The sequence below is a fragment of the Podarcis muralis genome, chromosome Z (assembly GCF_964188315.1).
Source record: "Podarcis muralis chromosome Z, rPodMur119.hap1.1, whole genome shotgun sequence".
Lineage (NCBI taxonomy): Eukaryota > Metazoa > Chordata > Lepidosauria > Squamata > Lacertidae > Podarcis > Podarcis muralis.
The window spans coordinates 19,546,940-19,691,118 of NC_135673.1; the positions used below are offsets into that span (position 1 = coordinate 19,546,940).

A 144,179-nucleotide genomic window follows, 5' to 3' on the forward strand; every position below is an offset into this window, starting at 1 on the left:
TAAATTAACAATACATCAATACTATACGAAATCTTTTAAACATTTTATCAATATTAATATATTCACAAATGCTTAGTATAGACACTATTATTGCTTAATAAATAACAATATATTGACACCAATAATAAAATCTATAATAAAACAATAGATATCAAAATTAATTAGTATTGTTATATTAATCCCAATGACATAATACCACTAATAAATTATTAACAGTAATAATGATATTAAAGCTCGGCTGCCTCCCTTCCCGTTATCCTGTGAGATAACGGGTCAAGCTCTGTGAGAGCAGCAGCAGCTGTCAGGAGTAGGAATAGGTCTCCTCGTGAGCCGGCCCGTGCAGCGCGCGAGTCAACGCCGACGCGGCAAAAGCGGTAGCAGCAGCAGCAGGCGCGGGATCGGTCCCCTGGAGCGTCTGCCGCGGCCGCGCCTCCCCGAGCTGGGCGTGGCCTCCGGCTCCTCCCGCCTTCTCCTGCAGCCGTCACTCACGGCAGGACCCGTTCTCCGCCGCGCCGCCATTGGCTGACGCACGGGGGCTGTCCTCGGTGACCGCCTGCTCGCGGGTGTATAGCGCGGCAAGGGGTGCGCGGCGCGCCAGTCGGGGTTTGGCGGCCGGAGAGTGCGCGGCGTTGGAGCGCAGCGAGCAGGAGGAGCAGCCCGGGAGGGATTGCTTAGCCTGGCCGGAGGAAGAGGGATCGCAGCCGGCTATAGGAGCTGCCTGAAGCCGCCGCAGGAGGCGCCGTGGAGGATCGGGGATTTACTTTTCGCTCGTGGTGTGGATTTAACAGGGGGAGTCGGAAGCGCAGGCGCCGGAAAGCCGGCGGCGGAGGCGGCGGAGGAGGAGGATGGGCCGCCCGGAGGGGACCCACGACGGCCGCCGCCTCCTCTGCCGTCGGCTGCTGCTGGGACTGCTGCTCGCCCTGTGCCGCCTGGCGCCGCCACTGCTGGCCAAGAGCCTCGAGCCCGTCGCCTGGAGCGCCGCCAACCCAAAGTACGTGCAGCCTCGACGGGGACGGAGGGCGGGTTGGGGAGGCTGCCGGCCGAGGCCGGAGCGGGGAGCACCGGCTGCATCTTCAGTCCCAACTCGGGAGCGGCTCCGTCGGGCTCTTCTGTCCAGGAATCCCTTCTGCCGGGGCTGGGTTGGACAGGGCGGGCGCTGGAGTCCCCTTCTCCCCTCCCCGCGTTGTTCCTTCGCCCTTGACCGGCCTCGGAGGGCGAAGCGGGCGCTCCCGCTCGTCTGAAAGGCGCCGGCGTGTCCCGAGTCCGGTTTCGGGTTTTTTTCCCCGGGGAGGAGAAAGGGCACCTGAGTGGGTGGTTGCATTTCTCTCTTAATTTTTTAACCCTCTCCCCAATTTTCATTTATTGTCTTTGGGAGAGAATGGCACTTCTTTGTTGCTGAAACAGAAAACCAAGTGAGTCCGAATTGCCTGTGTGTTCTTTAAAAATGTATTTTTAATTGATTTTCAATCGCTTAATGAGCAAACAGGAAATATCAAGGCAGCACTGTCCAGATTGTGGAAGACAAAGGAGTCTCCTGGTGTGTGTTGGAAGGGGGGGGGGCGCCTCCTCTTTTCCATCTATTTTTTCTCTGCCAGTCGGGAGTTTATTTCTCTTAATAGGCGACGGATTAATTCTTTCCCCTCCAAGGACTTGTCTAACTTTCACCCCTGTTAAATGCTACACTCAGGGAACCCCTTCTTCACCCATTCCTCTCCGCTTTAAAACTAGGCTTCTTGAGTTGAATGGTACCCCCAAGGGTCACTCAGTCCAACCCCCTGTGATGCAGGGGTCAAATTGGGTGACGGGTTCTTTTGTTGCAGGAAAGTGGATTTTGGCTTGGCGTATGTGTGCGTGCAGAGAGCTGAGTTGGAATGGGGCAGAGAGCTGAGTTAAAGGTGGGGGGCATAAGTGCCACACTCTTAAGGTGTTAGAGGGTTTTCGTAAGGGACCTGCTTCCTTCCTTGGCTTCTGTTTGGGCCCTGAGCACTTCACCTGGGGGGAGTGTCATCTCAGGTTGCACCCAAACTGGATGCTGGCGCCCACTCTTGGGTGTGGCTGGGAAGGTAGTTGTTCCTGGTGAATGCTGTTGAATAGGGCGCCCAAAATTGACCCACTCTGATAATGGAAATTGACCCACTGCAAATGGAATATTTCTTCCTCTCCTCGTCTGGCACCAAGCGACCCCTGGGGTCAGGTTTATCCCCTGCTCCTCTGTGGTTTGTGGGGCTACCCCTAAACCTGGCTTGTCCAGAGTAGCTGAACCCCAAAACCAAGACTTTGAGTTTTTAGTGAGTCGAAGCTGCGCCCTGGAAAAACCACTGTGCCCTGGAAAAACCACTGAGACACCCAGGAATAGATGGTAAACATTGGTGCCAGCATAGTGTTGATTTGTCCAGCAGGCCTTCTGCATGCCGCCTTGGCAGGCCTCTGTCTGTCAGACCCAGCTGCAGAAATGTTTGCCAGGCGTTTGCAGACACAAAGCATCACCCACTTCTCTTTACTGGGCTGTGGGGTTTCCTGAGTTTGACTTTGCAGAAAGTCTCACTAAGTGCCTGGTTTCCAGTCTTCCCGGTTCTCCTTTTACGCATTAATTTTAACCTGAGATACCTATTGTACTAGCTTGTGCTGGGCAAGGAGGACAGGTTTTGGATTCAGCCCTTCCACTTCTCCCTCATCAAAATGCAAATTGGAACCTCCCTGGGGCAGAGACTTGTCTGTCCCCATGATACAATATTCCATGGAGTGCCCTTCACATGGCAGCATAATGAAATAATACTTTAATAGTGGCAAGAAGCATCCTTGGATGTAGAGAAAAGTGTGTGGGTCCTCCCTCCATGTGATATTTATTTTTTATTTATTTCATAAAAATTACACACTGCTCGATTGTAAAAGAAATAAAAATCCTCAAAATGGCTTACAAAAAAGATAACAAAATGATCTCTGAATAAAAAGGAGGAAGATAATTTAAGACTGATGAAAAGTTGAAATAACAATAAAACAGATTAAAATTTCCATCAAGTTTCTAAACATCTCGAGAGGCTTGTCTATACAGTAATGTTTTCGACAGGCACCGAAAACAGGACAGTGGAGGATAGGCAGGGAGTTCCGAAGTGTAGGTGCTGCCACATTAAATCTAATAATGTAAACAATAATATACGTGGTCAGGCGGCTTGATTTCCAAAAAGCAAAGTGGTTTCCTAAAATGATCACTAAGAAAAATTACCAACAACAAGGCAAGATGTACAAAAAATTAAAAACTAAGTGATAATGATAGGAAGTGCATCTTTTTGCACCCACACTAATGGAAGTTAAGTGGGTGGTGGTGGTGGGGTGGCCCAGCAACTTGGGAGCGCTTAAAAAAGCTGCGCTGTTGCTTATCTTTATATTGTTGTCAATAGGTTTGATAATGTAGCAGTATTAAATAAATAAATAAATAACATTGTTTCTGGGATCCTGTAAGTCCACTGTTGGGACCTCACATTTTTCCTTTTTATTAAAATAATTGCAGTGCAATTCCAGGCCTGCCTCTGTACTTGGTTTGTGCAAAAGAAATGTTAACAATGGCAGATGTTTCTTTCCAAATAGTCCTCTCAACTGCGAGAGTAAAAAAAAAAGTCCTCTGAGAGATGTTTAGATTCCCGGTTGGAGTGCTAATTATCCAGAGACGTTTGGAGACTGATTTCATCAGGATGTTTTGGGAGCGGCTATCCTTTATCTTATAAGCCTGTTTATCTCTTTTAGGGTGTGGGGGGGAAATCAAGGGTGAACTAACCCTCTGGAGTGCACCCCCACTTTGTCCGTCAGGGAACAAACCCCAGAAAGTGGAGGGAGGGAGGGAGAGGTGGTGGTGGTGGGGTCATATTCTTTTCAAGTCACATAGTTGGGAAAGGACCCCTTTTCTCCAGCCTTCAAAATCATCATTAACATTTATTAAATTTATTAGCTGCTACATTTCTCTGAGCACGACAAAAAGAATTATTTTGAAGACATATTCATATCCCTGAAAAAGGGGAAACTTTTTGATGAAATTGAAGAACGTGGTTCCTCCCCCCCCCCCAAGTGATCCAGCAGATCAGTTTTTAAGGGTGGAACTGGAATTCGTGAGCAGAATTCTGGAAGAGTCTGGAATCTTCACGCTTTCTTGTGGGGGGGGACTCTGTTGGGGAGTTGAGGGTTTCTTTTATTTGGGGGTAGATGTGCGTCTTTAAGTACAGTGGTACCTCAGGTTAAGAATTTAATTCGTTCCCGAGGTCCATTCTTAACCTGAAACTGTTCTTAACCTGAGGTTTCACTTTAGCTAACCGCTCCCCCCGCTGCCGCCGGAGCACGATTTCTGTTCTCATCCTGAGGTAAAGTTCTTAACCTGAGGTACTATTTCTGGGTTAGCAGAGTCTGTAACCTGAAGCGTCTGTAACCCGAGGTACCACTGTACAACTGGACCGATGTGGGTCTTGAAGTTTCAAGACCCTTCTGTGGGATGATTGGTCATCGCTTCCAAATAAAAAAGGGATAGCATGCCAAATAACAGCTAGAAAGTGTCTGTATGATAGGAGACCTTCCCTGCCAGATCTTTTATTTTCTTCACTTATTCATACAACATAAGAGCATAAGAAGAGCTTGCTGTTATCAGTGTCGCTCGCCAGATTATGAGAAGCTTGCAAGCAGAATTCGAACACGGGAGCAACTCTCCCTTCAGTTTCCAGCAACTGGCATTCAGAATTGTCGCTGCCCCCTGACCATGGAGGCACAGCTTAGCCACCGTGGCTAGTAGCCATTGATAGCTGTGTCCTCCTTTATGAATTTGTCTCACACTTTTTTCCAAACCATCTAGGTTCATGACCATCACTGCCTCCTGTGCCAAGCGAGTCCCACAATTTAACTAAGAAGTTCTTTCTTTTATCTATCCTGAATCTTCCTGCATTCAGCTTCACTGGGCATCCATGAGATCCAGGTGTCATTTGCACTTTCTCCAGATCACGCATAATTTTATAAACTTCCATCAGTATTCAACAATGCCCTCCCCACCCCACCTGGAGCACCAAATGCCTATTTCATTGCATTTGATTTTAAGTTCTTTAAAAAAACAAAGGTATAGTTCGGCAAATGTGTTTAGAAGCCTGTGACTTTTGAATGCTTTTGGACTAGATTGCCCTTGAACCCCTTCCAATGCAATTCTAGGTTTCTGTGTTCTGTTGATATTGCATATGTAATAAAACAAGACCAGGTTGATTGAAAAGTCGGGGTTTTCTAGGCTGTTCAACTCTCTCGGGACGTTGGGTTGTTAGTTTGTCCAGTTAATATGAAGTCCCAGAGTTGCGAGATCTGGTTCTCAAAGCAAGCCTGCATTTAGGGTCTCCCAACAGATGGAGAACGTTTTGCCATGATCATTTAGGTTGGTGGCCATCACTGCCTCCTGTCCCATAGTTTAACTATGTACTGAAAAGAAGCACTTTCTTTTTCCTCTGCTGAATTTTTCAGCATTCAGTTTTGTTGGATGTCCATGAGCTACAGTGTTAGGACCGAGGAAGGAAAACTTTTCTCTAGCCAGGCATAATTCTTTAAATTTCAGTCATGTCGCCTTTTTTCCTCTACGCTTAAAAAATTCCGAATTCTGCAACTTTTCTGTGTAGGGGAGCCGCTGCATCCCTACGGTCATTTCGGTTTCCCCTTCTCCGAACCTTTCCCAACTCTGCAGTATATTTTTAGAGGCGAGGTGGCTGGCACTGTACTCAGTGGCATGTTGCATTCACCATGCTTTCCCACTTTTGGATTTGGGGTGGCAGGAGTAGTCTGTGGTTGTCTTGCAGAGCAGGTCGGCAAGGCAGAGAATACCTTGCAGGGGAACATCCTACCCTTCCGTGTGGCTGGAGATCTTGTTAAGTTCCCAGCAAAATAATACGGTCAGAGACTTCAGCTGAGGAAGTTTGTGTACTAAAAGCAAGCGAACTGCTTAGTTTTAAAGACCAGCTTTTCCACACTTACTGCCCTGTAAAGTCTCTCTCTCTTTCCCCCCACTCTTTTTGTTTGTTCGTTCTGGAGCTTCCTCTGTGAAAACCCGCTGTTTGAAGCTGAATTGGAGCAAACAGCAATTCGGGTTTTCTGTGGATTGCTGTTTGCTCTGATTGAGCTTTCAAAGAGCGGGTTTTCACAGCGAGAGGTCTGGAGAAAACAAAAAGCATTAAAGTGTGGACTATGCGTGGAAAGCATGGGGGAAAGGAAGTGTGGATAAGCCTGGAGTTTGGATTCCACCCCCCTTCCCAGATGCCTTGAGAAGACCATCATGAAAACATGGGGGGTTGGGCTAGATGACCCTTGGGGATCCCTTCGAACCCTGCAATTCTACAATTCTATGGAGGTTTGTTTATTGTAAAGCTTTCCGTTTTATTCTATAAAACAGAGAACAGTTATAACAACAGGTAAAGATTGACAGACAAAAAGTGAAGCTATTAAAAAGGCACATAGAATGAGACTGGTTGGGCTTGGGTGAAGATAACAATGTCCAATTAAAGAATATCCCCTTTATTTGATCATTCCAGTTTTGCCAGGCTTGTGGCAAGGGTTGTTTAGTTAATGATGCTTCTGTTGTATATGTCATATAGAAATGCCAAATCATACAAAAAAAAAAAAAAAAAAAAAGCCTGGAGGTTCTAGCCCTTGTTGAAATATCAAATTATGTGCATTTTTCTCCACTATAGCTCTATTACAGAGCAAGTGCTAGCTACTAAGCATCCAGTGTTAAGATTTTGGGCTGCTTTCCATAGAATTGTAATGACCGTTTGAGCTGCCAAGATCATATATAAAAGCTGTTCTGTTGATACTGGTATCATCGAAAATAATCAGTAGCATTCATTCTGGACAAGAAATAGCAGCTTCTTTAGTAATATTGATCACTTCTGTCAAAATCAAATTCCAAAAACCTTCCACTAACTTGCTTTCATTGGCGGTTTTTAAGCAGAGTTTGGATGGTCGTCTTTAGGAGATTCTTTAGCTGTGCAATTTGTGCATTGCCAGGGTTGGACTAGATTACCCTCGGGGGGGGGGGGGGCTTCCCACCCTTTGATTCTGTGCTTCATTTCAGGAGATTCTCTGGAGCACATAATGGTGGTTCTGCCTTCTCTGCCCCCACCTAACTGGCCTCCACAAGTGCTGTGATTTAATATTTGTTTTCAGAACAAATTGCCTATATCCTTTAAAAAGAAAAACAAGAAGTGTGGAGTTTTCCAACCTGGTAGAAATGGTGTTGCACTTTGCGGTATTGAGAAAATGACTTGAAATGGTTCAAAATTTCATATGATTTAACAGAATGTAGAAAAGATGGATACTAACACCTTAAATAATCTATTTCTATTGTAACCAGCAGACGGAAAACCAGAAGTTTTCTTCCTTTATCTTTAATGTTTCTTATCTCTCTGTTCTTTTCTTCTTTTTCTTCTTTTCCTTTCTTGTTCCTGTCTTGTTCCCTTTCTCTCTCTATCCTCCCTTTCTTGTCTTTTTGATTCTGTGTGTTCCAAATAGTATTTTATTGTATTGTGAAAACTGTAATAAAAATCATTTTTAAAAATGAAATCGTTTCAAATTTCTGTGCACTACTCCTGCCTCCAGTTTTCTTTTCCTCGCTCCGACATAACTTCTGCTACTCTAAAACAGTAGTTTATAACTATCTGAATGCCACCCAAGCCAGGATTGTAGGAGAACTTTTAGCTTTTCTTAAAATATCCCTTTGGCTAACATTCTTGAGTTAAATATCTGATGGGAAGGAACAAACGCCGCTTTACCAGATTTTACTACCTGTTTTAAATCTTCAGTTTTATAGAATTGTAGAGTTGGAAGGGGACATCTAGCATTGCTTCTAGGTAAGCAGGCAATCATTTGTTTTGTATTTTGGTAGAGATAATGGAATCGGAGTTCTCTACCTTTTCATAATATTTAAACATTTATTTCTTTGTAGTTGCAGGGCGAAGATGTCTCGAATAATTCATGAAATGCTTACGATTCGTTCTGCGTTTCAAATTCGCTATTGATTCTTGATCGTCTTTTGGAATTTTCCTTCCAGGAAAAGTCCCTGTATATATGCGCGTGTCTGTGAGTGTGTCAGACAGACAGACAGACAGACGCTGGTCTGGTTTTAATTTTATCCCCTCGTGCCTGAAGGGGGAAGTCTGCGTAGCAAATATCTTTCCGGGGAAAGGAGAACAATGGCCTTGCTTGGGTGATTTCAGTCATCCTTTTTTCTGCAATGCCAGACGTCCGGGGTTGCTCGATTCGGGGTAATGGGGTAACATCTTGGAGCCAAGGGGTGAAATTTTGTGGAGAAGTCATAAGGACGTCTGAAGAACATGCTGGATAAGTTTCCATCCTTCCATCCCAGCATCCTGTCCACACAGTGGCCAATCAGATGTCTCTTGCAGAAAACCAGCAAGCAGGATCCGAGCAACAAGAGTCCTCTTTCCTCCTGCAGTTTCCACCAGCTGATACCCAGAAGGTGCCTCCAACTGGAGGCAGAGCATAGCCATTCTGGCTAGTAGCCATTGATAGTCTTCTCCTCCATGAATTTGTGCAGTCGCCTTTTAAAACCATCCCAGTTGGTGGCCATCGCTGCCTCCTGGGGGAGCAAGTTCTGTAGTTTGCACTGAGTGAAAAAGGACTTTCTTTCATCTGCCCCGAATCTTCCAACATTCAGCTTCACCGAATTGACCACGAATTCTAGTGTTAGACGGGGAGGAAAACTTCTCCCTCTCCACTTTATCCATGCCCTGCAAAATTTTTGAAACATCTGTCATGTTACCTTTTACTCACCTTTTCTCTAAACTGTAAAGCCCCAATCACAGCAATCTTTCCTCAAAGGGGAGATACTCCATCCCCTTTCTCATTTGATTTTCTGAACCTTTTTCATCTTTGCGATTTTGAGGTGAGCAGAACTGTGCACAGGATGTTCCAAATGAGGACAGACCATAGGTTTTTTTTAAAAAAAATATGATGTGGCATTTTTGTTTTCAGCTCCTTTCCTAAGGATCTTCCTCAAAAGCCCTTCACTGTTTCCATCGGGTAAATGTTGATCCACATGGGCTTCCATGTGTCCCTTCTTAGAAATAAAGACTCCAAACAAAGAATAGGTTTCAGGCTGGTTCAGAAAAGGGCAACTGAAATGATCAAGAGGAACTATGGAACTCACTGCCACAGGAGGCAGTGATGGCCACAAAATGGGATAGCTTTGAAAGAGGATTGGGCAAATTCGTGGAGGAGGAGAGGGTTATTTATGGCTTCTAGCCACAATGGCTATGCTCTGCCTCCGGAGGCAGCAATGCTTCTGAACCCCAGTTGCTGGAAACCACAGGAGAGAGGACTCTTGTGCTCGGGTCCTATTACCTGGTTTCATGCAGGGATTGTTCCCCGCCTGACCGTCCTCACTATTCACAAAAAATCAAAGTTCCTTCTTGCCATTTTAGTCAGTAAAGATGGTGTATTCAATTAGGCGCAGCATGGAGAAAATCTGTTTGGCCACTGTGAGAACAGGATACTGTCTCGGATGGGCCCCTTGGCCTGATCCAGTCAGCCTCATCCTGTGTTCTTATGGGAACCTCGGGAGGGGGAGTTCATTTGTACTCGAATCCTCCATGCAGGTTTCCCAGCGGCATATGGTCTGCCACTGTGAGAACAGGATGCTCTGCTACATGGGATCTCATTGTGTGCTTACAAGGCCTGATGCTTCTGAATGGCAGTTGCTGGAAACCGCACAGCGGGAGAGTGGCTGCCTTGCTTGTACTTGCTGGTTTCACCCTGGTGCATCTGGTTGGCCTCTATGAGACCAGGATGCCTCCCTCATCCAACAGCCACGACGGCCTCTCATTTCCTCAGGTGCTGAGAGGAGCGCAGGGCTTCATGTCGGCCTTGCTCCACTTTAGAAAAGAGGCTGGTGGAGGAGGAGCTGGACAGGAGCCAAGGGCTCCTGGGCCTGGGATTGGGAAAAGGGAAGGCTGTAGGTGTTGTTTCACCTGAGACATCAGGTGTACCTGGGCCATACCATTGTCAGGTTGCAGGCGGAGGGGTGGGTGGGATTGCAGGATTGGCTGCTCCCCCTATATCCCTGTATATGGGCTTCCCTCGTGCTGAATCCGTAATGCTGTGGTGCGATTATTGAAAGAAGCAAGGCCTTGTCAGCATAGAACCAGAATTTTAGGGGTGGAGGGGACCCTGAGGGTCATCCAGCCCAACCCCCTACAGTGAAGGGGCCCCAACAGGTGGCCACCCAACCTTTCCCCATATCAGGGAGACAAGAGACGGCAGGTCCTTAAAGTTTCTGCCTCCAGGTTGAGGTGTTGCAGCCTGGGGAAACCATTATTATATTATTACATTACATTACATTTCGTTTTCATTTCATTTATTCAGAGCATTTTCATCCCCTCCCGTCAGCCAAAAAGGCTCCCAGAGCAGCTTCAGTGAATCTTACAAACAAACAAACACAGCGCACAAGGAAAAAAGGGACAAGGAGGGACCAGAAATATCAGAACTCAAGACAGCAGTTTCTAAACTGTTGTTGCTGCAGTGGGCAGCTGCCACAGTTCAGGGGCTGATGGGTCTTCATTTTTGACAGAAATGATTGAATGAGCCTTTTCCACATCTCTCCCACTGAGGCAGCCTGGTGTAAGGGCAACTCAAAGTGATTTACAATATTTTAAGCAACAACAACAACAACCCAACCCCCCCATACATACATGATAACCAGCATTTTGTGTGTGTGTGTGTGTGAGAGAGAGAGAGAGAGAGAGAGAGAGAGAGAGAAAGAAAGAAAGAAAGAAAGGTGTGTCTTTTCCTTAAAAAAACGCTATGTTAAAACATCCCACCCACGCAAAAAGGCGATAGATGATTAAAAGCCAAGGCGTGGCAAAAAAGGAATTTTTTGCCTGGCACCTAAAGATGAGTAATGGTGGTGCCAGGCAAGCCAAAATAAACTTGGCCATGATTCCTGAATTTTTTTGGGGGGCGGGGAAACAGGGGTTGGACTAGATGGCTCTTGGATCCCCTTCCCCATTCTCCCCACTTCCCAATTGTATTGCAAGCTAGTTGAGTAGCCACAGCTCCATGTGCAGGAAAATTCTACCTCTAAATGCCATGGGCTTGGAAGCTGGCAAGTGGTTGGGGTAGAATTCTTCCTTATTTCCTTCTTCCTCCTGTCTGCTGTGGAAAGTAGAATATTGTGGGCTGGATGGATTTTTGCTTCCATCCGAAGTTCTTGAGCAATCATGGAGGGCTGATATACAGTGGAGTGGACTCCCTCAGAAGCTGGTGGGTTGCCATTCCTTGGAAGCAGAACGGCTACCTGTGAAGGGATTATAGAGCTGTGATTCCTAACTTGCAGTAGTTGGGCCAGATTTCTATTTTTTAAAAAATAATATTTTATTTTTTACCAGTTGGGCCAGATGTCTCTTAGGCTGCCTTCCAACTCTAAAATTCTACAACCTGCTTCCTCCTCCCCTGTTTGTCGTTGCTGAGCATCCCGCACCTCCTGCCGGCCAGTAGCCTGAGGGGTGGACAACTGAGCCCCCTCAGGACTGAGGTCAGACTTGCTCTCCGCCGTTTGCCAGAGGCCCTTGACAAAGGTAATGGGCACAATCCTGCGCAGCTGAATGCTGTCAGTGCACGATATCTCAATGGGCAACCAGAGATGGGAAACTTCCCAGCTTGGCTTTTTATAGATGATGAGGACCAGAGAGAGTCCCCCTTATGTCAGTAAGCCCCTTCCCCCTTGTGTTGATGCAGAATTAAGAGCCTCCCATTCCCTGCAAGGTGCTCCTTAATCATAGTTGCGTATAGTACAGTTGGAAGGGATCCCAAGGGTCATCTAGCCCAACCCCTGGCAGGTGGCTATCCAACCTCTGTTGGATGGAGCGGCTCCCCTGTGAGGAAAGGTTTCAGAGTTTGGGACTTTTTGGTTTAGGTAAAAGGTAAGGAAAAGAGAAAGCAGTGAGAGAAACATTTTCCTTCCTCTTTCATAACACAAGAACTCAGTGGGGGACATTCCATGAAGCTGAACGTTGGAAGATTCAGGACAGATAAAAGAAAGTACAGTGGTACCTTGGGTTACATACGCTTCAGGTTACAGACTCCGCTAACCTGGAAGTAGTACCTCGGGTTAAGAACTTTGCTTCAGGATGAGAACAGAAATTGTGCTAATGCGGCGCGGCGGCAGCGGGAGGCCCCATTAGCTAAAGTGGTGCTTCAGGTTAAGAACAGTTTCTGGTTAAGAACGGATCTCCGGAACGAATTAAGTACTTAACCCGAGGTACCACTCTTCTTATTCACACATAAACTATGGAACTCACTCCTGCAATAGGCAGTGATGGCCGCCAACTTGGATGCCTTTAAGAGAAGATGAGAGAAATTCCTGGAGGAGAGGGCTGTTGATGGCTACTAGTCAGGATAATGGCCATGCTCTGCCTCCACAGCTGGAAACAGCCATGCTTCTGAATCTCAGTTGCTGGAGACCATAGGAGGGGAGAGAGCTCTAGCGCTCAAATCCTGCTTGGGGGTTTTCCATTTGGGCAAATGGCTGGCCTGATCCAGCAGGCTCTTCTTGTGTTTCTCTGTTTAATATCTGTAGGAAAGGAGGCTGAGAAAGTGAGGCATGTAATGGCAGGAAGAGATAGAGTTCCATATATTTTCATTAACAAATCACCTTCTTTAGTTCTTGCACTCAAACCCATGATGGGCATCTGGTCAGCCACTGTGGGAACAGGAGGCTGGACTAGATGGGCCATTGGCCTGATCCAGCAGAGCTCTTCTGATTCTCTCTGCTCCAGCCGGGTCCTGTCCTGCCTTCTGAACATTTGCATTCTTCTTTCTCCCTCTGCAAAACTGCCGTCTCTGCCTGGGCCCCAAAGAGGCAGGGCTGCGAGAGAAGTGCTTGGTTCACTCTCCCTTCCCTTTGATTAAAAACATGGTCTCTTAAGCAAGCAGCCCCTGAAATGGCTGAGGCAGGGCAAGTATGTGTGTGTGTGGAGATGCAGGAGTGGGAGCGATTGGTCTTCACTTGGAACAGGAGGGCAGTTTGCAAATGTCCGTGCTAATTAAAAGAAAGAGTGTGCAATTGCCTGCAGGCCTGCCTGCAAACTCAGCTTTGCTTTTGTGAGGAGTGCGATTCCTTTGTTTAGTTTTGCCACCAACATGATCTCGGTCTCCCGTGAGAGGGAAGCAGGGAGTCCATTTCAGGCCACCTTCCTCTCCCAGGAGAGAAGCATGTTTTTAAGATGTTGCTCACTCTGTGTATGCCCAGACAATCTTTCTTTCTTTCTTTCTTTCTTTCTTTCTTTCTTTCTTTCTTTCTTTCTTTCTTTCTTTCTTTTCGGAGCAAGATTTGCCTCCCAGTTAAGGGAGCTTGATGGCTGTACATCAGGAAAGGAATTGAAAATAAAACTACCAGTAACCTAATTCCATTAGATAAATCTCTTGGTGCCAACCACACTTGCAATATACTGTGTACGGTTCTGGTTGCCTCACTTGAAAAAGGATAGTACATGGTTGGAAAAGGGCAACCAACATTATCAAGGGGATGGAGTGACCCCCCCCCCCCGTGAAGAAATCTTGCTGCATTTGGGATTTTTGTAGCCTAGAGAAAAGACAAGTAAGTGGTGACGTGCCTGGCATTGAGAAAGTAGGTAGGGAAAAGTTCTTCTCCCTCTCACAGAACACCAGAATTCATTGGCATCCCATGAAGATGAATGTTGGAAGATAAAATGAAGGATTTCTTCACTTAGTACGTAGTTAAACGACGACACTCGCTCCCACGGGAGGCAATGAAGGCCACCAACTTGGGTTGCTTTAAAAGAGGATTGGACAAATTCAAGGAGGAGAGCACAGTGTTATTGGTGGCTACTAGCCAGGATATCTACGTATTCTGCCTGCACTGTTGGAGGCAGCAAATGCTGCTGAAAGCCACAAGAGCAGAGAGTGAATCTTGTGCTCAAATCCTGTTTGTGGGTTTTGCACGAGGGGCATCTATTTGGCACTGTGAGAAGAGGACACTGGAGTAGGTGGGCCGCTGGCCTGATCCAGTAAGCTCTTTTGTACAAGCTTGTCTTAGCCTCCCCTAGGCCAAGACTTTGCCCTGCAGAAATAGCTTGACCAGAGGCCACCGAAAGGCACACAGATGCCTGACTTGTCAGCGAGGCAGCACTGAAAAGCTGCCCTTAACTCAGGAGTCCCCATAATTTGCTTATGCTCCTGAAAATGTGCAAGCAGCTAAAAGTGTTAGGGGGAAAGTGTGATCCTGGAGGCTGGTTTCTCTTTTCCTAAAAAGAATCTTAGAATTGTCCAAACCCCTGCAATTCAGCAATCACAGCTAAAGGAATCCCTGACAGATGATCAGCTGACCTCTGTTTAAAAATCTCTAATGAGGGAGAGTCCAGTATTTTCCAAGGGACAGTATTTTCTTACCTTCAGAAGGGGAGGTGAGAGGAAGTTGTGGAAAAAAGTTATTGAAAATTTGGACTGTAAAGGCTAAATCCTTCCCCCCCCTTTTTTTCTTTTTTGTACTATTTGAAACTTTAATAAATATTATTTAAAAAAAGAAAGAAAGTTTTTTCCTAATGTTCAGTTGGAATCTCCTTGAATCTGGGTCCTCCCGTCCGATGCTTCAGAAAACAAGCTTGTTCCATCTTCAGGTGGCTTATATCTGCAGTTTATGTCCAGGCTACCTGGAAGACTGTATTCCTGCATATGAATCTGCCTGGGCTTTGAGATCTTTGGAGGAGGCCCTTCTCTCAGTCCCACCACCCTCAACTTGGTGGTGTTGCAGGAAAGGGCCTTCTCGCTGGTGGCTCCTCTCAGACAGCTTAGGAACTCCCTCCCCAGAGAAGCCAGACTGACTCCCTCCTTGCTATCCTTCTCCCAGCAGGTGAAAACCTTGTTTCAACAGCCTGCTTGGGGACTGGCTGCTTTAGTGAAACGCCTGGTGCTGTGCTGCTTTTATTGTGATTATATGTTTTTAATAGAGCTTTATTAGATGCAATACGGTTTATTCCAAATTATATATGTCATTTTAATTATATTAATGTTTAAGTGTTTTTAAATTATTGCTTCTCCTTCCCTGTGTTTTTAGCTATTCTTATTTTATTTGTAAGCCGCCTTGGGTTCCTTTCAGGAAAAAGGGCAGGGGATAAAGAAATAGATGATGATGATGATGATGATGATGATCTCACCTCTCAGCTCTTCTCTGAGCTAAAGTGCTGAAATTGTATGATATTGGCTATCTGTAATCCTAACGACTCCTCTACAGGGTAGGACACTGTGTCTGGGCTATTGAAATGAATCTGCATCTGGTCGCCCCCCCCCCCCCGGCAACTCCTGCTTTCAGAGTCCTTTTTTTGTCTGCCAGTAAAATATATCTGGAAGGAAGAAATGGGAGACTGAACCAGTAACTTGAAAGAAAGCTCACCCAATTAAAAATGGAAGAAACCCCCCCGCAAAGGGTAAAAAGCATAAAATTACTTTTGTTACGAAAAATATATATGCAGTTACAGTGATTCATAGGAAATGCAATAAAGGTTGTATCTCTGCGTAACTGTTGCCAAATACTTCAAAGTAGGCAGACGCACTTAGGGTGAGTGTCTGTGAAATGATCTTGGAGGCGAAGTCCAGGATAAAACCAGTTATAGATTTCCTACCCAGCTGTGATGGGGGGCGGGGAGAGAAAGTTCAGAAACCCCTAATCCGACCTGTGAGTTACTGTGCACAGTACTGGGCAACTCACCTCAAAAAGGATCATAGAATTGTGGAGTTTGAGGGGAACCCAAGGCTCATCTAGTCCAGCCCCCTGCAACGTAGGAATTCGCAACTGCACTGCAGAATTGGAGAAGGTTCAGAAAAGGGCAGCTGAGATGATCAAGGGGTTGGAGTGATGCCCTGATGAAGAAAGATTGCAGCGTTTGGGACTTTTCGGTTCAGAGGAAAAGCAGGGAAGTGGCAATATGGCGGCACTTTATAAAATTATTCATGGCCTGGAGAAAGTTGGAGAGAGAAATGTTTTATTCCTCTCATGATGCCAGAACTCGTGGACATCCAGCGAAACTGAATGTTGGCAGATTCAGGACGGATAAAAGAAATTCTTCCTTAGTTACACTCCTGCAGGAGGGCAGTGACGGCCACCGACTTGGATGGCTTTAAAAGAGGATTAGACAAATTCATGGAGGAAGAGAGGGCTATCAGTAGCCACAATGGCTGTGCTCTGCCTCCAAAGATGGAGACAGCGTATTGTTGGAAACCCCAGGAGGGGAGAGCGCTGCTGTGCTCAAATCCTGCTTGTGGGTTTCCCATTAAGGGCATCTGTCTGGTTAGGCGCTGTGGGATAAAGGCGCTAGGCGAGATAGCCCTTTGGTCTGATCCAGCAGACTCTAAATCAGAGGGCATCTCCACCTTCCTTCCAGCCCCTACCTGAATACTGGCATGTTGGAATTTGAACTGTTTTTCCACAAGGGGTTGCCAGCCTGCTGTGGCCCCTCTCTTTGCTGGGAGCCTGCTGCTGGCATCCCCATATACCTTCCGGGATCCCCTCCAGACCCTCTAGACCTGTAGAGCGTCCCTGATCCATTTCTGCCTTCAGACTCTTTCTCTCTGAGCAGGACTTTGGTTCCAGAGAGACGACTGGAATAATTATTGCAGATCATTTCCCACTTTAACAGGGTCCTGCTGGATTGCTTAGTCTGCTGAACGCATTGCTCATTCTCCCCTCTCAATTTCTGAAGCCTTCCTCATTCCAGCAATTATTTTTTTTCCACCCAGCGGGATCGTATTTCTGCTTTAAGAGCTTTAAACCCCCTGCAAAGAAACACTCTAGAATTGTTGCACAGAATCAAAGAATTTTAGGGTTGGAAACGACCCCCAAGGGTCATCTAGTGCAACCAACTGCAAACAACGGAACGTTAGGCAGAACCTTCTAAGGGCAATAGCCACTGGGCCACTTTGAACAGGCTGCTTTGGAACAGGGTCCTTTGGAAGGTGGTGCGCCTTCCTTCGCTGGAAGTTCTTAAGCAGAGGCTGGATGGCTACCTGTCATGGACGCTTTAGTTGATATTCCTGCATTGCAGGGGAGTGGACTTAGATGACCATTGCAGGTTACCTTCCAACTCTACAGTTCTACATTCTACGTTAGGGTGGTCCACGTTTTCATAACAACTAGGCCACAAGAGTACTTCCATCATAGAACCTGTGGGCCACACACTGCCTTGATGCACCATGGTGGTGCTGGAGAGCGGCCAGAATTTGACACCTTCCCACCTTCTTTCCAAAGCCCAGAGCCTGCCCCACTTACCAGGCTTTGGAAAGGCAGCTTGAAGGAGGGAGGGGGGCGTCAAATGTTGCGGGAAGCTGCACGTCGGACCACCCTGATTTACATGGTTTGGGCCATTCTCCCTCGAGGCCCACCAGAATATGTTTTGCCCTGCGAGCCTGGATCTGTATCTGCGCTCTGAGCATCCCCACTCCCAGCTGTCAAGGCTGGCAGGGTGGTGTGTTTTCTGCAAAGGCCTCCTCTCTCTCACCTCCCTGCCCCCCAGCTCTGGGTGATGGATTGGCCCTTGAAAAGGGGGCCCTCCCACATTCCACCCCATTGAAAAGGGCTTGACAAGTAATGAACTCCCTTTCCTTTTCAGAGGCTCCGAGCTTGTGTGACCTCGTTTCTTTGTCTATGAGGCAAATGTGATTGGATGAGGCCTGCTCCCTCTTCCTTCCTCCCCCCCACTCCAGGTGCTGCTGCCCTCCCTCCCTCCCCAAAACCTGGAGATAATAGGGCAACTCCGGGTCCCCTTTATTTGATGGGCGTAAACTCCCTGGTGCTAGGGGTCATTAGGGAAGGAATTGAAAATAAAGCTTCCAGTATCGCAATGCATTATACAAATATTTGGTGTGTTTGGAATATTTGGCCACGTCACCTCAAGAAGGATATTTGGAAAAGTTTCAGGAAAGGGCAACCAAAACTGTCAGGGGGACGGAGTGACTCCCCTGTGACAGACGGCCACCCAACCTCTGCTTAAAAACTTCCAAAAAAGAAGAGTTGCAGTGCATGAAGAAAGGTTGCATTGTTTGGGACTTTTTAGTTTAGAGGGCATGAGTAAGAGGCAAACATGATAGAAGCTTATGAAATTATCCGTGGCCTAGAGAAAGTGGACACCCAACAAAGCTGAATGTTGGGAGATTCAGGAGAGTTAGAAGGAGAGTTAGACTTCTTAGTTAAACTTTGGAACTCACTTATGCAGGAGCTCATGATGGCCTCAGACTTGGATGGCATTAAAGCAGGATTAGACTTCATGGGGGAGAGGGCTATTAATTTCTATTGGCCACAGTGGCTATACTCTGCCTCCGCAGTTGGAGACAGGAATGCTTCTGAATACTCGATAATTCTGAATATCCTTAACACGCCATTTTCAGAATGATTTTACCATCAAGAAAGTTCTTCTTGTTTAGTCTGAATCTCCTTTATTTTAACTTGAATCCATTGGTTTGGGTCTTCTACCCTGGAGCATCAGAAAAGAAACTGGAAGGGACCCTGAGGGTCATCATAGTCCAATGTTTTGCAATGCAGGAATCACAGCTTAACCGCCTAAGTCTTGGTTTCCAGATCCTTGATCATCTTGGTTGCCTTCTGCTGCACACGATCAACCTTGCCAATGTGCTTCTTGAATATCCTCCTTGTAACTTGAACCCATGGATTCCTAATTACAAGAAGGGAAATTCCAACTGTACATCAGGGAGAACTTTCTGACAGTAAGAGCCGCTTGACAGTGGAATGGACTCTGTTGGGAGGTTGTGGACTCCTCTTCAATGGAGCATTTAAAGCAGAGGTTGGGTGGCATTTAAAGCAGAGGTTGGGAGAAACAGCACTCCCAGTGGGGTCTGGTCAAAGCAGTATAGAGTAGTGCTGTGATTTTTCTTGATTGGGACACTTGAGTTCAGTTAATACAGTCTATAATTGCATGAGCCTTTTTTTGCTGTTGACTCATCATCTTCCTTTTTTACATGTCCTGCTATAAAGCCGGGTGCCCCCCCCCCCATATTTCGGCATCTGATTATTCCTGCCTAAGTGCAGAACCTGGCATTTGCCCCTATTGAAATTACTGTATTTTCCCTTGTATAAGATGCCCCCATGTATAAGACGCCCCCTGTTTTTGGGTACTCCAAATTAAGAAAACACCCCTCAGCACTACCTGTGTATAAGACGAGCCCCAATTTTAAACCTATTTTTTTGGTAAACCTAGTTTATACACAGAAAAATACGGTAATTGGATGAGCTGTAGCCCAGTTCTCTGGTCTGGGACTCTTTCGCTCCATTTGGGCTTGGAGGTTCCTGTGGGTCATTCTGACCTGGGTATCTCCACTTAGAAATTTATCCCCACATTGCTTATGCTGAATCTGCAACTCTCTGATTTGCTTAATGAATGTTTCGTGCCAGTACAAGCCTGGAATTCGCTTTGAGCGTTGCACATGGCCAATGAGTCACTTATTTTAGAATGAGGAATAAAAATTGGAAACTACATTGAAGCAGGAGGAGGCTGTCTCAGCTCAATGCATCAGCAAGCAGCCTGTTCCTTGAGGAGCCACAGATCCCAGGGGAGGGTCATTCTCACTAAGGGCCCCCAAGAGTGGGTTTGGGCCTAGGTGAATTTCACCCCCCCAGGCCCCCCAACAAGTGCAGACCAGCTAAAAACCCTTACGTGGGATTTGTATTGATGTACAAGCCCCCACTCCAAGCAACTATGCCCTGCTTATTATACAAATGAAACATGGAATAGGAAAAGAAAACAATTAGCCAGAAAGTGCATATAAAAAATATAAACGTTTAAAAGAAACTTTTTTGTTCTGTTTGGGAGTTTTTTTTGCAATAGATTTGTGATGGTCCATGTTAAGCATTGGAAAGGCATAAAAAAGTTTTCTAAATTGGCTCCATATTCCATGTGACAGCCCTTCAGATATTTGAAGGTGGCTCTCATATCCCCTCTCTGCCAACCTTTCCCCAGAATAAACATATCCAACTCTCTCATTCTTGGAGTTATAGAATTGGATGGGGCCACAAGAGACATCTAATAGTCCAATCCCCTACAATGCAGAACCCACAGACAATCCATTCCTCATAGGGTTTGGCTCCCAGACCCTTGATCGTCATGGCTGCCCTCCTCTGCACACCTTCCAGCTTATCAATATCCTTCTTGTTTTAACACTGTAAGTATTTGCACATGGATATCTGTATTTGCTTGGAACTGTTTGGAACCTCTCCAAATGCTTTTGGTTTGGGTTGGTTAGGAGGGAACTGTGTTAACCTCTAATTTCTGCTGTCTCTCCGAGGGCGAGTCTTGTCTTTGTCTTTTACAAGCTCAGCAATCCCATTTTCCTGTTCCCTGGAGATCTGCTGAACCCACTCAGGTAGAAAGGACGTCTGAGGTTTAAAAATAGACCCCACAGAGGTAGAGGCAGGTTAGAGACCTCTCCCGCTGAAAGAAACTGAGCAGATGCAGTCGGAGCCAATAATAGCTCTCATCGTCGTGATTGCCAATTAAATGTATTCCTTTCCATAAAATTTAAGCCCCGCTTGATTGTAGAAAACCTCAAAGCGGTTTGCAAAAAGACTAAAAATCAATAGAATGATTGGTAAAAATGGTTGAAACATTCAATTAAACTAAAATACTGTAACGCACATCAGCATTCCAGGTAACAGGGTAAGGTTTGTCTTAAACAAAAAATGTTTTTAGCAGGCGTTGAAAAGTGTACAGCAAAGGTGCCTGCCTGATATCAATAGGCAGGGAGTTTCAAAGTTTGGCTGCTTCCACACTAAAATATTGATTTATTATTACCATTACTATTGTTACTATTGCTATTAATACCAGTCTGGGATTCAAGATAAAATAGAAGAAGCTCAAAACGCAGGAAATTACATTAAAATGTAATTACACACTAATAGAAATTAAAATGATATTGAGAAAGATCCATTAGAAACATGGGCAACAACAATAGAAACAGTAAATGGTATAGTGAAGGCATCAAAAGGCAGGGAGTCCCACAGTGTAGGTGGAAGCACAATAAAAGAGTTGTGTTCTTACAAATGCAGAATGGGGATTTTGTGGTACCTGTAAAGGACTGCAGCAGTTGTGTGGGCTCCTGTGGGGGGTAAGGCAATCTCACAGGTAAATCAGTCCTAAATTATTAAGGGCTTTGTATATAGGCAGCGACCATTTTATGCATGTCCAATTGATATGCAATCACACACTTGTTGCTGCCGACAAGGAGGTGGACCGAAAATGGGGTGGGGCGGAACATGTGTGTGTGTGTGTGGCTTATGTGTCCTCTGCTGATGCACACTTCGGTCAGGACAGAACCCCCATGCATAATGGTCGCCACCTGTACCACTTGAACTCATCCTAGTAGCAAATGGAGAACCAGTGCAGATCTTTTGAGTACTGTATAGGGATTATATACAACAAGGCCTTGCAGCAACTGGGCTGCAGAATCTTGTTCCGGCTGCAGCTTCTGGATCCAGCACGGCAAAAGCCCCACCAAGAGCCCATTGCAGTACAGTGGTACCTCTGGTTACAGACTGGATCCGTTCCGGAGGCCCGGCCGTATCCCGAAAAGTCCGTAACCAGAGGCGCCCTTACTCACGCAGCACGATTGAGCGCTTCTGCGCATGTGCACGTGGCGAAACCTGGAAGTATACACTTCCGGGTTTGCCGCATTCGCAACCCAAAGTTTACGTATCCAGAGGGATATGTAAGCAGAGGTATTCCAGTCTTGAAGGGGCTGATTTTAAAGGGAATGTAAGGATCTTAGCTAAGGGCCAGCAGCGGCGCCTGCAAGGACCGGAAGGAGCCTCTTGCTCGCTGGGGATCAGGTTTTGCAAACGGCAGGCTCAGAATGGTCACGGCCTCCACTTCACAAGGCCTCTCCTGGGAAATGGTTGCCATGGAGAAAATCCTCCCAGTTCACGGCTGCGACAGAAGGCTGGATTTGTTGACATGCAAAGTTGTTTTCTGTGTGGTGGCGGACATTTTGGGAAACCTCTTTTTCTCTCTTTCTCTTTCTCCCTCCTTTCTTCCTCTTTCTCTTTGTCTCCCACTTTCTCTTTCTCCCCTCCCTTCCCTCTCTCCCTCCCACTCACCATCTCTGGTTGAATCCAGCTCAGGAAGCACTTCAAACTAAACTTTGGAACTCTCTCCCACAGGAGGCGGGGTGGCCACCGATTTGTAGGACTTTAAAAAAAGGATTAGGCAATTTCGTGGGGAGAGGGCTATTGTTGGCTTCTAGCCAGGATAGCTATTCTCTGCCTCCATGGTCAGAGGCAGTAAATACTTCCAAATACCAGTTGCTAATATCTAGATTCCTAGAGGTTTTGGCTACTGTAAGAACAGGATGCTGGACTAGATGGGGAAAATGGGCAAGAGACCTGAGCTCTAAGTGCCCAGTATATTTAATAGCATTGATTTGAGGACCACTGTCTGTAACTCATGTGGACGGACTCTTTGCATTGCAATTATATCCCACCTTTTTTCCTCCCAAGGAGCTCATGTTGGCATACGTAGTTCTCTCCCTACAACAGCTCCTTGAGGGAGGTTAGGCAGAGAAGGGCAGTGATTTGGCCCCTAAGGTCAGTCACTCAAGTGAGCTTCATGGCTGAGTGGGGATTTAAACCCTGGTCTTTCCCAGGTCCTAGTCCAGTGCTTTAATCACTACAACACACTGGCTTAAAAGGTGCTTGCCCAGATGTGAGGATTTCACAAAAAGAAAAACAACCCTGTTTGTGTTTGCCTCAAGAGAATGCAGAACAGAAATGCGACCTGAGGTTTTTCCCCTGCTTCCTTCCTTAAATTTGGCTACACGGGGAAGCAGAATAGTTCGCAATAACGCCCTGAAACAAAGTGCTTTTTAAATTTATTGCATGTTTTTATTTCTTACACATACATTGAGGCACATGCTTACTCAGCTCCTCCATAGAATTCTAGAATTGTAGATTCAGAAGGGATTCCCCAAGGGTCATGTGGCCTAAAGTCCTGCAGTGCAGGAATCACAGCTCAAGAATCCCTGACAGGTGGCCATCAGGGTTCAGCATTGCAGATGGGGAGAGTGATTCACTATCTGGACAGTCCATTTCACGAGCCTTCAAAGCTGTTTGCTGTTTTTCCCTTTGACTGTCCTTTAATCTGGATTTATGGCTGGATTTATTGAGCTTTTGAATGGTTGCAGGTGCAGCAACTGTTGCCTTACAGAGGTTATAGGAATACTTGCTTGTTTTATTCTGAACTGTGAGAGTCACTTTTAAAATCTGTTGCTGGGCACTAAAATGAAAAGAAAGAAAAAAGAAATCCCCTATAGCTGAATGGGCAGCCCCTTGGTTGGATCACATATGAAGAACTTTGATTTTTCTCTACTCTTCCCTTGTGTGTCTTTTTGATTGTAAGCCTGTTTTGATGGCATGTAAGGCCCCCTGGGAGCCTTCTTGGCTGAAGAGTGGGGCACAATTGCTGTAAGTAACAAGAATTGGAGAGCTGGAAGGAGATCCCATGGTGTCATTCAGACCAACTCCCTGCCATGCAGGAATCACAGCTAACATAAGGCAAGCCTTCCTGGATCAGGTCACTGGGCCATCTAGTCTAGCATCCTGTTCTCACACTTATCCCTGTGCGACACCCACAAGCAGGACCCAAGTGAAGAGCCCTTTCCCCCTCCTGTGGCTTCCAGCAACTGGTACTTTGAAGCATTGCTGCCTCCAACTGTGGAGGCTGAGCACAGTCATCATGGACAGCAGCCATCAATAGCCCTCTCCTCCGTCCTCTTTGCTGTTGCATCACACTGTTGACTCATGTTAAGTTTTTTGGTCTACCAGAAGACCCACAAATCCTTTCCATATGGAGTGATGTCAAGCCAGGAACCCCCAGTGAATGAATGAAACAAGCAATGAATGGAACCTGGTAGCCAAACAGGACTGCCCAAAGATCAAGCCAAATGGCTGGGAGGGGTTGATGGCACACCCAGATATGATTTGCTCAGTGCTACCATGTGGTCATGTTGCTGTAGCTGTGATACCTGCAAGGTAGGGGGTTGGACTAGATGATCCTTGGGGTCCCTTCCACATGTAAAACCCTATGATACTGTCACATGATCACAAATTGCAGTGAGTGAAACAAAAGACGTACAGGAGGCTGAAATCTGAAGCCACGGGTGCATCGCCAAAAAAACTGATTGTACGAATAATCTCTGCTAAGTGAAAAGGGCTGTATTTATTTCCTTGCCAGTTCAGTGTATCCTTGAGGAATCAAGCCCTTTTCTGCTGCAGGAGAAAGGTTTTTGGTGGTTTTTTTTTGCAATTGGGGATGCCTGGCCACCCTCCAGGAAGACGGGTGACCCCTGTTTTCTGAGGGAGCTCAGTATGAATTTATAGGTGTTCTGGGAAGGCCAAAATGGTGACTAGATCAGCCGCTTGTGTTCCTCCTGCCTGTCTCTGCCAAAACAAACAAGAAGGTTTTTGGCCTCCTCCAGAGTTCCCAACACTTGCTTGGGGAGACAGAGGGAAGAGCAGCTAGGAAATCTGGATGTTTGTAGTCCTCTCTGGTAAGAACCTGCCACTTGCGATGTGTCACTTCACAGTTGCTAAGGTTTCCATGCACCTGAGATGTGCTCAAAACCCAAAATCGTATTTCCTGGCTTCTTGTGAACCTGCACTTTGGGTGGCTTTAACCTCCCAAATCCGTAAAGGGTCCTGTGTTCAGTTCTGATAACTCCAGTTTAAGAACCATAGAATTGTGGAGGGACACCAAGGGTCATCTAGTCCAACCCTCTTCATTGCAGAATTTACAGCTAAAGAATCTCTGACAGGTGGCCACCCTACTTCTGCTTAGAAGGATATTGACAAGCTGCAAGGTGGTTAGAGGAAGGAGACTGTGTTAGAAACTCAGGTACATAAACTAATCACCAAATGTCACCTTAAGCCTAAATTATGGTCACTACAATGGAATGTCTAGGCACCATTTCCGCACGGATGAAAATTTTTCTTTCATTTATATATCACTTTATATACTTTAAAAAATCTCTCAAAGCAGTTTGCAACACATTAAAACATCAAACAAAACGATCCAGAATAAAACAAATTCAAGCTTCAAGGAGCATATTTGAGATCCTTCTGTAAGTGACAATTTGCTTTCCCTTATTTATTAACTACTTAATTTATATAGTTGCCACATAGCAGAAGTACTCCAGGAAGCCAGTGTAGTGTAGTGATTTGATTTTGGACCAGAACCGGGGAGTTCAGGGTTCAAGTCCCCACTCAGTCATGAAGCTTGCTGGGTGACCTTGGGCTACTCCCAACATCCTGACCTATCTCATAGGGTCTTTGTAGGGAGAGGCTTGAACCATGTACTCCTTGGAGAAAGAGGTGGGAGAGGAATGCAATAAATAACCTTTTCTGCTTACCTGGTTAAGAAAATTGGAGGGGCTTGCCAAATGCAGGTGTCAGTCACCATCCTGGCACCCAGAGATCTCCATGAGGTCACAGTTGGAGCCATGCCAGTCGCAAAATGCACTTGGCACTTGGGAAATTTCTAACACCAGAGGGAGATCGAGATGATCTAGGGGGTCTTAGTGAAATGCAAGCCTAACTTTCGTCGGCAGTGTGATGCAGAAGCAAAAAAAGGTTTCTGCCCCATTTTCCCATTGAGGTTCTGAGAGGCCTCAGAACTGGGGAGGACTCTTTGGCATGCCAAAAAAACAAACCACTCTCCCCAGCGTTGGAATAAATCTCATTTCTCCCATCTGAATTCTGCACTCCTTCCCTTCTCTTCTCCCTCCTTTTCCAGATCTGAAGCCATAACCTACTTCAGGGAGAGGACAAAAAGGGGTATTATGGTCTGCTCTTAGAGAGGGAGTTGTTCATCCTGCCGCTTTCTCCCACCTGTTGAATTGCAAGGAGATTTTGGGGGGTGGGGTGCACACACTTGGATCTCCTCCCCTGTGTTTGAAGTTAGCCAGGCACCAGGTGCATTTTGCTGCTGGTGCGGGTTCAATTGCGACCACATGGAGATCTCTGGGTGCCGGATTGGTGAATGACATCTCCATCTAGCCTTCCCCCTCCAGCTTTCTTAAGCAGGTAAGCTGAAGAGCTTGTTTATTGTGTTTATACCCCAATGTTTTCTCCAAGAAGGGTTCAACCCCCACCCCACCCCACCCCACCCCACCCCACCCCACCCCACCCCAGGTTAATCCCCACAATGACCCTCTGAGTTAGGGTAAAAGGCTGTGGCTGACTCACTCCAAAGTCACCCAGTGAGCTTCATGACTGGGGATTTGAACCCTGATCTCCCAGGTCCTAGTCTAACACTCTAACCACTACACCACAGTGACTCCCTAGGGTACTTCTGCTATGGGGCAGCTCTATAAATTAATTAGGTAAATCAATATAGAGAAAGTAAAATGACATTTAGAGAAGGAACTGAAATATTTACCTTGAAATATTCTAACTGGTTTGATTTGGTGTTTTAATGTGTTATAAACCACTTTGAGATTTTTTTCTTTATAGTGGCATAGAAATGAAATGAACAAAAACAAATTTCACCAGGGGAAAAATGGCATCGAGACATCTCATTCTGGCAGCTGTAACACATAGATTTAAAGTGCCGTTTGGCAATTAGCTTAAATATATTGAGTTTCTAACACTGCTCCTGTCCCCCCGCAGCTGGCTGTTGGAGTTTTTTCTTTTTTTGTAAATGACTCCAGTGAATTTTGTCACCCTGCTACATTAAATATTTCAAGGCAGTGCAGCATTAAAAGTAGTTTAAAACAACATATAACAAGAGGTAAAATGAGAGTGTGGTGTAGTGGTCAGAGTTTTGGACTAGGTCGGACATGGGAGATCAGGGTTCAAATACCCAGTTGGATATGAAGCTTACTAGGTATGAACTTGGGACAAGTCACTGCCTCCCAACCTAACCTACCTTGCAGGGTTGTAAGGATTGGATGAGGAAGGGGAGGACTATGTTGGACATTTTAGCTCGGAGGCAGCAATGCTAATTGTTGGAAACCACAGGAGGGGAGAGTGCTTTTCTGCTCAATTCCTGCTTGGGCATGGTGAGAATAGGATGCCCTATTCTGCAGGTCTCTTACGATGCTGTAGTTCAGGGGTTGGCAAGGTTTACCTTGCCTAGGCCGGTTCACTCCAGCGGAGATCCCTCCGTAGGCTGGATGGTGCACATGCCTGCGGTTTTCGGCGCCTGCACATGCGCAGATGCGATTGCCGTGGGGACTCGCAGAACGGGTGGCTCGGGGGTCGGTTAAACGACCCCCCTGGGCCGCTTGTGACCCATGGGCCTTAGGTTGCCGACCCCTGCTGTAGTGGAATCTCCAGTCCCATAGATTCCTAGGTCGCTTTGGGTATTTGGCCACTGTGAGAAGGGGATGCTGGACCAGATGAGCCACTGGCCAGTTCTAACTGAGTCAGTACCTACTGTACGATTCTATGTTCTTACAATACTCTTCGGAGACTGGACTCCTAATCAAGTTCCCCGACTACTTTTGCTGCCGAGACTCACCCCATCTTCCAAACCAGGCGCTCAGCTGCCAATGCTGACATTAGATGCCAAAGAAATTCTTTGCTTTGGAAGCTGGATGTGTGTGTGTGTGTGTGTGTGTGTGTGTGTGTGTGCTGCCTTCCTCTTTGGCTTTCTCTTGGGGGTCAAGTAAGGAGTGGGAATCATGCTGGGTCGAGCCACCTTCCCATCTAACCTTCCCTCCCTCCCCCCCCTCCCGAAAATCATTGGAGAAGGGGCTCCATAGGCCTTCATAAGCCAAATGCAAACAGAGGAACCTGATCCCCTTCTGTCAGATCATTTAACTGGTGTTTGGAGCCCTGCTGCTTTGCAAAGGAATCTATGCTCATTTGGAATTTTGGGTGGTGGGACGGGGAAAGGTTTTCTCTGGCGGGGAGCCTGCAAGAAGAGCCAGAACATGTGTGCGTGTGCGTAAAGCACATTCTCCTTTGTGCTTTCTGAAAGCCTAACCAGGGAGCTTGGGAAGCTTTGTGCTTTTGGATGCAGTTTAGGGTGGAGAGAGAAGAGGACTTCTGGTTTCCCTTATAGAATATAGAGTCATGGAATTGTAGAGTTGGGAGGGAGTTCCAACAATCATCTAGAGAAGCCCCCTACAATGCAGGGATCACAGCTCATGAATCTCTCTGACAGGTGGCCACCCAACCTCTGTTTTAAAGCTTCCAATGAAGGAGAGTTATTGTTATTAACTGTTAAGGTCATCTTGAGTCCTTATTCTATCTTCTGCAATATTGGTTACCCCTCCCAGATAGGTGTCCCCTGAAAATTTGATGAGCCTACTGTCAATTCCTTTGGGACAGTAGTAGCCAGATTTTGGAATCATCAGGTTTTTCTTCTACTACAACTATTTCTGTTGGACTTTATTGCCCTTGATCTGGACAGTGCACTTCTGATGATACAGCCTAGAATTGCACTAGCCTTTTTTTTTTTTTTTTTTTTTTTTTTGCTGATACAACACTCTGTTGAATCATAATGACCTTGTGGCCTAATAGGGCCCCTGAATCTTTTCCACATGTATTTCCGTCAAGCCAGGTGGCCCCGCATCTTATATTTGTGCATCTGATTTATTCCTGCCCAGGTGCAAAAACCCTTCTCTGTGCTTGCTTTTTCCTTTCCTTCCCAGCCTGGAGTAGGGAATCTCCTTTCTTCAGCAAGTTCCCATTTGCAGGGGAGAAATGATGTTCATTTATTTATTTATTTAATAAAATTATACACCGCTTGATTAAAAGAAGAAGAAAAAACACTTCAAAGTGGTTTACAGAAAACTATAAAACAATAGAATTATGAATAAGACAAATCAACAACAACAATTTAATTCTCATTAAGTTAAAGTAACAATAGATTGAGCTTAAGACATGCATCAACTTTGTAAGCAAAGTTTATAGACAAGCTTGTCCATAAACAGGAGTGTTTTTGCATGCGCTGAAAAGAGTGCAGCCTACCTGATATGAATAGGCAGGGAGTTCCAAAGTGTAGGAGTCACTGCACTAAAGAATCAAGTCTTTACAGAAGCAGAGGGAGGATTACGTGGCACCTGTACTGTTGCCAGTTCCGCTGGTTGAAGCAGTTGAGGGAGCACATATGGGATCAGGCAATCGCACAGGTGTAATCTGGTCCCAAGTTGTTAAGGGCTTTATAAGCTAACAGTAGCACCTTGAACTTGGCCTGGTAGCCAGTGGTCAAGTAGTGCAGATCTCTGGAGCACAGGTGTCATATGTTGACAAGGCCTGACTCCTGTCAGTAATCACCCTGCAGCATCCTGAAGGGAAGCCCCACATAGAGCGCTTTGCAGTAATCCAGTCTTTTGTGTATTTGGGTAGGGGGCTCCCTCCCTCCTTGTCGATCTCAGCAGAGCCCTGGGGTCTTTTCTCCCATCCCCACCCCCACCTCCTCCTTGGGCAGGCTGGGACTTTAAAACCAGGCCCAGCGCCTCATTGTCTCACTTTTCCAATTATCGCCCCATGTCGGCATTCAGCTGCCTTACGGGTTTTGTTCAGGCGGTTTTTGTTCAGGCTTCCGTCAGTTCTCATCAGCCTCTTTTGTTCTCCCCCCCATTAAACCCCACACCCCACAAAACCTCTTAACAAAGGCCCCTCTTTTGAATTGCCTGTTACCTCATTCTCAGCATGGGGGGACCCATTGATGGAGATAATCACATTGACATGCCCATTTTATATTTTGGTGTGTGAGGGGGTTGCTGGATGTGGTAGGGGGTGAGCCAGACGGACACTCTCCACTTCTCCCCCACTTTCCCGTTGGGAGGAAAGTCAGGATGGGGTGGGGTGGGAAGCCGGCTCCAGTCTTAATTGGGCTGTACTCCATGCAGGGTCGTTGTGCAGCCACCTTCTTTTTTTTTGGGGGGGGGGAGATCAGGAGGGGGAGGGAATTACCTGAGATAGGTGGAGTGGAGTGGTCATACTCCTGTTATAGGATTGTATGGTTGGGAAGCCCCCCCCCCCAATTAAGTCTAGTCCTCTGCAGTGCAGAAGTCACAGCTGAAGAATCCCTGACAGATGGCCATCCAACCTCTGTTGGATGCAGATTAATGGATACAATTAATCATAGAATCCGAGAATTGTAGAGTTGGAAGAGACCCAATGGTCATCCAGTCCAACCTCTTTCAGTGCAGGAATCACATCTCAGGAATCCCTGACAGGTGGCCATCCAAAGTCCATTTAAAAACCTCCAACAAAGGAGAGCATGCCACCTTCTTCTGAGGTGCTGCTAAAGACTTTGGACCAGTTTCAGGAGGCGAAGCTCTTTGTTTGGGGCCGGAAAATAATTAACTGCTGGGTTATTTGGAGGCCGAGGACTGAACAAACGGAATCTGGGGATCCGGAGTGGACAATGGTGGTCATTAGCCCTTGGTAGCTGGGCCAGGAAATTAGCCTGGTAGGTGCTGGAAAGGGACCCAGTCTTTATTTGGGAGGCGGATTGCGCTCTGGTATTTCACTTGGGGAGGAAGGGGAAAGTAGTGGGGCTGCTGGCCAGAAGTTGTTAAAGAGCAACTGCACAGCTTGGAGGTCTAAGAAAAAGTGTGTTTGACGGCGTGCCAGGAACCTTGGGATTCAAGTGGATCTCCGTCAATTGTTGCTGTTGCTGTTGAATTATTAACCTACGCTTCACCAGCAGGGCCCCAGGGTGGGTTGCAAGAATTTTTAATACAGAATTAAAAGCTGTTAAACCGCATTATGTTCACAAGAATTGGGTGGGTTCAGAAAACACACATCTCGGGTGTCAATGGCTACCAGCCAGAGTGGCTATGCTCTGCCTCCAGGGCTGGAGGCAGCGATGCTTCTGAATGCCAGTTGCTGGAAACCACAGGAGGGGGCAGTTGCTTTTACACTCAGGTGTTTCTTGTGTGTTTCCCATAATGTGCATCTGGTTGGCTGCTGTGAGAACAGGGTGCTGGACTAGATGGGCCCCCTTTAGCCTGATCTAGCGGCTCTTCTTAGGATCCTTAAGGACCAGGGTAAAGAGGTGCCTCTTCATCTTTCTCCAAAAGCTGTACAATGATGGTGCCTGATGCATCTCTGGGGGAAAGGTGTTCCACAGCTCAGGGGCCGCCACAGAGAAGGCCCCTGGCCAGCCCTCCCACCCAAAGTGGAGGGATACCAAGACTAGCTCTGCCAATCTCAGCATCTGAGAGGTACTTTAGGGAATACCTTCAGGTATTTAGGATTCAAGCCAAATTTAGAGGCTGATAAGTGAGAGAGATGTTTTGTTGCAGCTGGGGCAGATGAAGGCATCTGGTTTCACCATTAGAGATGCACCATGGAGTTTCTTCTGTCTGTGCTCCTTCCAATGGTCATTCCTCCTCTGGTCACTGCTGCAGATACACAACCTGTCTGTCTCCAGGCACTGTGGTTGTCTGTAAGGGATTCCCAAATGGGGTTGATGTTGCCAGCCTTCATATTTCACTTTCAGACATCTATGTAACACAGAGGTGATCTGCCAATGGACCTGGTGCCTGAAGCTAGCTCCCCAAAGAACATCTTCCATTTGGACATGACCAAGCCAGCATAGATGTTACTGAGACGGGAGTGTAAACATGCTGGGATTGTGGGCTTGGGAGAGCACATCTTTGTTTGAAACCCTGTCCTGCCATGCGATACCCCAGATCTTGGGGAAGGTGTTGAGGTATCACTCCTGATGGTTGCCCACCACTCATTTCCATAAAGCAGCTTGCTCTAGACACAAGCTTGGTAGACCTTCATCTAGGTATTGGACATTAGCATCACATTCTCCGATACCCTTTTGGAGAGGTGAGCCATTGCCAGAGCTGCCTTGCCAGTACTCTTGTCCAGCTAAGCATCAATGGAGTGGCTGCTGATTATGGTGGAGCCCAGAAGCACAAAATCATTTATCATCTCAAGCATGTGGTCACCAATGCTGATGCATGGAGTGCTGACAACGATGTTGGTCTTTGTCAGGCTGATGGTAAAGCCAAGCTCTCTGTAGGCTTGGTCAAAATGGTTGACAAGCCTCCATAAAGCTTCCTTGGCGTGTGCTGTCAAGGCTGCTTCATCTGCAAACATTTCTCAGAAAAGGACCAGCCATACTTTTGTCTTGATGCAGAGATGTGCCAGGTTGAACAAACCTCTATGAATAGATGTACAAACTGTCTTCTGTCAAGCTGAAGGCATATGAGAGCAACAGGGAGAAGAATATGCCGCAGAGGGTTTGGCCGAGAACATGGCCCTGTTTCACACCGCTCTTTACAGGGAAGGTGGATGAGGATGGGCCATCATATTGGACGGTGCGGCACATGTTTTTGTGGAAGCTTAGGTGGGTACCCTATCTTGTTGAGTAGCTTCAAGAACCCGTTTTGGCTGACAAGGTCAAAGGCCTTCATCAGGTCTATGAAGGCGATGTAGAAAGGGTGTCTCTGCTCTCGGCATTTCTCCTGCAGCTGATGCAGTGAGAAAATAATGTTGACTGTTGACCTCAAACCCACTGAAGTTCCTGAGTCGTTTTCAAGGGCAGCTCCACATAGAGTGCATTGCAGCAATCCAGTCTGGAAGCACATTTCAGGTGCTTTAAAAATCCTGTGAATGATCTCACTCTTACACAAGGCACTTAGATTGATGGTTATTTATGTCTGGGTGTCCGATGTGTTTTTGAGCTTACGTTGGAGTAAGCACTTTCACTGATACTGGGCGGTTGTGGGACCAGTTCCAGGCTGCTCTTTCCCCTGTACTCATGAGTCTGGATGCAGATGAGAACTTGCTAAAGAAGGGAGAGTCCCCTCTCCAGACTGGGATGTAAAGGAAAAAACAAGTACTGAAGGAGGATTCCACAAGTAGGCAGGAGAAACCAGATGCACAAATGTAGGATGGGTGATTCTCAGCTTGACAGCAGGACATGCAGAAACGATCTCAGGGTCTTAGGAGACCACAAGCTCCACATGAGTCAACAGTGTGATGCAGCAGCAAAAAAGGCTAATGCTATTCTAGGCTGTATCCACAGAAGTCTAGTGTCCCTCTCTCATAGCACTAGAGCTTGTGGACATCCATTGCAGCTGAACGTTAGAAGATTCAGGATGGATAAAAGGAAGTCCTTCTTTATGCAGCACATAGTTAACCTGTGGAACTCACTCCCACGGGAGGAAGTGATGGCTAGCAAGTTGGATGGCTTCAAAAGACCATTGGACAAATTCATGGAGGAGAGGGCTATGAAATGGCTACTAGTTCTGCTTCCACTGTTGGAGGCAGCAGCGCTTCTGAATATCAGATGCTGGAAATGACAGGAGGGGAAAGTGTTGCTGTTGGGCTCAAATCCTGCTTGCAGCTTCCCCACAGTTATGTATTCAGCCACTGTGAGAAGAAGATGCCAGATCAGGTGGGCCGTTGGCCTGATCCAACAAGCTCTTCTTCAGTAATATTCAGTAATGTGCACATACACCATCACTTTCTCCAAACCTCCAGTCAAGTATACTGCTGTTCTTTCCAGCTTTCCGCCCTTGTTCTTTGACTCTGTTGGGGAGGACAGCATTCCAACTTAGGCTTTGCTAAGGCTGAGTACAGATCTTTGTCGGAACCAGCCCCAAGGGGAGTGTGAGCTTGCAAGCCTGCACTGGTCCTCTCTTGGTCTTGATCCAGCTTCAGGCGGCTTACTCAACGCTTGTCTGGAAAAGGAGACACACAGCCAATCAAGTTCACACTGCTTTATTTTTAAACCTGTTTCCAGTCCTCCATCAAATGGCCCTTCAGCACTTTGAAGACTTGTGCATGCTGTTGCCAAACCCTTGCAGTAATATATGCGTTGCGTGCTCACACCCTGTTTGCAAAGTTCAAAGTGCTGCCTCGTCAAACCCAAACCCTTCCCCACACCCAGGACACCCACACAGCTCTAAGAGGCCCATGGGAAGACGGAAGCACCTGCCCTTAATGCTGCCACTGTGTGCAACTGAATGAAGCTCTACAATTCTGTGATGCGATTGGAAGTTTTCAAACAGAGGCTGGACGGCAACCTGCCAGGGAGTAAAATTTCTAATCCACATTAAGAGGTCTCCAATACTTGGCTCTACTATGTCATTTAAAAAAAATTACGTTTCTTAAATTCTGTGCATCATTTTCAAAGCAGAGTTGCTTTCAGGTAAAAAACAGCCTCTTGGAAGATAATCTTGTGAAGTTTCTTGGAATATTTTCAACCTTCACCTCTCCTTCATTGGTGGGTTTTTTTCCTTTTGAAAAAAACAGATATTGGAAGGTGATCTGTCAGGGATTTTTTAGCTGTGATTTCTGCATTAAAGGGCCCCTTTGGTCTGATCCAGTAGCTCTCTTCTGGTGCTGCTATGGAACCTCCAGGCCCAGAAGCAGTCTACCCAGATATGTAAGTTGCTGTGGGTATTTGGCCACTGTGAGAAGAGGATTCTGGATTACATGGGCAACTGCATTGATCTAGAGGGCTCTTTTTATGTCCTTGCCTTACACAAAGATCCAGAGGAACAGGCCTTATTGAAGCAGCTGCTGGTCTCTCCTCCCTGATCCCAGTCCCCAGGGAGGTTCTGTGCTACCCAGAGGCTTTGACTGGCTTGTGGTGTGAGGGTGTGATCCTGGCCTGGGAATCCTCTCTCGCTCTGCGTCTCAGCCCCGGTCCTTTGCAGAAGCCCTTAAGGCTTAATTTTAATTTTTTTTACTGAGTGTGTGTTCTGGAATGACATCGGGAACTGCCTGGATTTGCTTAGGAAGGGCGTGTTTCCATGTGTCTATGTTATATCTATGTCATCTGCAGTGTGGTTGCCTCTCTGAACGTGTGAATTTTACTGAAGTGGTTGGTGGTGTCTGCAAAACAATGCAAAGCCCAGAAACAAGATTTGCCACCACCCTGGAAATGGAACTCCCGGTTAGCTTCATGGCTGAGTGGGGATTTGAACCCTGATCTTTCCCAGGTTCCATTCCTCATTTTATCTTTGTGAGAACCCAGCTTTAACCACTGCATCCCTTTTGTCATTTTTTCTCCAATAGCGTGATCTTCCCCTTTCTCTCCTAGGTCCTTGGTCTCCCTACCCTTGCTGAGATAGATAGTCTTTCTCCTCTTCCATCTGACGGCCCTCTAGTTATGTGAAGGGTTATGTGCCACCCCTTCCAAATCTTCTGTCCCATAGGCCAGTTCCCCTCCAACTCTAGGATTCTGTAATTCTTGAGCTGGTATTCCCCTCTCTGCATTGCAGGGGGTTGGACTAGATGACCCTAGGGGTCCCTTCCAAGTCTAGGATTCTATGAAATGGCTTTACAAGTCAGCCCTTGGGCCCTAATTCCAAACCCTTGTTCCACATGGGTGTTCTACTTGGGTACTTTCTGTGTATCATGGAATTTTAGAACTAGAAGGGATCCCCAAGGGTCTTCTAGTCCAACCCCCACCAATGGAGGAATCACTGCTATATGTTGCTGCAGCTTCTTGTGCGTCCACCTCCACTGCTGTTATCCCTCTTACTGAAGCTCTTACGGAGGTCTTCATGCTCTTTCTTTCTTTCTTTCTTTCTTTCCCAGAATTCTCTTGCTTGGGCATCCAGGGGGAGGGCAGAGGCAAGGACGGTCCTGGCACCCCCAACGCCTATTTTTTTCCTTTTAAATGAAGTGCCTTTCAAGCGCACAAAGGGGACCCCAATGTGATTGGGGATGGAGAGCATTGTTGGTTTAATCAAGTAACAAAATGGCAGCTGCTTATTGGGGGGGGGGAGGTTTCTGGGGTTAACCAAAGCATCAGGTTTTCCTTAACCACCGAGGGATTTTCCTCCTCCCAGATTTCCAAACATCTCTGTGTTTGGGGCTGAGAAGAGGAGGGGAGCTGAGTTTGGGTGTAGGGGGGAGCTTAGGGGTTGCCAAGGGAACCTCTTTTCTGCCCCATTGATGCATCTTGTAAATCCATTTAGGGAGGACGTGGAGGTGGGCCCCTTTTGTCTCTGAGCCTCGTTAAAAGTGAAAAAACATGGAGGGGGAAGAATGGCCTCAAAGTGTGTCTCTGAGGGGTCCAGGGGTCCAGGTCGAGTAGAGAGGGCAGCAGGGGACAAAGGCAGCCCCATAGCCTCTCCTTAGCTCCCTGGACTTTATTAATAGAGGAGTATTTAACCACCACCCTTGCTCCCCAGACAATTGGAGCATTGGGGTTGGAGGGCTGGGTTTGGAGCAGGGTGTCTATGTCTTGCCACACCTAGCAGCATTTCACCTAGAATTGGAGAATTGTCACCATGGGCCATATAATCCAGCCCTGAGCAATGCAGGGATCACAGCTAAAGGATCCCTGATAGATGGTCACCCAGCCTCTGTTTAAAAACCTCAAATGAATCATAGCACTGTAGATTGGGACCCCCAAGGGTCTTCCAGTCCAACCCTCCGCAGTACACAAATCACAGCTCAAGAATCCCTGAGAGGCAGGCATTTGAGCTCTGTTGAAAAAGCTTCCAAGGAAGGAGAATCCTCTACCTTCCAAAGCCTGCCTTTCTTTCTTTCTTTCTTTCTTTCTTTCTTTCTTTCTTTCTTTCTTTCTTTCTTTCCCAACCTCCCTTCACCTTCCAAAGCCTGCCTGCCTGCCTTTCTTTCCTTCCTTCCTTCCTTCCTTCCTTCCTTCCTTCCTTCCTTCCTTCCTTCCTTCTTTCTTTCCCAACCTCCCTTCATCTGAAGATCACGGGGCTGTATAAAAATACATACCATAGTAACAAACAAAAGTTCTCCCTTCCCATCACATTCTAAAGGCTATAGCCAAAGACCTTGGAGAAGAGGAATGTTTTTGCCTGGAGTCTAAAGATATGTTGTGAAGGTGCTAGACAAGCCTCCCTGGGGAGAGTATCCCACAAGCTGGGAGCCACCACAGGAAAGGCCTGTTCTTGTGTTGCCATTCTCCAAACCTCTCCCAGAGGAGGCACACAGAGACGGACCTCAAATGATAACCGCAGAGTCCAAGTTGGTTCAAATGGGGAAAGGGAGTTGTATGATTGCATGGTTGGAAGGAACCCCAAGGGCCATCTCTCAGAAATAATGTGTTGAAGCCCTTAGTTCAGAAGGCATTTGCTGCTGTGATTTAACCCTTTTTTGCAATTCAGGAGAATGGATGGGAGAAGCCTTTCAGCTCTTTGTGTTCAAATCAGGTGCTGATGAAATGCTGAGAGAAGCTCTTTACAGTGCAGTATAAAATATGAGGCTGCCTCTGGAGACATTATTTCCTGTTGGATGAGCTTGATTCAACATCTCCCCCCGCCCCGCCCTTTATAAAACTCATTCCCATTAGGAAATATATTCCCAAGTTATGCTAATAGGCCAGTGAATATTCATGAGCTGATTACAAACACATGGTCACCTGCTGGGTGATTGTGGCTGCTTTTGTGGGAGGTTTAGCACCCTAAAATAAGCAGGACTGAGGATTAATGTTGAGTCGGTGGAGGAAGATGGAAAATCAGCGGGTGAGGTAGCAATTCCAAATTTTTATTTTTTTAAAAATCAAATAATGCCATTGTTGTTTGTGACTCAGAGGAGGAAGAAGGTGGCAGGAAAGGGGGATAAGAAGGTTTTTTTTAGGTAGATCCTGAACTTGGAGCCAGCAAGCTGCCTGAAGAGGAAGTAAAAAAATTAAACAGTGTTGCTGTTCTGATTCATTCTGGTGGTTCCCAAACTCAGCATCCTGGACCCAAGGACAGGCAGAAGCATTGGAAGAATTCTATAGAAACAGGATGCTTTTAAGAGCAACTGCTCCCCAGTTTCTTAAGAATGTAAGAAGAGGCTGCTGGAATAGACCAATGGCCCAGCAAGCCCTGCACCTGGTTTTCACAGTGGTGAAATGCTCCAAACAACCTAGGAATAGAGAGAGAGCCTCTGGCCTGGAGGATCCATAAGTACATACGAAATGGGGCAAAATGAACAAAATAAATTTCAGTTGGGACAAATGTAAGATTCTGCACTTAGGCAGGAAGAACCAGTTGCACAAATATAAGATGGGGGACACCTGGCTTGCCAGTAGGACATGTGAAAATAATCTTGGGGTTTTAATAGGCCACAAGCTGAACACAAGTCAACAGTGTGATGCAGCTGGGGGAAGGGGGAAGCTAATGCTATTCTAGGCTGTATTGACAGAAGTCTTGTGTCCTGATCAAGGTCATAGTAAAGGTAAAGGGAGCCCTGACCATTAGGTCCAGTCGTGACCGACTCTGGAGCTGCAGCGCTCATCTCGCTTTATTGGCCGAGGGAGCCGGTGTACAGCTTCTGGGACATGTGGCCAGCATGACTAAGCTGCTTCTGGCAAACCAGAGCAGCGCACGGAAATGCTGTTTACCTTCCTACTGGAGCGGTACCTATTTATCTACTTGCACTTTGACGTGCTTTCAAACTGCTAGGTCGGCAGGAGCTGGGACCGAGTAACAGGAGTTCACCCTGTCGCGGGGATTCGAACTGCTTACCTTCTGATCGGCAAGTCCTAGGCTCTGTGGTTTAACCCACAGCGCCACCCATGTCCCAAGGTCATAGTACGGCTCTAATCTGCATTGGTCAGACCCCCACCAGGAGTCCTGGGTCCAGTTCTGGGTACCACAGTTTAAGAAGGATATTGACAAGCTGGAAGTTGTGCAGAGGAAGGTAACCAAGATGATCAAGTGTCTGGAAACCAAGCCTTATAAGGAATGATTTAAGGAGTTGTGCACGCTTAACCTGGAAAAGAGGAGAAAGAAAGGAGATATGATAACCATCTTCACTTATCCAAAGGGATTTCACATGGAAGATGGAGCAAGCTTGTTTTCCCCTGCTCCAGAGGGTAGGACCCAAACCAATGGCATCAAGTTATGAGAAAGGAGATTCTGACTAAACACCAGGAAGACCTTTCTGACAGCACGAGCTGTTTGACAGTGGAACAGACTCACTCGGGAGGTGGTGGCCTCTCCTTCCTTGGAGGTTTTAAAGCAGAAGTTGGATGACCATCTGTCATGCATGATTTAGCTGAGATTCCTGCATTGCAGGGGGTTGGACTTGATGACCCTTGGGGTCACTTCCATCTCTACAGTTCTGTGATTCTATTAATGGAGACAGGATTGTCCCAGCGCAATCTGTTAACGTATATCCTTGGGAGTCCCCAGATTATCAAGCCAGATGCAGCACTTAGGCCGTGAGATCGAATTCCGCTTAAGCCCCTTCTGGGAATCCGTAAACCACTGTGTGGAGTGAGTGGGGATTAAAGCTGAATTGCTCAGCGCTCTTCAGAGATTTCATCCTGAGCCCCCATGAGAAGCTGATGGTCATAAGCCACTAGCTGTTTGGGCCCCATTTGCTATCTTTAGGGCAGTGGGCCCTCTGTTTTTCAAAAGCCAAGCTATGGACCCCCTACTTTTTAAAATGCTGTTATCTCTGCGGTAGTTTTTATGTGAATGGTGCCACCATACCCTCCAACATGTGCAAGTGTAAAAACTGAGATGCACAACTTTTGGGCTGTGCTCCCACATCCCCTGTGATTGCACGGTGCCCAAAACCGCACAAGTTGCGCTTTTTTGGCACCGTGCTCTCATGTGAGAGCATATCCCCACCCCCACCCCAAAGGATGTCCTGGGCAGTTGGCGGGTATGTGCCACGGGCCCCTGGGTGGGTTGCATGGACCCACTATTGGAAACCACTGCTTTAAGGTATAGATCTCCAGGCAGAGGAGTCATAGAGTTGGCAGAGACCCCCAAGGGCCATCTAGTCCAACTCTCTCCAATGCAAGAATCACAGCTAAATAATCTGTGCATTTCTGTGCTTTTATAGAATCATAGAAATGTAGGGTTGGAAGGGAACCTGAGGGTCATCTAGTCCAGCCCCATGCAATGCAGGGATGATTATATTATCCACTTGGTCGGGTTGTCCGTGGTGAGCTTGAGGCTCTCCATTGCCCTTAACGCTCCCCCCTATTCTCTGCAAGAGTGTCTGCTGCCTGCCCCCCAAGGCCCCTTGGCCAACAGAGCTCTCTTTGTTTACTCAACTCAGTGGTCTCAGAAGGGGCACTTTCACTTTAACCACCAGAAAACACCTCTAAGAACAATGTAGGAAACCTCACCTGGTACCAGACACCTCCTTCCAAGGTGAAAGAGGCTTCCATATCTGTTCCCCGCCCCCCCAAGTTTGAGCACAAAGGAGTCTTTGGAGGAAGGGGGCTCTTGTTCTTGAGCACAAGCACTGGCCAAAAGCAATAGCAAGGAGCCCCCCTCCACACCTTTTTTTTGGAGGGGGGAGAGGGGGACATAAGCATATAAGGGAATTTTGCTAGTAGGCAGCTTGAGGAATATGTTGACCCAGTAAGATCCATTGGACTTTGGAACAGACAACCTTTGAAGAAGGAGGCACACCTTCCTCCTTTGGAGAATTTTAAGCAAAGGTTAAGGGCTATCTTTCCAAGATATTTTAGCTGGGATTCCTGCATTGAAGGGGGTGGGATTTGATGTCCGGAAGCCTGAGTGGACTTTTCCCAGTTAGTTTAAGTCAGTCTACATTCCCTTCATTTCTGCCAGAGTTTTATCACCTGGACCAAAGATTTTGGGACACAGAAACATAGAATTGTAGAGTTGGAAGGGACCCTGAGGGCCATCTCATCCAAGCGTCTGCAATGCTGGAATCTCCGTTAAAGCATCCCTGGCAGGTAGCCCATACAACCTCTGCTTAAAAAACCTCCAAGGAAGGAGAGCCCACCACCTCTTATGAGAGTCTGTTCCACTGTCAGAAAGCTCTTACCCTTAGGAGGTTCTTCCTAGTATTTAGCCAGAATCTCATTTCTTGTCATTTGAATCTGTTGGTTCAAATCCTCCCAGAGCAGCAGAAAACAACCTTGCTCCATCTTCCATGGGACAACCTTTCATATATTTAAAGATGGCTGTAATTCCATCTCTCAGTCTCCTCTTCTCCAGCCTGATCATCGCCAGCTCTCTCAACTGTTCCTCTTCTTAAGGCTTGGTTTCCAGACTCTTTATCATCTTGGTTGCTCTCAATTACTTCTTTCAAGTTGTGCACACATTGGGCCCAGGACAGAACTCTGGTGTTAAATACGCAGGATTGTGATGCATAAAGTCAGAAGACAAATACTGTAGTGTTGGAAGCAACCTCAAGGCTCATCTAGTCTAACCTCCTGCGATGCAGGAATCTCAGCTAAAAAATCCTTTATAGGACCCACCCTTGGGTGGGTGGGCAAAGAATCCTCTCCTTCCTTGTGTTCCAGCCCCACAGGTTTGGGTAAAGGGGTGGGGCTGTGGATTTGTGTAATATAATCCCTGCAGAGTATAACTCTCCACAATTACTTTAAATTTGTCTTAATTTTTGTGGATGTGAGTGTTGCAACTCCTGCATTTGGCATTCTAGATTGAGTTTTTTGAATATCCAGTGTATTTCATCTACATACATGGGTTGACAAAGCATTTTTAATCTGTTTGTTCAGAGCATTTGCACCCTGCTCTTCATCTTACATGCAGTCAGTGAAAATGAGACAGTCCCTGCCCACGCAGGCTTACTGTCTTTTTTTTTTTTAAACCACACGCAAGAAAAAGGGAGGAGGAGGGAAGAGGAAAAATAAAAATTCTGGCATTCATTTCTAAACTATTCAATGGCTGATAGAGCTGGGTTTTCAGCAAAGCTGATGGAATGAGGCTCCTGCGCCCCATCTCTTCCACTGCTGGGTTTTTATTTCTTTCATTTCTTTGGACGGAGGAGTGTTCAGTCTTGTGAGCTGGGGCAGAACGCTTACGCACCTTATCAGCTGCTTCTGAGAAACGGGCCTCAGTCCCATGATCTGTGGGGTGGTTTCGTGGGTGAGTCACCAGGCTGCCAAAAGGCATGGAAGGGGACCTTTGTACATGGGTGGGGTTTGTCAGAAGGCAGTGAGAAGGGGACACTCTGAACAACTTCCTTTTAAAAGCTCTGGGCAGCGTTATGGGCTCTGTGTCATAGACACCTGCAACATAGCATACCTAGACCTTATTTTCTCTTGCCTTCTCTGCAATTGGCTGTGATTCCTGCACTACAGGGGGTTGGACTAGATGACCCTGGGGGTCTCTTCCAACTCTACAATTACAGGATTCCTACATCTCCTTTCAGACATTCTGAACATATTCTGAATCACAGGTTAGAGGAGCAGAAATACAAACACAGCCCAGCTTCAAACAGATAATAAAGTATTTGCCTTATGGAAATGATTCTGAAGTCTAGTTTCTGGAAACTGATGTGGGGAGAGGGCTTTTTTACTCAGACCCTGCTTTCTGGTTTCCCATAATGAGCATCTCGTGAGCCACCTTGAAAAGAGAATGCTGGACTGGATGGTCCCCCTTTGGCCTTATCCTGCAGGACTCTTCTCAAGCTCCTATGGAACCTCCAGCTGCAGAGGCAGTCTATCTCAATTCCTAAGATGTTAGGGGCATTTGGCCCCTGTGAGAACTGGACTAGGTGGACCAATGGCATGATCCAGAAGGATATTCTTACATTCAACCATTCTTAAGTTCTGCATCCTTGTTGCGCATTTGTGGAAAGTGTTTTCTCTCCCCCTCCTCTCACTTTCTCCCCCATCCCCCTTGCTTTAGGAAAGAGGTAATGCCTCGCAGCCTGACTGGGGGAGGGGGGGTGCAGCCAGTAGTCTGGGCCCACACCACTATTCCCCCCACCCTCCTGGAGCCCCCTGTTTCTGCCCTGCAGCAGTCAGGATAATTTTGCCTTCACATCTGTTCCTGAGTTATCTTTCACCAGGAGCAGATTATGGTCGTTAGCCTAAGTCTGTGTTCTCCAAACTTTTCCCCGCCCTCTGGGCCACACTTTCAGAATAAAAATTTGCTTGTGCCACACCCAATTTTTTATTGATAAGAAATGCATTGGAAAGCAAAAAAGAAACAGCTCCTAGCAGTTCTTGATTATACCATAGAACAGGATTACTTTATAATGTGATCATGGGATATGCAGAAAGCATAAAACAATGTGGCGACATAAGAACATGAATCATTCCCAAAATGTAATTATAAATGAGCCTCTTCCATATGTACCTTAAGTACGTCTACAAACTCCATGAGAGGTGTGAGCTTGCATTTGCCAGGTAATCTCATTTATATTAGGTCTAATTTGACGCAGACAAATTCTCATCTCCTCTTCAACACAAAGAAGCCTTCCTCTCTTCCGATCTTTCATACTGTTTCTGGGTTGTGTGTGTGTGTATTCATACTATACTACTACACTGAAATGTTCAAATGTTTCTTTGATTGCCCTTGAATTCCCCCCTCCCCACTTGTCATCCTCTCCTGCCACACCAGTGTGGCGAGTCACACCCTTTGAGAACCTAAGTTGATGTTCAGTTCTTCCATCTCCTTGCCTTCATCCCTCGATAACTCTTGCCATGTAGAATAGTAAAGTTGGAAGGAACCATGAGGATAATTATAGTCCAACTTGCTGCAGTGCAGAAATCTTGCCCATCATGGGGCTCAAACCGACAGCCCCGAGATTAAGAGTCTCATGCTCTACTGACTGAGCAAGTCCACCATAAATGATCATCTGCACCAAGTTTATTGCAGCCCCTATGACAGTTAGGTTATCTATACCCAGATATGTACATATGAGCATAAGATTAGAAGCAGTTTTTAAAATGTCAAAAATGTTTTTTTCCCCTGTAACATTTTGGACATTTGTAAAAACTGCTTTTAATGTTTTGTTTTAATGATGTTACATGCCCTGGGACCTTAAGGCAGAAAGTGGGACAACAACAACAACAATAATAATTGTGATTTGTGTATTGTAGGAGGTTGGGTTTCAACCATCATCCTCATCATTGCTCTAATATCTTTCCTTCTCCTTTCGCAGGTTTGTGTCTGGAAAGGGACTGATCATCTACCCAGAAATTGGGGACAAGCTGGACATTATCTGCCCAAAGGCTGAGTCCTCCAGGCCCTATGAGTACTACAAGCTCTACCTGGTGAAGCGCGGCCAGGCAGACGCCTGCAGCACCATCATGGACCCCAACGTGTTGGTGACCTGCAACCGGCCTGACCAGGAGATCCGCTTCACCATCAAGTTCCAGGAGTTCAGCCCCAATTACATGGGCCTGGAGTTCAAGAGACACCAGGACTACTTCATCACCTGTGAGTCTCCCCGGCTGCACGGTTTGCCCTCTGGTCTTATTTTGCCCGACTACTTTTCATTAGTATATTCATATTTATATCCCGCCTTCTCCCACTGACAGGGACTCAAGGTGGCTTTATAGCTAAAAGAGAAACAGCTAGAAACAGAGAAGGGGAAAGGAACCATTAAAAAAGCAATCAAACATTAGTATAATTTTTTTATATACAGGCGTCCCCCCACTTACGCGGGGGTTACATTCAGGGACTCCGCGCGTATATGGGAAATTTGTGTAACGTGGGGAGGGGTGCTTTTGAGAGAGGCTGGGAAGCAGCACTCTTTCAGCTGATAACTGTCCATCCCATTCGCCTTCACCGGGGCTGTGATGTGCCCTTGCCTGCTTCTGATGATCAGAAACTGGATCTGGGGGTTTGTAGCTGGGTGTCTCCAGGTGCCCAGCGCCGCTACGGGGCCTCTCAGTGATCTCCCCGTTAGTCTCGGAAGTTGCTGGAGACTGGTTTCTTTTCATTTAGTTTCGCCCCCACCCTCAAGAAATAATGTTGCTGCCCTTTTTGTGGGGCAGCGAGAGAGAGGGCAAGGGAGGGTGGAGGGACTTTCGAACCCTGCCCAAGAAACACAATTGATACGAGCAAGGGAGGGAGGGGCTTTTGAGAAGGCATGGAGCATGCCCCCCCCCCGCAAGAGAACCCTGATAGCCGGGAAGAAGAAGGCCAAAGAGAGTGAGTGAGTGGGGGGGCCGGCAGTGAGACACTTGGAGCGGCCGTGCAAGCTGTTTTCCCTGCTCCCCTGCTCTCTCCTGCTCTTTCGGCACCATTTCCTGGTTCAAATCATTTATTTATTTCGCAGTGACGCATGTAAATGCAGTTGCAGTTGAGTGGAATGCGCATAATGGTGTGTGTGTGTGTGTGTGTGTGTGTGTGCGCGCGCGCGCGTGTGTGTGTGTGCACGCCTGTATCTCTTGTCTGTCTATCTATCAAATATTTTTTAAAACACACACGTATTGTTACAATAAAAATATCACAGAACTAGCCCTTTCTTTAAAAACATTCTGTTCCCAAAATCCTGGTAAGCCCCAGCTCTGGCCTTAAACCTGTCCCAACCCCAAACCAAATCCCATTCCTAATCCTAAATCAGATGTAACACCACCCCTATTCACAAGCTGAAATGTGTGTTTGTGTCCCGTGCTTGCAGGCAGGGTCCAGAGTGAGTCTCTAGGCTGGGCCCCTCAAAGGTCCCTGTCGTCCCCGTCCGGTCCCACCCCACCCCCCATGCGCAGGTTCAATGTGGCTGGTCTTTGGCTATCAAGACCACCCAGAATGCAAAAATCACTGACTTTCAATGGCCTCTCAGCCTTTCCGCTCAGATTCAGCATAAAACACACACCATATCATTGCTTTGTGTTCTGTAGCAACACTAAGGGGTGCTTCTCCGTCTGTCACAATTTTGGCATGACCATTGTGCATTGTTAGTATTAATCAAAAGTCAAAATGTAAAAGTGGGTTTCGTGTTGCAGGCTGTGAGTCTGAGGCAGGTTTTTGGTCTGGACCAGTAAAAGCCCATTGGGCTAGAGCAGTGTTTCCCAACCTTGGGCCTCCAGCTGTTTTTGGACTACAACTCCCATCATCCCTAGCTAGCAAGACCAGTGGTCAGGGATGATGGGAATAGTAGTTCAAAAACAGCTGGAGGCCCAAGGTTGGGAAACACTGGGCTAGAGGACTGAATGCTGGCTTTTCTTCCATAAGAACATAAGAACAGCAGTGAGTGCCATGGTTTAACTGCACTGTGTGAAGAAGGACTTTCTTTTATCTGTCCTGAATTTTCCAACACAAGCTTCATGGGATGTCCACAAATTCCAGTGTTAGAAAAGAGGGAGCAAAACATTTCTCTTTCCCCTTCCTCCATGCTTTGCATCCATTTATAAACGTCTGTCGCATCTCTTCTGTTGTCTTTTCTCCAAACCGAAAAGCCCCAAACGCTGCAACCATTCCTCATAGGGGAGTCCATGTCATTTCCTTTTGGTGAAATGTCTCCACATATTCAGCAGGGGTAACTCGGGAGAGAATTGAATATGTGTTTGATTGAGAACAGTTGCAACATTTGGGACTTTGTAGTTTAGAGAAAAGGTGTCATGATAGAACTCCCAACGTTCCTTGAAAGGCTTAGTTTCCAGGTCCTTCATCCTCTTGGCTGCCTTCCTCTTGCACACCTTCCAGCTGGTCATTATCCTCCTCCAGAACCGGACACAATATCTCTATCGTGCTGCCTCTGCTCCAAACCAAAAAGTCTGAAGCGTTGAGCCATCCCAGGCCGCTGTGAGGTCTAGAACAGACCCGAGCCTTGTGTTGCTCCTTGGGGTTTGCACAGCTGCCGTGCCGTTCAGCCCCCGCCACCTGCTCCAGTTATATGGCCGAGGGATGCTTTTCCGGAGAGAGTCTCACCCGTGCCCCCCCCGCCCCACCCCCACTTCTGCTTGCCGGCTTCCCCACAGCTGCCATTGCTTCTCAAGAGCAAAGAGTCCCAGCGTGCAACATCTCTCTCAAGGGCTCCTTTATATGGGAGGAACAAGGACTTGTTAGATCTGGGATTTCCCTCCTAGCGAGGAAGCCAGCCTGGGGACTTGAGAGCATCTTAGGCGGGAGCAAAGACACAGCCTGCTGCTCGCTCACTTTTAGTTTGGAGGAAAGGTGTGGAAGAGGCAGTACAATAGGCGTTTATGAGATTATGCATGGCCTAGAGAAAGTGGAGAGAGAAAAAGTCCCCTCTCCCCCTCAAATGCAAGAACTCATGAGGCAGAGTGTTGGGAGATACAGGACAGATAGGAGGAAGGACTTTGTAGCACAGTGCATATTTAATTTGTGGAACTTGCTCCCCCAGGAAGCCCCAATAGCCACCAACGTGGATGGCTTTGAAAGAAGATTAGACATGGGGGAGAGGGCTGTCAATGGTATCCTCTTCTCACAGTGGCCCATCCAGATGCCGATAGGAAATTCACAAGCAGGATTCGAGCACAATGACACTCTCCCCTCCTGCAGCTCCCAGCATCTGGCACAGAAGCATCGTCGCCTCTGATTGCGGAGGCAGAGCATTGCCATTGTTTCTAGTTAGTCATCAGCAGCCCTCTCCTCTGTGAATTCGTTCAGTCCTCTTTTAGAGCCAAGCAAGTTGGTGTCCATCACTGCCTCCTGTGTGAGGGAGTACCACAGGTTAACTATGTGCTGTGTTAGGACTTCCTGAATCTTCCAGATTTCTTTGTTTGCTGCTTTTCAAAGCAGCAGAGAAAAACAGGAACGCATCTCAGAATCAAACATTGCAAATGCAATTTCATAATAGCACCATGGGAAAACAACACAGTAGCAAATATATAACACATTGTAAACGAACAACATTTCAGCAGTGTAAATATAACAAGATTGCATTAACAACATAACACTTTCTGGCGGTCGTGAAAATGAAAAGCGGGCCTGTCAGTTTCACCTATATCCTGGGGTGAAGCCTATTGGGATGCTTGTTTGGGGTGGAGAGCAGCACCAGGGGGCTCAATGTGACGAGCCTGATTGCGATGTGGGGGGGGGGGCAAGGATGTGGGACTTAATGGCCATAGAGATATGTGGGTAGAACAATCAGAACAGCTTCCGTGGAGGCAAGCAGGGCATCACCTGCCCCTTTCATTTTGGGCCCCACATCCCAGGATTTGACTGTTTGCAGGATTTAGGACACCTAAAAAGAAATCCATTCTTTACTCAGAGCTTAGTTAATCTCTGGAACTCCCTCCCACAGGAGACAGGGATGGCCACCAATTTGGATGGCTTTGAAAGAGGATTTGAGAAATCTGTGGAGGAGAGGGCTGTTGAGATGGAGGCAGCAATGCTTCTGAATGCCACAAGTTGCTGGAAGCCACAGGAGGGGAGAGCATTGCCTCTCCTGCTCAGGTCCTGTTAGCTGGCTTCCCATTGGAGCATCTGGCTGTTTAGGACAGAATGCTGGACTGTGTGGGCCATTGGCCTGATCCAGCACTTATGTTCAGATATTCATTGGTGAGGATTCTCTATTGTCAGCTGTTGTATCTCTTCTCCCCACACCTGTGGGTGATTGGTGGCCTGTTGTCTCTGTCTGTCTGCTCCAAGCAGAACGATGCCCTTTCTGCTGTGAGTAGGTCACTTCCTCGCAAAGGGCAGGTGGATCCTCAGGCAGAGGGGGAGCAGTGAAAGGTGAAGGGTCTGATGTGAAAGGTTGGGAAGCTGGCCTTTTGGATCCCTGTCAAATGCCTCCTGTCCAGTCTCCACCATATCAAGAGTTTCAGCAAGATCAGAAAAGGGCACCCGCAAACAATCAGATGACTCCCCCAAGAGGAAAGGTTGCAGCATTTGGGACCTTTTAGTGCAGGGGAAAAGCGATGAAGAGGCGGCACAATAAAAGTTTAAGAAATCATACATAGCCTGAGGAAGGCAGGCATAGAAAAGCTGTTCTCCTTTTCTCGTGACTCCAGAATTTGTGGACTTCCGGTGAGGCTGAATGTTGGAAGACTTAGGACAGACAAAAGAAAGTCCTCCTTCGTTAACCTATGGGACTTGCTCCTGCAGGAGGCAGAGATAGCCACCAACTTTGATGGTTTTAAAAGGGGATTGGATAAATTAATGGAAGAGGGGGCTACTGATGGCTACTAGCCACAATGGCTCTGCTCTGCTTCTATGGTTGGTGGCAGTAAGGCTTCTGATTATCAGTTGCTGGAAACCGCAGGAAGGGAGGGGCTCTTTTTCTCCAATCCTGCTTGCAGGAGTAGCTCAATCCCTTTAGCTTAACTTGTGTAATGTCAGGCTTTCTGTTCAAGACCAGTAGAAATATGGAACAAATCTGGAGCCAGCGGTTCCTGCCTTCTGCACGGCTAAGTGGAGGCAATGGACAGCAAGGGGCTTGGGAGATGGGGAGGAGTCGAAAGCTTGAACGGAACCTCTGCAGCACTTTCTGTAGAGCTATAGCACCTGCCTTGCAAGCAGAAACTCCCATCTTCAACCTCCTGGCATCTCCAGTTGGGGCTGGGAGAGAGACCCCTGCCTGAAACCCTGGAGCACCATCGCTGCCAGTCAGTGTAGACAGTACTGAACTAGATGGACCAATGGTCTGACTTACGACGAGGAAACTTCCTATCTTCCTTTGCTATCCTAAAGGCAGCAAAAACTACTTAACATATAATGTACACCCAGAACAGCAGAAATGCTGTTTTGGGAGCTGATGGCAGCCAGGCCAAACTCTGTAATGCTCCAGATCTTACTGGAGAAAACCCGTCTTTTCATAACTTGTTCCTTTACAACTGCGAGGGGCTGGACATTTCCAGGAATTTCCAGGCCTTTTGCTTTGCAGGAACCCTGCATCATGGTGTTTTTAGGCTGAAATCTCACCCTGCGTCGTGGTGTTTATCGGGTGAAATCCGTTAAGCTGAGCTGCTGTTTTGAAGGCCCTGTATACTTTTGTATACAGGTGTCCCCTGCTTACATGGGGGTTATGTTCTGGGCCTCTGCGTGCATCACTGAAATTGCATAAAGTGGGGAGCCCCCCCCCCCCACTTTAATAGAGAGCATGTGTGGGGAGGAGAGAGACTTATGTGCACGGCTGGGGCTGCTGCTTGGAAGTTGCTTGAGGCCTCTGCCCAGCATGCCTTCCCTCCATTCAGTGCCATCGCAGCAAGCGAGTGGCCAAGAGCGACTTCCAGGCAGCTGACCTGAGCAAGGGAAAGCATGCCGTTTCATTCAAATTCTTTACTTACTTTGCGGCGACCCTTGTAAAAGCAGTCGTGTGCAAGTAGAATGCGCGTTAAGTGGGGGAATGCCTGTATATTCTTTCCTCTAAGGGCAACCCAAGAGTTTAAGCAGCCCTGCAAAAGGGAAGCAGGGTGAGTGGATCCTCCATGGCAGTGATTGCCCAACAAAGGCCCCCGTAGCTCAGTGGTAGAGCATCGATCTTGAAGGCAGAAAAATCCCTTTCCCAGTGGCATCTCCAGGTAGGGCTATAATAGACTTCTGCCTGAATCCCTGGCAAGCTATTGCTGCCAGTCAGTGTAGATAAGAGAAGCAAGGGTCTGATTCAGTATAAGGGAGCTTCCTATGTTTTTCCATTCAGCTGAGCCTGTTATTGAGAACCATGAGGACTGGAATCTTACTTTATTCCTAGCAGAAGTGTCACAGCTCAGTGGTAGAGCATCTGCCTTGCAAGTTCAATCCCCAGTGGCATCTGCAGATAGGGCCAGGAGAGAGACCCCTTAACTGAAAACCTGGAGGGCCATTGCTGCCAGAAAGCATAGACAGTGCTGAGCAAGATAGACCAAGTACTCAATATAAGGCTGCTTCCTGTGTTCCTTTGTCTCTCGTCCTGTCTCATGCCTGACCTTAATCTTCCTTGACTTCTCCTCCTTGCATCCACTGAGCACTGATCCTCAGCCTCTGGGTGGGCCAAAGATCTTCGTCTGATCTCGGATCCCCCGCGAGTCCCAAGACCTCTCTGCTGCCAACTTCCAGAGATCGCCGTAAAAAGCAAGTCTGGACCACCCACGTTTTTGTCTTCCCCTGAAACCTCAAGAGATGTAAGCTCCTCTCCCCTTGCCTTTTCTATTACTGGCAGGATTTAAGCCCAGAGGAAGCTTAAAAGGAGGGTGGGCGGGGGCTGTTCTCTTCCGCTGTGCCCCCCGCCCCTGGTTTCCAAAACCCAGGTGGAGAATCTGCTGCATTTTCTGGACCATGGCAGTTTCCTGGGGCTCATCATTCTCTCACCTGCTGCCAAACACCCCGGGCACAGCTGTTACCCCTCTTCTCCTGCCGAGAACGTCAAAAAGGATATTGTGGAGTTGGAAAAGGTTCAGAAGAGGGCAACCAAAACTATCAAGGGGATGGAGAGACTCTCCTATGAAGAATAGTTGCAGCATTTGAAAACAGGTTGTAGTGCAAATAAAAAAACCGTTGCAACATATGAAGAAATCTTGCAGTTTTTCGGACTTTTTAACTTAAAGAAAAGGTGAGGAAGAGGGGACACAATAGATGTTTATAAAATTATGCATGGAAGTTTATAAAATACTCCTTTCTCATAGAATCATAGAATATTGTAGAGTTGAAAGGGATCACCAAGGGCCATCTAGTCCAGCCCCCAGCAATGCAGGAATCAACAAGCCCTGGCAGATGGCCATCCAACCTCTGCTTAAAAGCCTCCAATGAAGGAGAGCCCACTGCATCTTGAGGGAGTGCATTCCACTATCAAACAGCTCCCATTACACTAGAACTGGTGGACATCCCATGAAGCTGAATATGGAAAGATTCTGGACAGATAGAGGAATGTCCCTTCTCACTGCAGCGCAGAGTTAAACTCTGGAATTCCTAACCTCAGGAGGCAGTGATGTCCACCAGCATAGATGGCTTTAAAAGAGGATTAGGCAAATTCATGGAGGAGGAGAGGGCTATCGACCACAATGCTTCTGAATCCTAGTGGCTGGAAGCCACAGGAGGGAAGAGAGCTGTTGTGCTCATGTCCTGCTTGTTGGTCTACCTTTGGAGGTTCTGTTTGGGGACTGAGAACTGGATGTTGGACTAGATGGGCTATTGGCCTGATCCAGCAGACAAGTTTTTCCCTGTGTTCTTCCAGAACCTCCAGTCCCAGGGGCAGTCTATCTAGATTTCAAGGCTCTTAGGGGTATCTGGCCATTGTGGGAACAGTTTTCTAGACTAGTTGGCCTCATCCAGCAGGCCCTTTTTATGTTCTCATGTTTGGGGGCGCATCTTCCTCTTCCTTCTTCTTTCATTGCTTGGAGCTTGGATTTCCAAACAACCGGCAAGGCCTGCAAAAGCCTCACGTGACATTTTCTCCCCATCCTCTTGGAGTCCCTGAAACATCAAGCTTCTGAATGCTAAACGGCTTTCATTAAAAGGCTTCTTTTCTCCAAGGTGTTAGGCAAGGAGGCAAGGGAGAGGATTTTTCTTTTTAATTTGCTTCCTTGAAAAGAAATGTGAAGGTCTTGGCAAGTTGCAGTGAGCGCACGGAGCCAAGACGATCAAGTGTGAGAGGATGCTTGATTTGGACGTCTGTCCGGTGGTCAGTTCCTGAAAGGGAACCACGAAGCTTAAGCCTGCCGGGAAGGTGGTGCTCTTTCCTTCCTTGGAGGTTTCTAAATAGAGGTCGGATGGCCATCTGTCAGGATTTTTGAGCTGGGATTCCTGTATTGTGTGTGGAGGGGTTCAACTAGAGGACCCTTGGAGATCCCTTCCCACGCTTCAGTTCTGTTATTCTTTCCCAGTTCCCTGCCCTTCTGAACATGGCCCCAAACAATGCACCCTGCAACGAGATGTTCTGGCTGACACCACCTTGAACTTCTGCGAAGGCTTTGCTTTGCGAGATACCGAGGTTTTTGAGGAAAAGCACTCCCTCTCGCCCCGGTTTTTAGTTTATTTTGGATCCCCTCCCCCTTCAAGAGGTTCCCGGCATAGCTTTCCAGAAGTGAAAATTACCGGAAAACAAATAAGCATTCAGATACCACAAAATAAGATAAAAGCAAACTGCAGGATTTTAAAGAGTTTGGAAAGCTGCCCCCTTCTTCTTTTTAAAGGTCTCTGTCTTCAGATATCTGAAGGGCTGTCATGTGGAAGGTGGAGCAAACTTGTTTTCTTCTGCTCTAAAGGGGAGGACCAAAACCAATGGATTCAAATTGCAAGAAAGGAGATTCTGACTAAATACTAGGAAGAACTTTTTGAGGGTAATAGCTGTTCAATAGCGGAACACACAAGCTCAGGAGGTCATGGACTCTCCTCCTTAGAGGATTTTAAGCAGACGTCAGATGGCCGGCCACCTGTCAGGTATTCATGAGATGTGATTTCTGCATTGCAGGGGGTTGGGCTAGATGACTCTTGGGGTCCTTTCCAACTCTTGGCTGCCCTCCTCTGCACAGCTTGTCAGTATCCTCCTTAAAGCGGGGTGCCCAGAACTGTACATAGGACTCCAGGTGGTGTGTGGCCAAGGCAGAATAGGTTGCTATTCGTTCCCTTCATATGGACACTAAACTTTTGTTGATCAAGCCTAGGATTGCATGAGCCATTTTTGCTGCTGCATCACACTGTTGACTCATGTGAAGCTTGTAGTCTCTACTAAGACCACCAGATCCTTTCCACCTGTGCTGCTGTCAAGGGAGGTGTCCCCCATCATATAGTTTTTCATCTTATTATTTCTGCCTAAGAAATAATCTGTCTGTGCTGAAATGCATTTTGAGCATCTCTGGTTCCTAAGCTGAGAGGCCACGGTCCTTTCCAAATGGACTGCAATGCCTTTTGGTAAAATTCCCAGGGTGCCTTGCAGAATGTAGAAACGCAATTGGAACTGATGCAGAACATGGAAATGAAAAATTTGCTAAATCACCAAGAAAAAGTATTTGCTTGCACGCACCCCCCCCTTAAATATTCAGTTGGATGAGATAAAGGATGAAGGCTCCTGAAGGCAGATGCAAATGTCAGTGCCCATCAGGGTGTTTGAAGTCCAACTGGTGAGGAAATGTAGTGTATTTATATTTAATTAAATAGCTTGCAGGCTGATGTTCTATGAAAACGGTCAGCATGGCATTTAAACTATCAAATGTCTGAATCTAGCCCAGGAAATGAATTGTTGAACACGCTTTAAAACGGGCAAAGCAGAAGACACTGCTTAAAGGAAGAGCCCTCTGGATCAGGCTAATGGCTTATCTGGTCCAGCACCCTGTCCTCACAGTGGCCAGCCAGATGCCTCAAGAGGAAACCCACAAGCAGGATTTGAGCACAAGAGCCCTCTCCTCTCCTGTGGTTTACAGCAACTGGTATTCAGAAACATTTTATTTTCTCTCTGACTTTGGAGGCAGAGCATAGCCATCGATAGTGTGATTCTCCTCCATGAATTTGCCCAATCCTCTTGGTTGGTAGCCATCACTGCCTCCTGTGGAAGTGAGTTCCATACATTAACTCAGAAGGACTTCCTTTTATCTGTCCTGAATCTTCCAATATTCGGCTTCATTAGATGCCATGATTTCTAGTGCTCGCATCCTGCTTGTGGAGTTCCCACTGGGGCATCTAGTTGGCCACTGTGAGAAGAGGATGCTGGACTTGATGGACCATTGGCCTGATCCAGCAGGCTCTTCCTTTCTTTTTATGGATCTTCCAGGTCCAGTGGCAGTCTACCTAGATTCCTTGGGCCATTTGGCCATTGTGAGAACAGGTTGGATGGGCCATTGGCTTGATCCAGCAATCTCTTCTTATTTTCTTGGGTCCGGGAGCCCAAAGGAATTTCCTGTCTGAAATACCTTTCCCCCCAGCTGTTTTGGTACAGATTTCTTGTAGGACCTAAACTCAGAAAGAATTTCATATGATTTACTTAATGATTTTGTTGGGTTTGATCTGAATGCAAAGGAAAGGGAAAGATGTGTGGAGTTTTGCCTCTGCTCTACCTGCGCCTTTAAAAGTACCCAGACAGCTTGCACAGCTGCAAGAGTCATTTAGCCCCATAAAAAGGCCAGCAGCTTGGATTTTGCTGCAGCCACGGCACGTTAATGGTGCGCTGGAGCCCAAATCATAACAGAGACCTGCTAAAGGGAACCTGGGAGGCAGCTCAGAATGCTTAATTTTGTCCAAAGCTTACTGTTTAAGAGCCCCCTTACATTTTATCTTTCGCCAAGCGTTCTACGTTCCAAATCTTCCAACCTGCCCAGATCACATTTTGCTTTGAAAGATGGAAATAACACACGCAAACCCCACCCCAAAGTTTTAGTTTCGCTGAGTGTGTGGGGAGGAGGGACTGTGCAAGTCTGCACTGATGCACTCATGGAATGGCACCATTGTAGAGTTGGAAGGGACCCAAGTGTCACTTAGCCCAACCTCATGCAATGCAGGAATCACAGTTAATAATCCAGACAGATGGCCATCCAACCTCTTGCATTTTTATGGAAACCATAGGAAAGGAGTTGGGCTCTTATGCTCGGATCCTGCTTGTGGGTTTCCCATTGGGGCATCTGGTTGGCCACTGTGAGAACAGGGTGTTGGACTAGATGGGCCATTCAGGCTCTTCTGATGTTCTTATGTGGTACCCAAGTGGTGTAGTGCTTAGAGTGTCCGGCTTGAACTTGGGAGAGACCAGGGTTCCAATCCCCACTCCACCATGAAGCTCACTGAGTGTGACCTTGGGGGCAAGTCTCTGCCTCTTGGCCTAAGCTACCTCTCAGGATTGTTGTGTGGATGAAAGGAGGAAGAGAAACATGTGCACCACCTTGAGCTCCTTGGAGGAAAAAAGGAGGGCTACATAAAAGGCAAAGGGACCCCTGACCATTAGGTCTAGACGTGGCCGACTCTGGGGTTGTGGTGCTCATCTCGCTTTATTGGCCAAGGGAGCCGGCGTACAGCTTCCGGGTCATGTGGCCAGCATGACTAAGCCGCTTCTGGTGAACCAGAGCAGCGCACGGAAACGCTGTTTACCTTCCTGCCTGAGCGGTACCTATTTATCTACTTGCACTTTGACGTGCTTTCGAACTGCTAGGTTGGCAGGAGCAGGGACCGAGCAACGGGAGCTCACACCGTCGCGGAGATTCGAACTGCCGACCTTCTGATCGGCAAGTCCTAGGGTCTGTGGTTTAACCCACAGTGCCACCCGCGTCCCTGGAGGGCTACATACATATGCAATAAAATAAAACAGGTAGTATGTTCTTACTCGTTAATGTAGTTCTTGGGAGGCAAAAGTGCTTCTGTGGATGATAGCATGATGCTTACTTAGCAGGTTTCTTTGTGAGAACATAAGGAGTGTCTGCTGGATCAGTCCAATGGCCTATCTTGTCCAGAACTCTCTTCTCACAGGGGCCAGCCAGATGCCCCAATGGAAAACCCACAAGCAGGATCTGAGCCCAAGAGCACCCTCTCCCTTCCTGCAGTTTCCAGCAACCCGTGTTCAGAAGCATTGTTGCCTCTGACCATGTAGGCAGAGCCTAGCAACTGTGGCTAGGAGCCATTGATAGCCCTCCCCTCCTCCATGAATTTGTCTAATCCTCTATTCAAGACATCCGGCTTGGTGGCCACCACTGCCTCTTGCGGGAGCAACTTCCATAGTTTATGCGCGAGTAAGTGATTTCTTTTCTCTGTCCTGAATCTTCTGACATTCAGCTTCATTGGATGTCCATGAGTTGCAGTTTTAGGAAGCAGCTGCGCGAGGGTGGGTGGGTGGGCGGGCTTCTCTCCCTCCACTTTCTCCAGGCCGGTCATCATTGTATAAGCTTCTGTCATGTCGCCTCTCCAGCACCTTTTCTCTAAACTGAAAAGCTCCATACGCTGTAGTCTTTCTTCGCATGCTGCAACCTTCCCCCCACATGGGCATTCTTCCATCCTCTCGATCATCTCAGTTGCCCTTTTCCGAACCTTTTCCAGCTCTGCGAGTTCAGGCATCAACAGTGCTGATGTCCATGCTTTGTGTGGCCCAGCGCACTCCCTCCCGCTTCTGCCTCTGCCCTGTGCGCTTTCCGTGTCTAGAAGAATTATCACCCCGGTGCTTCCAAGCAGGGAAAGTGAAGAGAAGTGACCCATGTGATTTGGCTAGAATTCATTTCATGCCTTGCGCTGTAGCCTTAAAAAAAGAAGAAGAATGCCCTACCTGCCTTCAGGAGCCTTCGTCCTTTATCTCAACCTCTAACTTAAAAGTGCGTTCTCTAACAGAAGTGTCTAGCAAGAAGAGCTGCCTTTTTCCGCCACTAGGAAAAACGTCCAGCAAAAAAGCTAAACTGTGAAGCTCTAGCAGTGAGCCAATTATGGTAGAAATCCACCGTCCCATCTCCCCCAGCTACTGTTTTCCACCCGAATGACCTTATAAAGCAATTGCTTATGCTGTTGTTGTTGTTTGTTGTTAGATTTAGAATTATAGAATTGTTGGAAGGGACCCCCCCCCCCCAGGTCACGTAGTCCAACATGTGCGGTGTTGGAATCACAGCCAAAGAATCCCCAATGGATGGCCATCTAACCTGCTTAAAAACATCCAAGTAAGGAGAGGCCACCACCTTCTGAGGTCATAGAAGCGTAGAATTGTAGAGTTGGAAGGGGACCCCCCAGGGCCATCTAGTCCAACCCCATCCAATGCAAGAATCACAGCTAAATAGAAGTTATATAAAAATACAAATATAGATACAATTATAAATAAAATATAAATGCATAAATGTAATTTCAATGCAACGTTCATTGGTGTCTATCCTTTTTTTTTTTTTTTTGCTGCAAGATTAGATCAGTGTATATATTTATTTTTTCACACACTCATTTTTGGGATACATGTGCAAACAACTGCTACTGTCCTGAGTTTTATTGTGTCGTTACCTTCGTTAATGGGTAGGGCATGCAGACCACTATTCTGAATACAGTCATATCTCTTGTTACGTTTGTTTCAGGTGCTGCTCGTGCATGCACAGACGCTCAAAACGAGGTCACACGCATGCGCAGAAGCAGCGAATTGCGACCTGTGCAAGCGCAGGCACGGGTTGCGTTCTGCTCAGGTTGCGAATGGGGCTCCGGAACGGATCCCATCTTTATTGGGTAGGGCAGGGTGGGGAGGGGAGCTCTGGGGGTGAATCTGGAATCCTGTGCACATTTCTTTTCACCTCATATCAAAAAGCAAATAGTGGAGTTGGAAAGGGTTTAGAAAAGGGCAACCCAAATGATCATTTTGGAGAAAAGCAAATAAGAGGCAACATTATAGAAGTTTATAAGCTTATGGATGGCATGGAAAATTTTTTTTTCTTTGCCCCCTCATAACACTAGAACTTCGTGGACATCCATGAAGCTGAATGTTGGAAGGTTTAGGACAGATAAAAGGGAAGTCCTTCTTGGCACAGCACATAGTTAACCTTTGGAAGTTGCTTCCACAGGAGGCAGTGATGGCTATAAAAGAGGAATGGGCACATTTATGGGGGAGAGGGCTACTGGTGGATACTAGCCATGATGGCTATGTTCTGCCTCCATCGTAGGAGGCAGCAATGCTTCTGGATACCAATTTCTGGAGACCTTGGTTTCGGGGGTGGGGAGAGTGCTCTTGTGCTTAAATCCTGCTTATGGATTTCCCATTAAGGTATTTGTGGGAACAGGATGCTGGAGCAGATGGGTCATTGATCCAGCAGCTGGACCCTTCTGATGTTCTTATGCAACCTCCAGGTCCAGAGGCAGCCTATCTTGATTCCTAGGTTCTTGGTGTGTTTGGCCATTGTGAGAGCAGCATGCTGGACTAGGTGGGTCAGTGGCCTGATTCAGCAAGCTCTTATGTACTTCGTTGCTTTGAGCAAAACAGCAACTGATCTCTCTCTGTTGCTCCCAGCTAGGGAGTCCTGCTTACCACTCAGATCTTTGGTCGAGATCTGACTTCTGTCTGGGAAATCTTTTGGAAGGAGTCCATATTGGTGGAACCACTCCATTTCTCCAGTTCTCTGTGACCCTCCTTCTCTGCCTCTCCCTCCCTGGGCACTGAGCAGATGAGCTTGTAATCAGAGAAGGAGCCTTTGTCGACCGCACTGGCATTGTGGTTTTAGTCCTGCCTCCCTGAACCAGGAGGTCTGCGGTCTGTGGATGGTGGCTCCGTCCAGTCTATCAAGAACGAGAGATTCCGTCTGGGTTGCTCCGGTCTGGACTTGTGATTGTGGAGGGGAGAGGGGTGACAGAGAGTTGAGCTGCCCTCTGTTCTGCAATTATACCACTTTGGAAAACTGGTGGGTTTACAAAGGATGTCAGAGTTAGCAGTGATTGTGTGCAAGTTAAACTTTGGGCACCATAATACAATGGTCAAGGTTGTTCCACAGAAAGCTACAGGTCAGTTTCTGCTAACATATAGTGGAGTTCTTCTTAGAATCATAGAATGGTGGGATTGGAAGGTAAGAGCCATCTAGTCCAACCCCCTGCATTAGTGGGTAATCAGCACCAAAAGACCATGGAGAGGAGCATTGCTGGTTCAGACCAAAGGAGGCCCACCTAGTCCAGCATCCTGTTCTCACATTGGCCACCCAGGTGCCCCACTGGGAAGCCCATGAGCAGAACTCAATTCTATTTTCGAAAGAGAGATTGGATGCACTTCTGCCAGGAATCCTTAGCTGTGATTCCAGTGATTCAGGGGGTTGAACCAGATTGCCCTTGGGGGTTCCATTCCAGTTGTATGCCTCTACTGGCCCTTTCCTCCTCCTCCTCCTCCTCCTCCTCCCTGCGCAGTCCCACCCTTAGTTCTGTGTCTGGGATGCATTTGCTGGAGCCTGGAGAGTACGGACAATAATATTGAAAGCTGACCGAGTGGTTGGTTGCTTTTTTTTTATTATTTTAAGAAAAGCTCTTTCTTGTATTTTTGCTGCATTTCAACGAACTTAGACACCATTGGGATTCATTTTCGGATGGCATATATATTGACCTGCATGTGCAAATTTTGATGGATGTGTGTATGCTGTTGATTGTGAATGCAAGCATGAGTTGGGGTTGGGGTTGTGTGTTTTGCGGGGGTTGCGTTCCAGGTCGTTGCGTGCATCAGTGGTCTCGCGTAACCCAGTTCCGCCCCCTTCCAGGACCGAAAGCGATGTATGCATCAGTGGATGTCACACGTGCAAAAATGGTTGCCGCCTGTAATGGATTGCAGGGTTTTTGATTTGTTTTGGTTTTTTTAAAATCACTTTCCTACACCTTAAGGTATCCCAACAAGATTCTGATTTGAACCCAGATTTCCACCCCACCCCACCCCAAGTGCCTGACACTCCATCTGCTTCAGTGCCCTAGTTAACTGGAGATATCTGAATTGGCCCATGCTTTAATTGCATTCCATCAGGACTACTGTGACACACTCTATGTGGGACTGCCTTTGAAAAGTGCTCAGAAACTGACTGGGGCTGGTTATAGGGAGCAGACAGCTCCCTTGTTGCAACAGTTCCAATGGCTACCAGTCTGCTCCCGGCCACAATTCAAAGGAATAGTTATGACCTATATCTGGAAAGCAGGGTATCTCATGAATCTGCCTGGGCTTTTAGATTTTTGGAGGCGACTTTTCTCTCAGACCTACCTCTCTCACAGGCATGATTGGTGAGGATGTGGGACAGGGCCTTCTTGGTGACTACTCCCTCGCAACTTAGGATCTCCCTCCTTAGAGAAGCCAGGCTGGCTCCCTCCTGGCTATCCTTCTGCTAGCAGGCAAAGCCCTTCTTCTGGGCTTATGGGAACTGACTGCTTTTTAAGGAAAGGGCATTTTAATAGTGCTTTGCTGTTTTTACTAACGTTATTTCAATAAATTGATCTTCTCGATTCTGTTGTGGTTTAGTTACTTTTGAACTGTTATATTTTACATGTTTTTCGTTTTCTGTGTTTTACCTGTGGGTTTTTCTTTTTTTTAGAAAACAATTTTTATGAAACTGGAGGTTTCTAAGCAGTCGTTGGGTGGCCACCTGTCAGGGATTTTTAGCTGTGGTTCCTTCATTACAGGGGGTTGGACTAGATGACCCTTGGGTGTACCATTTGAAATCCACCTTTCCCTGGAGCGCCAGTGCCACTGCCACACCTCCTCTCCCTTTGCACACCACACCTGTGAGCGTCTCTGTGCCCCATGCAGTGCCTCCTTGGGTGTCACCTGCAAGAGATCAATACCTGAGATCTCTCCTTCCTTTGCACCATCTCCCCCCCCCCCCAATTTTTAAATTATTGTTATTTCCCCATATTTATGCAAGAAGCAACAATCCGTTTTCAACCACCCCACCTGCCGCAGAAGCACCAAATGCCTATTTAATTACATTTCAGTTGTTAAGATAAGGTATCATTCCACCAGTTCTGTTCTCAGAGGCCCATAACCATGTTTTCCTGCATTGCAGGTGCGTTGATTGATTGCAAACAGGTCTGCATTTTGCTTTGGTTCCTGCATTGCAGGGGGTTGGAGTCAATGACCCTTGAGGTCCCTTCCAACTATACAATTCTGTTGTGCAATACCATGAAATAGTAAGCTGTGCAGCAGTCGATCAGATGAGCAATGAGATCCTTATGGGGAAATTGTTGAGACGTTTCTGAGTAGTACAATAGAGGTGCTATTTTGGCATCCAAAGGGATATTTTGTTTTGTGATAAGGCATGTTTCACAAAAAAAGCTTTTTCCTAAAACAAAAAGACTTTGGGGCATTGCCACTTTTAACACCACCATTTGTGGATGAATGAGTCAGTAATGTGCAATTTCTCTAACGCATGGCTGATCATTTCTAGTTATGTACTCTATGTGGAGTTTTTCCTACTGGGCTGAGTTCAAGGTGTTACTATTAATATATAAAGTCCTTAAGAATTGGGGACCAGTTTACCTGTGAGATCACCATATCCCACATACTTGACCACTTCAATCGGCGGAACTGGCACTGTTACAGCTGTCACATAATGTGAGAATTTGTTCTTTTAGTGTGGTAGAACCTATACACTTTGCAACATTTTTTGTTTAGGCAAGGCAACTTAATTTTGTAAAATGTAGAGGGATATTTTTAATTCTGTTTTCAGCTAACTGTTGATTTTATGCTTTGAAAGAATTTCAAGAGTCACTTTTAAGGTTCTTTTCCCTGATGGTGTTATTATGGGTTTGTAAACCCCTTTGAGAGTTTTTTAAAGCAAGAAAGTTGTGTATAAATTCTGAAGTAAACAAACGAACAAATCTGACTTAGTAATAATATGGGTGGGTGGGGTGTGTAGCATCACCTTAACCCTTACTTAATCTCCTCTTGCTTTGCAGCTACATCCAATGGGTCTCTGGAGGGTTTGGAGAACCGGGAAGGCGGGGTCTGCCAGACAGGCTCCATGAAGATCATAATGAAAGTGGGCCAGGGTGAGTTGCCAAGCCTTTACATGCGATTTCTCCTGCGGTTCGGGAACTTGGTCAAGAATTGGTCCTCGGGACTGGCTGTGTGCACCTGGTTCTTGCCTTGCAGGGGGTTGGACTAGATGACCCTTGGGGATCCCTTCCAACTCTGTGATTCTATAAAACAGGGCGGTTTAACATGCATGCAAGGGCTTTTCTGGTGGACAAGGGAAGAGGGCAGTCTGCAGGCCGCTCTATCCTGCAGCATCCTTGCGGGGTGCCTCCACAGCCAGCTCCGAGGAAGGGAATCTGCACTGCTGGGGCTTCTGGGGTGGTAGCTCTGCTGGTTTCTCCTCTCCTTCTGAAGGCACAACTTCGATTGAGAAAGTTGCTGGGAAGAAGGGCTCCTTCCTTCCTTCCGAAAACAGTGCATGCTTGTAAACCCACCCACCCTGCTCAAATGTAAGCAGCCAATTAGGAATGCAAATACCAATATTAATAATAATACTGAGGAGTCGGTGGGAGCTTCTGCCTTAATGCATGTGTCCAAGGTGTCCTAAGGAAGACCTCATTTTGTTAATTGTTCTGTTTGTATTGCGCATACCTGCCCTCTGGGGAATCTGAGGAATACCTCGCAAGAGTGAGGGAGATTACAGCTAAAGCCACACAGTAAACTAGCAGCAATTGAAGGGCAGTTATGTGTAAAAGGCAAAGCAACAGGGCCCCCACCAGCAGCTGAAGGCTTTCCTCCCTCCGGACTTTGGAATCTGGAACAGATTCAGTCTTCCACTCTGAGCAGGCAGGTGAGGAGGACGAGGCAGCCGCTGCCCCCCACTTCCCCCAACCCTGTGCTCCCTTCTTCTTCTTCACTGGCTGCATTTATTTACTGGCTTAAGAGGAGGCTCAGAGTATTTTGACTGAAGACTTCTAAGATGGCTGCAGCCAACCAGCAAAAGAGAGAGAAAGGGGAAAGAAACGATTTGCCTTAGCTCTCCTGCTCCCTGATTCACCCGATCTTGCGTCCTCCCTCCCTCCCTCCTTGTGGGTTCTGCCTGAAAATGGCTTCTGCCAACTAAGAAGCAAGGAAGTAAGGAAGTGGGCAAAGGTCTGGCTGTTCAAATATCTGAATCTGCTGTGTGTATAGAGCGATATTTGGGTGTTTATGTTTGCGGCTAACAAGCGGGCGGATAGGGGGACCTGCATGTACTTTTCCACACAGCACATAGTTAAACCAGGGAACTCCATCCCACAGGAAGCGGTGATGCCCACCTCCTTAGATGGCTCTAAAATACAAATCCATGGGGGGAAGGGCTAGCAATGGCTGCTTGCCACGATGGCTTTCCTCCGCCTCCGCTGTTGGAGGCAGCAGTGCTTCTGAATATAAGTTCCTGGAAACCGCAGGAGTGGGAATGCTCTTGTGCTCGGATCCCTCTTGTGGGTTTCACATACTAGGCTTTTGGGCAGCCAGTGTGAGAACAAGATGCCAGACTAGATGGGCTCTTCTTACATTACTATGCTGCTATGGAAACCACAGGAGGGAAGGGTGCTCATATCTTTCTTTCAGGGTTCCCATAATGGGCCTGGCTGCTGTGAGAAGTGGATTCTGCGTTAGATGCCCCCCACCCCCACCCCCGGCCTGATCCAGCAGGCTCTTCTTGTGTTCTTTCATTGTTTAGAGTATCAGCTGCAGTTGCAGGAGCCAAAAAACCAGATTCCTGTTTCTCTGACACTCCCTTTGCTCAGGCTCAGGGGACACTGAGGAGGCAGGGAGGCGAGACCGCAACAGTTTCTGAAATAGCAGAGAAATTGTCTTGCTCCTCAAAAAAGAAAAGAGGGCAGAGGAACCAGATGACCTGCCAAGTGGAAACCGCATGCAATCAGATCTGCCGCTAGACACCAGACTTTTCCCAGTGCTGCCTGCACCACCTCTGTTCCCCACCCCCTTGTCTGGAAACCCTGCCTCCTTCAGAAGAGAGGGTCCCACCAACTCGGAAGTCCATGGGCTTGAGAGCACTGTGGCTCAGGATATTTGGGCTTGCACCAAAACCTAATTTCATTGCCAGAACTGTGAACTCTCCTTCATTGTTGGTATTTAACCAGAGGTTGGATGACCACCTGTTAGGAATTTTTTAGCTGCAATTCCTGCATTGCAGGGAGTTGGGCTGGATGACCCCTGGGGTCCCTTCCAACCCTATGATTCAGCTTCATGGGTACACATTGACTTCCAAGGATCAATCGTTGAAACTTTTTTTTTCTTTTTTAACAGGTTGAAATGAAAGTTGGTAGTTCAGTGAGATTTTGCTTGATATACCGAGTAGGGAAGGGAATATAGCCACCGGTGTATGAGGCATGGCATGCACACTAAGAACCCAGAATTCAGACCAAATGAATCAGTCCCCGTTGCTTTTTGGGGCTTTGAAACCTTCACAGACATTGCACAGCCCTCCAAGCTATTGAATATGCAATCATGAGGACTAGAAGTACAGAGGCCATAGAATCACGTGATTTTAGAGTGGCAGGTCAAACTCAAAAGTCAGACTCCTATCCTTTAGTGTTGTATGGATTCCTTCCACCTCTTAAGTGCATGCCACCTGCTTGACTTCCCTGATCTATATTGCCTGCTTGACTTCCCTGATCTATGACACCCAGCAGCAACCTAACCTTGCATGCTCTAACCTTGCATGCTCCTCTGCTGATAAAATAATCCAGCCTGGTACTCACCTCCCAAAGGACCAGGTGCATAGCAAGAGAGATTATGTCCTCTTTCTGGGCCCAGTTTTATCATCCCAATTTTTTCTGTCTTTGTACCTAGATCCGAATGCTGTGATGCCTGAGCAGCTGACGACCAGCCGGCCCAGCAAGGACTCTGACAATACAGTCAAAATTGCCACACAGAGCCCACGCAACCGGCTCCCACCTGTGGAGGACCCTGGGAAGCCAGGTACAGAGCAGGAGCGTAGGAATCAGACCATGAACCCCACAATGCAGGGAAATGTTTGAGACTATAAATCCCATGATGCAGGGAGATATTTCAGACTATGCACCCCATGGTGCAGTGCTTCCATGAAACAAAAGTACTCATTCCTGGAAACACCCAGCCCCTTGCAAGTATAAAGTTATGAAAATACAGGTTTTGCCCACTAGGATCTTCAGCACGGTCAGTTTGGGTCTGTCTGCCTCTAGTTTCCAAAGCAGCACTTATGTGATAGTCCACAGAGTCATTTGTATGTACGTTGTCTGTTCACAAAATAACTGAGCTACTTCTTCATAGGAATAGAGACAGCTGCTTTCGCCATGACCCTTCTTTTAAAAATAAGGCTCCAGTCCTCATGAATAAAGACCCGATTTAAATAGGAGCATAGGAAGCTGCCTTGGTATAGAGTCACAGTCTTGATCCATCTAGCTCCATCTTGTCTACATGGACTGGCAGCAGTGACTCTCCATGGTTTCAGGAAGGGGTCGTCTTCATCTTTTAAAAACAACTTTTCAAAACTTACATTTTATTGGACGTCAAACCATGACACCACTGGGACCCACTTTTACGAACACAAAGCTTCATTATAAATCATTGCCAAGGCACCCAGGAAAGTGACGTGTGCCAGGAAGTTCACCTCTTGGTCCCTGTTGCAGTCCGGATCTTCCATCAGTCCTTGGATCTCTGCCTCCCTCAGTTTCATTTCAATGCTACACGCTTTCTGGATCAGCTCCTCCCTATTTAGAGCGTTCTTACTGCCTTCCTTGCCTTAATATTTGTGCAAAGCGGCAACCAGGAAACCAGTAGCTTGGTCAAGAGGGTGTGCCGTGGTGTGAAATCAAGAGGGGCTTGGTGCTGGGTGGCAGGAAAAGAAGGGGAAAGTGATCAGTCTTTTTTAAAGGAAAGGAAGATACTAGTTCTCACAAGCATAAAAAAAAATGACAATGGAAATGACAATTAAGTTTCCTTTTACTTCATTCACAGCACTATAGAATTTTATATGATCCTTCCCCACCCCCATGCCATTTTATTTTATTTTCTTTCATTCCTTTTCCTTTTCTTCTTGAGAAACAAGGGTGGGTAATACATAATAGTTTTGTTGACAAACTGTAATATAATGACACGCAAATAATCATGACAACTAGTAACTTCCTTTCCTTTAAAAGAAAAACAAACATGAGCTCGTCAAAATTGCAAGATCCCAAATCGAATCCAGCACAACAAATTTGCAGCCCCTTTGACTGTGGCCTACTGCCAACACACAATCCTGTGATCCTTTAGCATTGCAGGGGGTTTGTCTAGATGACCTGTGGGGTCCCTTCTGACTCTGCAGTTCTACAATTCCATGATTAATTGGAGGTTTTGAAACATAATAGGATGCAGATTAGTGGGGAGGGGATGCCTGTACTGAGTTTATTACATCCCCTCCAACAATTAGGTAGCAGAGGATTAGTTTTAAAATTGCACTCTACATTGTAACTGATGGATCACTTCAGCCCTTTAAAAAGATACTGGAATGAGATGTTGGCACACAAACCCTTCCCATGTCAAAAAGCCACATATCCTCCCCCATTGTGTTTAACAAAACTTTGTTAAGGGTATCAGAGCTTGCATTTTTTCATGCTACTTTATAATAAAACTATGAATTCGGTTCGAAATAAGTCCAGCTTCTTTTAAAGATAGCTAAGGTTAATTTTGTTTGGTTAGTGGATTTAGGTTGATTGCTGCTCTAGAAACCTCTTCCAAGCCCAGAGCCAATTCACCAAAGTTTCCTTCCCCCCATCTTTCTCTTTCCTCCCCTCGCACCCCCAGACCACGTCAACCAGGACGGCCAGGATGGCCAGAGCCCGGGAAATGGCTTCTTCAGCTCCAAGGTGGCTGTCTTCGCCGCCATCGGGGCGGGTTGCGTGATCTTCATCCTCATCATCATCTTCCTCGTGGTCCTGCTGATCAAGCTGCGCAAGCGCCACCGGAAGCATACGCAGCAGCGGGCGCAGGCCTTGTCGCTCAGCACCCTGGCCAGCCCCAAGTGCGGCGGCAGCGGCGGCTCGGAGCCCAGCGACATCATCATCCCCTTGCGGACTACAGAGAACAACTACTGCCCTCACTACGAGAAAGTGAGCGGGGACTACGGGCACCCCGTCTACATCGTCCAGGAGATGCCCCCGCAGAGCCCGGCAAACATTTACTACAAGGTTTGAGGGAGCAGCAGCCTTGGAAATGCTTTCTTGAGACTGGGGCTCAGGGGGGCAGGGCGGCCTCTGCCAGGAACCCCTCCTGCTCGAAACGTGCTTGCGACTGCACTGCACGGCAGAGGGCGGGAGGCGGTCCACCCGCTGCCACGGTGAAGTGCAGAGCACCCTTGCCCCTCACGCCCTTCTCCCTCTTCTCCAGTAATTTAGTTTTGTAGTTCGGAGATTTTGTAGTTGAGGAGGAGGAGGAGGAGGAGGAAGAAGGACCTCGCCAGCAGACCCTCCTGCCTCGGGAGTGCCGAGGTCTTCGCCGCCACCCTCCCCCCAGCACGTACCACTGTCCGTGCTTGGGCTTTGTGCCTTTTCCCTCGCTCTTCGGACATGTCCAGGGAACGTTGCCGTCGCCGTCACTTACTCTTTCCCCTTTTTGTTTTTGATTCCACTACTCCAAGCTTTTATGACTTCAGGTGTTCTCAGGGCGGGGTGTAAATGTGTGTGTGTTTGTGCACACCAGGTCAGCTGTCCTTAAACCTGGTCTCCAGGATAAGTTGGGAAAGGGAGCTGTGTGGCAAAGATGGAGAACCTGCGAAGCGAGGGGGGGTGTCTGGTCCTGACTTTCTCCTGCGACATTTAACTTTTTTGTAACTTCCTTTTGAAGTTGCGGAATGTTGGAACTCAGAGTCGCTGCTGCCAGCCTCCCAAGCTTCTTTTAACTATTTGCTACACACATAACTCCCCCAGCCGGGAGCTGCACCAGGGCCCTGGAAACAGGCATCCACCCCTCTCCTCCAATGACCCTCTTTGCCATTTTGGGCTTCTGCTCTTGGACGTTCGGAGCATCTCTCTCTCTCTCCCCCCATTTCTCTCCGGTTTAGGTCTGTCTTCTTTATTTTTAGTTTAGAAAACAGAAAAAAGATTAAAAAAATTAAAATAAAGGTCTGCAGTAGTCAGCGAGAGACAGACAAACAAAGAGGCCCAGGTTCTGTAACGAACAGGAAAGGAACCTTAACAGGAAAGAGCCCTCACCTCCAGGCTGTTAGGCAACCTAGTATCTTGCTGCCTTGTATCTTGTCCGAGACACGGGCTGCCACCTTCCACCTGTGCAGGGTCCGTTCAGGGAGATCTGAGCCACTGGCTTGCAAGGCGTGTTTTGCTGCCGCAAGGAAAGCAGAATCACAAAGTTCAGCACTTCCGTTTTCCATGGACGAAAAACCAATACAGTGGTACCTCTGGTTACATACTTAATTCGTTCCGGAGGTCCGTTCTTAATCTGAAACTGTTCTTAACCTGAAGCACCACTTTAGCTAATGAGGCCTCCAGCTGCCGCCGCACAGCCGGAGCACAATTTCTGTTCTCATCCTGAAGCAAAGTTCTTAACCTGAAGCACTATTTCTGGGTTAGAGGAGTCTGTAACCTGAAGTGTCTGTAACCCGAGGTACCACTGTACAGTGAGGCCTGCACCTGCTCTCTAACCCAGTGACCCTAGGCATTAGGAATCAAGCCCACTGTTTTACCCTTTCTAGTGTCCTCATCCTGCTTCTTAGAGCTCGTCCACACTTTTGCTTGGCCCTTATTTGGAATGCATCTTGTCCCGATTAATTCCCCTGTGTCTGTGCGCTTTCCTTGCTGTTCCACAGCTGTGCCTTGCGAAAATCCAATCTCACCCGCTGATCTGAAGCTCAGGTAAGCAAAATCCCTCTTCAGATTTTCCACATATCTGATAAGATCTGATTCACTGGGTAAGACCGGATTTTCACAAGGTACAGCCACAGAACGGCGAGAAAAGCTCTTAGACCTGAGGGAATAAATCGGTCCATGATACGATCAAAATACGGTGTCAGGCAAAAATGTGGATGAGCCCTTAATCTCTCTCGGAAGTTGTACAGATAGGGACTGTTAACAACCTTTTTTTTTCAGAGGCAGGGGGCTCCAGCACTGAAGACCACGTTGCTTCCTGGTTCTTGGCACCAATTAAAATGCCACATGACGCAGTCTGCTTTAAGTTTTGAGGGATTTTGTGAGAACAAAGGGATGCATGTGCAGGCCTGTGCAACTAATCATTTTCTGTTCCGCAGAAGCTGCCTTGAGGTGTGCAAAAGCGCTTCTCTCAGGCGTCCCAACATTGCTGGCGTGCTGTGTCCAGCAAGCAGTGAGCTCAGAGGAATTGACGAACTTTGAGGCTGGAGGGGCGATTCAGCCTCAAATGGTTTTGAGTGACAAAAGCCAGTTGTCTGAGGCCAAGAGGGGGCTGGGAGAGAGAGAGAGAGAGAGAGAGAGAGAGAGAGAGAGAGAGAGAGAAAGCCGTCACCTTATCCGTTCTCACAAGAGGTCTGTATCTAAACCCAGCAACACCTCCCCCCCAAAAAAAAATCTGTCGGAAAAGACAGACTTTCGGACCACGTCATCCCTCAGGCAAACACCGTATGGTATGGAAGGGAGAGAGCCCATCACTGATGTCACCCACTAGCCCATTTAGCAACAGCACTGAGGTTCTGGTTTGCCCAGGGTGTGGTAAGAATTTTCTTCTCCACCACCAGTTCATTACCCAAGTGAGGGAACGGCTTTTAAATAAAACACGGAACCAAGAGCATTACAGCAAGCTTCAGCAGATCCAGTTAGGGGCACGGAGTTTATGAGATACTATTGCAATAGGACAGAGCCCAACTTAACATGGCTTTTCTAGCTGAAGCCCATTGCAGTCAGACTTCTTGACTTTGAGGCGCATCCCCAGTGGAAGGAACCGCAGCCGTGGCCTCCAGAACCCCTAGGAGAGTTGGGGGTTGGAGTGGGGAATCTTGCCTGTCCCGTGGCTGGCTGCCTCACATGCGGAAGAGAGGGAACAAATCTTGATGGTCGGCTGGCACTCCGGGAATCCTGGCCCCTGTTGCTGTGCACTAGAAGCGGGGCTCAGCTCCTCCTCTGATCACACCAGCATTCCCAGCTGGGTGCTCAGATCAGGGCAGAAGCGCCAATCAAAGACCCTGCTCCAACCTTTTCCTTTTGTCGCCTGGCGACAGACACCTCCCCACCAACCTGTCCCCATGTCCCATGTCTCCAGATGGGTTAGCACATTTTCCATGGGTGGGGAGCCCTGCATTCCACTTGATCACTAACACACCCAATCTTCCTGATCCACAACTGGGCTGTGATGTTCTAAAGGTTTGGGGGCATCCCCACCCCAAATGAGAGCCATTTGCCCTCAATTTGTTGGGTTGAATTTGTCATGCCAGAGGCCTTGCTTTGTGTAGGGGAGGAGGAACGCCCCCCCCCCCCCCGCCTCCAGGCCTGGTTTGCCCCCACTACTCTGGGAGAGAGAGAGACACACAAACAAACACCGTTCCTCCATCACACCTATGGACTCAGCACCCATGCTTCCCTGAGGCTGTAGCTGCCTGCCCTCCCTGCTTGCATCAAAGCCTTATTTCTCCACTTCATAGGTAGATTCTGCTTTCAAACTGACTAGTCCAGGTGGTCTCAGAAGGCCTTGAAGGGAGCTGGAGACACCGCAGAAGGGCACCCTCCACCCCTGTTACAGCTGCCAGCATGCTGTGCCCTTAAACCCTCTCTTCCTTCCCTTTTGATACAAACTCCTGCTCAAGGCAATAATCTGAGGCTTGATGGACTTGGGAAGAATTGAGCAGGCGCACATATCACACACCCAGCTAATCTCTTGAGGTCTCCCCAGTTGGGCTACTTCAGCTGCACCTTCTTCATGCCCAATGCAGTTTGGCTTCTTCCTGCCTTTCACCCCACCCCCACCCGCAATGCACTGACTCTCCCCCCATCTCTATGCAGGATCCGGAAGCTGTTGGTGGGTGGGAAACCCCGTAAGGGCTTTAGGTAAACCTTGCACTTTTTCAGGCATGCTCCGTGGAGATCAGCCAAGGAGGCAGGTTTCTCAGGACTCCACAAATAACCAACAGTCTCTTTTATTATTGTTGTTGTTGTTGCTATTATTATTTTTTATTTAAAAAAAGAATTGAAGCTTTCCCCCCTTCCTTCCTTTCTTCCTTTTTTTGAAAATCTCTCCTTTCCTCCTAATACAAACAATCCCTTTCTTGGTGCCACAGATGTAGGGTCCTTTGAGGCTGTTCAAAGCAGTGTGTCTTTGTTTGGGGGGAGAGAACCCTCTGTCTTAGAATGTGGGTGGTAGCAGGGCTGATACACTCATGAGGCATAGTGAGGCAGTTGCCTCAGGTGGCAGGCTGGGAAGGGACAGCAGATTCAGCCCAGAGAAGCACTCCCACCCATCTCCTCTGCTTCTCTCCCACCTCCACCATCGTCTCTGCTGCTGCCCCCCCCCCCGCTTCTCTCCATCCCTTTTCATCTTCCACTCACTGGGGCTTCTCCAAACCGCCTCCAGCAGCAGTGGAGGAGATGGCATGAGGGACACCTGTTTTCTGTTTTGCCTCAAGCGGCAAAATGCTGTGGGCCATCCATGGGTGGTAGATAATATCTGCAGGAAATGCCAACCCCAGGTCTAGATTGGAAGGGATGATGCTGGTTTCAGCCTAAGGTTTTGTGGTTTGCATTTTGCTTCTTACCTTCCCTGCAGCACAAATTGGTTTCTCGAATCATACTGCCTTGGACAAGTACATCTGTCCGTTTTCTTGATTTAACTGGCAGGTCAGGCGGGGTCCCAGGGTCTGTTCAGCGACTTTTGGAAATCAAGGACTACCAAATCCAGGCTGGCTTTACCATGTCATCACACTGTTTTCCAAGTCAGGGAGAGTTTGTGTCAGACTCAAAATGACATTTTAAAAAGGGGGCCAGGGTTTTTCTTTTGCTATTTTTTTTTAAAGGGGGGGTTTATAGATACATTTCTTAGATAGCAGATCCTGTTGGGGGAGGCAAACAAGAAACAGGAAGGTATGAAATGGCAGGCTGAATGGAACTGAAATCACTCTCTTTGAATGTGCTACGTTGAGAAACTTGATTTCCTGTAAGAAAACCGTGGAAATTGCATATTCTTCATCTTTGCATATAGAGGGAAATACATCAAACACACGTACGTGTCCACCACGACATGGGAGGCAGTTCCCCTTCATAAAACTGACTTTGCAGGGAATTTTTCCCTCCTCCTGTCCGTGATCCTTGCCACCATAATCAGTAAGATCTTTCCTGACATCACTTGTCGCCATTGGTTTGTGCGCAATCAATTGCAGGAGGGTCCAATGCCAAGGTTAGTTTTGGTCCTCGTCCAAAAGGGAACAAACTCATCCAGTTGTGGGCAGCCAAATAAAAAAGGGGAATGGGGGAGAGGAGGAGGATCAGATATTTTTGTGTGTGTCTGACTTAATGGGTCCTAAAACAGTTTCTTTGTTGTTGTTCTCCCCACCCCGCCCCTTCAGAAGAACATTTCTTTCTGTATTTTTGAGGTTTTATTTTGTGTAAATATCTAGTCTTTTTTTGGAAAAAAATATAATGTAAAGATGTTTTGTATAAACTCTGGATTATTTTCTGGTTGCTTTTTCTTAGAAAAACAAAACAAAACAAATAAGAACCTAAAAAAAAAAATAACACGCAAGAACGGGTGTAAAACATTTTGTCATGCTGCAGTCCGGCTTAGCAGGGTTCATCCATCAAACATGGGGTGTCATTGCCTGCGTGCTACCCTCCCAAAAGCCAGGCGGGGAATCCACAGCGGAAAAAACAGTCCCAGTGCAAAAAAAGGGGCATCATCAGATGGTGTTGCAGGGGATTGGACTAGGTGACCCTTGGGGCCCTTTCAAATTCTACAATTCTGTGTGAGAGGAGAGGAGACATGGGATGGGCACTGACCATTTGGCAATCTCTGGGTTGGCAAACAAAACCTCTGGTTGTTTCAGATTCATTTTGGAGTCCTTCATCTGTCACAGTCCTCTCCCCCCGCCCCCAGCAGAAGTGGATGGCCAGTTTGGATGGGGCTGGAATGCCATTTCATAAATATTTCCAGCCTTCCCTGGAGCTGAAATTCCTTTAGGATGCTGTTCATTTCCCCCTGAAATTGTTAGGTTCCCTGCTTGCCCTTCAGAAATAAATTGGCTCTGCACAATTTCTAGTGGTCAGGGGGCTGGAATAGATGAACCTTGGAGTCCCTTCCTACAGTTCTTTAATTCCAACATAGGGCTTTGTGTCCTGCCAGGTCAGACTTGGGAGAGCAGAAGTCACGGCCACAGCCTTATTCCGCTCCTGTGCGAATGAGCACTGTGAATGAGCAAGGCTCCTGAATTCTGGTAATTAATAGCCAAGGTCTCTTCTTAAGTACAGTGTCTCCTCTTCTCCCTGAATCGGCACTTTTTGCATCCAGCTAGTCGTCCCCCCCCCCCCCAATTCCCCAGCTGCATGTAAGCAAAGCATATCACCAGATCACCAGCCATGCCCGCCTGGGACTGCAGAACCCCCTTCATTCACGCCAGCCCTGGGAGGTAGGCTGTGCCGATGAGGCTGAGAGAGGAGTGTGTGTTAGCGTGTGCTAAAAGCTTAGCCATCTACACAGCATCACACACGCTTCCAAGCCCAGCATCTTTGACCTTTCAGAGACGTGAACCAGCCCATCTCATAGGGGGGTTGAGTGTCTACTGTGTTAGTACACACAGCCTCTCAAGAGAGAGTGCCATGCCTTGCACCCATCCACATACATCCTTCGTGAGCCACCTCATCCCATGCCACCTTCAGCCGTGATTCCTCATTGCAGGAGGTTGGGCCAGATTGCCCTCTGGGACCCATCCAACCCTGCAGTTTTGTGATAAATGCTACCTTCTGTTTTTTCATTCCCGTGGATGTGAGTCTCCTTCAGTCGCCTGGGTGGTCCAGGTGGGTGGCCCACCCCTGCCAACTCTACCACCCTAATTTTGCAACATCCAGTCAGCCCCCCCCCCCCCGTGGGACGCAGGTTTAAAAAAACAGTTCCCATTTTTTGTGATTTCCCTCACTATGTTTTCACTGGGGGGGGGGGTGGGCAGGCGGTAGGGGAACTTGAAGCTTTAGTTTAATACCCCTCCCTCACAGAAGGGTCCCCCCCCCTGGGTTTTTATGCTGGGGGTGGGGGGCATAGAATACAGCAACTTAGGCTGCCACTGGTTGATCCCATCCTGCCTTCCAGCATTGTCAGATTTCTGTGCCAGGGGCTCAGGGAATGCTGGGGCCCTATGGGTGTCATCAAACTTAATGGAACAGTTACATCTTTTTAATTTTTCCTTGACATTCTTGTCACTTTGTAGACATTCATTCAATGCACACAAACTCACACACACACACACACACACTGTTCTCACCCAGTTATCATAACATCATTGTCACTGGTAAAATCAGTAATAACGGGATTTTGATTCCCTGGTGCCATGATGGAGCCTGATATATTGTTTAATAAAATATTTTTTCCTATGGAATTTGGTCGTCTTCTGTGTCTTTTGTTGTTGTTGTTCTCCTTTAGAAACTGGGTCAAGGAATATATATTAAATTTAGCTGTTGTATCTGCATGGCAAGGGTTGGAATAGATGACCTGTTGGAGATTACACTCACAATTCTATTATTCTTTAGCTGTGAATTCTGCTTTGCAAGGGGTTGGACTAAACGAGCCCTTGGTGTGCTTTCCTACTATATGATTCTATGATTAGTCACCCTTTTTTTTGGTCAAAGCAACCAAAATCCAAGCACATATATATGTTAGAACCAGCATTTTTAAAGGGGGGTCCCCTTAATATTAAAGCATCCAACGCACACAAAGGCATCATGAAAAAGGAATGTTTTTGTCTGTAACCTAAAGATAAGTAATGGAGGTGCCAGGCGAGCTTCCCCAGAGAGCATTCCACAATCGGGGAGCCACTGCAGAAAGGTCCGTTCTCATGTTGCCTTCCTCCAGGTCTTGAAGAAAAGGCACATGAAGAAGGGCCTCAGATGATGATCATGGTCTGGGTTGGTTCATATGGGGAGATGCAGTTCTTGATGTATTGCAGTCCTGATCCATTTAAGGTCAAAATCAGCACTTGGAATTGGTCCTGGAAACTGATTGGCAGCCAGTGCAGTCAGGCCAGAATTGGCATTGTATAGTGAGCAACCTGGCCGCCAAATTCTGCACCAGACAAAGTTTTTGAACTATATTCAGAGGCAGCTCCATGTATAACATGTTGCAGTAGAGGTTACCAGAGCATAGTTAACAACAGCCTCTTCCTATTCAGATAGGGGTGCAGCTGGGCCACCAGCTGAAGCTGACGGAAGGCACTCTGCACCACTGAGGCCAACCTGAGCTTCAAGCGACAGCAGTGGATCCAGAAGTATCCCCAAACTATGTACCTGCTCCTTCAGAGGGAGCGTAACCCCATCAAGAGGAGGCAACCTCCCTTTCATCCATTCAACCAACCAACCAACCAATCAATCAACCAACCAACCAACCAACCAACCACCCCCTAACAGTGCCTCTGTGTTATCTGGATTGAGCTTCAGTTTTTTGGCTCTCATCCAGTCCATTACCAAGGCAAGACAGCAGCTCAGCACATCAGCTGCCACCCCTGCAGATCCAGAGAGGCCAGAGAAGATGGAGAGATGGTCATCAAGATATTGGGGTCCTGAACTGCATTAGGCTTTAAGGGTCAAAACCAGAACTTTGAATTGGGCCTGGAAAATAATTTGTAGCCTAATTGGCAGTACTCTGCATAGTGGGGTTTGGGAACAGCAACAATTAACAACTATAGGGCACTTTTTGAGTTTCTAGTGGCCCTTTGCATACACTTTAAGATCCCTAAAGGATCATTTGTCTCTCGTATTTTAATTGTGCCTCTCTGTGAGTCTTTGAGCAGAAAGACGATAAAGCAAGGTGCAGTGGTGATAGGAAAAGCCTGCTAAAATGATCAAGGGGGCAAAGTGACTCCCCATTATAGAAATATATGGTGTAACCACATTTAGAAAACCCAGTACAGTTTTGGTTGCCTCAGCATCCAGAGGATGTTGCAAAGTTGGGGAAAAATGGTTCAGAAAAGGGCAACCAAAATGATACAGAGGGTGAAGCAACTGCCCTGTGAAGAGAGGCTGCAGTGTTTGGGACTTTTTTAGGTTAGAAAAAAAAGTCGAATGGGGGGATCATAAAAATTCCTAAAAATACACATAGCCTGGAGAAAGGGGATAGGGAAAGCTTTTCTTCCTAGTGCTGGAATTCATGGACATCCCAGGAACCTGAATGCTGGAAGATTCAGGAAAGATAAAGTCATTCACCCAGTGCATCGATAACTATGGAACTTCCTTCTGCAGGAGGCAGTGAGGGCCACAAACATGGATGGCTTCCAAAGAAGATTAGACAAATTTATGGAGAAGAGGACTATTGAGGGCAACTAGCCATGATGGCTATGCTCTGCCTTCATAGTTGGAGGCAGCAATGCTTAATCTCAGTTGCTGGAAACTGCAAGAGGGGACAGGGCTTTTGTGCTCAGCTCTTCCTTGTGGGTTTCCCAGAGACATCTGGTTGACCACTGTGAAAACATGACTCCAGACTAGATGGGCCATTGACCTAATTGAGCAGGAAACTTCTTACTATATGAATTTTTGGATTTGCTTCTCCCTTATGGGTTGAGAAAAATTGATGTGACTACATGTAACACTCCTGCATTTCAGGGGGTTGCACTAGATGAGCCTTCGGGTCCCTTCCAGCTCTTTAATTTTATGATTCTAAGGAGATATATATAAAATAACCCATATTTTTAGGTGTGCAATTTTACAGACGGTTCTTTGTCTCATAGTGGGATGTTTGTGCAATGTAAACAGCCCTCTGCTCCTGCTTCAGCATATGCCGCACCTCCACTCCAGATCCATCTCTGTCTCTGGTGACGCCAATCCAGAGAAGAGCCCCCATGCCTCTGCTTGCTCTTGCATGCGAAATTAATATGGCAGCCACCACGCAAGATGTGAAGAAAGGCTGAGTTTTCTGTCACATGCAATCTTGGTGGAAAGGATTTGAGGGAATATAAGATGCCACATTCGTTTCGTGTAAAGCAGGTTCCTGCTGTGTGTCAGAAACGTGGGCCAGATGAGGTAACTGTTAGGTGGCTTTATAGCTGGTTGGCCAACTGAACCCAAACTAATGGTTTTCTTCATCATCCTGGAGGGGAAAGGGACAAGAGGGGTGCCACAAGGTTCTGTCCTGGGCCCGTTGTTGTTCAACATCTTTATAAATTACTAGGGTGAAGGAATTGAGGCAATGCTCAACCAATTTGCAGATGACACCAAACTGAGAGGGGTAACTATGTAATGCCTCAGAAAACAGATTTGGGATTCAAGAGGACCTTAACAGATTGGAGAACTGGGCCAAAACTAACAAAACTTCTTAAAAAAAATACTCTCTTATCAATTTTGCACATAGTTTAGAAAATGATAAAACAAACACAATGCGGGAGAAATGGTGAATCACATTTTGATGGACAGCAGATGCAGTATAGATAATATTAATATCTAGTGTCTCCTGTACTTCATAAAAGGAAATGAGCTGAAAAGAAAGAAAAATGGGGTTGCTAAAATATCAATATAACTAGACAAAAATCATACTTGCCTTCACATATTCCTTAGGTCTGCCAAGGCTGCTTTTGACAGGGACAAATGTCAGGTTCTCCACTTAAGCAGCGAGAACCAGCTGCAGGAATGTGAGATGGAGGACACCTGGCTTGTCAACATGCAATTCTAGACTGCATCAAGAGAAGTATCATGTCCAAATCAAGGGAAGCATTAGTGCCATAGTATTCTGCCTTTGTCAGATCCCACCTGCAGTACTGTGTCCAGTTGTGGGTGCCCCAGTTTAAGGAGGATATTGATAAGCTGGAGAGTGATCCAAGATCACGAAGGGTCTGAAAACCAAGTCTTATGAGGAACAGCTGTGGGAGCATGAGAGCCATCTTCATATACCTGAGTCACATGGAAGAAGCTTGCTTTCTGCTGCTCCAGATGGGAGGACCCAATGGGTTCAAATGACAAGAAAGGAAGAACTTCCTGTGAGGAAGAGCTGTTTAATGGTGGAACAGACTCCTTTGGAAAGTGGTGGACTCTCCTTTGAGGCTTTTAAGCAGAGGTCAGGTGGTCATCTGTCATGATTGCTTTAGCTGTGATTCCCGCATTGCAGGGCATTTTTTCAGATGACCCTTGGGGTCCCTTCCAAGTCTACAATTCCATGATTCAATAAGGTCCACTGTGCAAGGCTCACTAGGCGGGCAAAGTCCTCCCATGAAAGTCCTTTCCTCTGGAAAACACTCTAGAATTTTAGAGATGTTTCTTTCCCTCCTTCCTCCAGGAAAAGGAAAAGGCCCACATAGAATATATATATTTTGCTAAAATATTTCATTTTTGTGGCTGCTCCCATTTTCACCCCACAACGAGCCCTGGAATGAGTGCAGAGATATAAAATGGTGGCCAGGGAGAAAGACACATTAGAGGGGGAAAGGGGTTATTTGCAGCTGCTAGGCATGATGGCCGGGACGCGGGTGGTGCTGTGGGTTAAACCACAGAGCCTAGGACTTGCCGATCAGAAGGTTGGCGGTTCAAATCCCCGCGACGGGATGAGCTCCCGTTGCTCGGTCCCTGCTCCTGCCAACCTTGCAGTTCAAAAGCACGTCAAAGTGCAAGTAGATAAATAGGTACCGCTCCGGCGGGAAGGTAAATGGCGTTTCCGCGTGCTGCTCTGGTTCGCCAGAAGCAACTTAGTCATGCTGGCCACATGACCCGGAAGCTGTACGCCGGCTCCCTTGGCCAATAAAGCGAGATGAGCGCCGCAACCCCAGAGTCGGTCACGACTGGACCTAATGGTCAGGGGTCCCTTTACCTTTACCTTTAGGCATGATGACCATTTTCTGCCTTCACTGTTGAAGGCAGCAATGTTTTGAATCCCAGTTGCTGGAAACGCAAGAGGGAAGAGGGGTCTTATGCTTGAATCCCGCCTGCAAGTTTCCCACCATGGGCATATGGTTGTCCACTGTGAGAATAGGATTCTGGACTAGATGGCACATCGGCCTGACCCAGCAGGGCTCTTATGATGCTCTTATGGAGCCTCCAGGCAAAGAGGTAGCCTACCTAGGTTCCTAGGGGCATTTGACCAGTGTGAGGACAGGATGCTGGGCCAGATGGGCCCATCAACCTCTTCTTATATCTATATGTCATAGAATGATAGAATTGTAGGGTGGGAAGGGACCCCAAGGGGCATCTAGTCCAACCCCCTGCAATGCTGGAACGTCTCTTATGTGTAAAATGGGGCCATTCCATCATGCAGACATGCCACCCCCCACCCTGCAATCAGGGAAACCAACAGTGGGATCTGCGCTTCTAAGGACAGATCAGCTGTTCTCCCTTGCTGGTTGCAAGAATCCAAGTGGGGCCCCATTACTTCTCTTCTGGCAAGCAGCATCATTCCCCCCTCAATTCCCACGAGATGAACCTGAGTCTTTAGTAGGAGGAAGAAGAGGAGAGAAAGGGTTGAAAGGAGCAAAAAAATGGTTCCTTGGGGTGGGGGTGGCCTGTGTTGGTGTGGAAAGCTGAGTTGAGTGGAAATCCTGACATCTGTCACAGGGACAAAGCCTGCCCCCAATTCCCAGGGCTAGCTCTTTTTCTTCCATTCCCCCACCCCCAAACACCCCAGCTTGGCAGGTGAGGGTCCTTTGTGGGCTTCCAGAAGTCAGTGGCCGCCAGTTTCAAGGTGGGGGTAGAGGCTGGCTTCATGCCAGGCCAGTCTGCCTTCTGCTCAAGGAGGAGGGGGTCCTTTGCTCTTCACCACACACCGCTCCTGCCCCACAGGAGGGCTTGCAGAAGAGGAAAAAGGGGGGACTCCCGTCTCCCACTTCAATGGCAGGAAACTGACAGGCAGCCCTTTGATGTTGAAAGGTTGAGCAGGTCACCATGGCAACCTGGCCGCTGGCAAGAGACCTAAAATGCTCCCCCCACTAATCTCTCGTTGACATGAATGTTCAGGCCCCCCTCTTCTGTCTCAGCACTCAATGGCATTTGGGGAGCCCCTTCCCAGCCCCCCATTGCTTGCCAGTAAAGAGATCCTTTACCGCCTCTGCATTTGGGGAAGGGAGTAATTCCACCCACCCGCCAAAAACCTGCCTCCTTTCCTTGAGCAATTCTGTAGGGGGGGGGAAAGGTTTTAGCAGGGGAGGAGGGAGATGCTTTAAAGATTAAAATGATGCAATTCCCTGCTGATAAATTTCCCTGAGCCAGATGTTGCAGTAAGGATGAGGATGGCCAGTCTCCTTTCTCTTCCAGCATAATGTAAGGGCTGGGGAGTAAAGTGCATTTGCAACATGCAAGACCTGACCTGACCGCCAACCCTGCAAAGCTGCACTGGGATGTTCATGCGTGGAAGAACCTGGGAGAAGCCAGTGTGGCGTAGTGCTTAGAGTGTCAGGACTAGGACCTGTGAGAGAGCAGGGCAGAGATTCCCATTCTGCTGTGGAGCTCACTGGGTGTGATGTTGAGGGCTAGTCACTGCCTTTTGGCCTGACCTACCTCATAGGGTTCTTGTGAGGATTAGACTGGGACCTGGGAGAACAGGGTTCAAATCCACACTCAATGAAGTTGACTGGGTGACGCTAGGTTGCAGTCTCTGCCTCTCAGTCTAAGCTACCCTCACTTGCAGGGACTGGATGAGAAGGGGGGGAACCTATGCGCACCACCTTGAGTTCTTTGCAGAAAAAAAGCTGGGCTATAAGTGAAAATGAATAAGTAAGTAAGTAAGTAAGTAAGTAAGTAAGTAAGTAAGGCCCTCCAGGCCAATCATAAGAACATAAGAATGGTCTGCTTGATCATGCCAATGGAGCATCTAGTCCAACATCCTCTTCTCACAATGGCCAGATGCCTCAATGGGAAACTCATAGCAGGATCCAAGAGCCACTCCCCCCTCCTGTGGTTTCCAGCAACTGGTAACCATAAGGATTGCTGCCTCCAGCTATGGAGACAGATCATAGCCACCTTGGCCTTCAATAGCCCTCTCCTCCTCCATGCATTTGTCTCATCCTCTTATAAAGCCATTCAGGTAGGTGGTCATCTTTGCCTCCTGTGGAAGCGTGTTCCACAGTTTCAGCTAGAAGTCCTTTTAATTGTCTTTAATCTTCCCACATTCAGCTTCATTGGTTGCACACCAGTTTTAGTGTTAGGAGAGAGGGAGAAAAACTTATGGTACCTCTATACACTTTCTCTGAGCCATGTTTAATTTAATAAACTTCTATCGTGTCACTTCTAGTTGCCTTTTCTCTAAGCTAAATGCTGCAACTTTTCCTCATAGGGGAGTCACTCCATCCCTCCCCAATCACTTTGGTCACCCCCACCCCCAAATGAATCCTGGGAACTGTAGTTCGCTCAGGTGCTGCTGGAAACTGCTGGAGGGGAGAGCCACTGTTGTGCTCAAATCCTGCTTGCTCGTTTCCCACAAGAGGCACCTGGTTTGCCACTGTGAGGACACAATGCTGGACTAGGTAGACCGTTGGCCCAGTCCAGCAGGCTCTTATGTTCTTACAGTTCTCAGGGGTTTCTGGAAGGGAAACTGTGACTCTTCATGTGCCCGAATGTCTGGTGTGGATGTGACCTCTCTTGCCTATTACAATGCTGCACTAGGGGGCTCCTGGTGCAGGATTAAAGGTAAAGGTACCCCTGCCCGTACGGGCCAGTCTTGACAGACTCTAGGGTTGTGCGCCCATCTCACTCAAGAGGCCGGGGGCCAGCGCTGTCTGGAGACACTTCCGGGTCACGTGGCCAGCGTGACAAAGCTGCATCTGGCGAGCCAGCGCAGCACACGGAAACGCCGTTTACCTTCCCGCCAGTAAGCAGTCCCTATTTATCTACTTGCACCCGGGGGTGCTTTCGAACTGCTAGGTTGGCAGGCGCTGGGACCGAGCAGCGGGAGCGCACCCCGCCACGGGGATTCGAACCGCCGACCTTTCGATCGGCAAGCCCTAGGCACTGAGGCTTTTACCCACAGCGCCACCCGCGTCCCTCCTGGTGCAGGATTATCCTTCACTTAATTAAGTTTAGGTTGTCCCATCTTGATCAATTTGACAAAAGGGCTAATGCACCTCACCACTCACCCATTTGATCCTGCTGGAAGTTATTTGGACTGTGTTTCTCTGCTCTGCTGTGGAACTCAGCTCTGTTCAGACTCTGGTGGGATGTAGTGCAGGCATCTAGAATTTCACCTCCACCCCCAATTCTTGCAGACTGGTGTAATTGCCCCACCCACTTCCCCCAGCAGTGAGCTGTGTGCCAAGTTCTTGCTGCACAATTGACTGTCGTTAGGACTCCCAGGTCTCTGCGATGTTCCGGAGCCAGCAAAGGAAGAGAGACGTAGGTTGATTCCAAAGGAAACAGGATTGTGGAGGCTCTCAGCTCTCCTACTGGGGTCAGGTTTTGCAGGTGTCCTCCTGAGTAGAGAAAATATTTCAGACGCTAGTCCAAAGAACCTCTTGAAGGCCCACGAATGCTTCACTGTGGGGAAGAAGATTGCAGATGGACCCTGCCCCAAGGTCCAGTAAAGAATAATAGAATGGTAGAGTTGGACGGACCCTGAAGTGTCCTCTAGTCAAGCCCTCTTCAGTGCAGGAATCACAGCTAAGACCAGGTTCTGATTCTTGGATGGCCTTGGAGTGTCACCCTGTGAACTGAACCTCAGGCAAGAGGTCACTCCAAGCAGGGAAGCATAATCAAACTATAAGATCATAGAATTGTAGAGTTGGTAAGGGACCCTGAGGGTCATCTAGTTCAACTCCTTGCAATGCTGGAATGTCAACTGAAGCATCCATGACAAATGGCCACAAAACATCTGCTTAAAAAATAAATTTCAACAGGGACAAAAGTCAGATTCTGCACTTAGGCAGGAATAACCAGCTGCACAAAAATAAGATGGGGGACACCTGGCTTGCCAATAGTACATATGAAAAGGATCTAGGGGTCTTAGCAGACCATAAGCTGAACATGAGTCAACAGTGTGTTGCAGCAGGAAAAGGGCTAATGCTATTCTAAGCTGCATCAACAGAAGTTAGCATCCAGATCAAGGGAAGTAATAGTAACCCTCTATTCTGCCTTGGTGAGATCACACCTGGAATCCTGGGTCCAGTTCTGGGCACCACAATTTAAGAAGGAAATAGACATGCTAGAACGTGTGCAGAGGAGGGCAACCAAGATGATTAAAGGTCTGGAAACCAAGCCTTAGGAGGAACAGTGGAAGGAGTTGGGCATGTTACCCTGGAAAATAAGACGTAACATGAGAGTCATCTTCAAATACCCGAAGGGCTGTCACATGGAAGAGGGAGCAAGCTTGTTTTCTCCTGCTCTAGAGGGTAGGACCCAAACCAATGGCTTCAAGTTACAAGAAAGGAGATTCCAACTAACATCAGGAAGAACTTCCTGGTGCTAAGAGCTGTTTGACAGGTGGTGCGTCTTCCTTCATTGGAGGTTTTTGAACAGAGGCTTGATGGCTATCTGTCATGAAAGCTTTAGTTGTGATTCCTGCATTGCACAGAGTTGGACTAGATGACCCTTGGAGTCCCTTCCAACTCTACAATTCTATGATTCGATTATTCTAGATAGAGTGTATCTGAACCTGGAGGTTCCACAGGAGCATCAGAAGAGCCCTGTTGGATCAGACCAAAAGCCCACCTGGTCCCTCATTCTCTTCTCTCAGAGGCCAACCAAATGGGAAACCCTCAAGCAGCACCTGCAAAAAAGAGCAGCTCTCCCATCCTGTGGCTTCCAGCAAGTGGTATTCAGAAGCATTGCTGCCTCTGGCCTTTAAGACAGAGCACAGACATCATGGCTAGTAACCATTCATCGCTCTCCGCTCCTCCATGAATTTGTCCAGCCCTTTTTAAAAGCCATCCACCTTGGTGACCATCACTGCCTCCTGTGGGAGTGAGTTCCACAGTTTAATTATGTGCTGTGTTGAAGAAGTCCTTCCTTTTATCTGTCCTAAATCTTAGAAGGCATAGAATGTGTGGAGGCTGGACTGAGATGGAACTTGATCTCCTCCTCCCTTGGATTCAAATGATCCTCCAGGGTGGGTGGCCTTTGCTTGTCTTGGATATTCGGTAGCGGACTTGGACCTTTTGATGAGAAAAGTGATCCTCCGTTCAAAAGGGCAGTCCAAACAAAGCCCACAGTGTCTTCCTCTGTGAGCAAATCTCCCCCTGGAAGTGTGTCATCCAGCTTGAGGGTCAAAGAGAAATGAATCTCAGGTGGGGTGAAAAGGGGGGGGGGGAATGAGCCTTGATTCACAAATATTACTGGTATCCTCCCCTAAAACCAACAGAGGGATAATTAGCCATTAATATGTTGGGGAAACAAACCATCTGCCCCCCTGCTGAGGGCCCTAGAAGCAGAAGAGGTGTGGCTGTAAAGGGTGAGCTCCCCCCCCCCAAAGAAAAAGAGATTGGATTGCCATGTGTCAGATATTCTTAACTGCGATTCCTACATTGCAGGAGGTTGGACTAGATGTCCTTTGGGATCCCTTCCAGCTCAACAATTCTATGATTCATTAGAGCTTTTCAATGGAGGTTGGATGGCCCTCTGTCAGGAATCATTTAACTGTGTTCTGCATTGCAGGGGGCTGGACTAGATGACCCCCCCAGGGCCAGGGGTCCCTTCCAACCCTAGGCTTCTAGGCTTCTATGACAGCAGTTGCGAGGAAATGCAAGAAAGCGTCAGACGCTTCTGCCGCCACCTGAGAGCCAAGATCCTTTGTAAACAAGGCGCTGCACCAGATCCTGCTTGTTAAACACCGAACGGAAGTAAACAAGCCAGCTCTTTGTGTTGCTCCCAGGCTTGGCTCATCCCTGGCTGGCTCCGTTTCATGCACAAGCTCTCCAAGCCCACGTGGCATCCAGCCGTGGCAGCTGGGAGCCATGTGTCAGAGCGCGACTCCGCTCCAAGGAGCAAGCCCTGCTCGGGTGATGGGGAAGCTGGCAACTTTCCAGGCATATGCTAGCTGATTCTGCACTGGGCATATGCAAGCAAAGAGGATGGAGCGACTCCCCTATGAAGAACGGTTGCAGTGTTTGGAACTTTTTAGCTTAGGGAAACGGCGTGTTAGAGGCGACATGGTAGAAGCGTATAAAATTATTGCTGCAGAGTTTCGTGCGCCACCCCTAATATCTGCTGAGCAATGGCAATATTCCAAGGGGGTTCCAGAGCTCACCAAGGGTTGTGTTTCCATTGGGAAATCAAGGCTCAGTGGAGACTAGTATCTTTAAGAAATATGGTTTGTTATTGTTGTAACAGGCATGCATATTTACACCTGGGTCTACTTTGAGGAGAGTTCAGAGCATTGCATCTCTAGAGGGGCTTGTTCCCCATAGCAGTGGTGTCCAAGGAATCCTGCATGCCATCTCCATGCCTCATTCCCAGCCTGCCATGATGGTTCTGGTCTTCATAGCAGCTCCTGAAGTTCTGCCCACTTCCTGTCTTCTTCCCAATAACCCTTGCTCCAAGTAACTGCTCCCCGTCTGACAGCTTGCTCCCCTTATCCAGACTTCTGATTTTCAAACGGACACATTTTTTCCTGTGTGACATCATGCCTCCTGAAACCTCCCCCTTCCAACTCTGCTCAGAGCTCAGACAGAGGGTCGATGACTGGCCATTGTCCGGTAATTACACCAGATGGCCCTTCTCCCAGGTGATTTCCTGGTTTAACCTGTGATTTAAGTTCTATTACCTTAGATCTGTAACATTATGCATGGCATGGAGAAGGAAAGTCTTTCTTCCTCTCTCCTAACACTACAACTCATGGACATCCAGTGAAAGTGAACAAGGGAAGATTCGGGATCGATAAAAGAAAGTTAAACTATGGAACTCATGCCCACAGGAGGCAGTGATGTCCACCAACTCAGATGGCTTTAAAAGAGGATTGCTTCCGAATACCAGTTGCTGGAAGCCACACAAGGGGAGAGAGCTCTTCAGGTCTTGCTTGTGGGTTTCCCATAAGCGGTATCTGGTTGGCCACTGTGAGAACAGGATGCTGGACTCCATGGGCCACTAACCTGATCCAGCAAGCAGGCTCTCTCCTTATGATCTTATGTTCACTCAAATGCTTGAGATCAGTGCTATTTTAAGACCTTTGGTTTTTTTTAAAATCAGTATTTTAATTATTGCTAAAATGCTTTCCCAGCTACATATTTTTAATGAGAGGAATAATAATAGAAAATTAACATGTTGTTAATTTTTATATAACAGTGCTATTACACAATTGTACCATTACACGGTAATGGTAATTAATATATTTTAAATATATCTTGGGTCATTGCCATTTTTGCAATGTAGTTAATTGCAATGATTAGGAAAGTTTCTTTTTAAAATAGGATAGCATTATGATGCCACAGCAGTGAACCATATATATATATATATATATATATATATATATATATATATATATGACTCAAAAGCTGGTTTAGCAGTACAATAAGAATAAGTTAAAAGCCCCGCCCCACCATGGGATTGTAAAATGGTACTGTACTTGAGATGCCATTGAATACTGCTAGAAGGTTTCCCTCTGGGGCAGGTGTAGTGGTCCCACCTCTTTTCACTGCCAATTAATATTGTGGCAGATCTACTCAGCCAGCTGCCCCCAATTAAATATAGTGCACCCACCTCACAGTACATCAATTACACAAAATTTCTACAATTTACTACAGATTATCTAGTCTGGCTCTACTGTCCATTACAGCAGGGTGGCCCATTGCATGGCCTCAAGGCCTTTGTCAGTGGTTCTTGGCAACGCCTCCCACCCCCCATCCACAGCCCTCACACTGCCTTCCAAAGGCTGGTAAAACCTAGTTAGCAATTTCCAGCTTGGGGGAGGATGGAGGAGGTTTTGGGACCCTGCCAGAGCCTCACACCTTCTTCCCAAAGCCTATCATCTCACTTAGCCAACTTTGGGAAGGCATGAGTGAGGAGGGGGGGATCAAATTTTGGCCTTGCTCCCCACCCCACATGACAAGGCAGTGTACAGCCCATGGATTCTGTGTCAAAGTACTCTTGCGGCCCACTTGGTTTGAACAGTTGGACCACCCTACATGGGTGTAGCCAGCTAGGTACTCAGCTAGGTAAGTATTTTGATTGATTTACTTACTTTGCGTGGGCAGCTGTCCCCAGCCACCTCTTGACTATGCCCATGCCACCCTACTTTGGGGCATCTGGTGGCCATTGTGAGAACATGTTGTTTGGCTCAATAGGCTGTTGGCCTGATAATTTTAATGCATTTACTGCTTGCAATGCTTTATATTGCAGAGGTTTGGACTAGATGACCCTCAGGATCCTTCCAGCTCTAAAATTTCAGGATTCTATTCTATGATCCAGCAGGCTCATCTTATGTTCTTAATCCACGGTGCTATGTCCCTTTAATCTGTCAGCTGCCTCCAAAACTCCACACAGAGTCTATTGTTGCTTTTGAAGGCTGCCAATAGCATTGGCAAAGATGCCACAGAGCTCTTTCACTTGAGAATTAGTGATGCGGCAAATAGGGCAAGCAGAGAGAGATACACTTGAACACAGCAAGTTTTGGCTTGCACCAGCTTGGGCGAGCCAGGCGCCCTTCCCAATTGCTCTGTGATCAACGCATGCATTTGCAGGGCTTGAGCAAGGAGCTGTGAGTAATGGAGCATGGCAGAGGTGAAATGCTGCCTTGCAGAAAGGTTAGAAGCAGAGCAGCCCTTGGGGGACCCAAAAATGGCCCGCGGAACAGGGTTTTCTGCTGTGCTCAAGTCAGCACCCACAGGGGAACCCCATAGGAGGTCCAAAACAAGTGGCACAACTGCTGCATCCTGAGATTTATTTCCATATTTTGGAAAGTGGTTTGTCTGCCTTTCCATCTGTCTGTTCTCTGTCAAATTGGCTGCCTTTTGAGATATTGTTGCCAAATTCTAAGAGTTCCCAAGCTGGGGACAGAAAATTTTGTTGCTGTTTACATACCTTCCAACATTTCTCTGATGAAAGTAGGGACCTATTCCATAATGATAATTTTACTATTTATACCCCACACCTCTTACTGGGTTGCCCCAGCCACTCTGGGCGGCTTCCAATATATATAAAAACACAATGAAACATTAAACCTTTAAAAATCTTCCCTATACAGGATTGCCTTCAGATGGCTTGGGGGTCACATAACGCCATACCCTCCAACATTGAAAATAGGGACATCCTAGGGAAAATTGGGACATTCTGGGATCAAATCAGAAACTGGGACGGCTTCTCTAAATTGGGGACGTCCCTGGAAAATAGGAACACTTGGAAGGTCTGTGTTTAGGTGTAATTTTGAATCAAGATAAGGACACAGAACATAAGAGCTTAAGAAGAGCCATGCTGGATCAGGCCAAACATTCTATTCCCACAGTGGCCAACCATTATAGGAAACCATCAAGTAGGATTTGAGCACAAGAGCAGTCCCATTTCCTGTGGGAAAGCAACTCACATGCCAAAGCATTGCTGTCTCCAACTGTGCAAGGCAAAGCATAACCATTGTGGTTAGTAGTCATTGATAGCCCTCTCCTCCTCCATGAATTTGTCAAGTCCTCTTTTATAGCTGTCCAAGTTGGTGGCTATCACAGCCTCCTGCGGCAGCAAGTTCCACAGTTGAACCATGCACTGTGTAATTCCTTTTATCTGTCCCAAGCCTTCCAACATTCAGCTTCTGATGTGTGCAAGAATTGTAGAATTGAAGATAGCCCCACAGGTCATTTTGTCCAACCAACTGGAATCACAACTAATCATGGGCATAGCCAAGGGGGGAGCAGGGGGGCAGTTGCCCCCACTGGATAAAGTAAAACAATAGAAAAAACTAACTGATAAATCACATTGGTTCTGCCCCCCCTAACCAAGTCCTGCCCTCCCCTAACAAAAATCCTGGCTATGCCTATGCAACTAATCACATATAACTTTTTAAACTCCACAGTAAAGCATCCAAGGATGAGATTTTAGGAAAGATGGGATAAAATAAGATAACTAACAATGAAGATAGGTTTGGGCTCAACTTTTCCCAGTAGTGAAACCTTGTGAAGTAAGGCGCCACTTTAAGCAGATTATGACTGGGATCATAATGGGTGACCAGAGCCCATCACTCTAGTCTTAGAATAAGGGAATCATGGAGTTGTAGAGTTGAAAGGGACCCCAAGGATAATGTAGTCCAAGCCTCTGTAATGCAGGAATCACTGCTAAATAATTCCTGACAATGAAGTGGTGGACTCTCATTTGTTAGAGGCTTTTGAGCTCTTCAGCTGTGGTTCCTGTGTTGCAAGGAGTTGGGCAAGATGACCCTGTGGACCAACTCTACAATTCTATGAAATACAAGGGGAGAAAAAGGAATCCCAGGACCTAGAAACAGAAAAGGTCTCCTTGGTTGGACCCTTCTGTTGTGGTGGGTGGGTGCTTGGAAAAGCAGTGGGGTCAAGAGTTTTCCCTGGTCATTTAAGAACTCCTCCTGAAGACTCAGCTCCATCCTCTGGCCTTATCTTATTGCAAGAAGATTACAACAGAAAGCCAAAAGCTTCTGTCCAAAAGCTCCTTAAGAGATCCCAGCAGATACAACAAAAATAGATTGAAATTTAATTTATAATTTGGCTCCACAAACATATTCATATTGTAGAGGTGGAAAAGGGCAATCAAAATGATGCCGCGTTTGGGACTTTTTAGTTCAGAGAAAAGGTGAGTAAGAGACAACATGATAGAAGTTTATAAAATGATGCATGGAATGGAGAAAGCAAATGGAGAAATTTATTCCTCCCTCTCTCATAATACTAGAACTTGGGGACATCCAAGAAAGCTGGATGTTGGAAGATTCAGGGCAGGTAAAAGAAAGTCCTTCTTAGTTCAACTGCGGAACTCTCTCCAACAGGAGGCAGTGATGGCCACTGACTTGGATGGCTTTAAAAGAGGATTGCACAAATGGGTTGGACTAGATGAACCTTGAGGTCCCTTCCAACTCTATAGTTCTATGAAATTCATGGAGGAGAAGGCTGTTGAGAGAAGGTTGTTAATGGCTGCTAGCCACAGTGGCCATGTTCTGCCTCCATGGTTGGAGGTAGCAATAACTTGCGGAATACCACTTGCTGGAAACCACAGGAGCTATTGTGCTAGAATTTGGCTGGCTAGTTTCCCATTGTGGCATCTGGTTGGTCACTGGCCATTGGCCATTGGCCTGATCCAGATGGCTCTTTTGTTTTTTAAAGAAGTCCTCTCTAAACCTTCAGGTATTTGAAAACAACTGCCTCGTCACAAATACCCCATTTGAAGGAGGGGGGTAAGCGCTTGATTAGGGTAGTGACTTCAGCTACAGATCGGCTTGGAGGAAATGGAGTTTCTTTACCTATTTCAGTCTGGGTTCAGGGCAGGTTTGAGGATATTGGGAGATCATTGGTGATGACACACTTTAAGAGTGCTTGTCTCCAAGTAGATATCAAGGTATTTTATGTCCCTCATAGCTAGCTGCTTCCTTGAAGTCCTAGAATAGTAGGATTGAAAGGGACTCCAAAGTGTCATCTAGACCAAATATCTGTAATGCAGGAATTGTGGCTAAACAATCCCTGACAGATGGCCATCCAAGTTTGGTATAAAAACCTCCAATGAATAATAGAATCATAGATTTGGAAGGGGCTGAATGTGTAATTTAGGAGAAACCTCTGGCAAGGCAGGAATTGCAGCTCATATCTGTCATTTGTTTCTGGAAATGTCTTTTGATTATCACATGATTAATCTATTTATATTTCATTCAGTGCCAAAATAGTCTCATTCACAAGGTATAGAAACAAAGTTGCACAAACTACTAAAATATAAATATCCATCATTTAAACTACACAGCAATAAGTCCTTCTGACGTTATGTATAGAACAATCTCACCCTTGTGATCATCTATTGAAATAATCTTCTATACTCTTTTTCTAGTTGTATATCCAGTAGTCCCAGCAGGAACAGTTCTGATTTCAGTTGAACACTTACCTTCAAAATCATTTGTATCAATGTATGTATTTGTAGCCAATATTTTTTAGCTTTTTACACACCCACCAAGCATGATAAAGTGCCCCTTTGTGTACTTGACACTTCCAACAAACATTTGGAACATTTTTATGCATTTTAAATAACTTATCGGGAGTTAGATACCAAAGGTACATCATTTTATAAAAATTCTCTTTTAAATCATAACTTAGTGTGTATTTTAACCCCTTTGTCCACATGTGTTCTCACCATTTCATCTATGTATTATTAACATTTTTTGTCCATTTAATCATGCATTATTTAACTTGTTCCTCTTCCATTTCTATTTACAGCAACCGTTTATACATTTTTAATTTAACATGTTCATCATTATTACACAATTGTATCACAAAATCCATCTTACTTTGTTCCATACCCCAAGTCTCTTTATCCAACTTAAATCTCTCTGCTAATTGTAACTGAAAAAACCACTGGAAGTTATAACGTCCCACTGTTAATTGTTCCCTTGTTTTAATTTTGCAATATCCTTGGTTCCACTCTAATAACTCTTGATAAGTTAACCATTTCTCTTTACCCATCAGCTCTTTTCTACAGAAAGCTTCTTGCAGTGAAAACTATAATGGTGTCTTGGTGCATCACCTAAGTTTATATCTATTCCAGATTATTAATTTAACACATTTAATAAAGTGGTTCTTAACATCCACATTTACATAATTTACATTGACTTTATCATAAGGACATGGGTGGCGCTGTGGGTTAAACCACAGAGCCTAGGGCTTGCCGATCAGAAGGTTGATGGTTCGAATCCCTGCAATGGGGTGAGCTCCCGTTGCTCTGTCCCAGCTCCTGCCACCGGACCATAGGGCGCACCCAGTTTTTTTGGGGGGAAATAAAGGGGAAAAAATTATTTCCCCCCCAGGCGCGGGCTGGGGAAGCTCAAGCTTCCCCCAACCCCAGCCCCCAAACAGGTAGCTCTCTGCAAGCCGTGGGAGCCCAGTGCTGGCTCCCGCTGCTTGTGGAGAGGTCTGCGAAGCCTGGACGCGCTGAGCTCAGCACGCGCAGGCTTCGGCATGCTGGCAACCCTGCGCAAACAGCGGGAGCGCTCCCGCTGCTTGCGGGGAGGTCCGGGAAGCCTGGACGCGCTGAGCTCAGCGCGCGCAGGCTTCGGCATGCTGGCAACCCTGCGCAAACAGCGGGAGCGCTCCCGCTGCTTGCGGGGAGGTCCGGGAAGCCTGGACGCGCTGAGCTCAGCGCGTGCAGGCTTCGGCATGCTGGCAACCCTGCGCAAACAGCGGGAGCGCTCCCGCTGCTTGCGGGGAGGTCCGGGAAGCCTGGACGCGCTGAGCTCAGCGCGCGCAGGCTTCGGCATGCTGGCAACCCTGCGCAAACAGCGGGAGCCCTCCCGCTGCTTGTGGGGAGGTCCGTGAAGCCTGGACGCGCTGAGCTCAGCGCGCGCAGGCTTCGGCATGCTGGCAACCCTGCGCAAACAGCGGGAGCGCTCCTGCTGTTTGCGGGGAGGTCCGCGAAGCCTGGACGCGCTGAGCTCAGCGCGCGCAGGCTTTGGCATGCTGGCGACCCACCCCTCTCACTCTCCAGGCTTCAGCGAAAGCCTGCATTCGCACCATAGGACGCACACACATTTCCCCTTCATTTTTGGAGGGGGAAAAGTGCGTCCTATGGTGCGAAAAATACGGTAGGTACTGCTCCGGCGGGAAGGGAAACAGTGTTTCCGTGTGCTGCTCTGTTTCACCAGAAGCGGCTTAGTCATGCTGGCCACATGACCTGGAAGCTGTACGCCGGCTCCCTCGGCCAATAAAGCAAGATGAGCGCAGCAACCCCAGAGTGAACCTAGCGGTCAGGGGTCCCTTTACCATTTTATCATGCCAAAAATATCTGTGTCATTCAAACCTTAAGCCTTATCCTTCGAATTCCAAAAGTCTTTTAATTCTAAATGTAACCATTCCTTCACTAAGCAATTAATACATTTTATTTATTTAATTTATATCCCAGCCTTTTCTCCAAGGAGCTCATGTTGGTTTACATGGCTCTCCACCTCCTCATTTAATCTCTAATAAAAATCCCTGTGACATAGGCTAGGCTGAGAAGCAGTGACTTAATGGCTGAGTGGGAATTTGAACCCTGGTCCTTCTCAGGTCCAAGACAGATGCTCTAACCACTACACCACACTGGCTCTCAGGTAGGAGGGTGTTGGACTTTTTGAGGTGTCTTTTTGCACCACAGTCTCCCAGGGTGGGGACGGGGACAGATGATGTAATTCTAATCTGTCTCCCATTTCTGTTTTATCTCTTTTTGTTGAGCCAGTTCTAGCCTTCAATTGCTGCATTCCAAATATGGGGCTTGGAATTATAGAGCCAGAGAACTGTAGTGTTGGGAAAGGACCCCAAGAGTCATCTAATCCAACCTTCTGCAATGAGAAATCACAACTAAACAATCCATGAAAGATGGCAATACAGCCTTTGTATCTCCTACTGGGGATTGCACTGCACAGAAGACCCTGACAATTGTGAGGCATCCTCTGTGTTGGCATTTTTTGCCGAACACAATTGTGGCTCAGAGTGCACATGATACCACAAGCGGCACTGGGTTTCCCTACTCCCTGCTGAGCTTGGCTAGCCATCTGTCAGGGATTCTTTAGCTGTGATTCTTGCAATGCAGCGGACTGGAATAGATGGCCCTTGGGGGTCCCTTCTGACACTACAATTCTATAATTTAGTCCTTGTCTTCAGGCAACCGTCTCCATGCCCACCGGGGGAGACACAATGGGAAAAGCTTTTACTGGCTGCAGAGGCATCCGGCATGCCCTGGGCTCTGCTTTCTTGGAGGTTTTTAAGGAGAAGTCAGATGGTAATCTGTCATAGATGCTTTAGTTGTAATTCCTGCATTGCAGTGGGTTGCACTGGATGATCTTTGGGATCCCTTGCAATGCTACAATTCTATGATTCTATGATCAAGGAATGTGGAGATTTTAAACAGAGGTTGGATGACCATCTGTTAGGGATTCATTTGCTGTGATTCCTGCTTTGCAGAGGGTTGGACTAGATGAACCTTGTGGTACCTTCTATTTCTACGATGCTATGATTCTATCCTGGGGGCTGGGAGAGAAGCTTCCCCCCTCAGCAGCTCGCACAAAGGCTCACACTCTCTTCTGAATGCTTGTTCCAAGGTCCATTGGCTCGAGTGGGACAAAGAGGCCATTGTGTGCAGCCTCGCAGGATCCAGGCTGGCTCTTCAATCACTGCCTGTAAACATAACCCCCTGGCATTGTGTGTGATTTCATTCAGACCGCTCCGACTTGCAAAAAGGCTTGGATTAGGGGCGCTGGGAGAGGCCCAGGCGGTCTCCTGACACATGGAAGTCCTTATGAGCTGTGCCAAACGGACGCGCTGAGCAAGTTTAAATTTGTCCAATCCTCTTTTAAAGCCATCCAAGTTGGTGGCCATCCCTGCCTCCTGCCAGCATTCCTGGCATCTGTTGGGTGGCTGGTCCACACAAGCAAATTCCGCTCTGAAACTCGCAAGGTTCAGCAACACGCAACTGATGAGATGAGCGGGCAAGATTTTCATCTCTCAGCCTCGGAGGCAGCATAGCTAAAAATATGTGCCTGACCTTTTTTCTTTGTGTGTGGCTGAAATCACTCACAGGAACCAGAGAAAAGGTGAGCAGCTGCCAGGGGAGATGGGAAGATCAGAATTGCCTCCCGGAGCAGAAGAGGAAGGTGGCTGCATCTGCCCAGAGCCAGCTTGGTTGACAGCCCTCCTCTTCACTCCTGTCTGTCAAGAAGACATTTGCTACTGCAGGGCTAGCAGGACCCACCGCCTGAGTTTCCCTATATAGGAGGTGGCCTTTAGTTGAGATTGCTACATTGTAGCAGGTTGGACTAGATGATGCCTGGAGTCCCTTCCAACTCTACAATTATCTCCCTTCAGCACAGAGCCCAAGCTCTTAACTTGGATCATAAGTCCTCTGTGATCTGCCTGGTGATTCACCAGTTCAGACCAAGGCTGCAGGCCTCAGAATGGTAGATTTGGAAGCATACCCAGAGCATCATGTAGCCCAACCCCCTGCAATGCAGGAATCACAGCTCAAGAATCCCTGATGGGTGGTCATCCAACCTCTGCTTAAAAGTCTCCAATGAAGGAGAATCTGCCACCTTCAAAGGGTCTGTTCCACTGCTGAAGAACTCTTGCCTTTAGGAAACTATTCCTAATGCTTAGTCAGAATCTCTTTTCTCTCTCATTCAGATCCATTGGTTTGGGTCCTCCCCTCTGGCTCCACCTTCCCTGGGACAGCCCTTCAAATATTTGAAGATGGCTTTCTTGTTATCTCTCAGTCTCCTCTTCTCCAGGCTAAACATACCCAACTCCCTCAACCGTTCCTCATCCAGCTTGGTTTCCAGACCCTGGATCATCTTGGTCACCCTCCTCTGCACATGTTTCAGCTAGTCAATATCATTCCTAAATTGTGGCACCCAGAGCTAGACAGAGTCTTCTTCTTCTTCTTTGGCGATCGCTCATAGCCGAGTAAGATTGTCTTCCATAGACACTGTTTTAACAATGAGTCTGTAAGTGTCTGTGGAGGCCAATTCTGGATCCACACATCCTTCCACAGTGGCCTACCAAAGCAGAATAGAACCATACGATGATTTCCCTTGATTGGACACATTGGTTCTCAGTTTCTAAAACTTTGATGGGTTATCATTGAGTCAGACTGGTACACTGGTACAGAGAGCGGCTCCATCCAGGTTCCTTCTCCACTGTTCCTCTATGGCAGGCTTCCTCAACCTTGGCCCTCCAGATGTTTTGAGACTACAATTCCCATCATCCCTGACCACTGGTCCTGCTAGCTAGGGATCATGGGAGTTGTAGGCCAAAAACATCTGGAGGGCCGAGGTTGAGGAAGCCTGCACTACGGTCTGCTCCTGCTTTGAAGGTCTTTTTTCCTCTTGTGGCTTACCGCAGCCTACTCCAAAACCCCAGGGTCTCCATGGAAGTGTGAACACATGTGTTCAGGGGTAATTGAGGATTAATCCCAACACTTCACACCTCCTTAATGAGGTGTGAACGACCCCTCAAAAACCCACCTTGCTGGATTCCAGGAGGAGGTGGATTCCGCAGCTCAGAATGCTCCAGTCTGAGCTTGAAGGTGGAGCTAGAAAGTATCCCCCAATCTGGTGCCCTCCAGATGTATTAGACTACAACTCCCACCAGCCCTGGTCCCACCAGCCCCTGGTCACCAGAGGCCATAAGACCTCTGTTTAAAAACTTCCACTGAATAATAGAATTGTAGAGTTGGAAAGGATCACAAGAGTCATCTAGCCCAACCTCTTGCAATGAAGGAACCAAAATTAATGTGCTTGAAAACATTTGCCTGCAGATCCCTCTTCAGAGCATCGACAGCTTCAACTGACTTTATTTTTTGCATGCTTTGATTTTGCTGTTTCAGATTTTCAAAAGCTGGCAGGTGTGACTGGCAGCTCCACTCCTGAAGAGCAGGTGGTCTCTCTGGGTCATCCAGGAGCAGGAGCAGGTCAGGAAGGAAGGTGAAAGAAAGCTCCCTTTCCTGGTCTTTGTCATGTGCCTGCTGCTGCATAAGTTTTGCATGCCACCCTTCACTCAGCTCCTTTCCAGAAGCCAGCCTTCATCATCATCATCATCATCATCATCATTATTGTTGTTGTTGTTGTTGTTATTATTATTTTAATCACTTTAAGTTTGTCCACTACCTTTATACATCACTATGCACAATGCGGCTTATGAGCTGAAGAAACAACAAAAGATGCAATGAAGATAGCTCAGTTTGCAGGGGTCAGCAAACTTTTTCAGCAGGGGGCTGGTCCATTGTCCCTCGGACCTTGTGGGGGGCCGGACTATATTTTTTGGGGGGAAATGAATGAATTCCTATGCCCCACAAATAACCCAGAGATGCATTTTAAATAAAAGGACACATTCTACTCATGTAAAAACACGCTGATTCATGGACCGTCCGCTAGCTGGATTGAGAAGGTGATTGGGCCGGATCCAATGCCTACCCATGCCATAAAACATAAGACCCTTAATCGTAGGGTCGTGGGATTGAGCTCCACATTAAGCAAGAGTCCTGCATTGCAGGGGCTGGACTAGATGACCCTCACGGTCCCTTCCAACTCTACGGATCTATTATTCTATATGACCACACATCCCATAACAATCCGATCCAATGCAAAAAAACCCATAATAAAAATATAAATTTAAAATAAACTTGTAACAAATAAAGTACCGGTAATATTCAATAATTTAGTTCATGAAATATACCGGTATACACTTTGTGGTTGTAGACAAAAAAACTGAAAGCGGATTACAAAAAAGATAAAACAATAAAATCACTAATAAGAATTACAACCACAATTTGAAACATACAGATATTCAACACCACAATAGAATAGACTAAAACAAATTAAAACTCATGCAGACTTTCTGAACATCTGGGCAGCCTTGTTTAAATAAGATTTATTTATTTATTATGCCTCAGAGTCACATGATAAATTTAATTCTCAGAATATCAGCAAATAATAATTAAGCAGACGTTCACTCTCAACAACTACAGAAAATCATTACTGAACTATAATCAATAAAAAGAACAGCTGGTCGCAATACATAAAATACCACAGTGCATTAACAAAAACATGTAAAAGGATCACATAACTCACATAAAATTATTATTATTTTTTAAAAAATATATGAATAAATAAAATTTCCCCTGCACTTCTCTTTGCCTTACTTCGCTGTGAAGAAACAGTGACCTTGTTTCTCCTCTGGAATGGCAACTGAAAGACAGGGCCAAGGTCAGTGACCCTCACTGGCAGCTTTGTTCGTGGGGAAAGCCCCCCCCCCCCCCCGTGGTTGACAGGTTTGCATTTTGGCACTTGGGAAGGGGCCCCTCAACCTCCACCTGGTGGAGGAATGGATGGAGAAAAGGATTCAGGCAGAGAGTTGGAAGAAGAAGAGGAAGATGACCTACCCTGCCTGCCTCTAAAGCAATTGCACACCCACACACCCACACACATACAAAGTTTTGCCTTTAGGAGTCTTCATTTTTTGTGCCTTTCAAAAGCATCTAAAAAACTAAGGTTGACATGTCATGAGGATCCCAGAGATGATAAAGGGTCTGAATAAACAAAGCTTTGTGAGAATGGTTGAGGGAGTTGGGGATGTTTAGCTTGGAGAAGAGGAGACTGAGAGGTGACATGAGAGCCATCTTCAAATATGTGAAGGGCTGACACAGGAAACATGGAGTGAGATTGTTTTCTGCTGCTCCAAAAGGGAGGACCTGAACCAATGGATTAAAGTTACATGAAAGGAGATTCCAACTAAAAATTAGGAAGAACTTCCTGACAGCATGAGCTGTTTGACAGTGGAACTTATGGGAGGAAATATATAAATCACCTGCATGGGGGGATTCATAAAAGACTGGATCCCTAGATTCAAAATGCAGGGTTAAACACAGTCTCCAGCCAGAGAGAGCTCACATCAGAGTTTTAAAGTCACAAAAGCGAGCAGCTGTGTAGCGTGGGAATATAGGCTGTTAAACCTTTTAAATATCCCATCCTGAGTCACTACCAGAGCTTCCTCATTTCTACCACACACCTTAGTAAGTTTAAAAATTCTTTACTTGCAAAGTTTCAAAAGTCAGGTTCATGCATTTATCCATGCAGCGCAAGTAAACACAGGCAGAAATCTTGAGACGCCAAAGATAGTGAACTAGCTCCACACAAGCAGTCTTAGCTTGTAGGGAGCAATCTTAGGCATGGTCAGTTTGCTTGGTGAAAGGAGAATGAACAAATGAGGAAACATAAATTTCTTCCAGGTGAGTTGTGTGACCTAGCAGAGTCTAGGAGCACAATTCTATGATCTTAACCCCTTCATGCATTAACTAGTCTTATGCTTGTTAGTTATATTTGACTGCAATATCCCACAGAACAGACTCCCTCAGAAGGTGGTGGACACTCCTTCCTTGGAGGTTTCTAAGCAGAGGTTGGGTGGCCATCTGCCAAGGATTCTTTAGCTGCAATTCCTGCATTGCAAGGGGTCAGACTGGATGACCCTTGGGGTCCCTTCTAGCTCTGCAATTCTATGACTCTGCAAGTTATATGACTATCACCAGAATAAGGTTGAGATCATATGAAGAGTTTGTCAAGCCTTTTCTGAGCCTTCCCTACATCCCACTCCCACCCTCCCCACTTCCTAAATGCAGAAACTGAAGAGGTACTTAAGGCTGGGCTGTGTATATTGAAAAGCTCAAATCCCTTTAGAATTTAATCTCTCAGTGATGGATTTAAAACTGTTGCAGGCAGCTGGGTTCTTATTTTATCCAGGGAGGTTGTGGTGAGTCTTTGAAGCAGGCTTTGATTGAAAACAGTGTCTCGGGTTCCAGAGTTCCCTCCTTGCTGCAAACGTCCAGTGTTGCTTCTGTTTGACAGATATTTACTGACAGCTCCAGGGAGGGAAGACCCTCTTGAGTTGTTTTTTGGGGGGGGGGGATTTGGCTCAGTGACATCAGCGTGTGAGTAGAACATCCCCTGGGGGCAAATTCCAGCCCAGCAATGAGCTCATCGGATGGAAATAGATCAGCTCTGTTCACAAAATGCTGCTCACTGCAAGAATCACACAACACCCATGTAGGGGGCTGGAGGGGGAGAGAAATGTGCCAAAATTCAACAGAGCCAATTCCAACATTTATTCAGAGCCAGCATTGCCAGGGCAGGAACATCCCAGATCCTGAGATTTCAGGGCTAAAACTGGAGACCTGGAGGTGGCCACAGGTGCTGTCACAGGGCAAACCCTGGAGATGGAGGTTAATTGGGAGAGAGGAGCAGATATTGGCAAGTTGATTAAGTTGAACTTGTGCAGAGGAGGGAGACCAGGATGCTAAATGGTCACATACAGTGGTACCTCAGGTTACATACGCTTCAGGTTACATACGCTTCAGGTTACACACTCCACTAAGCCAGAAATAGTGCTTCAGGTTAAGAACTTTGCTTCAGGATGAGAACAGAAATCAGGTTCCGGTGGCAGAACAGAAATCTGAGAACAGAAATCAGCAGCAGGAGGCCCCATTAGCTAAAGTGGTGTTTCAGGTTAAGAACAGTTTCAGGTTAAGAACGGACCTCTGGAACGAATTAAGTACTTAACCCGAGGTACTACTGTAGTTACCAAGTTTTTTTCCTGTGATCGCTGCATTTCAGGGTTTGGTCTACATGACCCTCAGCATCCCTTCCAACCCTACAATTCTATGATTGTAGAGCAATATAAGCCTTGGAAGTCTGCCTTGCATGGTGTATCCTCATACCTTATATGGAATTTGACAGAAATGGGACAGGTTGCCCTCCAGCAAACTCTGCTGGGTTTTTCCACCAAGAAATTCCCCTTCTTGGTTTGGACACTCCTCTTTTGCTGGATCAGGCTGATGATGGTATGCTGAGGCTTTGGCCTACAGGCGAAATTTCTTTCACAGTACTTTATCTCTGCCAGGGTGTGGCCCAGGTTGGAAACCTTGACGGGGTGAGGTGGGGGCAACTCCTGAATGTCTGTCTCTCTGTGTGACTGTTGCATATTGTCTTTTCTGTGCTCCTGTTGGAAGAGGCCAGCCACCAAGCAATAGTAGAGTCGGAAGGGTTCTCCAAGATCCAACCGCTGAAATTGCAGCTCAAGAATCCCTGACAGGCAGCCAAACAACCTCCAACTGAAAACCTCCAGTGATTCATAGAACTGAAGAGTCGGACGGGGTCCACCTAGTTCAACTATTTGTGAGTGTCTTCTTCTAAATGTCTGCTGAAAGGTTTGCTATTCCACGAGGCCTGTGCAGGCAATTAAGAAGACACCCTCCCACAATGGTCTGCATATGTTTGTTGTTAATCCTATTTCTTTTAATTTCTTTTTAATTTTTTATGATTTTACTGTATGGTTTTGTGACTTTCTATTGCTCTGCCTCTCTGTGATATATATTGTCATGATACAGTGGTATGCAAATAATTCTATAAAGAAACAGATAGATAAATAAGCAGGAAGCATCCCAGACGTTCTAAACCAGGAGTTGGGGCCCTGGCACGAAAATGACTGCTGGCTCCTGTTTAGTTCTCTTTGAACCTGTGGTGAACCTGTATTACTCCTGCCTGATAAAATGATGTTATGGAAAAGGAGAAGGGGGGAACGTTTCTTAACAATGACCAGCTGCAACAGCCATATAGAATCTCCAGTGTAAGACACACTGTACCCTTGACTACCAGCTGGGCTTTTTGGGGAGAGGGAATCAGCAGAAGGGAAGCCCATGGAGCCTTAAACGTGGCTGGCAATGTTTGTCGCCAGAGGACTGCCCAGGTGCAGACAACACAGAGATGCCTCTGTGAAGCTTCATGGAGGAGAGGGCTACTGAGGGCTACTAGCCATAATGGCAATGATCGTCTCTATGATCAGAAGCAGAAATGCTTCTGAATACCAATCGTTAGGAATCACAGGAGGGCAGAGTGCTCTTGTGCTCAGATCCTGCTTACAGTCTCCCACTGGGGCATTTGTTTGCCCCCTGTGAGAACAGGAGGCCGGACTAGATGGGCCATGGGTCTGATGCAACAGGCTTGGGTTAGGCTCTTGTGTTCACATATTATGTTCTTAAGTCAACCCAAAGTTCTGCTGTGCTGGAAATCATTCCAGGAAGGATGAGAAGGGCTTGAAAGCTCAAGGCAGTGAACCCCAAAGTGCTGTCTCCTCACCTGTGTCACTTCACTTTCCAATGCTGCAGAGTTCTGAATTATTAAGTTGAAGGTTCCACAACAAATCCTGCCCCGAATATTATTTCTAAATCACTTGCAATTTCCTGCTCTAATAATTCCTGCACTGTGCATCTTATTGGGGTCATTGTTTCTCTCTCTCTCTCTTGACCTGATGCAATTGTGTTGGGGTGAATCCAGCTTTGGTTCCCAATGGGTATGGAATAATAGAATTGTTGAGTTGGAAGAGACCCTTGAGGGTCATCTAGTTGAACCCCCTGCAATGCAGGAATCATACCTGAATTTAAGAAGCAGAGATTTAATATGTAGGGATGAAGGAGACTCCACCACTTTCCAAGGGAATCTATTCCACTTTTGAACAGCTCTTCTCCATCCCTGTCCTGCCCACAGATGCCCCCCCCCCACATATTAAGGACCACCAGAGGCAACACCCAAAACAAGCTCTTAGCATCATCCTAAGTACTGATTATTTAATCACTTTACCAGGCAATTAGTGTGTTGAACAAGACTGAATCCCCTCCCCAAAATTCATTTCACTTAGGAAATCAATCTGATCCCTCCCAGAGGAGCTTGCCTGCCAAACTCAATTCCAAACAGCAATGTTCTTTAATGTTTCAAATGTAATGGGACAAAGACTTGCCAAAAGTGTTGAGTGAAGGCTTCTGGAGAACAGATTCCCTGAGCAACTGGCACTACACTGAATGATATAATCACAGAACTGTCAAGTTGGAAGGGATCCCAAGGGTCATCTAGTCCAATCCCTTGCAATGTAAGAATCATGCCTGAGGTTCCCCATAAGGCTTGGTTTCCAGACCCTTGATCATCCTGGTCGTCCTCCACTGCACAGGTTCCAGGTTGCCAATACCCTTCTTAAATTGTGGCACCCAGAACTGGACAGAGTATTCCAGGTGGCCTCTGACCAAGGCAGAATAGAGCCGGTCTATGACTTCCCTTGATTTGAACACCAGACTTCCATTGATGCAGCTAGGATAACCTTACCTTTTTTTGCTGCTGCAACACACTGTTGACCTCTGCTAAGCTTGTGGTCCACTAAGACCCTGAGATCTTTTTCACAAGTGCAACTGGCAATCCAGGTGTCCTCTGTCTTATCATTGTTCAGATGATTATTCCTGCCTAAATGCAGAACTTTACATTGGTCCCAATTGAAATCCCTTTAGGCAGGAATAATCAGATGCAACAAAATATAAGATGGAGAAGACATATAATGGCTGTCTTCAGATATCTAAAGGGCTGTCAAATGGAAGATAGAGTACTTTGTGTATGAATTGTCTCATTTGTACTTAGCCTGCAGAAGAGAAGACTAAGGGGGTGTGTGGGAAATACCCACCTTAAAATATCTGAGGGGCTTATTTCTGCTGCTCCAGAGAATTTTCTGAGCTGTTCAGCAGTGTAGCAGACTAGCTCAGAAGGTGGTGGACTCCTTCACTTAAGGTTTTTAAGAAGGTTTTCAGCTGTATTGCTGGAGGAGTAAATGTGCAGCGCACAGTTAACCTGTGGAACTTACTCCCACAGGAGACAGTGCTGGCCATGGATTTGGTTGGCTTTAAAAGAAGATTAGACATATTCATTGAAAGGGTTGTCGATAACTACAGCTGGAGGCAGCAGTGATTCTGAACACCAGTAGCCGGAAACCACAGGAGGGCTCATTTGCCTGCCGAGTACGGCATCCTGTTCTTACAGTGGCCGACCAGATGGACATTATGTGGAACCTACAAATAGGATTCAAGCATAAGAGCAACTCTCAATTCCTGCAGTTTCCAGCAACTGGTATTCAGAAGCATTGCTGCCTCCTAATTGTGGAGGCAGAAAATATACATTACGGCTAGCAACCATGAAAAGCAAATTGAAATCTAATGGGCTGGGCTGGGCTCAGCAAAAGATGGGAGAAAACAATATTTCCTTCTCCTCCCCACACCCACAAATGCAAATGCATGATCTATCTATCTATATCTATCTATCTACTGATCGATCGATCTATCATCATCTACCTACCTACCTACCTACCTACCTACCATCTATCTATCATCTATGCATCTCCCCTCACCAGTGAATGAAGGGCAGAAAGAAAACCACTGGATTATTAAGTCTAATTACGCCCAGAATTTACTTGTTTCCCAGATGACTGCCAAGAGAAGACAATGCAGGAGGATGAAAGGATGGAAAGAATCTGCGTAGCCACAGGAATGCTGGGAATGCATTATCCTCACATTAGCTGTTTCTGCGGTGCTGATTCCATTAGGGGGAGTCTGCATTTTGAAACTCTCATTGTGCTTCATGGAGCTCCACAGCTACGGAGGTGGCCCAGCCATGCCCTGACAGAGGCCAGCTGACTCTCATAGAATCACAGAATTGTCAAGTTGGAAGGGAGCCCCAAGAGTCATCTAGCCCAGCCCCCTGCAAGGCAGGAATCACAGCTAAAGAATCCTTGGCAGGTGGCCATCCAAGCTCTGCTTAGAAACCTCAAATGAATCACACAATTTTTAAAACTAGAAGGTATCCCCAGGGGTGATCTAACTCAACCCCCTGCAATGCAGAAGTCACAACTAAAATGGGTGGCTAGAAAAACTTGGAGAAAGTGAGAGCTGGAAGAGAAGAGTGGGAAGCAGGGAAAATGAAGGATGGAGAGGGCAAAAGTGCAGTGAAAGAATGGAAAGGGAAGGATGAGATAGAAAGAAACATGGAAGGCCCTGTGAGAATAGGCTGCTGGATGAGACTGGTCATTGGCCCAATCCATCAGGACCCTGCTCTCAACAAAATGTTACAATCCACCCCAACCCCATTTCTGAGCAATCCCCTGTATTCATTATTCATACCAGCCACTGATTGCTCAGAGCATTTAAAGGCAAATAAAACCAACAGGTTAGTGACCTTGGAGCGACCGGGTGGAGTGGGGGTGCATATAAATCTGTCCAATTTCTCTAATTGCCTTTTTATGGGTCTGTCTATGGGGCAGCCTCACCCCTGTGAGATTTGGTGTTGCAGCTGGAGGGAGTTCAGAAGCTCCACCACCTCCTCCTCCTGTTTCTTCTTCCTCCTCCTTTTCCAGATTAGATGGCTTTAATAGTGGATTAGACAAATGCATAGAGGAGAGAGTTGTCCATGATGAGAGAGAGAGAGGAAGGAAGGAAGGAAGGAAGGAAGGAAGGAAGGAAGGAAGGAAGGAAGGAAGGAAGGAATTTCAGAGCCTGGTTGGTGACTGTGAGAACAGGATGCTGGAAGAGATGGGCCACTGGACTGATTAAGTAGGCACTTGTTTGGTCCATCCTCCCTCTTTTCTTTCCTTCCTTCCTTCCTTCCTGGACACCCTCACTGCCCTCCGAGGCAGCCCTTGGCCCTCACTCTTCCTCCTGCTTGGCCCATACCTTGGTTTTGCTGTGCCAGAATGGCCTGGGTTTATCTAGGAGCAAAAAAAGGAGGGGGAAAAATTGAGCTCTCTTTAATAGGTTTTATGGCATAAAATATTGTGCCTTCAATATTTCACCTTTAAGAAACTTCCATCCATCTTGGACTACCTTCTCTTTGAGAATTTCTGACCATGGGATCTCACCTCATACTTCCTATTTCCTCATACAGTGGTACCTGGGGTTACATACGCTTCAGGTTACATACGCTTCAGGTTACAGACTCCGCTAACCCAGAAATAGTGCTTCATGTTAAGAACTTTGCTTCAGGATGAGAACAGAAATCGTGCTCCAGTGGCGCGGCAGCAGCAGGAGGCCCTCATTAGCTAAAGTGGTGCTTCAGGTTAAGCACAGTTTCAGGTTAAGTACGGACCTCCGGAACGAATTAAGTAATAATAATAATAATAATAATAATAATAATAATAATAATAATTTATTATTTATACCCTGCCCATCTGGCTGGGGTTCCCCAGCCACTCTGGGCGGCTTCCAAAAGAATATTAAAATACTGTGATACATCAAACATTAAAAGCTTCCCTAAACAGGGCTGCCTTCAGATGTCTTCTAAAAGTCTGGTAGTTGTTGTTCTCTTTGACATCTGGTGGGAGGGCGTTCCATAGGGAGGGCGCCACTACCGAGAAGGCCCTCTGCCTGGTTCCCTGTAACTTGGCTTCTCGCAGTGAGGAAACCGCTAGAAGGCCCTCGGTGCTGGACCTCAGTGTCCGGGTAAAACGATGGGGGTGGAGACGCTCCTTCAGGTATACTGGACCGAGGCCGTTTAGGGCTTTAAAGGTCAGCACCAACACTTTGAATTGTGCTTGGAAACGTACTGGGAGCCAATGTAGGTCTTTCAAGACCGGTGTTATATGGTCTCGGCAGCCGCTCCCAGTCACCAGTCTGGCTGCTGCGTTCTGGATTAGTTATAGTTTCCGGGTCACCTTCAAAGGTAGCCCCATGTAGAGCGCATTGCAGTAATCCAAGCGGGAGATAACCAGAGCATGCACCACTCTGGTGAGGCAGTCCGCAGGCAGATAGGGTCTCAGCCTGCATATCAGATGGAGCTGGTAAACAGCTGCCCTGGACACGGATTTAACCTGTGCCTCCATGGACAGCTGTGAGTCCAGAATGACTCCCAGGCTGCGCACCTGGTCCTTCAGGGGCACAGTTACCCCATTCAGGACCAGGGAATCCTCCACACCTGCCCGCCTCCTGTCCCCCAGAAACAGTACTTCTGTCTTGTCAGGATTCAATCTCAATCTGTTAGCCGCCATCCATCCTCCAACCGCCTCCAGACACTCACACAGGACCGTCACCGCCTTCACTGGTTCTGATTTGAAAGAGAGGTAGAGCTGGGTATCATCCGCATACTGATGAACACCCAGCCCAAACCCCCTGATGATCTCTCCCAGCGGCTGCATGTAGATGTTGAAAAGCATGGGGGAGAGGACAGAACCCTGAGGCACCCCACAAGTGAGAGCCCATGGGTCTGAACACTCATCCCCCACCACCACTTTCTGACACGGCCCAGGAGGAAGGAGCGGAACCACTGTATGACAGTGCCCCCAGCTCCCAGCCCCTCAAGACGGTCCAGAAGGATGTTATGGTTGATGGTATCAAACGCCGCTGAGAGATCCAGCAGAACTAGGAAACAGCTCTCACCTTTGTCCCTAGCCCGCCAGAGATCATCAACCAGTGCGACCAAGGCAGTTTCAGTCCCGTGATGAGGCCTGAATCCCGACTGGAAGGGATCCAAATGGTCCGCTTCTTCCAGGTGTGCCTGGAGTTGTTCAGCAACCACTCGCTCAATCACCTTGCCCTAGAATGGAAGATTTGAGACTGGGCGATAGTTGGCCATCGTGGCCGCATCTAAAGATGTTTTTTAAAGAAGCGGTTTAATAACCACCTCTTTCAGCGGGTCTGGGAAGGCTCCCTCACGGAGAGAAGCATTCACCACCCCACGAAGCCCATCGCCCAGCCCTTCCCGGCTCGCTTTTATAAGCCAGGATGGGCAAGGATCCAGGAGACCGGTGGTTGGCTTCACTCGTCCAGGCAGCCTGTCCACATCCTCGGAGGTAACAGACTGGAATTGATCCCACACAATTTGACTAGACAGGACTCTAGCACTCTCCCGCCCCGGCCCTGCTCCCACGTTGGCGTCTACCTCTTCCCGAATCTGAGCGACTTTATCTGCAAAAAACTTTGCAAAATCATTGCAGGAGATCATGTGGCCCGTACTTAACCAGAGGTACCACTGTACTTACATTCTTGCCAGAGTTTGAATTCAAACAGATATTGGGGTAGTCTAAGTCTCCCTTTGCTACTATATCTCTCATTTTTGAATGTTTGGTCATCTGCATCAATCTGATGAAGATCTATAGCAGACACCCACAGTAAGCTTGTTGTTGTTTCTCTTTCCTACAATATTTATCCACATACTCTTAATCTGCCTTCCATGGGACTCCTGTATTGCAGAAGCTGGACTAAATGTCCCTTGGGGTGCCTTCCAACTTCACAATTCTTTGATTCTATGATTCTAAGTCGTGGATCTCTTTACAAGTGCACACATCCTTTACATCTTATCCTCCTTCTCCCCACTTCGTGTTTGGCCTACAGGTTATATTTCTCAATTCTTACATTCCATGTCATGAATCCAGTCCACCAAGTTTCAACAACGCCTTCTTAGGTCATATTTGCCATGCTATATTAACAGCTATTCATCTTGCTTATTTGCCACACTCTGTGCATTAGTATAGAGACAACTGAAACCACAAGTCATTCCCTCCAGCTGCTTCCTTCTTGTAGTTCTCTGCCCTTCAGCAGGTTTCTGGAGCACCATCTCATTTTCCTGTGCATCATTGAAGCTATTATCCCCAGTACTACATGTTCCCTTGTCTTCTGTAGTGATATATCCCTCCCCCTCAGGATTTAGTTTAAAGCTCTTCTGATCAGGTTTGCGAGACTCTTAGCAAACACATTCTTGCCATCTACTGTAAGATGCAACCCATCTCATGTCTGAAGTCCTTCCTCGAGGAAGCAGAGACCATGGTCCAAGAGGCCCAACCTTTCTTGGTGGCACCACATGCACAGCCAGTGCAAATTTATTTCCAATAATTTCCCCTCTCTTCTTGGGCCATGGCCTTCAACAGGAAGGAGTGATGAAAAAAACCACCAGTGCCTCAAGACACTTCAGCTTCCCCCCCAGAGTCCCACAGTCCCAGGCTATATGTTGAAGGCTGTGTCTGGCAGTATCTTGTTTACCAAAATGAATCAGAAGGAAGGAGTTTTGGTCAGTGAGCTTTATAAGTCTTGCCAACTTTTCTGTCACATCACGAATCTTTCCACCTGGAAGATAGCACACCTTCTGGGACATCCTGTTACCCCTGCACACTGCTGCTTCTGTGCCCCGTAGTGGGGAGTCACTTACCACCACCACATGTGTCTTCCTCCTCTGGGGAGTGGCAGAAATCATTCTGTGCGCTGCACCTTCCACAGCCACCTCTGTGTGGTCTGAGATCTGCAACTGTTGAACTTGCTTCTCTGGCCCCAGAATTGGAAAATAGATTGCAAGCAGGGTAAGAGTTTGGGAACTCTAACTTTGGCATATTTCTTCCAGTCTCTGCATTCAGACCAGACTACTGGTAGTTATCCTTCATTCTGGTTAAATTAATTTTCTAAGCCTTATTAAATAAACACACGGTTATGGGAAGAGGAGTAGCCAGCCTCTTGTCCAGGCTGCCAGCCAAAGGTAAATGGATCTAAAAGCAATTTTAATGAATCATAGAATTTTAGGGTGGGAAGGGACCCCCAAGGGTAATCTAGTCCTACCCCCTGCATGGGGAAGAGTCTCTTGCATTTGTTTTAGCCTGGCAAATCAGCCAAGTTGTCAGAAATACAAAATATGAATAGGGCTATTAATTAGGTGCCAGCCAAAGGTACCTGCCAGTCTATCATGAAGTACTCATCAGTCCCAACTGGTGTGGCCAGTACCTGGAAGGTACTAAGTACCTGGAAGGTACTAAGTCAAAGAAGGCAGTGCATTGCAGGGGGTTGGACTAGATGACCCTCGGGTTCCCTTCCAATCCTACAATTCTGAAATTCTAGGATTCAGTGGACATCTGTCAGGGATTCTTTCTCTATAATTCCTACTTTGCAGGGGATCTGACTAGATGATCCTTGGGGGTACTTCCAATTGTATAATTTCATTATTCTTTGATATGAGGTTTTTAAATAGAGTTTGGACAGTCATATGACAGGGATTCTTTAGCTTTGATTCCTGCATTACAGAGGGGCCAGGTCAGATGACCCCAGGGAGTACCTTCCAACTGTAAGATTCTATAATTTAATGAAGCCCCTAATCCTGATTTTCTTAGTCTGGCTTCTGGGATTTCTGCATTGTTGCCCAGATGTGTGCTTGCAAGCTGATCTCTGCATTCATCTGCATACTTGAAAATAAAATAAAAGTTAATAAAGCTGAGATGCTCCAGAAAGAAAATTACTAGGAGACTGGCTAAGAGACTGAACAACTGTGATTTCACCATTGCCAAACCCTCCCTTTTGCAACTGCAGCTTCGAAAGAGACCTCAGCACTCCTGCCTCGTAGAGTCCCACGCTTCCTAGGAATAATGGAAGAGACATTATTGGTGGGTGTTTAATTGCAAAATTGCTGTTTGGAAAAGGCTAACCTCTTGATGTTTCGCAGCCGGTGAACAATTATCCTTGGGCCTTTCCCAGCTCTGGGGCCATGCTCAGAAGGTTCAAGGTTCTCCCAGGTGTGAAAGCTGCTTTTGTCTCTGGGTAAAAAAATATGGTTTTAGGGTATCATTCAATAAGAAATTAAATCAATTAACTGATTGCGTAAAAGAAAGAGGCCTTTCACACCTGTGACATCATTTTCCTTTCTGTATTTCTCACCCCAGACAGGGAGCATTCCGAGAACCATCAAAGCTGGAAGGGATCCCATGGTGTCATCTAGTCCTACCCCCTAGACTAGATGAACCACAGCTGTGGAGGCAGGGCATAGCCATTGTGGCTAGTAGCCACCAATTGCCCTCTCCTCCTCCATGAACTTGTCAAATCCTCTTTTAAAGCCATGCAAGTTGGTGGCCATCACTGTCCCCTGGGGGAGGAAGTCCCATATTTTAACTAAGAAGGACTTTCTTTTATCTGTCCTGAAACTTCCAGCATTCAGCTTCATTGGATGTTCAAGGGTTAAGAGAGAATGATAAAAAGTTTTTTCTCTATCCACTTTCTCCAGGCAATGCAAAATACAACAGACAATATCGACAGCAGAGAATCAGCAAAGGGAAGAAGGCAACAACCCCAACCCCCTTTTATTTTGCCATTTCAAATCGTGTTTCTTTTGTAAATCACAATTTTGCCTCTTCTGGTTAACACAGATACAGTGAATTGTCTTGAGTATCTGACATCAGGGTTGCAGGATAGGGTGATCTTGCATTGCAGGCTTCTCCCCCCCCCCCAGGCCGTGGCCTCTCACAAAACACAACCCCAACATGTTTAAAATGACTTATTAGCTGAAATGTGTGCTGAGGAGCGTGAACAAGGTGTCCTTACTAGACTGCACGTTTAATGTGAGCCAACAGAGTGATGCAGCAGCAAAAAAGGCTCATGCAATTATCAGCTGCATGAATAGAAGTCCATACTGAGGAAAATCACAGTCCCATTCTTGTCTGCCTTGGTCAGGACTGGAATCCTGTGTCCAGTTCTGAACACTCTAGTTTAATAAGGGTGTTGGCAAGGATATTGGCAGGGAGGTGTGCACAGGAGGGTGACCAAGATGACGAAGAGTCTGGAAACCAAGCCCTCCTGAAAACTTGCTATCAGGAATGAAAACAAGAAAGAAAGAAAAAAAAGATGAAGCAGCAGCTCAAATTTTGATTATTTTCAGTAAGCTGCTTGTCCTTGAGATACAATATTAATTTGCAGGGATGAATTAGAGAAAGGCCTAATCCCAAACCCTTTGGGACAACCTCTTTTGATTGGATACAGAATCATTTTGGATCAAGAACTGATAATCCTTTCCTTGGCTCCAGCTGGTTGGGTGCTTCAACTGGTCAAAAATGCAGCCACCAGATTCCTGGCTTGGGTTCCATTTAGATCTCGCATAACCCCTGCTTTAAAACTGGTTTCCTGAACCAGTGAGGTTGCAGCACACTTGTTATCACCAGATACCCAAGATGTTTAGGGCCAGGAGGGAAGATTGCTTCTAATCCTTTCCTCTGACACCACAGGCAATGCCTGCAAACATGCCCATTACGGACAGATTTCATCCTTCCGAATTAGTAAACTGCCCTACCCAGACTAAGAACATAAGAAGAGCCTGCTGGACCAGGCCAAGGATCTATCTAAACCAGCATCCTCTTCTCACAATGGCCAACCACATGCCCAAATGGGAAACCCGTAAGCAGGACCTGAACATAAAAACATGTCTCCCCTCCTGTTGTTTCCAGGAACTGCGATTCAGAAGCTTTGCTTCCTCTGACCGTGGAAGCAGAAGAGCACAGCCCTCGTGGCTAGTAGCCATCAATAGCCTCCCTTATGAATTTGTCCAATCTTCTTGTAAAGAAGATCCAGCTTGGTGACTATCGCTGCCTCCTAGGAAAGGGAGTTCCGCAGTTTAACTATGCGCTGCATGAATAAGGATTTCTTTGTTCAGTCCCAAATCTTCCAGCATTCAGCTTCAAACTGGATATCCGCCAGTTCCAGTGTTATGAAAAGGGGGGGGGGGGGGAATTGTCTCAGTCAACTTTCTCTGTGCCGTGCATGGCTTTCTAAACTTCTGTTGGGGGTTGGACTCGATGGCCCTTGTGGTCTCTTCCAACTCTATGATTCTATGATTCTGTTATGTCACTATCACGATATTTTGGTTAATCAGGTTTTTTTTGGGGTTGTTTTTTTTTGCAGATCCCTGTGATATTTTGATAAATATAAGCTTCATCCAAAGTTGTGTCATGAGTCTTCTTTCAGGGTGTGATGGCAATACTACATAAGAACATAACAGGACAGCGCATGGCCATTGTGGCTAGGACAGGGGTCTGCAACCTTTAAGACAAAAAGAGCCACTTGGACCCGTTTCCAAAGAAAAAACAACAACTGGGAGCCGCAAAACCATTGCGACATTTAAAACAAATATATCTCCGGAGCCGCGATCTGACAGCGGGCGGGAAGGTGACGTCGGGACGGTGCGTGACTAACGCACGCACCGCCCCCATGCGACGTCACAGCCAGTACAGCGCCCGCCACAGTGAGGAGTGTCGGGGCGCACAATGCGCCTCCTCCCCTCGCTAGTATCCGCCCCGGAGCCGCGGCAAAGATGTAAAAGAGCCACATGCGGCTCCGGAGCCGCGGGTTGCAGACCCCTGGGCTAGGAGAACCCAAGAAAGGCTTAAGAAAAGAGTGAATCATCTCATGTGTCTTCAGCATCAGATTTGGAGGTTTAAGAAGTAAAGGAAAGGTTTCCCTAAAGCTAAACTGGCCACAGGGGTGGAGTGTGTATGCATTTGAAAGAATTATTTTTGGGGGGGAGGGGGAGGGGAGGGGGTCAAGAAAGGGGGCAACAGCGCCAATGTCGTGAGCAAAGAGATGGTTGAAACAAACAGCTCATAAAAAGAAAACCCCAAACTGTGAATGCTTTTTTCCCCTTTTAAAGCAAGCAAGAAAGAAAAAGCCCAGGGATCTCTCTGCATTTGCTCACCATGGAATAGGAAGCCGGTGTCACCACATCTGACCCTGGACCCATCTGGATGCAATTCCCTTTCAACATCTGAAAAACTAATACATATTTTTCTGCTGCCATCAGATATAAAAGTGTGTGTGTGTGTGTGTGTGTGTGTGTGTGTGTGTGTGTGTCTTGTTCGCTCTCCTCAAACAGGGTTGCCTCATGCCTTTGTGGGAATAAGGCCATGCCACATTAGAGAGAGCAGCGTATCACTTTCCTTTAAGAGTCTCATCTTAAAAGGACTAGGGAATTAGTCCTGGGGTTGTTGCTGTCATCTTCATTGTGGTTTTAAAAATAAGGACTGATAACGGAAGACCAGATCTGCTGGATCAGGCTAATGGTCCGTCTAGTGCATCCTCCTCCTCTCAGCGGCCAGCCAGATGCTCCAAAGAGAACCCCAAAAACAGGATCTGAGTACATACAACAACAGTCTCCCCTCCTGTGGTTTCCACCAATTAGCATTCAGAAGCCTTACAGTCAGTGACCATGGAGGCAGAGAATAGCCATCATGGCTGCTAGGCATCAGTAGGCTTGCCCTCCATGAATTTGTCCAATCCTCTTTTAAAGCCGAAAGGGACGTGGGTGGCGCTGTGGGTTAAACCACAGGGCCTAGGACTTGCCGATCAGAAGGTTGGCGGTTCAAATCCCCGTGATGGGGTGAGCTCCCGTTGCTCGGTCCCTTCTCCTGCCAACCTAGCAGTTCAAAAGCACGTCAAAGTGCAAGTAGGGGGTTCCTTTACCTTTTACGTTTAAAGCCATCTGAGTTGGTCGCCACTGCTTCCCCCTATAGGAGTGAGTTCCATAGCTGCGCTTAGTAATGTAATCTTCTCGATTAATGAGAATATTAGAGAATTTTCATTTAAAATGGGAGAATATCCATTTTAATGTATTGAAAATGATATAATTTTAATGCATTGAAGATGATATAATTAGTTAATATGCATGTTTATTCAAGGGTAAACTTGTTCAGATGGCAACCAAAAACTGTACAGATACTTTTATTCAATGGGGCAATTCAGTGAACTCACATTCTTTGACTCTTTTTGCACCAAACTGAAAATTGAAAATTCAACGTGAATGACTCACGTTAATCACTAAGCCTGCCTTTAACCATAAATTTAACCATAAATTTCTAATTATGTTATGTGTGTATGAAATGTAGCTTTTATAGTAAAGGTAAAGGGACCCCTGACCATTAGGTCCAGTCATGACTGACTCTGGGGTTGCGGTGCTCATCTCACTTTTTTGGCTGAGGGAGCCGGTGTACAGCTTCTGGGTCATGTGGGCAGCACGACTAAGCCACTTCTGGCAAACCAAAGCAGTGCACGGAAACACTGTTTAGCTTCCTGCTGGAGTGGTACCTATTTATCTACTTGCACTTTGACGTGATTTCGAAGGAATATATAAAAAAACCCTCAGGTCCACTACATGAGTACGTTCTTTAATAAGCATATCTACATGCTACAGCATTTTCAGTGCAACACCAGTAAAATCAATATAAAGTTTAAAATAAATGCTATTATTTCCAGAAAATAAAACACAAATAATCAGTAATGACAAGTTACATAACATCAGAAATGCAAATTACTATCTGCTTAGACAAGTAAGGCAACACACAACATATTTAAATTATAACGGATAAATTGTCACAAGAAAGAAATTCATTCAAAAAGTAGGCTTTAAGTAACAAGTCTTGAATGTTTATAAATTTATATTGACTCCTCAAACATCTTAAGAGGATAAGTCACCATCTTCGTCTCCACTGGTAACAGAGCTTTCAGTTCCACACTGATCATCTGCGAGATCATAGAACGAAGTTGATGGTTGTGTAAAATTCAATGAGCTTGTTAGAAGCTGCATTTTCTTCTCTTCTAGGAGTTTTAAGTTATGAGCTACATATGTAAGCCTTCCTGCTCTTTCTACAGTAAGCCTATTCCTTTTTGCTGAAGGAATAAGTCCGTAAGTAGTGAAGCTACGTTCTGTTGCAGCTGTCGTTGGTAGCATATTTAAAATGTCCACAGCCACTCCGCTAAGATTTGAACCAAAGCATGTTCTCTTCCACCAAACCACTGCATCCACTTTTTCAACAGACTTCAATACATAAAGGTAAAGGTAAAGGGACCCCTGTCCATTAGGTCCAGTCGTGACTGACTCTGGGGTTGCGACGCTCATCTTGCTTTATTGGCCAAGGGAGCCGGCATACAGCTTCCGGGTCATGTGGCTAGCATGACTAAGCCGCTTCTGGCGAACCAGAGCAGCGCACGGAAATGCCATTTACCTTCCCACCGGAGTGGTACCTATTTATCTACTTGCACTTTGATGTGCTTTCGAACTGCTAGGTTGGCAGGAGCAGGGACCGAGCAACAGGAGCTCACCCCATTCGAACCACCAACCTTCTGATCGGCAAGCCCAAGGCTCTGTGGTTTAACCCACAGTGCCACCCGCGTCCCCACTTCAATACATATGACCTGCTAAAAACAATCTCCCTTAGCAAGGTATGCTGCCAGCTCTGCCAAAATATCTTGTGCACCATTTGGTGCACTTGCTGATATTTTGAGATCAATGAACTCAGTACCTTGAATTTGTTCATCTTGTGATAAATGAACGCCATTATACTTGGGATCAAGGATATTTGCAGCAAAGTGAATTGGCTGCAATGCCATTTCTTTTCTTTTCTTAACTGCCTCTTTCAGCTGTTTCTCTTCTTGTTTTGTAAGGGGGCTCAAAGGCACCACATTTTCAAAGTGATCTTCTGGTTCTTTAAATCACACTGTATGGCCAAGGGTATAGAATTGCTAAGAATAAGGTCATACCAAAATAGAAAAAAAGGCTATTACACAAAGTTGAAATACATATGAATTCAAATGTTCATCAAATTAAATGAGTAGCATTTTTAAAACTAAAAAAAAATAAAAATGTTTTCTGTAGCTCACATTTCAGAACTGCCAATGGTGAATGACACAATGCCCAGTAATCATTATTCATTACTTACGCTGGCAATATCACAGCTTGACTTATTATTTACTAGATTTTTTTAATGTGGGTTGTAAAACTGGTTCTTACATTAGCATTTACAGTTTGTGGAGAACATTCTCCAGAGAATTTTCTAGCAGAGAATGTTCTCGAAAATATTCTCATTCTCGAGAAGATTCTCAGGAGAATATTCTCACCTCACATCACTAGTTGCGCTTCCATGTGGGCAGCAGCATTTGATGTGCTTCCATCTCTCTCACAGCCCTCTTGTGCTACCTCTTTGCGTGTATTGTGGCAAGGTCTTCAGAACCTGTTTTGAATATCGGTGGTCATATGATTGAGATTCTTGACAATGCTGTCACTGAAACGCAAACATGTGATCTCCTCCCTGCTCAAGAGATATAGCCCTTTTCCTCTAGTCAGTCACATGCTGTTCACCACCCAGCAATCAGACATGGTCAGCTGGCTGCCAAGAAGCACATGGCCACTGCAACATGTGTGTGATGTCCAAATTGACCCAGGCTGCTTCCTGTTTGGTTCTCCAGAGGGAGTCTTCCTGAAGAAGACTTGGTGCTCCAGAGGGAGATTTTTCTCTCCAAAAACAAAACAAAACAAAAAACAGCTGGAGGGGGGAACTAAGCAGAAAATGCATTCCTGGCCTGATGCCCCATCAGACTGAACATAAGAATATAAGAAGAGTCTTTTGGATCAGGGCAATGGCCCATGCAGTTCAGCATCCTCTTCTCACAGTGGCCATCCAGTTCTCTGTGGGAAACCCACAAGGAGGATCTGATCACAAGTGTCCTCTCCCCTCCGACGGTTTCCAGCAACCAGTATTCAGAAGCACGGCTGCCTCTGACTGTGGAAGCAGAGCAGAGCCATCATGGCTAGTAGCCATGGGCAGCCTTCTCCAGGAATATGTCTCCTCCTCTTTTAAACCACCTTAGTGGCCATCACTCCCTCCTGTGGGAGCCAGTTCCATAATTTAATTCTGCCCCACACGAAGGACTTTCTTTTATCCATCCTGGAAAGCAAACCCTCACATATAAAATAGAGCACATTTTTGGAGAGAAGACATGGCTCTAATCCTGCACCCTGACAAACATGTGTGCAGGAGCCAACTTCTTGGTGGGGATTATCAGGAACAAATTTGAAAATAAAACAGCCAGTTTTGTAATACTGTTCTACATTACTAAAGTGCAACCGCATTTTGAGTATTGTATACAGTTTTGGTCACCTCGCCTCCAAAATGAAATTGTAGAAGGTTCAGAAAAGGATGAAACCAAGGCGAGCCCAAGGCATTTTGGTGCCTCAGGAGAATGACAGAATGGTGCTCCCTCTGCTAGTTAGAGATGAGTGGAAATCTGCATTTGGATGAGAGGAGGCAGTGGTGGAGAAGGAGGGGATGGCAGAGGCTGCAGCAGATAGATCTGCTGGGTCCAGGTACCTGAGGTGGCTGTCTCAAATGATTGACAGGATGGAGCAACTCCCCTATGAAGAAAGGTTGCAATGTTTGGAACTTTTTAGATTACAGAAAAAGTAAGTAAGGCTGATGGCAATCAAAGTTTATAAAATTAGGCATGGTGTTGGGAAAGGGGATAGGGATAGTTTTCTCCCTCCCTCATAACACTATAACTCATAGATATCCAATGAAGATGAATTTTGGAAGATTCTGGATAGATAAAAGAAAGCATTCCTTAACACAGCACAGAATTAAACTATGGAACTGACTTTCACAGGAGGCAATGAAGGCCACCAAGGTGGGTGACTTTAAAAGAGGATTGGACAAATTCATGGAGGAGGAAAGGGTTATTGATGGCTATTAGCTACCATGGCTGTGCTCTACGAGATCCCACCAGAGCTTTGGAGAGTGGAAAAGAAAACAGAAGGATGAGGAAGGGCCCCAGGAACATGAGAGGGCGAGCAGGAGAAGCATCTTTGCAGGATGAGGCACTAGGCCGGGAATGAGAAGGAGGAAGAGGAGGAGAAGGAGAAGGAGAAGCTGGAGGAGGAAGAAGAGGAAGAGATGGAGGAGGAGAGGAAGAGGAAGAAGAGGAGAGGGAGAAGAGGAGAACCACAATAGGGACAAAGGCTGATGATTGATGAAGAGGCAAGTGGGTACTTCATGGTACTTCATCAAGGCAACAGACCCGGAGCCTCTGTTATTTAGCCAGGCCTTGGAGTGATTATTATTGTAAGGGAGATTTCTCTAATCAAAATTCCAAAATCACACACAGGCCTTACTGATTAGTTTTGCATGATAACCACCGGGATGGGGAAACAGATGGGAGAGGGGCTGAGAATTTTTCATCCCCTGGTCCATTTGTTTCCCTGCAGGGGGAAAAGATAACAAACACCCATTTGGGCCCCCTTCTCTTCCTCTGCCCCAAATGCACCAACAGGCATTCTGGACCCAGTAAAATTGCTGGCTCTGTCTTCTCCCTTCTTCAGGGAGAAATGCATTGACTAGATGCAACTTGGGGGTCCCTTCCAACTCTACAATTCTATGATTCATTGAAGTTTTAAAAACTGAGGTGGATGTCCATCTGTCAGGGATTCCTGAGCTGGAATTTCTGCATTGCAGCGGGTGGGCTAAATGATGCCCAATTCTACCATTCTATGACTGTGTGCTCCACTTCCTAAATGGGTTACAAGTATCACACCACTATGAAATAACTGCTGAAATTGGTGGCAAGTGTGACGTATATGACGTGCCTCTTTTCCAAGATCCCATGCTCTATTTAGATGGGAGAAAGTGATTCTTTTTGGCTGGTGCTGTTTCGGGGGGTCCCTCCTCCCCTCCGCAGTTTCCACGCATGCAGAGATTTACAAGAGGCTTTTACTCGAAGTGGTGAGATTGGGACTCTGCTGCATGTGTGCCGATGTAACAGGAGATTTATGGGCTCTTTAGTTTCTGGATGAGCTGCTCCAGTGCGACACTCCATTGAGGCTAGTGCAAACCTTTTTTGGAAGCTGGTAATGGAAACTGTTTAACCTCCTATTATATTTTTAAAAAGACAAATAAATGTGCAATGGTGCATTCAGGGAAATCTTATATGAGGCCTTTGCTGCCTGGAGCTCCATTCGCCAGCCAGACTGCTCTACTGGGTTGGAAGCTGGTGCCAGGCCTTCACTACAGAAGGGGTGAGGTGTTCCTGTATTCAAATTCCACTTGCAGGTTTCCCTTTGGGGCATCTGATTGGCCACTGTGAGAAGAGGAGTCTGGACTAGGTGTGCCTTTTGCCTGACCCAGCAAGCGAAGAAAATCAGAAGCACAGATCCTCCAAATGTCCCTATTTTCCAGGGACAGTCCTGGATTTACAAAAGCCATCCCAGTTTCTGATTTCATCCTGGAATGTCTCATTTTCAGGAAGAAATGTTGCAGGGTATGGAGGTATCTGACCCCAGAACCATCTGAAGGCAGCCCTGTATAGGGAAGGTTTTAATATTTTATTATGTTTTATATTGGGACGCGGGTGGCGCTGTGGGTAAAAGCCTCAGCGCATAGGGCTTGCCGATCGAAAGGTCGGCGGTTCGAATCCCCGCGGCGGGGTGCGCGCCCGTTGCTCGGTCCCAGCGCCTGCCAACCTAGCAGTTCAAAAGCACCCCCAGGTGCAAGTAGATAAATAGGGACCGCTTACTGGCGGGAAGGTAAACGGCGTTTCCGCGTGCTGCGCTGGCTCGCCAGATGCAGCTTTGTCACGCTGGCCACGTGACCCGGAAGTGTCTCCGGACAGCGCTGGCCCTCGGCCTCTTGAGTGAGATGGGCGCACAACCCCAGAGTCTGTCAAGACTGGCCCGTACGGGCAGGGGTACCTTATGTTTTATATACAGTCATACCTCAGGTTAAATCTGCTTCAGATTAAGCATATTCAAGTTACACTCCGCGGTGACCTGGAAGTAACGGAGAGCGTTAATTCTAGGTTTCGCCGCTCAAGCATGCATAGACACTCAAAATGGTGTCATGCGCATGTGCGGAAGTGACAAAACGCGACCCGCACATGTACAGACGCGCAGTCGCATCTTATGTTCTACTCAGGATGTGAATGGGGCTCCGCAACTGATCCCGTTCACATCCAGAGGTACCAGTGTATAATAATTGAATAGGACTTCCCTATTTTCATCGGAGAAATTTTGGAGGTTATGGAAGCATCTCCTGAGTCAAGCCAATGTCTGATGGTTTGCAAGAATCACATGGCAATGTAGGAACTTATTCCTGCCCAGCTTTATGAACTTTACTGATTTACATTATTTATTATTAATCATATCATATCAAGGCAATCCTAGTGGGCTCAGCCGGGATTTTCGCTAGTAAATGCCTCTACGCAATGAAGGAAAATTAATTCTGAGCAACGTGGCATTGATCAAGTGCTCTGGAAAATGTGTTTTTCTTCAGTCAGGTAGCTGGGACGGGGGGGGGGGGACTGACTTTCCTTTGGAGTGTTTTAGTCCGCTAAGGAAACGTCCTGTAGGTTCATAACAGCTACTACCCGAGGGGGACCCCTTCTCTCCACTGGGTTGCCAATAAATCAGTAAAACTAACAGCTGGAGTGTATGCATTTAACCTCAGGAAAAGGCAAATGGTCCCAAATCTTTGGAAGTTCTTGCCGGTTTCCCTGCCTGCCTCTCTCACATCCACATTTTCCAGATATATATGCTTCATATGTGTTGGTGACTTCAAGGCTGGATTCCTGCAACACATTTTATGTGGGGCTTCCCTTGCGCTGGGTCTAAAAGCTGAAGTCAGTGCAGAATGCTGCATCATGATTGCTTACAGGAGTGAGGCCTTATCGGTGTATAACCCCTATGCTCAGAGATCTGCACTGGTTGCCCATTTGCTACTGAAGCAGGTTCAAGGGGACATTACTATTAGCCTATAAAGCCCTTAACAACTTGGGACCAGTGTACCTATGAGATCACCTTACCCCATATGTGTCCACTTGAGTGCTGTGATTGGTGGAACTGGCATTGTTACAGGTGCCACATAATCCCCATTCTGCATTCACAAGAACTCAATTTTTCAGTGCGGCAGTACCCACTTTGGAACTCCCTGCCTTTAGACGTCAGAAAGGTGTCTTTGCTGTAGTCTTTTCAGTGCCTCATAAAAGCATTATTGTTTAGCCAAGCCTACCCAGATGTTTAGAAAGTTGATGTAAGTTCTAATCTGTTTTCGTCTCTTGTTCCAAAAGTATTAAATTGTTGTTAAAACATCCTATTGATAATTCTATTGCTTTATCATTTTTGTAAGCTGCCTTGAGGTCCTCCCCCTTCAAGACCATATTGCCTCATACGAACCTGCTGGGCTCTGAGATCTTCAGGGGAGGCCCTTCTCTCAGTCCCACCACCCTCACAGGCATGCTTGGTGAGTGTGTGGGGCCTTCTTAGTGGTGGCTTCTCTCAGACAGCTTTGGGACTTCCTCCCTAGAGAAACCAAACTGGTTCCCTCCTTGCCGTCTTTCCACCGGCAGGTGAAGACCTTCCTGTTCCAACAAATGTATAGGAAATGACTGCTGTTAAAGAAAGTGCATGTGCTGTGATGTTTTTTTATTATCTGTATTTTTAATAGATTTTTTAAAAAAATATATTGTTTTAACCCTTTTAGGATTTACAGTAGTTCTCTTTTATTGATTCTCTTTTTTGTATTTTTATCTGTAAGCTGCCTTGAGTCCTGGTCTGGGGAAAATGTCAGATATAAAGATAATAATCATAGTAATATTTTGGGGGAAATGATATCTTAATTGTGCAACACAGCAAAGCAAGCCCCCAAGTCACAGAAGGAGTAATGGGAGGCAGGGGCTGCAGATATTCCTTTGAGGTGGCCCAGGGCAACACTTGCTTAATCTCATTGCAAAGATAATATTGCATTTCATGCAGAAAAGGCTCTGGATCTGTGCAATCCTTCCCTCTCCAAAAAGAAAAATGTTCGCATGTTGGAGATGTTGGCGGGGGCTGTGCAAATGCCCAGCTTGCCTGACCCTCACTTGGAAAAGAATTTGTCCTCCAAAGCATACACAGCCACCGCAGGCAGGGAGACAGAGGCAGGAAGTGAAGGAGACACCCATGTCGGGTGGGGTGGGGGGAATTGCAAGGGATTTGAGCAGATAGAATTCCAAACTGGAGCTCAGCCAGAAAATGGGGATAACCTTGAATGCCTGCAGGACTGAACCAGAATAAAAGTGCAAAAATAATAAAAAATGGTTGTCTTGGAGGAAAGTGTGCCTACAAAACACTTGGGGTCCCTTCCAACTCTATAATTCTAACATTATATGAGTAAGAGTCACCCTTGCCCCCTTCCTGAATCCCTGTTCTGAGCATAGTTCATTCTTTGGCCGGGCATGGCCAAACTTGGCCCTCCAGCTGTTTTGGGACTACAATTCCCATCATCCCTGACAGCTAGGGATGATGGGAGTTGTAGTCCCAAAACAGCTGACAGGCCAAGTTTGGCCATGCCTGCGTTTGCGCCCTGAGTGGGATTTTGCTCTGACTCATGAGGGGAAGCAGGAACAATAAGTTATCATGGGGTCCTCAGGCTGGAAATGTGGGGGTGGGGACCCACACTGCTTCTGTGCAGAAGGAAATCAAAGGAGAGAGAGAGAGAGAGAGAGAGAGAGAGAGAAAATGCTAAGCGAAGGGGACAATGGAACCACCAGCATGCAGAGGGAGGTAGAAATGCTTTTTTTGAAAAACCTTTACTGAATATTCATATCAAATTCTGATTAAAAAAATAACCATTCTCCCAGAGTGACATCATATCCACCCCTCAAGTCAATGATCTTGATGAGTGCTCCTCACTGTCATCTCAGCACAAGAGTGTCTGGATTATCATCTTCCTGACTGCATACCATGCTGAGCGTTGGATGGGTGGCAAAACAGCATCCACTATAACCTTCTTTTGCAGCCTCACTGCAGGTGAAACAAGATGTGGCGTGGACCTTCCACCCAAGAGCGTTTTACTTTGATGTTGAACCAGCAGGGGTAGTATTACTCTATCAGTCTTAAGTTGCGGAGGGTTTTTCCTCCCAAGGCCATGTTTTGAAACCCACATGCAACAAAGCCTCCTCGCTATTGTTAACTACCTTGAATAACTCCCTGGACCAATTTCAAGAAGGGCCAGATCCACGGGAAGTTTTCCTGTCCTTATAGCTTGTGTGATCTGATACCTAAGCCCATACACCTGATCAGTACACAGAAAAAAGTAAATATTTTTTATGTAGTTATTTACCAAGCAACACCAAATTATATTAATTTAGCCAAGATATACGGTATTTTGAATTCTCAAGTCATATTACAATCTGTTAACCACCCTTAATTTTTGGAATTTGAAAGCTGAAAAATTTGACATGTCCTAATAGAGCAGTACCATTGCTTCCCTTGACTAGACTTCTGTTGATGCATCCTAGAATAGCATTAGGGTTTTTTGCTGCTGCATCACACTGTTGACTCATGTGAAGCTTGTGATGTACTAAAACAGTCTACTAAGCTAGGGGGTCTACGCACTGGTGGAGGAAGGGAGGGGCGAGGGGAGTGCACCATTGGGGAGGGGGTACCATCGCGGGGCCCCTGGACACGCGCCATGCACCCCCCACTGCGCTGGGTGCCACGCCCCTGCAGGCGGTGTCACGACCCCCACGGACAGCACGCCACGCCCCCGTGGACGGCATGCCACACCCCTGGGACGGGCACAATGTACCCTGGGATGCGCGCCAGCCACACTCTCCACCCCCGGTACCGGAGCATACAGCTTAGCCACTGGGACTACAAAGACCCTTTCAGTCCTTTTCACATTTACTACTGGCATGCCAGGTGTCCCCCATCCCCCCGCATGCCATATTTGTGCAGCTAGTTACTCATTTTCTTAGCTCTGGGCCAGTTCTTCAATCTGTTAAAGTAATCTTGAATTCTCATTCTGTCACTTGTGGTATTAGCTACCCCTCCTAAATTGGTGTTTTCTGCAAATTTGATGAGCATCTCCTCAATTCCTTCATCTAAGTTGTTTATGAAGACGTTGAACAAACCTTCTGTGAGTAAGAACTGTTTGGCAGTGGAACACACTCCACTGGAAAGCAGTGGACTCTCCTTCCTTAGTGGTTTTTAAGCAGAAGTCGGGTGGCCACCACTCGGGGCTTTTTTTTAGCTCCGATTCCTGCATTGCAAGGAATTGGACTAAATGTGCCTTGGGGGGTTCCTTCCAACTCTACTCTTCTATGACTCAATGAGTGAAGCAAAATACAATCATACACTAGGTTACAGACGCTTCAGGTTGCGTTTTTCTGGGCTGCGGACCACCGTACACCGGAAGTACTGGAATGGATTACTTCTGGGTTTTGGCGGTCGTGCATGCGCAGTAGCGCTGAATCACAACTTGCGCGTGTGCAGACACACTGCTGTGGGTTGCGGACGCTGCGGGTTGCGAATGTGCATCCTGCACGGATCACGTTCGCAACCAGAGTGTCCACTGTACTGCAGTGTAAACACAGGGCCAGCGGGCTAGCTAGCCGCTCGGGTGCCTGGTGCGGGGGGGGGGTGTCCTGCAGCTGGGGGCGGGGTGATCCACACCCATGGGGGGCAGGCGAGTTTCTCTGACGCTTGGAGCCTCTCCACCACCTCCCCCTCAACTGTAGGGCAGCTTAGGGAGAGGCAGTAGGCAGACGCAAGTCCCACACTGCTATTTCAGGCAGCGCGGAACCTGCAGGCGCCTAAGCTACCACGTCACTCCTAAAAAGTTTCATAAGCCCATTTTTAAAAAACTCATTTTGTCACACATACCCTCAGTGATGACACCCAGGGTGGACCGCCACCCCTGCATCCCCCTTCCTCCGCCACTGCTCAGGGCATCTCTAAAGGCATCTCCTGTATTGGGCTCCTGGAGATTGTTCTGTAGGCCTGAAATGGAGGAAAAGGTATCAAGGGGGGGAGGGGAAGCTAGGGATTGTGGGATCTGTAGTTGACCAACCCCATGTGTTCTGCATTCCTAAACAGCTGGCTTTCTCATCTGGAAAATAGTCTGCCGGAAAAAGGTCACTGAGCTATGTTGAATATTTTTCCTTTCCGCAGCGCTAATGGGAATGGGGTTGGGCAGCGAGGTGTGCGACGTCACCCCCTCCTGGTGAAAGGGGGCCTTCTAATGGGAACCAGGTGGCCATGCCCCTGCGGGGTTGACCTTGGGTCTCTCGCATGCAAAGCTGTGAGGCTGGCCTGGTCTCTGGGATGAAAGGAGCCGCTCCGTCACCCAAAGCAGCTCTCTGGAACGCAAGCAGGTGTGGGGAGGTGAGTGGCATCCCACAGCAGCAAGGGGGTCCCCAGAGCCCAGCTTTGCAAGCATCTTGAGTCCCGAGTCCAGGATGAGCAGAATTCCAAAAGGGTCACTGCAGAGAGGCAATTGCAAGGCCCCAACAGACAGATGTTCTGTGTCAGTCAGAGAAACTCCTCCGATTCTGCCTCCTCGGGTTTTCTCTTTTCGTTTTTCCTTATGATTGCATTTCCTTCTTACAAGGTGATAGGGGAATAAAGGAACAACTTCAATACTGAAAAAATATAATAAACCATAGAATTGTAGAGCTGGAAGGGACTCCAAGGGCCATCAAGTCCAGCTCCCTGCAGTCATATCTGGTGGTGACATCTCCAAGCCTGACCTCTCTTGCAGGCGTGTTGTGAAGGAAAAAATGGGGTGAGAGAGAAAGCTGTATATGCTACCTTGAGCTCTTGAGATGAAAGGTGGGATATAACTGTAATGATGATGATGATGATGATGATAATAATAATAATATGTAATAACAATAATAGTGAAAATGAACAAACATTTGTTGAAATTTGAAATGCAAGAAGAACAAGTTGAATGCATGTTTTAATGAGCAGTTTTGTTTGGTTTTAATACACAGATATAACAGTGGGATCATATTGTATTAAAGGGTTAAAACTTATGCTGTGCTATGGTCTTATTATAAATGATGCATCACTGGTATTTAACTCCTGCAAAATTATTTAGAATGTATAAAGGTTTCTAAGCGTTCCTTGGAAGTGTGAAAAATTTGGAGGTACATTTTATCATGTGTGGTGGACATGTAAAAAAGAAATATTGGATACAAACATATTTTAAAAGTTAACATTCAGTTGAAGCCAGAACTTAGTCCTTTTAGGACTAATGGATATATTATTAGAAAAGGATTATAGAATATTATTTCAATATATGATTACAGTAATGAGACTTTTATATGCAGAAATATGGAAATATTTATCATTACTTACTATTGAGGAATGGCTGCTGAAATTACTGGACTTGGTTGATATGTCGAAGCTGACTTGTTTAATTATAGAAGATCATTGCTGATATATATTAATGTTTGGAAATCACATGAAAAAGAAAGTGAGCCTGTGATATCTGGTGTTGAGGACTGAAGAAAATACTGGTTTATAGAAAGTAGAAAAGTTGAATGTTACCATGGAGAGAATGTATTGAATCTATATCTATCCCCCCCCCTCATATCCATCTTTCATCTATCTATCTAATCTGACAGATGAAGAATCAGAAGCCCTTCCCTTTCCCCCTTTCCCTCTGTCCTTTGTTTTTATTTAGATTTGTTTCTTTTATTCTATTGTTTTTTTAAAAAAATACTTCATGTTTGATATTAATCTGTGTGCAACTTCTTTTAAACATTAATAAAATATATTGATAATAATGCTAATGTTAATAATCCACTTGTGTGCAGCCATGTAGACAGCCTCCTCTTTCTCTGCTTGTGTTTCTTTCAGTACAAGACTCTTCTATTTTATTTATTTATGGCATTTATAGCTCATCTTTTCCTCCAAGGAGCTCAAGGTGGTGACCAGGGTTCTCCCCCTCCTTGTTTAATCCCCACAACAATCCTGTGAGGCATGTTAGGCTGAGAGCCAGCGACTGGCCCTCAAGGTCACACCTAGTGATATTCATGGCTGAGTTAAGGATTTGAGCCCTGCTCTCTCCCAGGTCCTAGTCCAACCACTACATCCCACTCCCTCTTCAATGCAAATGGCCCCATATTAACATGGCTGAGCCTGCCCTATGTAACCCTTCAAGGGTTCCACATTGTCCCTCCATGGAAACTGTATATGTTTCTGGGATGACACATGTTATAGAATCATAGAAGTGTAGAACTGGAAGGGAAGTAATGGGTGTTCTAGTCCAACCTCCTGAAATGAGGGCTGTCACACTGGGGGACACATCCAACCCTATCCTGGAGAAACGCAAGCACATCCCTCCAGCACAAGTGGGCCAAGACAATCTTTTCTGGAAGAAGAGAGTCGCAGGAGCAATGGCAGGTTGAACTGGCACATAAAAATAGAAGAGGAGACTTGGAACAGGATGTGGTCCAAAATACCATATAAATCAATTTCTGCAATGACAAAAGAAAAACCTCTAAAAACCACTCACAGTTGGTACCTTAACCCTAGGAAGTTGTCTTATATTAAACGTGGCAGCCAACACTGGGACTCCCCAAAGGTAGAAGGAAAACTATTTTTCAGGAAATATCTTCAATCACATATCAAAATGTCTCTGCCGCTCCATTTTTGGCTTCACTTAATTTATATGCAGAAGAAACGGAACAGTTGAAAAATAAATAACTCTTTAGTGCATTGACTAACCGCAGCCTGTAAAGAGTTAGTGAGAAGCTGGAAATATCCAAATGTTCTTGCTACTATCCAGTGATATGACACAGTGTGGCCAGCTATGTTATTAGGAAAAATATCTCACACACTAAAGATAACAAGGGAGCAAAAGAAAAATGATGTTTTTTGTGCTATTTGGCATGATTTTATTGTTCATACAAATAATGAAGCACATGAAAGGGAAGTGGCTTCAGCATATAGTATGGTCTGGCTTGCATAAATTTGTCTTGCTGTTATTATTATCATTGATCCATTACCATCTGATTCCTGTAATAAAGAAAGTAGAGAAACAATTAATAACAAAATAGTTTCAATAATAGGAAATGGTTCAGATTCATGTGCACGCAGGTCCTGCTTTACGAATGTTCCGTATGTGAAAATTCACTTATCCAAACATGAGGAATTAATCCCCAACCCCCATCATATACATCACAGACTCAGATGTCTGAACTGAAAGCATTTTTTTTTTTACTTTGTTGTCTGCCTTTTGCTGGTTGGCTGAGGAATGGAGAGAGGGCAGGACGTGGAGTGATCAGACAATTCAGAGAGCATTTTCCTTGGATTTTCCTGTTGTTTTGTTGTCCTCTTTGGGGTAAGATTCCACGGTCGGGAACACACTGGAAATTTCTCAATAGGAATCAATAGGAAGTCATCAACTTCATTACTCGAATGCTCACCAAATGAACAATTTCCAGGGAATGCTTTCTATTCAGTAAGCAGGACCTGCGTGTAAATGCAGAAATTCTTTTATGATAGTCTCATTATCCTGTGTTTTCTTGATCTTGAATTTGTTTCTTAGTTAATACTTTTTGTATTTTAAGTTGTCTTTGTATTTACAATTGCACCAAAAATAAATTATTAATGAATTAACAATAGAAACAATGGAGAGGGTGCAGGGGAAGGGGCCGGTACCTCTTTCCTTCAGCTGCCAGTGATCAACTCCTCCTCTCCCTGCTCCACTTCAGGCATGCTGCACGTGAATGTGTGTGTGGGGAGAGGGTGGGGGGGGGGAGGGAATGAATGGGTAGGAAAGGGGGGAGAGGGGGAAAACAGAAACTGAAGTTGCTTGCCCCCCTCTCCATATGGACCAGGATAAAATGCATGCAAAGCCAGCAGTGCTGAAAATAAACGATGCATCGGTTTTGCAGCTGCTAATCCTTGACCTAGAAAACATGGCAGCCTGTCTCGGGGAAAGCAGGAGGTGGAAAAGGGTGGTGGTGTTTGGGGGCTGAAATCTTATCCGAAGAAGGATTTGGCAACAATATTGGGGCGGAGGTGGTCCTCCACTCGAGAACTTTCAAAAGAAGCCAATCCAGATGAGAACATGAGAAGAGCCTACTGGATCAAGCCAGTGGCCCATCTAGTCCAGCAACCTGCTCTCACAGGGTACCAAATTACCCAAAGAACCTTGACAACTAGATAGACTGCCTCTGCACCTGGAGGCTCCATAACGACATCAGAAGAGTTCTCCTGGATCAGGCCAGTGGCCCACCTAGTCCAGTACCTGGTTCTCATAGTGGCCAACCAGATGCTTGTGGCAAAACACTAAGCAGGACCTGAGCACAGGAGCATAAGAAGATGAGAAGAGCCTGCTGGGTCAGGCCAATGGTCCAGTATATTGAGGTTATTAATATTAGGCACATGGAATCAAACAGGGTGAATATAAAACAGACCCTTCTTGCAATAAAAATTGTCTTGTCCAAAAATATGGGTCAAAAGCGTTACTCCAGAACTTAACTCCAAAACAACTCTTAAACAACAACAGTGCATTCAGAGAGAAGCATAATATGCTTGTCCAAGCAGAAGGCACTTTACTCAGATTATGAAATATCTTTCACCCAGAATTAAAAATCAAAGCCCCCATTAGCCTGAGGCTGTTTTTCTGGAGAGAGAGATTAGTACATCCTTTCTCTTCAATGACTTCCAAAGACTTACACGCCCAAGATGAAGACCTACAGATTAGCATATGCCTAGACTTGTAATTGTATACTTTTCATGTGATTTAAGTTAAACAGCTTGTGAGTTAATCATTAACTGTTAGGCTGTCTGCAACACTTGTTTAGCTTCACTGGACATTTCCATGGCATGCTACATAGTATACATGCAGACACATACAGATATATTTTCCATTTAAATGTACAATTAAATAATTATGCTAATCACCCTTCTTTTAGTTTACCTGAAATGGGAATCAGTACAGTTTACATAACCCATCTTCTGCACAAAATCCCAAAAATTTAGCACCTGCTAAAGGTATAGTAAGAACGTCTGCCGCCATTTTCTCAGATGCATAATCTTAACAACCTTTTCATCAAGTAAACTCTTAACATGTTTTAGCTTCACATCAATATGTTTTGTTCTGCTGTTTGATTCTTTTGATTTTGCCATGTTTATGCATGTTTGTCTTCATGAATTGTCACTGGTTTCTGCACATTTAAATTTATATCATCCAGTGACTGTTTATACCAGATAATTTCATTGCATGCTGTTGATAAGCTCACAAATTCTGCTTCAGATACAGAAACCATGCTTTGCTTTCTGCAATACCAATCAATCATTGATCAATTGAAATAAATAAATAAAACAACCACTACAGCTTTTGTTAGCTTCAGGGTTCCTGGTCAAAACCCAAATCTGCACACCCTTCTAACCCACCAACACCATCAACTTATAATTTCAATTTGTAATCAAATGAACCTTTAAGATACCTCAGTATCCTTTTCACAGCAGACCAGGCCTGTTGAATAGAATTAGACACTTTCCTGCTTAATATTCCTACAACATTTGAAATATCCCTTCTAGAAATGTACCTATGGCACTTCTGTACTTTTGTGTATCCTCAAGTGGTTTGCTTTCTGAAATTGATTTCTGAAAATCTGCAGCCATTGGAGTGTTTGTAACATTGCAGTTTTCCATCCCACAATCCTCTAGCATTTGCTGAATATTACTCCTCTGATTAAACACAAAGCTCCCATCTTACTCTCTTTCAACCTGCACGCTCAGGTCCTTCTGTTCAAACTCATTTCCCAAGCCTTCCCCCACACTTTATTCTGTTCTACTTGTGAGTAAACCACCAACAGGTCATCAACATAAATAAGTACAATAACATACAGTTTCCATCCTTCTTTACATAAAGACATGGATCTGCCACATTCTTATAAAACCAAGACTTTGCAACTTCTTGTCAATTTTCAGATTCCAGCACCTTGCAGACTGCTTAAGTCTATAAATTGTTTTATTCAATCTGCGCACCAAATTCCCTTCCTTCTAAAAACCTTGTGGCTGTTGCATGAACAACAGTTTGTCTATTCCATACAAGAAAGCTGTCTTTTGTCATCAAAATGATAAATTTTGCATGTTCCTGTCTGCATCAATCTTTAAGATTAATATTGATTGATATTTTATGACTGCTGTAAAGGTTCCCAAATACTGGATATCTATGCCAAATTTCTGTAAAAAAAACCAATGAGCCACAAACCTAGCTTTGTACCTCTCTATCTCACCACTGGCATTCCTCTTCAACTTGAACACCTATTTGAATTCCACGTCTGAGTCTAATTACTTTCTAAAGATCTCAATTTTTCTGCAAGGCAGAGACATCTGTGGGTGAGAGGTCACATTTATACCAAGATAAATGTGTGTCACCCAAGTGATGATGGGGAGAAGGATTAGTGGGACCCCCTGGTGAGTGAGGGAAAGGAGAATTGTAGAGCTGGAAGCGACCTGAAGTATCATATAGTCCAGCCCCATGCAATGCCAGAATCTCAATTAAAACATACATGACTGATGGCCATCCAACCTCGGTTTAAAAACTTTGCTCTGAAGTAATCTTCTTTGCCAGATTAGGAAATCTGAAGCCATGATGTAGAGACCTGGACTCCAGTCTCGTGACTAAAATCATCCCTGACACTTTGCACAGATGCAGATCTTGGAAGCAGCTGGATTATCAGTGGCCTGTGAGGAGCAGTAGGAGGACAATGGGGACTCTGAGGAATCAAATGACTGTTGGACAGCTGTGGGGTGAGAGCAGCCTATGAAGTCCATGCAACAAAATCATAGTATCATAGAATTGTAAAATAGAAGGGGACCACCAAGGGCCATCTAGCTGAACCTTGTTCAGTGCAGGAATCACAACTAAAGGTTCCCTGACAGGTGGTCATCCAACCTCTGCTTTAAAAATTCCAAAGTAGGAGTCCACCACCTTCCAAGGTTGTGTCAAATGGCTTTCATGCTCAGAAAATTCTTTCTGATGTTTAGTCAGAATCTCCTTTCTTGCAACTTGAAGCATTGGTTTGAATCCTACCCTCCAGAGCAGGAGAAAACAAGCCTGCTCCATCTTCCATGTGACAACCTGTCAGATAATTGAAGATGGCTACCATGTTTCCTCTCAGTCTCCTCTTTTCTAGGTTAAATTCCCTATGTCTCTCAACCATTCCTCCTAAATTTTGGTTTCCAAACCCTTTATCTTCTTGGTTGCCCTCCTCTCCACACCTTCCAGCAGGTCAGTATCCTTTTTAATGGTTTTCCATTCTTAATTTATTTAGGTAAAAAATTAAGACTCCATTACAAATCCCATTTTGAAATCTAATCTGATGGTGTGGGGGAAAACGGAGCAAAAAGTAAAAAGAAAATTTCCCCATCTCTCCACTAATTTGCCTGCTTAATCACTGTTCAGTCTAATAAATTGGCTCAGTTCAAGAATTTGGGGAAATGGCAGATCTATATAATATCAAAGACATCAACATTGGCCTTGTCCCTAAAACAGCTTGTCAATTGTAGATTCAACTAGAAGAGGGGGAAACCTCTTGGTTTGAAATGAACCAGATGACTCTTAAAAATAACAATCAGTCGATAGATCCATCTTTATAGTCACAATGAAATATCAGCCAATTTATAACCCTGTGAAATGTTACCACCCACTCCATCAGACTCCTTACATTTATCAGTCAAGCATCAGAGAATGGAAAGGGTGCTGTATCTACCATATATAACATCTTTTTAGATGAAATCATTGGCTTATATGAGGCTCTTAAACCTACAGTACATGGGAACAGGATTTATGTAGAAAAATAGGAGACAATGCTTGGAATGGATAATGGAAGAAGATCTCATTGAAATATGACCCTGCCAGTCAGGGGAAATGCCTGTATTGCATGACTACATCTTTGGGTCACTGGGGATGACCTTTGTGGCTAGTCAGTGCCTCTCAGCCTATCCTACTTCTCAGGGTTGTTGTGGGGGATGAATGAGGAAGAGGAGAACCAGCTCAAGTTTTTTGGAGAAAAAAGTGGGGCATTAGATCAATCAATCAATAAATCCCTGGTGGAATATAATGGTCGGAAAGGAAGCCTTTATGCTCCCCAGGATTGATTAACAACCTAATAGAGTTGCATTATCAACAGACATCGTCTTGATTCCATGCATATGTCTATGGAGGATACCGGTAATTTGCTTTAGATGACATTTGCTTCCTCTGTTATGATTGCAAGAGTCTTCACGCATTGTGCCAGCAGCTGTCAGGAGCTGGATCCAGGTGTAGGTCAGCAATAAAGAACACTTCAGTGAAGTTAACTTCTTTATTCAAAGAAACCAAAACAGCACAGGCCTAGTGTTCACAGCAACTCTTCCCAGTAGGTCTTGCCCTAATGAGGCAGTTGCAAGGACTGAAGGTCCCTGCCTCCCCACAACTACCAAAGTCCCCTCCTCCCCAGGTCCGTCCCCCCAGCAATCAGAGACTGCATCTGCGTGCAACCAAGCTCTCCACTGCTCTTTGCATTTCTCTGTGTGTTCTGGGAGACCTGGTCTCTGCAGGATGGGAGACTCCATGGCTTCTTCAGCAGCCTGCCTCATCTCTGCCTCTTGACCCCCTCCTCTCCAGCCTCTGCCTTTGACTGCTCATCATCATCCCACCACCAGTCCCCAGGCTCTGAGCCTTCTTCCCCTGGGGATTCCCCAGCTGGAGCCTCCCACCACCCCTCAGCATCTCGTCAGTCCATGACAGTGGCTAACTAAAGGAATCTGGTAGTTCTGAGGCACATACAGAAAACCAACTGAATTGAGCGTCTCGGTAACTATTTGCAAACCCATCTGACCATGGTGGGAGTGGACTAAGCAACAATTGATAGATTATTACAGTGGTACCTCTGGTTACGTACTTAATTCGTTCTGGAGGTCCATTCTTAACCTGAAACTGTTCTTAACCTGAAGCACCACTTTAGCTAATGGGGCCTCCCACTGCCGCCAGCGTGCGATTTCTGTTCTCATCCTGAAACAAAGTTCTTAACCCGAGGTATTATTTCTGGGTTAGCAGAGTCTGTAACCTGAAGCATATGTAACCCGAGGTGCCACTGTATAATAATCATAATTATTTATTATTTACCCTCCCTTCTCTCTAAGGTTCCTTGGTGGGACACAACATTAAAACACAATATTAAAAGCAGTTTAAAACAATCACAACGATAAGGAGATTGCCTGACTCTACATGTGCCCACTTAACCACTTTGATAGTGAAACTGGCCCTTTCACAGGTGCCACATGATACCCATTTCACCCATTTCACCTTTGTAAGAACTCAATCTTTTAGTGCGGTAGCACCCATTTAATCTTTGGAACTCCCTGCCTATTGATATCAGTCAGGCAACTTCCCTGTGCTCTTTGTGGCACCTGCTAAAAACATTTATGTTTAGACAAGCCTACCCAGATGCTTAGAAAGCTGAAGCACATATTAATCTGTTTTAGGTCTGTTGTTATTTTAACTTTCCATATGTCTTAAATTATTGTTGATTTCTCTTAGTGATAATGGTTTCTTTTGTTTTGTAAACAGCTTCCAGGCTCACCGCCCCTTGACAAAGTAGTGTATAAATTTCATGAAACAAAAAATAAGGAGGGTCCTTAAAGCATACACTGTTCTAGAGTGTCAAAAGCCAGGGCAAAGAGGTGCATCTTCAGCATCCTTCAGAAGGATGATGAGGGTGCCTGGTGCATTTCTGCAACAAGGGAGTGCCACAGAGAAGGCCCTCTCTTGGGTCAGCACCCCCTGAGCTTCTGGGATTAGTGGATGAACCAAGAGGGCCCCCTCTGCCGTTCTCAACACCCAGGAGAGTCTGCAGGAAAGGTGCTGCCCTTTCAGATCCTTTGAATTTCATCATGTATGACAGATCCTCTTGGTTTGCTGGCAAAGCCTTTTTACAGCTGGAGACTTCTGGTGTCTTTAAATAAATATGTGCTTAATTGCAAATGTCTGGGCTGAGGAGAAGGAAGCTGGCGATTTTCCAGATATGCAGGGCTGCTTCTGAAAGGGCCTCAGCAGCCACCGCCACCCTGCAAGGCAACAATACATTCCAGCAGCTGCCAGGCAGCTCTAAATCTCCCCTCCCCCCTTCTATCTGTGTCCTTCATAGAATCATAGAATTGCAGAGTTGGAAGGGGCTAGCCTAATACCTTGCAAACCAGGAATCACAGCTAAAACACAGCTTCAGTTCCCACTGTAGCCAGGTGGCATTTGTGGCATTCATTCTGGCCCCTTGGAGTAGCTGACAGACATCACACCCCAGTGCCCTCTTTTCCCACTAGACTCTGCAAAAACCCAGAGTCAGGAATCATAGAACTGTAGGGTTTGAAGGTACTCCCGGGGTCATCTAGTCCAACCTCCTGTGGCAAAATGATAGCCAGTCTGTGCTGCTGTCCATTCACTTGTGCAGCTATGGGCACACTCACACTGTTGACTCCACAAGCTGAGTAAGCAGGTGTAAATAGGATGAGTAACTCACAAGCAATAGATAGGGTGTATTTTGCAGAGGGGAACCAGTTCACAGAATCATAGAGTCTGAAGGTACCCTAAGGGCAATCTAGCTCAACCCTCTGCAATGCAGAAATCACAGCTAAATGACCCCTGACCACCCAACTTGTCTTTTAAAAAAAACACAATGAAGGGAACTGCACCACCTTCCAAGGGAGTCCATTCCAATGTTAAACGACTCTTACCCTGAGAAATTCCTTCTCAATGTTTAGTCAGAATCTCCTTTAGCAGCCATTGGTAGCCTTCTCCTCCATGAATGTTTCCAATTGTCTTTTAAAGCCAGCTGAGTTGGTGGCCACCACTGCCTCATACAGAAGTGAATTCCACAGTTAAACTGGGTCCTGCATACAGACGTCCTTTTCTTTTATCTGACCTGAATCTTCCAACAATCAGCTTCCTTGGATGTCCTTTGGATGTGGAAGACAGAGCAAGCTTGTTTTCTGCTGCACTGGAGGGGAAGACCTGAACAGATGCATTAAAATGACAAGGAAGGAGATCCCAATGAAACCTTAGGAAGAACTTTCTGGCAGTAAGAGCTGTTTGACAGTGGAATGGACTCCCTCGGAAGGTGGTGGGCTCTCCTTCACTGGAGCTTCTTAAGCAGGTTGGATGGCCATCTGTCAGGGATGCTTTAGTTGTGATTCCTGCATTGCAGGGGATTGGACTAGATGACTGTTGGTGTCTCTTCAAAGTCTACAATTATATGATTTTATGCTCATGGAAATGGTATCCTTAGGTATTTAAGAAAGGGGGAAAGTCTATTCATGATTCTAAATGCTCTGGTTTCGGTGCTGAGCTATGGTCCAGCTTCAAGTCGCTCTAAGAGTGTTGGAGATGGATCAGAATGGAAATGAAATAAATATATTGGGTAAAGATAGACAAAAATATAGAATGAGCCAAAGAGCCTTTTTCGACTCTGCTTAATTGCTTCCCCAAACCCATTTGTGCTGCACCTGAAACTTATTCCCTCCAACCATATTTGAAAAGGAGACTGAAAAGCGGGGAGTAATATCCCAGTGCTTTGATATTGCTCAGCTAAAGTGCAGCTCTTCCGTTTGGGGAGTTTCTGGACAAATTAAATTTTTGCTAGTTTGAATGAGTGTGATGAACACTGATGGGATGTTTAGTAGCTGTGAGGTTATGAGTGAACATCTGTTGCAAAGGCGGCTTGAAGAGAGACTAAACGTTTGGACAGAATATGAGATTAGAACTCAGGGCTTCAGCCACCAGACTCTGTCAGGCTGACACGTGATACTTCTTGAGTATCATCCTGAGCCTGAATGTTAAAATTACAAATGCAGTGTCTCCATAGCTTTTTTCTATAACCAGATTACCTTTGAAAAAGAGGGGAATGGAAATCCAGCATTGCCTGAGCTCTGCGAGTGTGGCTTTCTCCCGATTGAAGTGCAGAGTGTTTGAGGACCAGGACATTTGCAGGGAAACCAAAATGCTTGTTGACAAATCTATTGTACTGCCAACCTTACTATATGCTTGTGAAACATGGACCACTTATAAACGCCATCTCCAGCTCCTCAAAAGATTCCATCAATGGTGTCTCTGAAAAATCTTACACATCACTTGGGAAGACAGGCAAACTAATATCAGTGTACTGGAAGAAGCAAAGATTGCCAGTGTCGAAGCAATGATTCTTCAATATCAACTTCATTGGACTGGTCATGTTGTGCGGATGCCTGATTATCATCTTCCAAAGCAGCTACTCCATTCCGAACTTAAAAATGGAAAGCGTAATGCTGGTGGTCAATAATAGAGGTTTAAAGACTGTCTCAAGGCAAATCTAAAAAAATGTAGTATAAACACTGACAACTGGGAAATACTGGCCTGCGACCGCTCCAGTTGGAGAACAGCCTTTACCAAAGGTGTCAGGGGCTTTGAAGACACTTGAACTCAGGACACAAGGGATAAACGTGCTAGGAGGAAGGCATGCTTGGCAAATCCACACCGTGATCAGCTCCCAACTGGAAACCAATATCCCCATTGTGGAAGGATGTGTGGATGCAAAATTGGTCTCCACAGTCACTTATGGACTCATTGTTAAAACTGTGTTTATGGAAGGCAACCTTACTCGGCTACGAGTGATCGCTGAAGAAGAAGAAGGAAGCTTCTGAGTGCCAGTTGCTAGGAACTGCAGGATGGCAGAGTCTCTCCTGTGCTTGTATGCCCTTTTGGGGCATCTGGTTGGATGCTGCTCTAGATGGGCTGCCTTTGGTCCGATTCAGCAGGGTCTTCTTTTGTCCTAATGCTCTTATAGAAACCATGGTAGGCTATAGATGCTTTATGCTCAAATCCTGCTTCAAGATGCCCCACTGGGACATCTGGTTGGCTGCAGTGAGACAAGGATGCTGGACTAGATGGGCCATTGGCCTGATCCAGGAGCCCCTTCTTATGTTCTCTCAGTGACACCCCTGTCTAGCATCCTGTGACCCATGGAGAGAACCAAGGCAGCTGGCACCCGGCCCGCTGGGCCACACAGCTGCGAAGGAAGGCCTCCCCGCAATCCCCATGAAACAACGGGGACCCAGCCCATGGAATCTGCAAGCCATTACTCCTCTGTTATCTTTCTGGGGAAGTCATATGGAAGCATTTACTCATCCATTGAGTTTAGTGTGGTGGCCAAAACGTTTCTGAACAGCAGAGAAGCCGGAACGGTCCCCGCTGACCCCTTTAATGATCTCCGGCAAAGGGAATTTCACACTGAGCCTGGAGCCGGGGTAACCTTATATGCAGAAAGGTTTGAGTGTGGGGGGTAGGGGGGGATAATTCCTAATCTTGTCAATCATGCCATTGTGAAATCTGCAGCGGTATTCCATAGGGTGCAAAGGCTGTGGGGAGGGGAAACGGAGTCTGACCTGACCTGATTTCTTGGGGAGCAGAATTGCAGAAGAAACTGACTCCCCCCCCCCCCCATTCCTCGTTTTATAATGGGGGGGGAGATAGAAAAGAACAGCAGCTCTATTAACTGCACAAATATTTTAATAGCTCTGTGCTCAAGTAGGAGATTTTGAGAAGTGAAACCACGCTTCCACTCTGTCTAGAGGTCTTAGGAGACCCCAAGCTTAACACAAGACAACATTGGATGCAGCAGCAAAAAAAAGCTAGTGTTGCATCAACAGAAGTGTAGTGTCCTGATCAAGAGAATCCAGAGTACTGCTCTATTCTGCCTAGGTCAGACCACACCTGGAATATGGTGTCCAGTTCTGGGTGCCACAGTTTAAGAAGGATATTGACAAGTTGGAAGGTGGGCAGATGAGGGTGACCAAGATGATCAAGGAAACCCAACTTTGTGAGGAACGATTGAGGGAGTTGGGTATGTTTAGCCTGGAGAAGAGGAGACTGTTAGGAGATATGATATCATCCCCAAATATCTAAAGGGCTGTCACAAGGAAGGTGGAGGAAGCTTGTTTTCTCCTGCTCTGGAGGGGAGGACCTGAACCAAATGATTCAAATGACAAGAAATGAGATTTTTAAATAAACATTAGGAAGAGCTTTCTTATTATAAGAGCTGTTAGACAGTGGAAATAACTCCTTTGGAAGGAGTTGAACTCTCCTTCGTTGGATTTTTTCAGAGGCTGGATGGCCATCTGTCAGGGATTCTTGAGATATGTTTCTTGTGTTTGCAATGGGCTGGACTAGATGACATTTGGGACAGAATGCTGGGAAATGGCTTTTTCACTATGTTCCAGTGAGGCTAGAGGAGCCTTTGTACCAGATCCCTGAGAACTTACATTATTTCCAGCTTCCCCCATTGCTTTTTCAGACACCATCTGCCGGCCAGTCCAAAGGGCCCAAAATAAGTGAAATTACCTTTAATTGTTCTCATTAGGATTATTGAGAATGTCAGCATGAAAGGCAGCCTTCAGGCAGGAGCCACTGCAGAATGTTGCTGCCCCCCTCCCCTGCTCAATGGATTCTTTCCCCCACAAGGTGTTTGCTATTTCTAAAGGTCACAGTAGCGGAGGCACAGCCCCCCCCTCTAGCCCCAAATTAAAAATCAGAGCATATGCCTCACCAAATATTTAAGAGCAAGAATGATTCAGTCACTATGTTGGCAAAAGTGGCTTTTACAGAGAAGCAGTAGTTGGCTTCCATGGGATGCTTCTCCCTCTGCCTGGCTTCTCTGCATCAGGAGGAATGAAGGTGAAATTAGTTGTGATTCTGGCATTGCAAGACGTTGGACTAGATGACACTTGGGTTGCTTTTCAAAAGCCCATCTAGTTCTGTGTCCTCTTCTCACAGGGGCCAGTGAATGCCCACAAGTAGGATCTGAGCACAAAAGCCCTCTCTCGCTTCCTCTGCTTTCCAGCAACTGGCATTCAGAAGCATTGCTGCCTCCAATGTATAGCCATTGTGGTCAGTAGCCATCAATATTCTCCTCCTCCTCCATGAATTTGTCTAGTCCACTTTTAAAGCCATCCAGGCTGGTGGTCATCAGTGCTCATTGTGAAAGTGAGTTCCATGCTTTAACACTGCACTGTAAGAAGAAGGACTTCAGCTTCACTGGAGTTGCAACTTTGTGAGTGAAGAAAAATTTTCTCTGCCCACTTTCCCTGTGCCATGCATCAATTCATAAACTACCATTTCACCTCTTCCTAGCCTTTTCTCTAAACTAAAAGGTCCCAAATATCGCAACCTTTTCTCAGAAGGGAGTCTTTTTTGACTCAACAATAGCCTTTGGGAGGTGAGGTGACCAGAACTGTCTTCCAAATATGGTTGCACCTTAGATTAATCCACCAGGCTGACAGTTGATTTACCATGCAGTAAATGAGGGCAAGCTTCACACCTAATGGAGTTGTTCTGTCCCCTTGATCATTTCGGGGAGACAGAATCTGTGGAGTGTATGTGGGGTACATTCAAAGGGACCCTTTCTCCACCCGCAGATTCAGAACTAATAAAAAGAAGGACTTCCTGACACAGTGCGTAGATAAACTATGAAACTCGCTCCCCAAGCAGGCAGCGATGGCTGCTAACTTGGGTGGCTCTAAAAGAGGATTGGACAAATTCATGGAGGAGGAGAGGGCCATCAATGGCTATTACTGACAATGGTTCAACTCTGCCTCCAGATTTGGGGGGCAGCAATGCTTCTGAATACCAGTTGCTGCAAACTGCAGGAGTAGAGTGGGCTCTTGTGCTCAGGCCCTACATGCAGGTTTCCCACAGGCATTTGGGTGGCAACTGTGAGAACAGGATGCTTGACTAAATTGGCCATTGACCGGTTCCTGCAGGGCTCTTACAGTTTTTGGTGGTCCAAAGGAGACTCTGCATTATAAGGAGCAGAAACCTGATCTATGGTTTAAATGACTTAATTCTCCTGTGGGTCTGCCACACACATTGATGGGCCTCCAAATGGCAGCAAAAGCAAATGGTACAATTTCCCTTTGTGAACAGCATCTGCCATCTGAATAGGGGTGGAGCCAGGAGGAACCCACCCCATTCAGAGGAACACTGGATCATTCTTCCTGGGAAGACCTGAGCTACCTTCTAGGGTCAGATGGGAGCAATGTGGGAATGAGTTGCAGTATTTTGGAAATGATGGTGGAGACCCATCTGCTGTCAAATGGAACCCATTAAATAGAATTAGAGGCTTTTTCATCAATACCCCCATGACACCATGATGGGATGAAATTGCTAGGAAAACATCATTATTAAAAATTGGGCTATTAGCATTGGGATGGACAGAAGCTGGTCTCTTCTCCGTCTTCTTCCCCAGTGGCTGCAACCTGACTCAGGAAGGTCCCTGGAAAGCAGAGTCCCGAATACAGATGTTGTGGGGGAGGGGAGGGGAGAAAGGGCAAGCTCCAGAGAGAGTTGCGAAAGAGTTGCTTTCACCAGGTCTTGTAGCTGAGTTGGAAGCTTCAGGGCAGAGAAAATAAAATCCCTCTTCATGCAGTGCATTGTTATCTATGAAACTCAGTCCTGCAGGATGCAGTGCTGGAGACCAACTTTATTGGATTTAACAGCAGATTAGACAAATTCAGGTAAGAAAGGGCTTTTCATGAGTACTAGCCACAATGGATCTGCTCTGCCTTCAAGGTCAGAGGCAGCATTCCTCTGGAAACTACAGGAGGAGAGAATGCTCTTATGCTCAGGTCCTTCTTTGCTGGTTTCTCATAATGGACATCTAGTTGGCTGTTGTGATGACAAGATGCTGGACTAGATGAGCCATGGTCTGATCCAGCACACTCTGCTGTGTTCTTCTGCTCTTGTGCTCAGGTCCTGTTTTTCAGCTTCCCACGGGCATCTGAGCCCTACATGCTGCTCTCCAAGCATGTTTGCCAAGAGAAGTTTGTGCTGCAGCATGAAGCGTCACCACCCAGGATGAGCTGGGCACATGCAATCTTCATATCCAAGCTGTTTAGGAGGTATGTGATGCCCAAAGGGCATCTCTCTCTCTCTCTCTCTCTCTCTCTCTCTCTCTCTCTCTCTCTCTCTCTCTCACACACACACACACACACACACACCACTCCTTACTTGGCAAAGGCACCACAAAGGCCCTCATGATGAAAAGCCCCACCCTCTATACCTGGGAGCCAGCTGCCTTTACCTGCAAGGCTCATTCTGCCAGCTGCAAGGGCGGAGACGGCTTGTTGCTCAGTTGCCTTGGGGGATCCTGCTTATGACTAAGGTGTTGGAAGGCTTGGCTCCTTGCATCTTTTTCAAGAGGAGCTTTTGCACAGTGTAAGAGGAGAGGAGATCTTTGGGCCTGCAGGGAGCCCTGTGATTCAGCTGACTGTGCTCGCTGCTGTGCATAAGAACATAAGAATGGATGAGACCAGTGGGAATCTATTCCAGCATCCTGTCCTTACAGTGGCCTGCAAGATTTCCCAATGGGAAACTGACAAGCAGGATTCAAGCACAGACCTGCTGGATTAGGCTAATGGCCCGTCTAATCCAGCATCCTGTTCTCACAGTGGCCACCTGGATGCCTTTGGGAAAACAAGGAGCAGAATTCGAGCACAAAAACCCTCTCCCCTTCTGTGGTTTCTAGCAACTGGTATTCAGAAGCATCATTGCATCTGACCATGGAGGCAGTGCACAGCCACCCTGGCTAGTAGACATCAACAACCCTTTCCTTCATGAATTTTTTCCAATCCTCTTTATAAACCATCCAAGTTGGTGGCCATCACTGCCACCTGTGGTAGGGAGTTCCATAGTTTTAGTATGCACTGCATGAAGAAGTCCTTTCTTTTCTCTGCCTTGAATCTTCCAACAGCCTAACCGCAGGGGCAACATGACAACAACAACGTATTTTTATCCCACTCATTAGACTGGGTTGCCCCAGCCACTCTGGGCAGCTTCCAGCATATATAAAAGCATAGTAAAACATTAAACGTTAAAAAGGTTCCCCTCTTGTTGGAGGGGATGGGAGGAGATTGAGTCTTACATACGTATGAGATCTAGTGTTAATAGTTTCCATTTGTTCTTTTAAAAACAGATTGAGGAAAACTCTTTGCTTTGACCAGCCTCTCTCATGGAAGCTCAAAATTTTGCACTGAGGATAGGCCTGTAGCTGAAGGTGTCCTGCTGTCAATGACAGGCTTCAATAATCCCTCCATCCTAGCATCATAGAATCATAGGATTGCAGAGCTGAAAGGGACCCCAAGGATCATCTAGCCCAACACCTTGCAAATCAGGAATCATAACTAAAGAAAACCTTATGGATAGCCATGCAACCTCTGTCTAAACACCTTCATTGACAAAGAGTCCACCACCTTTCATGGCAGTCCATTCCATTGCCGAACAGCTCTTACCCTCAGAAAATTCTTCCTGGTGTTTAGTTAGAATCACCTTTCTTGCAATTTGAATCTCTTTGTTCATTTCTCCCTTCCAGAGCAGAAGACAAGCTTGCTCTGTCTTCCATGGGACAGCAGTATTTGAAGATAGCTCTCAAGTCACCTCTCTGTCTCTTCTTCCCTAGGCTAAACATCATTGACTCCTTCAAACGCTCCTCCTCTTTTCTTCATTTTGGAAAGCCCAAAGGAAGAACTGTGTGCTCTGAAGGGAGCAGAGATAATGTGGATTGGAAGCTAATGATTTGATTAATGTGGATGCTGTGTTTCCACAGTTAGAGGCTGCCATGTTTCGGAATACAGTGGTACCTCGGTTTAAGAACAGCCCTGTTTACGAACTATTCGGTATACGAACTCCACAAAACCGGTAGCGAACTCTACCTTGGTCTATGAACGGAATCTGAATGGTGGATGCTGTGTTTCCACAGTTAGAGGCTGCCATGTTTTGGAATACAGTGGTACCTCGGTTTAAGAACAGCCCTGTTTATGAACTATTCGGTATACGAACTCCACAAAACCGGTAGCGAACTCTACCTTGGTCTATGAATGGAATCTGAATGGCAGCGGGAGGCCTCATTAGGGAAAGCACACCTCGGTTTAAGAATGGCTTTGGTTTAAGAATAGACTTCTGGAATGGATTAGGTTCGTAAACCAAGGTACCACTGTAGAGGTTTCTGGAGGCCATGGGAGGGCAGAGTGGCTCTTGCGCTGAGATCCTATGAGGGTTCTCCACAAGAGGCACCTGGTTGGCCATTGTGAGAAGAGGATGTTGGACTAGATGGGTCAATGGTCTGATCTAGCATCCTCTCCTTATGTTCTTCTGAAAATACTTGTGTCTCTGTTTCTTTCCCATATCTGCACAATGTTATCCTCATCTGTGTTGACCCTGTGTTGAACTGTTCTGGAAGCTCTGCAAACAACATCTTGGTAGTCAAGATAACCCCAAAATTAATTGGTAGTTGTAACAATGAGCTCATTTATGTTTATATTCACTTGCTTTGAAATAGGCTAATTGGCTTGCTTTGATGCTATGCTT

General features: G+C 46.5%; 1 protein-coding gene and 1 pseudogene across 4 annotated transcripts; one reads left to right on the forward strand and one right to left on the reverse strand.

Annotated features, from left to right (window-relative positions):
* The first annotated feature begins 572 nt into the window (after positions 1–572).
* Positions 573–72,594, forward strand: EFNB1 (ephrin B1). Of its 4 annotated transcripts, XM_028716047.2 has the most exons (6): positions 577–991; positions 43,841–44,118; positions 50,548–50,640; positions 61,843–61,935; positions 64,721–64,849; positions 66,695–72,594. In XM_028716047.2, the coding sequence occupies exons 1-6, from the start codon at positions 846–848 to the stop codon at positions 67,081–67,083; spliced, it is 1,128 nt and encodes a 375-aa protein (XP_028571880.2). In that variant the 5' UTR covers positions 577–845; the 3' UTR covers positions 67,084–72,594. The 4 variants fall into 4 exon arrangements, with proteins under 4 accessions (XP_028571882.2, XP_028571880.2, XP_077778511.1 ...); XM_028716049.2 differs by lacking the exon at positions 64,721–64,849 and having other exon boundaries at positions 573–991; XM_028716048.2 differs by lacking the exon at positions 50,548–50,640 and having other exon boundaries at positions 580–991.
* On the reverse strand, positions 65,448–65,720 carry LOC114589389 (protein S100-A6 pseudogene; annotated as a pseudogene).
* Positions 72,595–144,179: the final 71,585 nt, after the last annotated feature.

Coding starts and splice junctions, on each gene's coding strand:
- EFNB1 (XM_028716047.2), top strand. CDS start 846: ATGGGCCGCCCGGAGGGGACCCACGACGGCCGCCGCCTCCTCTGCCGT. Junction 61,936..64,720: donor CATAATGAAAGTGGGCCAGG/GTGAGTTGCCAA, acceptor CTTTGTACCTAG/ATCCGAATGCTGTGATGCCT. Junction 64,850..66,694: donor GGAGGACCCTGGGAAGCCAG/GTACAGAGCAGG, acceptor TCGCACCCCCAG/ACCACGTCAACCAGGACGGC.